This window comes from Dermacentor andersoni, chromosome 5 (genome assembly GCF_023375885.2).
Source record: "Dermacentor andersoni chromosome 5, qqDerAnde1_hic_scaffold, whole genome shotgun sequence".
In the NCBI taxonomy this organism is placed as follows: domain Eukaryota; kingdom Metazoa; phylum Arthropoda; class Arachnida; order Ixodida; family Ixodidae; genus Dermacentor; species Dermacentor andersoni.
The window spans coordinates 111,321,538-111,435,564 of NC_092818.1; the positions used below are offsets into that span (position 1 = coordinate 111,321,538).

Consider the following 114,027-nt stretch of genomic DNA (forward strand, 5'->3'; position numbering starts at 1 on the left):
ATTCCTTGCTATGTCAATATTGGGCAACACTGTGTGGTATGCCGCTTTGGGCATAGAGGGGGGAAATATATTTTAAATTACAAGTTGGCATTTCTTTAAAAGCATTAACTCAAACAAATGCAGGCAAGAACAATTCACATCAGTCTTGCAGCATGGCCTCTAGAATTTATCTAGTAGTTCACACCAGCAAAAAGCATACCACAGGCCAATTCAGTTACTCCCACCAACTTTCTACACACTGGTTCCCACCAAGTGGAAGCAAACACAGTCTTTTCCTTGCAGCCACTTCCATCACAGCATTAACCTGAAGACAGTCATTCCCATAGGCTCGTAGCACACTATACTGATGGCCTGAGTAATGCAAGTCGAGTGAGAACAATTGGTTGAAGTTACGCCATGAAGATTATTACACATCATCAGCTAGTTGGTGCTACAATGACATATTCGCGTGAAAGCGAACTGCTGGCAATGCTCACTGGCTATTTGACGAGCATCGATTGACAAAAGTTGGCGATCTCCTGACTCCCCAAGATTGTTGCCACTTTCGCTTGTTCATCATTCATTTAGTGGCCTCGAACCAAAAGGTGTCTGCAGATGTCTGCATTCAAGTCTCAAGACCTTCCTTAGCAGTGGATTTATTTCTTTGCATAAACTGTTGTTAAATGACCATTTCCACTTAATGATAATCCCAACGCGCTAGTAGACACCATGGAACAGTGGATGGGTGGCTCATGATCGATACATGCGAGCTCGTGCGAGTCGCCGTGCATGAGTGCATGGATACTAGGAGCATCCCCCATCCCCTTCGAAACGAGATTACGAGACCGAGGTAATGGCTGATGTTGGCTGATGATGTCACGAAGGTCGCCATAACTGGTCATGATATGGGCCGTTACTATTATAGCCGTAACCTTTTATTTTTTAATAAAAACTTGCAATCCTGATAACTGATGTATTTTCATATGTAATATTTGTTTTGTTCATTTACCATCTTCCACCAGAGATTTATATATAAAGTACTAATATGATAGTATAAACTTTTCTTTTTCTTTAGATGAAGTTCATTGACCTCAAAACCCTAAAAGAAATGCTCGAACATGGAGGAAGAAAAAGAAGCTTGCTTGAAACTTCATCAGTGCCAGATATAATACCAGCTTAAGTTTTGTATCCCAGGATGCGCATGTCATGATGAGGGAGGTTCTTTGCAGGACATTCCAACTGGTGCAAAGAGCGAGCTTCTATCCTTCGCGCTTCTTTCTGCGCGGAGAAAATTGCTTTTACTGTTATTTGGTCCTGTGAGACCAGCCAGCATGCGAAGATCAAAATAAAAAGAAAAGGTTAAACAGATGTGTCAATGCATAAAGGGACACTAAAGTGAAAAATGATTTCTTCTGCATCAGTAAATTACCATTCTACAACACCAAAAACACCACTCTTACAACGATAAGACGTTTGGTAAGCCAGAAAAAGCGCAAGAACGAAATACGGGTGGCGACGCCTACTTAAGTTGCTGCACCTGGGGGCTGCGACGTCTTGGATTTTGATGGCATCTTCTAGGCCTTACTAATTATATAAAGCGGTACAGATTGACTACATTGTGTTCTAAAGGAACCAAATATTAAACATGGCAAGTTTCGGGAACCTTTATTCTGCCAACGCGGCCCAAATGCAAGAACATACTTTGGAATCCTTGACGTCACGTTGACGTATCGGCGCTGGGGTTTCAGCGCGAAATTCAAATACCGATACTTGGACCTTCATTTTCTCATCTAATAATCAAACTATTTTTTTGAAATGACTGTCTGCAGGGTTCTCAAACAATGTTTCATTAGTCTAAACTGATTTATTGTGTTGCTTTAGTGTCCCTTTAAGAAGACAAGGTCGATATATGCATGGCGGTTCAAATGATTCGACGGTCAAATGTCGATTATATCTCTCTATTATGTCTCTTTTTCATGTCCACTAATTTCGTATCTTATACGTACATCTTCGATCGTAGTGGTTGCAACGTATACTTTGATATGTACAAAATGATGACCTGGTGACTGGTGTTTTGGATGGATATGTGGAAGTAATAATTGCTCCGACAGTATTTGACAATATTCGAAGAAGCTCCTCAAGATACACGAACAAAAATGATAATTGGCTATCTTTAGTATAAGCACTGAGAGTAAAAATAAACAATAATCTGAAATATAAAAAAATATGCACCTACATGGTTCCTGGTTCCCAACTTTTGTTAGTCAAATCACACAAAAAATTATTATACAGATTTGTTGGCCTCAATACTAGCCATAGTGATGCCCACATTGTACGAGGGAAAGTAGTAGCTTCACAATTGTGAAAACGGGAACCCAAGTTCCTATTGTAATGGGAGCCTTTGTTTTTACTCACTGCAGTGCAGGTACCTGGTCTGCTTATTACTGCATTCTTAAGGCTTGCGAAGCAATGGTTGACAGGTCAGGGAGCATGCAGAAGCTTCCTCTTACTTGAATGTTGTATTAGGTAAGCTTTCTGTATGAGCATGCAAGGTGGACTAATGTATGTTCAACTGGCACTGGAGGCTCTACATGCTTTGTTCAGCTCCTTTACAGCGCTGTACAGTAATGTGGAGTATTGCACAATATTGTAGAGTAATGAATAGAGGCACTTTCACAGGCGCTTTTTAAGGTTTAAGAGATAAGACAGCTAGTCACGCTTTTGTCAAAGGTCGGTCTGAAATCGACTGCGTGCTCTTGTGCGACTGAAAAACCCACAAGGCAGGAAGGATTGCTTGTGATAATTTGCTCTTGCGCTGTTGAAGTGCCGATGGCCAGAAGCAATTCCCACGGTGGTGAGAATAAAGTTGCACTTGATATTTTCAGTTATACTAAAAAAAAAATATGTTGCAGAGTCAACGGAAGCGCACATTTTACGTCTTCTTATTGAAGAAATGCTAGGTGCACTGGAGATTAATTTCGACAAGATCTCCAGTCGAAGTTTCATTTTTCCAGACTCCCCAATTTGCCAAATCTGACAAATAGCTAAAGTTCAATCGTCAGTTAAGTTGGTGCACAATATTGTTACGGGAAGGAAGAAGCGTGCGTCTATTTACAGATGGCTTTTAATGGCCGAGCCAGCAAGCGTAGAGCAGCGATAATGCTACACTCTTCTTCGTCGTCTCCAAGGCCACCATCATAGTCCTCCTTTTCTCACATTACCGACTGTGACATCACCCCCGTCGGAAAAAGCACCTTATTGGTGCAGCTCATCGGTGTGAGAAAGGTAGGGTTTGAGGCGGCTGACGTGGATGATGTCAGAGAGAGGTGAAGGCACCGTGGCATCCAGCGGAGACACTCCATATGTGACAGGGGTCACCTGGCGAAGGATGCAGTAAGGGCCATAGTACCGCGAGAGGAATTTCTCCGTAAGACCAACACGCCGAGTTGGATACCAAACTAGCACAAGAGCACCTGGTTCGTAGTGCACGTCGTGATGGCGCTGGTCGTCACGGCACTTCTGCCGTGTCTGTGAAGCAGAAAGACGAATGCTGGCAATCTGGCGTGCTTGGGTCGCTGTGGCTACGACATCCCGAGTGTGCTCTGTCGGCGAGTCGAGTGTGGTCGAAAGGAGAGTCTCGAAAGGCAAAGTCTGCTCACAGCCGAAGAGGAGATAGAAGGGTGAATATCCAGCTGTGTCGTGCCGCGAGGAATTGTAGGCGAACGTGACAATATGTTACTGGTTTAAGAATGTCAACAGAAAAACAACATGCAGAAAAACTGTCGATAGAATTGATCTATTTCTATAGGCACGGCAACGAAAGAGTTAGTTTTTCGACCAGGAGGCCATCCCGGAAATAGTGCAGTCCATGGTGCAATGTGGCCAATTTTCTTACTATATTGGTGCCAATTGCGCCTGTAACATTAATGTGAACTAATCTGCGACTAATCATAGTTTCTTGTGGGCCTCGCAGGAGCCCTGCTTAGCCCAAGGTAGCGAACTTGCTCCCTTTCCCAAAAGTGTGCCATGTGCTGGCTTTGCCTCAATATATCTATATCTACTGCGGTGCACTCTTTACAGGGGTACAGTGCGATGTGGTTAACATTTTACTTTATTGGCGCTAATTATGCCTGTACCGTTTTTACCTACCTTGCGCCTGATTCTCGTTTCTTGTCTCGTTAAGACCTACATTTTGATACTTCTTGTGACTTGCTACGATGCTTTGGAGGTGTGAAAGTGCCGTTTTTTTTTTTTCTGGAAGTGGTTACAAGATACCCGTATCTCAGATACGCCAAATCTACATAAAGCCAGCTAAAACCTTGGCGAACAGAGCGCCTGAGGACAGCACCTACATGATGTCATGCTGATAACGTGCATGCTGTTCATGACCGGAAGTACTGGGCGTGCAGCTCAAAGAAAGGAAACGCACGCTAGATGATTGTTGTACCACAAAGAGTACCTAAAGAGTGTAAATTGTTTTTAGAGATGACACCATGAGACACTTTCACTTCAGGATTATTGCAGCGAGTATCTGGTTCAACTGATAAATGCACTTTGTTTATGTAGTAACATGCACCTAGACATGCATCTGTAAGAGGCCATTATTGCTGGCCTCTCATGAGACATCTACAATGTGTGTTATGGTTATGCTTATACAGATGGTCTATATCAGTACATTCTATTACCAAAAAGTGAATTCCTTCACAGATGTGTGCAAACTCGAGCAACCCATACTTCAAAGACAAAGAAGCCGTACAGAGTAGTTCTCACACCCTTCCCAAGTTCTAGGGCTCTGGTATGACTCTGCTCGATATCTACCCAAGACGTTAATACTTCTATATACTCTCCACTAATATCAGATGCATGCTCCTGTATGCTGCATCGCCTCTGCCAGCGCCTAGCAGCACATTGTGGTCCCCCGATAGATGGTTGTGGCACTACTGGCTTTTCTTGTTGATAATTCATCATCGAAGCCGCCATGAAGCTGTGCATTTTCACCAATGCCCTGATCATATTTGGCCGCTCAGGTCTTCAACACAGGCTGTGTCGCTGGCTGTCCTCTTGCTGACATTAGATACTGACCATGCTTCAAGTAGTTCATGTTGCTTAGACAAGTTATGCAAAAGTACAGCTTGTTGCAGGTTACTATGGTACGGCCAAGCCCACTTAAGGGAAAGTTTATCTAAGAATATTTTTCATTATCTTACCATATCCTGCTATCTCCATAGAAGGTGACACATTATTTTTCTCAACCTACCAAAGTACTAATATTACAGCAATGGTCATGAAACGGATTTACCTGCTTTTGTTCTGTGACCCCAAAGCCTAATATATTATGGGCAAAGTTTATCAATAAGTGGATTTCATGTGTGGTCGCAATCCCTCCTTTGGAACACAAGGCCCTCTGATGTTACATTCAACCAAACAGCGACAAAGAAAATTATATCTAGCAGCCCATCTATCGCAAGATGGGGGAGAGCTTTGGGGCTTCTGGCTTGGCCCAACATCTTGTCAACAGTTAGGTCATTTAGAAAAAAAAAAAAATAATAAAAGAAAAGAAAGAAAGGGATATTTGCAAGCCAGGATGTTTCCAACTGAAAACTCTTGTCCACATACTGGTAAGACTAAGTTTCTATTCAACAGTCTCACCCTTGCCATTGCCGTACCCCTGCACATCCTTATACTTGCACGAATTCAATGGTTGTAAAGGTTATTGGATGGGAACAATACTTTTTCTCTAGCTGGGGAGACCAGCGAGGATGGAACTACGACCGCAGACCACATAAAATTTTGGAATAATTCTTGGAAAGCCTTCACACTTGCGTTTCCTACCTGGAAGGACCACCTCGAAGAAGAAATGCAGTCTGTGGATGTGAGTTCTTGGTCAGTCTTACAGCACAGCTGTTTTAAGAGCCACAGACCTGTAAGCAGACTTACAGCCTACTTACAAATAAAGGAGAAGGGCCAGGGCAACACCCTCAGGATTCACTAGTGGTGTGTGGTTTGTTAGTTTTGCAGCAGTGAAAGTCAATCATTCAGAGTGCACATGACAAGGAAATCATACTTTATGAACGATCTTTTCTGTTTAAAACAAAATGTGCTTATACATACAAATGCACCTGCAAGCAACACTTTTGAAAATGAATAAATAACTGAGCACATGAGAGAGACAGAGGTACAGCCAAGGGTAAACTTCTAGTATTGGAAAAATTGAAGAAAATTTTTATATCCCGCAAGATAACCATGCTGAGAAAAAGAAACAGGTTACCAGAAGGTTGGAAACACCCAATAGAATGAAGTACTGGCTACAGTGCTGCAAGGAGTTTGCTACAGTTATAAGGTGACCTGCATTTTTCGCTTAAAAACCTTTAAAAGGATTTTGAAACTACCGCTGCTTTGTTCTTGCTCAAATTTCACAGCAAGGCTGTATGCTATGGTCCAAATTGTTCATTACAGCATTTGGCACTGTCCTTGCTGGTTGGTCAAAACAGAAAAGGGTGCATTTGCCTTTGCCTCTTGGTGTTCACATTGAACCTCCACCCCCCAGCGATTAAAGGAAGAAATATAATCTTGAAGGCCGTGCTTTGTGGCATTGCAGATGCCAGAAGGGGCCAGGTAACATCATAGCCACCACAGACATTGCTCGCTATTGGGGGTGCAGATGAAGGCAATGTCAATTTTTGTTGTTGACCAACCAGGCGAGTACCAGCACCAAGTGTTATATTGAATGATTAGGGCCATAATATGCGATCTTACTGTCAAATTTGAGCAAAAGCAATGCAGTGGTAAGAGCAAAACCTTTTCTTGTAAGATTATCAGGGAAAAATGAAGGTCAGTGTACTGCAGTTCATCCAGATTAATCACAAACACATTAACCAGTAATGCGTTATTGTGCTTATATGTGTTGAGCTGCCATTAGTGGTACCCAGACAAAATGTCTACATACAAACAATAAATTAAAAAAAATGTGTGCACCCGGCCACCAGCAAAACAGGCTTACTGATACATCCTTCGGGTGCCTAAATGACAAAGAGTGAGAACATTTGTGAGCGCTTATCACTTAAGCTCGCCAAGCTAGCAAAACAAGAGGAACCTGGCAACTGTCACACAGCTTGTATGTTTCCAACGTGGAACAGGGCACAGCTGACTAGCTGCAGTCTATTCTTAGGAAAAATAGCAAAAAAAAAGAAGTCCTTTCTCAGTGAACTTGTAAAAGCCTAGTGAACTGCCAAGTGACTAATTTCTTTTTCATCACCTGCCGCAAGCATTGAACAAAGTCATAATTGGGCAGCTGAAGGCGGGAAGCTAGCCCGAGACCAGGCACTGATTTTCTTCAACATGACCCTTCAAGTGCCTAGCCTCAGCTGTGCTCATCATAGCGGATTGTATGTACACACATTACCAAACATGAATCTTACTTATTCAGACTGCAGTTCCCTTATTTTTTCCTACCAGAAACCAAGTACACTTGTCAAGCTAGCTTGGGTCACCTTGCCTATCAGATAGTGAAAAAAAATTTACAGCCACCTAACAAATAATGAGGCCTACCAGCACTGCTTTGAAATGGCAGTAATTGACTAAATTTCTCTTTTCCTCCCCAAAATGACTTCACCTGCACCTTAAAAGAAATCAATGCAAAAGTGTGCAGCATGCACATGCATGGTCTCATGAAATAACCAGAGAATAAATTGTGCAAGAATACCTGGGTATGGTGCAAGGACTGCCAAGTAATTTGAGCAGATACATGCTCCAACATCTACCACATAAAGTAGAACCAAGGAATCTCTAGACACTTAAGCATTTTATCACCTACACATGTTACTAATGTGTCCTATCAGTCAAGCACATTAACAGAAGGCCTGCTGTCTTTCTCCAACAACAATCCTCTTTAAAGTTCTCGCGTGAGCATAAGAGACAAAGTGTCCATGCAATATATTAAAGAACTTCGAAGGATGGGGTTAGCCAGGAGCAACGGTAGTAGCGTTTCTTTATATCAAGTTTCAATGCAAACAAAATGATTTACAAATGTTGCCCTGAAGTGGCACTAACAAAAGAATCAAGCTCCTCGACTTCCCTCATTCTTCTCGCTCCTGCCTACAACAAATGCTTGGTCATGCATTCATTTAATATGTTAAGGAATGTATATAAAGGACTTCAAAAGGATCAACAACAACAAAAAAGTCTATCTGCAAATGAGCGTAGTCTGCTATTACACCTGTGCAAGGTCAAAGTTTCATGACTTATTGTACCAGGATATTAGACTCATTGACGGTAACGAATACTTCAGTAGTTCAACACACGGTTTAGCAACTATAGGCCACTATTTAAAACATTTTAAATGTTGGACTACAGTACATACATTCTTACACAGTGAAATTCAAATGTTGAACAAGTTCAAGCCAAGTGCTAGCTAATGGTAGATTCGACTGGTTCCCACAATGCTTCGACTTGGTGGCCGCATTCCCAAGTTTGAAAGTGACAGTGTCTCTGATGGCTCTGAATGAACCAGGTGAATGTGTTCTGAGCGCTTGAAAGCAACCAGCCAAATATACCATAAGTCATCACATTGGTGACTTTACGGTAGATTCACTCATACTTTTTCTTCAGAGGGCATAAAACATTGCTGCACCCACTGTCACAGGTTTCAAACAGATGCACGCTGGGTAATATGCTTGTTGCATTATTTTGGTCACTAACAAAACAAATAAAATAAATGCAGCACACAGAGTGTATCATGTCGATGTACAAGTAAGCGTGAGTCACAAAAATAAAGAAACAAACAACTAGCTCACTTTCTTGCACTGTTGAGCTTGTTGCAGCCTCCAATAGAGAGAGAAGTACAAAAAAAAAAGCACAGGAGCCCATAGAAGCAGAACCCTTCAAGATTTGTTAAAAAAATTTTTGAGGGCCCGTGAAACCATTGCTAATGACCTAATGTGTCCATCATTCATCTATATGACTTATAAACCAGACAGAGTGATGTGCATTACTAAATAGTCAGATCATGTACACACAATGCCTATTCTGGTGTTGCTTAAACGCTCAGTGATGACATCAGGACGCACAAATGACCTAGTAGATGGATATCGATAAAAATCTGAGGACACCTAAGCACTTCTTACAAGCTGTGAGTGCAAAAGCATTGATGTCCTACTGAACGCCGCTGAACAGTCCTTCCAGTTACGAACTCCTCGTGGGCAAACGAGGGCGCTGAGACGCTTGGCGGGTTTTGAGTTGACCTTACCGAGGCGCAGTTAGAATGCAGGTGAGAGCTTGCATGGACAAGGAACACGCAGATAACACAGGCTTCCGAGAGGGAGGGCGACGTGGTGTTGGGGTGATGCCCTCCCTCCCCTCACGCAATACCACGGCAGCAGGTGTTCCCTTTCGCCCGCTCTGCTCCGTCGAGGCCCGAGCCAGCAAATCTGAGCCAGCCTGACGAGCACACGAGGCGCACTAGTGATGTTGTAGCCAATGGAAAATTTTGTTGCTACACACGCCGGCGGCTTCTTCGCGCAATTGGCCATTTGACGATTTTGCATCAAAACAAAGTAAAATCCATACTCAGTCAGCTGCAGCATGCATCATGTTACAATGACTACAGCAACCCTTTCCCATAACCTGGATGCTCCATTCGTCCTACTACTACCTTACTGGTATTTGAACACTCCCTGCACCTTTTGGATGAGAACCATTGCTCTAGGCATTGTGAATGCCATATCTACTTATGCCGCAAAGGATGACGTCGAAGGTAACATAGCAGAAAAACCTTGGACTCGGAGTCTCTTAATCTATGAATAAGCTATGTACATTTTCTCTCTCCATGCCCACTGTCAACACTCTTCACTCCCCACCTTCAACCCACATGCCCAAATGCACTGTTTAGCTTTCATTCATGTGGTTAATTGCTTACCAGAACAGTGTTTTAGCAATGTTAAGCTCATTAACCTCATTTCTTTAGCAATTTTGCATAAAACTTCAAATCAAAGCAGTCTGAAAGTTCCCTGGCACAATATCACATACACACACACCATGCAAGAGAGCCAACCAGTAAAATTAAGAGGATGATAATGGGGCGTAATGGGATGACACTGCTTTTATTTTTAGGTATGGTAGATGTTAGACAACAAAGCTTTTTGCAGTGCTGTAAACTGCTTATCATATTAAAGGTTTAGTTAGACCTAGTACTAACCTCTACTTGGAACAGCTTCAAAGGACACAGAGCGCACCTTGATGGCAGTTAATGAAAAAGATTTACATAAAACTTACTCAGTCTAGTTCTGCACATGTAACATAGAGGGCCAATACCAACACATAGCAAATAAATTTCATGGCAGCTAAAATACGCTGCACAGACAACCATGACCCAGCAAGTTTGCTTTTAATGGGTGAGAGATTCCTCAGTTCATTCACAGAATAAGTTGTCCTCAAGATGGTAAAAAAGACTAGATATTTCTTGTCAGATTTGCGCACTGCACGACAATGCGCTTGAATACTGCACTACGATTGCATCGCTTGGCCTGCTTAGTTGGAAGCAAAAACAAAATAAGTCACACCACCCAAGCACATGACAGGTTAAAGAAACATGTATCAGGGTAATGATATGTTATAGCACAGGAATAATGTGGTACATTAGACTTTTGCTAATTCAACTCCAATTAATTCAATTTTTTGGTGAATTTAATCCCAAATGAATAGTGTGGCCAGCACCCATGGGCCAGGACTTGTGCTACTTTGCTCCTGAAATTGGCACTTTCTGGATAATTCAAACTTAAAAGCTTAGCACCTGACCCTCAATCATGGCGCCAATGGCTACAGCATCTGCTCTTGCAGTGCTGGGGGTCAATGGATGGATTGAAGACACAAGTCAAAAATAATAATTTTTGGCCTGCCCATGGCCGATTTTCAAGCAAAAATGGCAGCGCACAATGAATGATAACAGCATTTACCAGATTACAACACACGCCTTTTCTTTTACAAAAACAAAATGTCAAACTTTTTTACAGGGTACAATCTGATACAAAAACTGCGTTTGCAGCAATGTGGATTGCCATTGTGATTTCAAGGTGGTGAAAGAACAAGTCTTCCTGTAGATTGGCGGTGACGACATGCCACTTTCATAATGAAAGCTCAGTCAAAAGAAATGTTATTTCACATGCTAAGTTGGTGCCAAAGGAGTTGCGTTACACACTTTTTGTGTGTCGGAGTCTTGCATCACATGATAAACTGTTAAAGCAGTTAGTACAGATGTGGGCCTCTACCCAATTAGTGTTGCTAATTTACCAATTTTGCCACTAAACAGAGAGACTTCTTGGTTTGTTTAGAAAAAACTTTTTCTAGTTAGCAATCAGCTATCTCTTTAGCGATGTGACAGAAAGGCCGCCGACATTTCAGCAACCTTTTAACTGCCTGAGGATGATGATAATGCACATTTAAGTAAAAATCAATTTCCATTATGTGAAGATAAACTCCGCATTTTTCTGAATGGTAAAATCAGAGGCATACTACATATTTGTTTTTATAAAATCAGGTGTGTGTTGGACTATACTTAGGGGCATGCTGGTATTGTGTAAATACTGCCACATAAAGCCGCATATGTTCAGGGTTATTTTTTTTCTCTGTTCTTTCTTTTAATTTGACCCACTGGATAATTTGATAAGTTCTGTCTGTCTCACCAAGATCCAATTAATGGAAGTTGACTGTACTATTAACATACGTTTGCGATCTTTTTAAGAAACAAATCGTAGTAGCATCTAAAATTGCAAGTGGCACACATCGTAAAATTAAGAGCCCTTCACATGTTAGTTTGCACCTTTGAAAAGATACATTCAAACTACTGTAACTGCAGGAATGAAAGAACTGCACTTGTCCCACGTTACAACACTAGTGTCTCGCACACTCACGGACATCTTGTCGGTGATACCTTGTTCATTGGCATTCTCCTACCTACAATTCATTTTCAAGACTTCTATACCACACACTTTTTCACCAAAGATTTGCTACAAGAGTTATGTTTATATTATGACAACAGCCTGTTCTGCAACCACACACATTCAATCTTTTACTGCCTTTGAATTTGTTACACCGTTCATTAAGGAGGCAGCATTCAAACAACTCTGGCTTTAACAAAGCTGCCAAAACATTACAGAGACATACATATCGACAGTTGCTCATGCATTTACACACTCGCCACACTTCAACATTAACAGAAAGCTTTAGCTCGAGAGCTCCTATCTAAATACATGGGAAAAAAAGAAATCATTTTGCTCTGCAATGACTACACTAAATTTGATGGAGTTTGTTGCATTTAAAAGAAAAAACTTAAACCTACCTGCTGTAGGAATAACATTTCTTATTTAGGCCATCAATTTTCTTTACAAACATTTTTGAAAATCACAAAATTGAAAAACAAAACACACATGACTGAAGTATATACAAAGGTTACAACTCTATAACCCTGCAATAAACAATGATATTGCAATTCTGTAAACTGCCCCTGCGACATCTAAAGCATACAAATTTGATGTACTATAAACAGCTCTGAAGTATACCACTAGTCTGCGAGCAGGACTTTTTCAAAACTTCTATAAAGATTGTATCAATTTCACATAAGTTGTAAACTCATATATCAAATTTGTCTGCTTCAGATGCTCCAACAGATGTAGTTTACAGAACTGCGATATCTGTTTTTGATGCATAATTACAGATTTGTGAACTCCGGACTTCAATAATTTTGGAACTTGCTGACTTTCAGCAATATTTGTAAAAAAATTAAGGCCCAAAAATAAAATTCTGCTTCATACAGCCACTAAAATTCAGCTTACTCCCTTAGATGTAATGAATTTCACTCAAATTGGTCCAGCAGTACTCTGATGAAAGCATTTCTGTGTTTTACATGTACTTGAATATGGAAGTTGGCGTTGGCATCGAGCTAAAGCATCTTCTTAATTACATCCGCATGTTAATGCAAAAAAAAAAGATGCTAGACCACCAAAAGCTGGTTGTGGTAACACTGTCTAATTACGCTGCTGCATTTCCGCTCCAATGTTCTGCTGCGTCTCAGTGTTCAACTCGTACCCTCGTGTTGCACAAAACTTGCTACAGTAGGCATTCAGCAAACCAACATCCTAAAATCTTTAAGACAGGGATGCAAGCACTCTAGTTTGTGTTTGAGTGAAACCCGACATAATCTGTACCTGGAACTAGCTCTAAGCATGAAATGCTTCTTTATTGTATAGTCATCTTCACGCTACTTGTTCCACGCCATCTCTACATACACCATCTTGCCATTTTTTCTTTTCACTATCACTAAAATCCAGTCACTGTATCGACTTCACTGTGAACCACCAAATTTAATACCTTCCTATAACGTCTGCTGCCCTGTGAACTGGCAGAACTGAAAGTGCAGTAAACCTCACAATAGTGAACTTGTTGAGATCGACAAAGAATCTTCACTATAATGGTACCCAACCACAACCACGACGTTGCTTAATTCATGCTGTAGAGTACAGCTGAGGATTCCCAGTCAACACAATTCTTTAGATTATTGAATGTATTGTTTCTTAAAGGGATACAGACACATATTTTCGAATTTGTAGAAACTACCACAAGGTTATCACATGTAAAAGACAATACAGTAAAACCTCGCTAATATGTAGCCGCTTAATAAGTAATTCCTGTTTAAATATAGTGGCGATGAATCCCCCGCCCTGTCACCATTGAACCTAATTTATTGGCTGACCGCATAAGCCATAGTCACTTAACCCATGCCAAACGGTTAGTGCATAGTATTTACTTCATTTTTCGGCACATACAAGCGTGGGATCAGCAAAATATTGTGCGCGCAGACCATAAATAGTGAAATTGCAGTGCACGGACCTTTCCTGGACTGCATTTGCCACCGACAGTGACATCAAAACATGGTAGCCATGACATGTTTCCTGCTCCCATAGCTCTTAGGACTTCCGTGTTGTCATCATGGATGATGATGAAGATGATGGCCCTTCCGTATCCAACACAGCTAGTGTGTTAAGCATCATGAGGGTGTACGCAGAGAAGTGGGGCCTGTTGGAGAAACTGGCTTGTGGCCTTGCCGACTTTGAGGATGCCATTGTCGCTGCAAGGCTGCCACGGTGGCAAGTGAATCTAAAGTTTGCTGTCTGCTCGCAAACAAAGCTTGCCTGCATCTGTTTCTAAGTGAGAACTAACACATATTGTAACACAATGGATGCAGCACCATGTGATCAAACATGGCAGCGCCTGTGGGATCACCATGAAAAGGGTCAATAGCTGCTCATGTGTCACTGTCAGTTAACTAGTACATTTCCCAGTGCATACCTGATCCATGTTCCCCGCCAACTACGTATTAATGAGGTTTTACTGTACTTAGCATGCATAAAGGTTGGGAAGCACTTATAAGATGTTTTAACTTGATCCTAATGATGGTGTCGAAACATCAGGCCTGGCACCATCAATATTATCGTGACATCTTGACACAGTGCAAAATTTCCTGACGTAGTGTGGCAATAGAACTTGGGATGATAAACTTGCTCATAAAAAAATATACATCAGCACTTCGCCGGTTTCTTCTGCCTGAGCTTGTCAGTGGAAGTTGCAGCAATTGCGGGAAAGTTATGAGCCAATGTGTCATGATGTCATGACGTATCTGCCTGCTAAGTGTTGAAGCCAAAGCCGATTCACAAAAACAAGTGTTCTGTATTAATCCCTTCTGTGCCATGGGTGAGCTGGGTTCATTCACATGCTTCTGGTAATAATGACAAAGAACGAGCTCAGCTCACCGGCGGTACTTTTAATTTCCTAGCAATGCCATGAACAAGCTGGTCTCATCGCAGTGCTTATGGTAGATGGCAGCACACCACCCGTGGGCAGCGCAAGTACAAGCAAGTTTATTCTGGCAGAGGAAGTGAAACAAGTTGGCAACTGGGGTTTTAAAAATAATTTGGCCATGTTTGCTTGATGATTCCCAGCACGTTAGACACAAACAAAATAGACACACAGCGCTGGGAAAACAGATTATCAGCACCAACTAGTCCCTACGCCCAGCCACTTTTGTTTAAAATTCGAGATAATTCGATAAATTCGAGATAACAGCATGGCATGGAAGAGGCTAAAGTAAATTATTTGGGGTTCTCTGATGCTTGCCAGTGCTTTTTCTAGGCTTTAGAGGGCTCGAATCTTCATTTATAGCAAGAAAATTAAAAATTATGAGTTGAAAATGTGAAACGCCAGTACTCCTTTAATTATATATCCATTTTATTATTACTGTATTCACTAAATTACAAAACAAAAACACATGATAGCCTATAGCAAGAAAGTTGAAGTAAGGGCTGGCTTTAGCTGCATATGCAGGTGCACGTCATTAGGCCCTAGTATACAGCTACAGCTGGTTTAAAAAAGTTTCTGGAGCAAGGAATCCATCAAGAAGCCGGAAATTTAGTGGTCGTCTCATGGTCCTAGTAGGAGGTATTTAATGTATGTTGATTTGAGAGAGGATGCATTGGCTGCATCAAAACTTCATTCTTGTCTTAGATTCAGTGCTCTGAAAATTGTTGTCGTTTGGGTTACATCCTGTCAACCGCGTTTGTGATTTCTGTGAAGCCATGGGCTTCTTCATTTCATTGTACAAATAGAACTGAGACATTGACATTTAAACATTATATTACAGCTTATAGACATGGTGAACTGTGTAAGCTCGAAAATCACTGGAAGAAATTGTAAACGAGCAGGAGTGACTTTTGGTAACAGGAAATGCATGCTTGCATTTTAGATTGCACTTTTTCTAAATGAAGACCAAGTTTAGGTACTCCCTTACTTCAAACTGCTGAACATAGGCTGCTTTAGCATTCCTAAGGTATCCAGAGCTGGCAGCTCACAGTTCCTAAAATTAGAGATTCAGCCATCACACTGCATGACAACCGAGTGTTCATCACAACTCCAAGAGTCGTGATGAACACTTGGGAAAGTATTGACACAGGCTGACTGCTAAGGCTTTAGTTTGAAGACTTCGTTGCCAAGGCACGTAGCGTGAGGCAAGGGACGAGATGATGACAGATAAACACGAGCACTTCACACTCTACGCTAGGGCAACAAAATGGATTACTAAACAGGCCAATCTGCCACTCTTCATAGACAGCTCCTACCACTGACAGACAAAAATTTTATACTTTATGAATTTATCAATGTTCAATCTTAGACTTGGATACCTTGGACTTTATTTTTTTCCCCTCACTGACCTTCATAGTGCTTTGCACCATATAAAGTGTGCCTCATTAGGTCACTCCCGTAAGATGCAAAATAAACACCACTATCACTTTATTGCAGCTGGGCAGACTGTGTAATGTGTAGGACAGAACCGGTGGTAAATTAGAGTTACAGCATAGGTGCCAGGAGAAAGGAAGCGTAGTCGAAGACGGCACAGAATTAGGTGGTGTGATGAAGTGAGAAATCTTGCGGGCATAAGATTTGACTGAATTCTAGGGTTTTACATGCCAAAACCCCGATTTGATTATGAGACACGCTGCAGTAGGAGACCTCGTGTTAATTTTAGCCACCTGGGGTTCTTTAACGTGCATGCAATGCATGGTACATGGGTGTTCTTGCATTTCGCCCCTATCCAATGGAGGGAGTGGTGGCTGCCGTGGCGAGAATTTAATTCTGCAACCAGTGGCATAGCCAGGGGGGGGGGAGCACAATAGGCAGCCAGGCACTGCCCCCCCCTATATTTCTGTGTTAGTATGCGGCTTGCCAAGCATCGTCGCTCACCCCCTTACTCTTTTAAGAGGAGAGTAGGAGCACAGTGAATGAGTGAAAAAAAAAAAAAAAAAAACGTAGTGATGTCAGAGTGGTGATATAAACATGAAACTGCGAAAATAGCTTTCGCTTATGGCATGACAGTGGGTTCTTTGTTTGTGCATCTGTTTTCTTCATTGCTCAGTGTCCACCAATAAGCTAGTAAGAAACAGTGCTTTAGAAAGAAAGAAAGCAGCGATTGGAAAGATGAAAGTCCGATTTGCTAACCTACAATGAAGTTAAGACAAAGATAGTAAGAGGGAGAGAGAATGAGTGACCACTGTGAACACACAAGATGATGCACAAAAGGACGCTAAAATATCAGTCAGACCAGTGTACTTAAAAAAACTGTGCTAGTGTGTGAACAGCTTTTCCTGCCAGCGATGGATGTGTGTATAGCCCCAAGTATTTCAGACTCAGAAAATGGTCTGGTGTCCAGTCGGTTTAAAGTTGTTCATTCAGCCGGTTCACCCAGCCGGTTTAAAGTTCATTCTCATTTTCCTGGTCTCTTCCACCAGCGACATTAATGTGAAGGGCTGCAAAGGCAGCATCACAGCTTTGTTTTCAAGGTGATAAGTGAAACTGATTTACTGTGGCACAAATGTTTACAGAAATCTGGTAAGGCAATTTAAGAGTCTAACCACAATTTCTTTTTTTCATGCTTACTTCGCTGTAGTCTACCAACTTAACTGCACTCAACATTCCTGCTTCTGAAGCCACCATTCACACAACTTGATCAGGAAGCATTTCATGTTTAGAACTAGTATTTTAGTGTTTCAAGTTGCAAGCATGACAGATGAATTTGACACCTAGAGGCAAAGTCGATTATTGTTGCACAGTAAGCTAGCTTAGTGATTTAGGAACTGATATTGAGCTTCACACACTCCAAATAAAAGAACATCTCCTCTGCCCAGTTACAAGCTCGTACTCCAGTTGCTTACTAGTGTGGCTATGAAAATCCTTCCCTGCAGTCAATTTTGCGCACCGCCGAATGGCATTTTCTTTTGGGCATTCTGAGGAGAAAATTTTATTATAAGTTGCATGTAGGCATTCCATCAAAAGCACTAACTCAACCAAATGTGGGCAGCAATAACTCATACCAGTCTCTCAATGCGGCCTGAAAAATTGCTCTGGTTCACACTAACCAAAAGCATACTTAAAGAAAACTCAGCCACTCCCACAAACTTTTCACATGCTAATGCAAGCTCCTTCCCACGTGGTGCAAGCAAACACAGTCTTTTCCTTGCAGCCACTTCTGTCACAAGCACTAAGCCGAAGACAGAGTCGGTCCAACAGGCTCATAGCACACTACCGACTGTCGTATAGCTGTAGATGTCGTGTTGTGGGCTTTGCGGAGGTGTCTGGAGGCTGCGCCTGTACTCGCAAAGGCCCGCGGGCAGACAGGGCACGAAAATGGCCGCAGCACGATGTGCGCTCGCTCATGGCCCGCCAGGCCTGCACGGGACTTGAAGCTGGCTCCACACGTCTTGCAAACCTGTGGCGTCGGTGCCGCTGGCTTCTCGGTTCCACCCATGTCGTCAGTGCAACCTGGCAAAAAATAGCTTCGCATCTATCATTTACATTTACTCGACATGAAAAGTGTTATCGCTGCATGACACTGCAAATGCGTACTTTTCATGTCAGCCTAAAGTGAGCACCTGAGTTGAACATCATCCTACTACCACTTCCACTTTTTTTTGTCACTGCAACGCTATGTGTTGCTCACAAAGGCCTGCCTGCCAAACTAATATTTGTGCCATTTTCATTTTCACCCAGTGGGAATACTTGATTTTCTCACGTCCTCTCATGTTCGTGTTCCTAGCATGACTCTCCCATCTCTTGAAGTTCAGGTTTCCCAAATGACATGCGATGGTTATTATCGGTGTTGTAGTTACACAGCTAGTTTTCCCAATGCTAGTGCAACCCAAAGGCATGGAAAACTCGGGTGCAAGAGGAACTTGCTTCCACATCTTTCGCTGCAGGATGTAGGTGCTCCAGTTCAGCAGAGTGCAACACCGATATGGGCGAACACTGTCACTCGGATACGTATCCGTTCGCTGAAATGCACCCGCGAATGACATAGGCATTGTTGTTGAAAATGGGTGAAAATTTGGTCAGTAACAATGCCTGACAAGTCCAATTTTCTCGATTACTCAGCAGTCTATGGGGACAAAATTCCTTGTATTTCAACTAGCTGACATTGTTGTATAGCAGCAGCAATACTGTCGAACCCACGTATAACGATACCGGTTTTAACAATATATCGGTTATAGCAATGAGAAGCTGCTGCACTGGCAACTTTTGTATGTTTTCCCTGGTGAAATAACCCGCTTACTACAATGTCCCGATGCTGGATTATCGGTTTTAATGATGAAGTTTGGCTGTTGGGTGTCCAAGCCGAAAGGTGGCGAAATGCAAAATTCTTGAAAATAAGAAAAGAAAAAGAGAAATTTGAGCCGCTGCCACTGCTCCAACAGCCGCCGCGAGCTCATTTTCTAGCCATCTCCGTGCGCCTCTCTCCCGTCGCCCTTCCACCCCTCCGAACACGAATGGGCTGTGCACACAGCTCGTCTGCACCCACAGCTCTTTGCCGCCCCACCCTCCGAAACATGAATGGACCGCGCCGACTGCGCTGCTCGCATGTTGCTCGCTGGCTCCTCATTCAGCGTAGTATGGTGCAGTTTTGCAAACTGCTTAATCGCTCGCATTCGTCTTCATTGTTTGCATTGAAATCGTTCCTGGCCACGCGGTTTTTCACCGCCGAAACAGAAGATGGCTGATTCGTTCGCTGATCATCGGCAATGCACGACGTTGCCGGTCGAAAGAAAGCGCACGGCTGTAGATCTGGAAACTAAGTGCTTCTAACCGATGATGCGATCATCGTGATCATGCTTGCATCAGATAGCGACGGCAGCGATGATGTGGTAGGGCAGGCTGCCTGATGGGGCGATCGTCGCGAACGTGCTTGCATCAGATAGCGATGGCAGCGATGATGCGGTAAGGCAGACTGCCTCAACGTTGTCCTCACAGGAGGCCCGGCAGATGATTCTGCCCCTACGGGGCTTCGTTTTTGGGAGGAACCTTCCGCTGCACTACGTGGAGCACCTGGATGCCTTGGAGAAGGATGTTGGCAAGCTTCGCTTAAAGCGTGCAAGGCTGACGGACATAGGGTTTTCTCGTGCAAGCCGGTGAGACGCTTAGGGCGATATCGCCTCAGAGTTTCTTCTGGATTTCTCTAGCTGATAGGCTTGTTGCAATTTTTAAAAGGCCCCTTCTGAGGCTACCAAAGCGGTGCCTCGGTGGTGCTTGCACCTCACTTGCCACTCATGACCCCTCTTTGCAGTTGTTACAGCAGTGCCATTCTTTAACGCCGACAGCTGTGGCTTGCTACACACGATCGCAGCACCCAGGAAGCAGTTAAACGAGTGAACACAATCAGCAGCCGGATGAAGCAAGGTGATGGGGAGGGGCACTGGCCTCTCCACCATTATAGTTTTCTCACAGCAGCTATGCCATCCCCCAATTCTTATTTTTTAATGCAAACCAGTTATAACAATTACCGGCTATAACAATGGAATTTTCGTGGCACCCGAATATTGTTATAAGTGGGTTCGACTGTAGGTGCTCTTTTTTGTATGTTTGCACCAGAATGAGCTGTGTCCTTGGTTGCCAATAGCAGTTCAGACCCCGCAGCTCTTGCTTAACAAACTTTCCATAATTGCTTGAGTGCAGATGTTTATTCATCTGTACTTTTTCTCCACGCATAGGACTAGAGCTGCTGGGCACTTTTTCAAGGCTGATGTGGTTCCCCAAGGCCAAGGATCTTGAACAACTGGTGTCATGACATGAAAAAGGCAAACACTGGCAAGGTAACTAAGGAAACTAGCACTAGAAATCTCTATATTTTGTTTGCACATATTCAGCAGAACCTAGTTCATACATCCGGGGGGGGGCAAGAAGAAAGCGCAATAGAAAAAAAGTTGCACTTCCGCCCGAAAGGTGAAGCACCAATTGCGATAGCAAATTAGTAGATAGTTGTATGAAGTAAGGATAGTAGTTTTATCAGCCGTATAAACTTGTAAATATTAGCATACCAACTAAATTAACAATGATAGAATGTGTAAGCGTGAACGAACGAGGACGTAAAAAGAAACAGACACACAGAGACCACGCTGCCCTTGTGTGTCTGCTTCTTTCTACGTCCCTGTTCAGTCGCGTTTACACATTTTATCATGGATTCAAACCAACTAACTCGCCAACATATTTTAACTAAATTAACAAGCACGGTGTCACGTGCGCACAGGTAAACATGAACACATCTTGCGCAATGAGCACGGAAACTCGCTGTCAAAATGCAGGAGTGAGGAATTGCGGCAGCAGCAAGCGAATTGACCTTTGTTTATCTCTCTCTTCAATGTAAATAAAACATCAAAAGCACAGTGCACACGAAGCTACCAGCATTACGCACACTCTGCAGATCGCTTTGAAGATGAGGCTCGTGCGGGCGCACACTTTGGCCATGTCGCAAATTGCTTTCAAGACACACGAGGACCGGCAATACGTCCCTACGACGTCCGCCAAAGTCGTCTACTATGGTGTTCGCCATTCGTGTGCTTTATGCCGTAGTAGATGCCATCGTTGTCTACACTCTGTACAGAGCAGCGGGTGAGGAGGACATCGAGGAACTCTAGGAGCCATTGGAGAAGAACACCCCCTCCCTCGCCTGACCTCTGTGCCTCGCGCACAACAGGAGGAGCCACACTTCCGGCCCGCGTTCCTCGCTCAAGCATGTGAGATTGAATTGCAATGGCCTGCTCGCCCTTGCACGCTTTCACTCGCACATACAGCATACAGCGCACGGTGACAGTTTTATCGCCCTTGGACTTTATACAGAACCTTAGAGCGACAGTGACAGCAGAAATGCGCCTGAAGTGTCCATAAGAATGCTATCACAATAATAAATGTAATAACAGGGAAAACATTCAATCTGTAGTAATTAAAAACTTCGAGGCTCAACTGTAATTAACATATATGTACAATGCTGACAATATTGTGCGAACTTTTTCAGCACAAGATGCCAACGTGCGCCAAGCTGGTGGCCCGCGATGCGAGTTGTCGTTTTTGCAGCTTTAGCAAGCTTACATTTCTTTTCCCTGAATTTGGCCTGGGTCAGTAGCTTCTTGGCAAGAAGTTTTGACGTGCCCACTTGGCGCAAATTGTTGCAGCACAAAATGACAATGCGCATTGAGCTGGTGGGGCCAGAGTGACCCAAGATGAACATTGCCGTTTCCCTATTCGGTAGTGTTTTAAGACACTGCTGGGAAACCGAAATGAAATCAAGCTGGTAGGCAATGTTGTTATACAATGCTGCCAGAGCGAAACGTGATGCTCACTTCACACCACCTGCAGCAAAGAATGGCAGTGTATTTTGGTTATGGCGTGAAGTACCCTTCCAAAGGTACTATGCCCCATGCCCTGTGAAACAGGTAAGTGAAATTGCTTATTGCAATTGGGCTGGTGGTGACAGCTCTGAATGCAGCGATATTTGCTTGTACTGGAATGACAAACTGCTTGCACACTAGTGCTTTTGCATGAGATGGGCAAGTATTGCAGGGAAGCTGCTGTGGCAGGCGGCTACTGCTGTTGATCGCGTGCATATCATGCCTTTTCTTGTTTAAATGGAACCTAGCAGCCTAATAACGCATCATACGAACACAGTTTGGCGATATACTGAACGTTGGTGCCTTAAGATTGTGTTTTCCAGGAACGTATGAACCGATAAGAAATGAGCGTAATTCTATGGGGTGATTTTTTGTGTTCTCAATCACTAACGTTGGCGTCGGGAAATCGTACTGAACGGGATCATATCAACGAGGTTCTGCTGCAGTCTGTGTGCCCAGGAAGTGAACGACCAGAACAGTTGGTCTCGTCATGTAATTTATAGTCTTTTGCACAGTTCATTCTTTCCACAGAGTGCACTTCAGTACTCTTCAAATATGCATTCAAGCTGATGACTAAAGCAACATATGCATCTTATATCCCAACAGGAAGGCCAGATGGAGTGAGGATGAGGAACGAGAGGAAAAGTAAAGAAGCCTGCCATCGATTCTAACTCCGTCTTGGAATGCAAATCTTACCTAAGATATAGTCTTCACCATCACCATGTTCAGATGTCTGCTGCCCTGCACCTCCACTGTTCTTTGCTGCTGGGAAAAAGAGGTTGAGAGTAAATCAGCATTACCATCCCCATAACTTGTCAACTTTCAAAGCTCACACAGACAGAGCTTTTTATCTGATGGAAATGCATAATGCTAACATTACAAAAAAAAATGCTGTTTTGCCTGCAGAGAAAAGCTACAACAGCTAGCACTTATTAAAAGCAGTAGGAACAGCATCGTGTTTTGCACAGTATTGGTACCACAGAACAATCAAAGTGGTCTGCTGTTAAGATACTTGAGTATCTCACATCCCCTATTGTTCATTTGCCGTGCACAGATATAACATTTCCTGATGTTTATAGTTACGCAGCTGCGACGAGTGATGTGAGTGTTCCGATGCAAGCGCCACCTGACGGCGTGGATGACATGGGCGCAAGAGGAACTTGCTTTTTTTCTGTTCGGCTTCGAGAAAGCAGCATGCGTGGACTGACAGCTAGCTTGATGGAATGTTGAACGAGGCTAAAGCCCGTGGAAAGCTTCCCATTGAGCTTCGGAAATAGGCACCATCATGCATGAATCTGATACCTTGGATGGGCCTTCACTTGCGCCACTGCACCCGCAAATCACATAGGCATCGGTGTCTGGCATGGGTAAACATTATTTGCTCAGTATCCTTACATGGTGCATTGGACTTTATCACTTCTTAAGTTCATTCCTCGGCACATTAAATTCTTTGTATGTATTTTGGCTATCTGGTGTTACAGTATAGAAGGACCAATAAATCCCCTTATTGTATGTTTGCGCCACAGTGCTGTCATATTTTTTACCAAGCGTTCTCGAGACCCTACAATAGAAACAATTTGCACATTTGCCCCCAGCCTATAAGCATGTGCTTACAGGATGCACTCTTTATTTCACTGTTGGCTTGCGACAGGATGATTATGACTAGTGGAGAGCTACTATGAGAATGGCCCATGGCAACAACACATAGCAATGGAGCGAGTGTAGCTGGAAAGTTCCTATAATGGCTATTGTTGTAAAATGCTTCTATGATCATAGATTTTTTTAACATCAAGGCATAATAAGTCAGAACTTTACTCATCTGCAGGTCAGAGACACAATGCAACTAAAGGTGTGCTGGTTGAAGACACGCATAAAAAAAAAAAAGCAGCAGATCCAACATGCCCTGCTGGAATCTATATACAGCAAAGCTTTTCGTAAATGCATAAGCAATGCTGCAACACATTTTTGTGTTTACTTATTGTGAGTGCAAAGTGAAACCGAATGCTTTATTCAGGTTAGCGAAGAATGCAATGCACCTCTAAACGAAACCAGCGTTAAAGAGGTTGAAAGAGGCAAGTTGGCTTTCTGCACCATTTCTTTGGGGTACCCAATCTCCTCCTGGAGCCACAGATGTGACCATCCACAGTTTCCAGGCGGCACAACGTGAGGCATTCTCCTCCAGTGGCCCCTCTCTCCTCTCATCATGGCTCTCCATGTCGCAGCCCCCTCTCTGTCTCCACCAGCAGCTAACGACCTGCATGCACACGTCGGCTTCCCCCTCTACCTTCCACTGCTGCAGGCAAAGTAGTGTGAGCCATCACTCTTACATGGCGCTTCTGTCCCCCAGCAGTGTGTGAGCTATTCAGCAAGAATGCACGAGCAACAGCAGCAGTAGCTGCAGCAGGTGGCCGCCAAAGTCAGCTACAGAGGTGCAGGAGGGGGGGGGGGTCGCAAAGAAAGCTTCGCTTTAACAGGAAGGGGGGTGAGGGAGAGGATTGCAAGAGTATATAGCTCCCAAATATAACCACATAAAAGAAACCTAGCTTTCTCACATTAACAATTATGCACACTTATTGGCACAAAAAAAGCCCCATTTTGTTTGTCATGTTGAGTTGAGATCCCTGCTCTCCATTATCACTGTTTGTAGCGCTGATGAGTATAGTCTTCATAAGGAAAAACAAACAACAAAAGGCGAAGCATTAACAGTGATAGCAAAGTACGGCAGTAGACTTTTGTTAATTCGATCCTGCTCAATTTAATTTTTCGCTTAATTCGATGCTTACCGAAGGTCCTGGCCAGCACCCACACATTTCTATGGGCCCACACTTCCGTTATATCAATCTTAAAATTGGCCTTTGCCAAAATAATTCGAATTTGACAGGCAAGCTATACCGCAATACATTCTTGTTCTGCGGTGAAGCACATGCAATTTGTTGCGGTGAAGCATATCAAGAATGGAAAGGGGCCACTGTCACGGGGCATAGTAAGCGTTTAGTTATACAGGCACACATGTACCGCCTCCGGTCACAGTACAAGCACCTAGACCTAATAAGCATACTGGCAGCCATTCAAAGCTGTTTCTGGTGTTGCAGTGGCGATTTGAGCAGCCATTTGGCTTGCCATGCATGTCTCATATATGAAACTGTTAACGGGGCCTAGTAAACATTCCTTAATTATACACACCTTGAACTGAGCTGTGGTAAAAAAAAATTGTGTTTTGGGAAAGCTAGCAAAAGAGAAGGCGATAAAATGGAAAAAAAAAACTCAGAATGTCGCGGAACACGAAGAAGCTTTCGCGGCCTGAAGAGTGGGACATCACCGGAAATCGAACTCGCCCTGACGGAGTTCGCATGTCAACAGCGAGCCGCGCATCTAGCTGTGAGCGTGGAGCTTATGCAGGCAAAAGCTAAGTAGCTAGCAAGAGAAAAAGGGCTACCGAGCTCTGCCTTCAAAGCGAGCAAGCACTGGTTTTATCACTACATGTGCCGTACTAGTTTTTCCTTACGCTGCCGAACTTCCGATTTCGCCAAAGCTGCCCAAATCATTCGAAGAGCTGCTTGTGGCTTTCCAGCGCCCTGTTATTTCGCTGCGCAAGTCCAAGAACTTCCAGCTAGGGCAAATCAGCAATGCTGACCAAACGCCGGTTTATCTGGACATGCCATTGCCCTTCACCGTGAGCGAAAAGGGCTCTAAACAAGTTTATGTCCGGTCCACTGGCAACAAGCAAACGCGAGTTACCATCATGTTGTGCACGGCAGACGGACGCAAGCTTCCGCCCTATGTCTTCTTCAAGCACAAGACAGTGCCTAAAGGTGAGGAGCTGCCAAAAAATGTGGTCGTGAGATGCCATGAGAAAGGCTGGATGAATGAGAATCTTGTGCTCGACTGGACAAAGTCTGTCTGGTGTAGGTGGCCCGGTGCACTGTTGTCATTCCCATCCATCCTCGTGCTGGACGCATTTCGTTGCCATTTGGCCGACTCAGTGAAGAGGCTGTTGCATGAATTCGGCACTGAACTCGTTGTTATCTCGGGTGGGATGATGTCTCAGTTGCAGCCTTTAGATGTTTACGTGAACAAGTGGTTCAAGGATGCAGTCAAGCAGTGTACGCAGATTGAATGCACTCAGGTTAGCCTGCAGTGACACCGACCAGGCGGCTGAAGCGGGCTTTGCCAGCCGCGCTATGCAAGTGGATTGTGGACGCATGGGCCAGCATACCAGAGGACCTTGTGCGTCGCGTACTCAAGAAGTGCGGCATCTCGAACGCGCCTGATGACACAGAGGATGAGTACCTCTGGGAAGATATGTCCGACAAAGAACTATCCGAAGAGAGTGCAGCTGAGCAAGACAGTGATTGAAGTGCGGAGTGCAATTTAAATAAATGTTTTCCTTGAGTTTTCCTAAGTATTATTATACGTGGACAAAACTTCTTTTTTTTCCATTTCGCGTCCCAAAAATTTCACCTCGTACTATATGCGGGTTCTTACGGTAGTCTCTCTCTTTGTTATGAACTGCTTGACCAATTGCATTGGAAATGTGGCCGGCCTGCACGTCATATTTCTGGGAAATTTGGTACAGTTTTTGTCATGTCCTGCAGAATGAAAAGAATTAAAGTGCACTGCAGCTTTACAGCAATGCGAAACGCTGCACCATAAACTTCGCTATGCTTTGACAGAGAAGCTGAGTGCAATGTAGAACACTGTGCAGTAAAGTCATACTGTGAAGTGAAATTCGCATGTAACCTCCACTCTCTTGAATTACTGGTATGAGCAATGAGTGCGAAAACATGGTACTATAGGTGTATTATTTCAGTATGTCTGCTTCCTTGTTCTAAACACTTCTCAGAGTAATGTATGTTTCAGTTGGGCTGTAACCTTGTGGTTACAGCTCAAGAACATATCTCACGAGAAATAATGGTTGTCTTGTAGAGAAACACCTTTACCCACCGGTTTTTTGGGCATCCTTGGAGTGGATGTTAAGAAAATGCCGCTTCGCAGCCGATGAAGTGCTGAACGCCTGTGGGCATGTTTCTGAGGGACATGGAAAGGGTCGTTCCCCAGTATGGGTGCGCTTGTGGGCGAGAAGGTGGGCCCTGTATAGGACAGACATATATTTTAAACCTGTCATTTGGATGATTAAGTAAATCTCTTGCTTGGGCTAGTTGGTTCATGCTTGAATGAGTACATTGGATGATTACATTCTTGGATGATTACATATTTGGATGATTACATTCTTGTGCTTACAAGGTTGAAAATAGATACACAGCCTTGGTTTCCATGTAATTAACAACATAAATACAAAATCACTTTTTACAATGCAAGAAACTTCACAGGTGTAAACAGATTTGAGGAATTCGTACATCAAAGGCATATAAACTGTGTAAAAGAGATCTCAAACACATGGGAACTGGTTGGTCACAGCAGCTGGACCGAAACAATAAAACAAGTTTTCACTCCCATGATTTCTGGCTCCAACAGCCAACTTTTGTGCAAAAAAAAAAAAAGAAAAGAAAAGAAAAGAAAACAAAGAGTGCCCAGTTTGGGGTATTCTATGCATATGCAGTACAAGCGCTTGACTGAAGGAAGTGACAAAGGTTTGCCATGCAGCTACGTGTACAAATCTGCAATGAAAACTGCAATATAGGTGGCCAGAGTAGGTGTGGTGTTATGCTCACAAGCACAAGGCTACACTTTTGACTTCCAGCTGCACTGTGTTCATTTCAACAAAGCAGAATGCAGTAGTGCCAGAAGAACAACATTTCAGCACATAGTGAGGAACCCAGGGGGCCAAAGTTCTTTTGCAGCTTCTCGTTATAGTACCCTTAATACGTAAACTTTAACTTTAGGATGTAAGAGGGAGTGAATTCTCACTATAGCACCCTTAATATGTTAACAGTAACTTTAGGATGCAAGAGTGAGTGAGTGAGTGAGTGAGTGAGTGAGTGAGTGAGTGAGTGAGTGAGTGAGTGAGTGAGTGAGTGAGTGAGTGAGTGAGTGAGTGAGTGAGTGAATGAACTGACTGATTAATAAGTCAATCACTCATATAAATGCAAGGCTGCTGTCTTCTTTAAAAAGACGATAAAATGCAACCTAAAATCAGTTCAGATTAGCAAAGCACTTCAATATGCTTCTACAGTAGAATCTCGTTGATATGACCTTCACAGGAACTGAAAAATAAACCTCATCAACTGAAAATTGTATTAGCCAAAGCAAGATTCAAAAGGCATGAAAATAGGCGTACTCAGTGACAAACTCAATAGCAAAGGTTCGTGTGGTGTCGAGTGATATTGTTCTGCATAACATGTTATGCGAAGCAGTGTCACTCAATGCCACATGAACCGCAGCCAACACACTTTTATACAAAAATGTTGAAATAGCTTGTCAGTTTGCGCTGAACTTTCTTCTTTTCAATGTCGTACAAAAGTTATTCTAGAAGTCAAAAAAAGAAGCCGCTGTTTCGTCACAGAACTGATCGGCAGTGCTTTACCGCGCCGGCGCAACGCATGCGTTTTTTTCTTCAGTGTAGCTGGGGCTTAACACGTTGTTCGTGGGTCATTGGAATGTTATTTAAGCTACTACACTGGAATATAAAGCTATGAGCTTTAGAAATATGTGCAAAAGCCCCCTTCTGCTGTCTTATTATCTGATCTCAGTGGAAAATGCGGTCGCAATAACCGTATGAAATACATTGCTCCTATGGGACGTTGGCCGTAAAGATAAAATAAAACGTATTATCCACAAAGACATAATATGTAGAACTGTACCAACAAGATTCTACTGCATTTATTTCATTTGGTGGGAAAGGACTGACTGCTAGTGGCGAGAATGAAGGCCCAACTTGTTAAAAATTTTGTGCCAGAACGTCGACACAGCTACGCTAATATGATGCCACGGATTTCAATGCATTTTCCACATTCTAATGCTTTTCAAGTGCAGGAAAAGTTCTTGAAACTTGCTAGCTTGAGCCTTTGGTTCCTTCAGAGTCCAATACTGTCCTCCTCTACCAATAAACAATAAAATACATCTAAGTGACAGAGAATTTGGCAAGTAAGTATACGATCATGCATGCAATATGGCGCCATTAAGAAAAGGGCCACAAGATGCAGCGGACACTACATGGCCCATGCCTTTCCACACAGCACTGTGCAATGTACCCTTCTTGGTATCTTAAGTCACACTGTTACAGCCATTTATCGTAGCGAACACTGTCAAAATTAAACACATCAAGAAAAGTTGGTGCAGGAGCTTCAGGGCAGTGTCGCCACGTGTCTTCTGTTCTTGGATCTTTTTCTGGTTGAGCAAGCCTCCACTTTACGTTAAAGAACGGCTGTTTCATTACAGCTGTTACGTTTCGCCTACAACACGCGGTAATGCCGGCGCGGATGCAACGGACGCCGGGGCTTTGTTCAAAGCGGCGGACATTTTGGCCCGTTCAACGACGCCGCAACGCCTACCCGCCAAGCGTGTCCAGGCGTGTTTCAGTGCCACGTGTCTTCGTGTGTGCGTGTGTGTGTGTGTGCCCTCGCTTGTCAAAGCGCGGCAGCCGGGGAGCGGAGTTCCCCGAATGAGGGGCCTGGGGGTCTCTCGGCTCAACCGCTCGCGCCGTCGTGGGCCCCTGCTGCGCCGTCCCGTGACCTTCATCCCGTGACCTTCCCTCCTTCCTTTTTGGACCGCGACGCCGAGAGTATAAGAGCAGCTGCCCCCGGACGCCAGGGGAGAGGCTCCGATTTGTACTATTGAGTTACGTGCTCTCCCGTCTCTCCACTCCGGTCGACCTGACCGGCCGCTCTTTTGCTATGTTAGAATAAACAAGTTGTTCTGTTACCAGTCTTCTCATGCTTGGCCGGGACCTTCGGATGCTTCCAGTGCCCCAGGCCGCCAGGCCAACGCTACCCTTGGGGCTTGCGACCCATTGGCAATAACGGGCGTCAGAACCGAGACCCCAACAACTCGTGCCAGCGGTACGATTACAACATCTGGTTGCCAGCGGTGAGATCGCGACAACGGAGGCCAGCAGCGAAGAGATGCGGTTGACTGTATGCTGAGCAGCACAACGACCATCCGGGAGCAGTGCAACGAGCCCTGTGTGATGACTGGTTGCCTGCAGCGGAACGACTGCGCTGAAGTCTTGGCTGCAAGGTTTGGTGAGTGCGGGACTTTCTTCTTCTGAGTTTTGCCAGGCTTTTGTTAGTGTTAGAAACAGAGCTGGTAATTGTGGTTGTCGTTGCTGCCGGGTTAGTTTGCGGCAAGACAATAGTAGGCAGTAGAGAAAGCAGCATTCAGAGCAGCCATGGATTTGAAGTCGTTGCGCAAACCGAAATTGCTGGAGCTTGCAAGAGAGTTGGGTCTGGATGTCTCAGACAAACTCAGAAAACCAGAACTGCTAAGGGCTATTCTTGAGTTAGAAGCTGAGGATGACGAGCTGTCGGAATGCCTTGAGACCATTGAGGAGAGGGAGCGTGAACTTAAAGAGCAAAAAGAGAAACAGGAGCTTGAACTTAAAGAACAGAAAGAGAAAGATGAGCGTGAACGAAAAGAACAGAAAGAGAAAGATGAGCGTAAACGAAAAGAACAGAAAGAAAAAGAAGAGCGCGAACACGCTTTGGAAATGAAGCGTCTCGAGGTAGAGATGGAACGCGCTCGTAATGGAAGTCAGGCACACGGTGCAGGAGAACGAGTATTGTTCAAAATGACTGACCTGATGCGGCCGTTTAAGCTTGGAGAGGACATTGGTTTGTTCCTGGTTAACTTTGAGCGAACGTGCGAGAAGCAGGGGTTCTCTCGGGAAACGTGGCCACAGCGCTTGCTCACTTTGTTACCCGGCGAGGCGGCCGACGTAGTCGCTCGCTTGGAGAGAGAGGAGGCAGAGGATTTCGACAAAGTGAAATCGAGTCTGCTAAAAAAGTACCGGCTGTCAGCGGAGGCGTTCCGTCGGAAGTTTCGGGAAAATGAGAAAGGCAAAAGTGAGTCGTATACAGAGTTTGCCTACAGGCTAATGTCAAACATGCAGGAGTGGCTCAAAGAAGAGAAAGCGTTTGGTGACCACGAGAAAGTTCTGCAGTGTTTCGGGCTAGAACAGTTTTATAGTCGGTTACCTGAGAACGTGCGGTACTGGGTCTTGGATAGGCCAGACGTTAGTACGGTGGCTAGAGCCGCTGAGTTAGCCGAGGAGTTTGTGACGCGTCGGGCTCGCGGAGCTAAGGACGGTCAAAAGGGTGAATTTGGCTCCAAGTTTGAGAGGCCGAAGTTCACACCCATGAGAGCAAAGGGGGATACACGTAGTGCGGATGCGAGTGAAAGCAGTCCGACCGAACGTAAGGAGACGGCGGCAACCGAAGCCGAACGCAGAAAGCGGTTCGAGACGAGGCAAGCGCGCGTTTGTTATACGTGCCAGAAGCCGGGTCACTTTTCGGCGCAGTGTCCAGAAACAAAAACACAAGTCGTGTTTTTGTCTATATGCAGCACTGACGAGAACATGAAGCTTCTCGAGCCTTACATGCGAGACCTCCTCGTGAACGGGAAAGAGTGCCGAGTGCTTCGCGATTCCGCAGCTACAATGGATGTAGTTCACCCCTCTTACGTAGAACCCGATATGTTCACGGGCGAGTGCGCATGGATCAAGCAAGCAGTGGAAGCTCATAGCGTGTGTCTGCCGGTAGCAAAAGTGCTTATTGAAGGACCTTTCGGAGCACTTGAGACGGAGGCCGCAGTGTCATCTATGCTGCCCCCCCAGTACCCGTACCTATTTTCGAACAGGTCCGATCACCTCCTGCGCGAGAAGGGGCTTTTGTTTGGTGAGGCTAGCGTTCAGGCCTTAACCAGATCGAAGGTTCGGGAGCTCGCTGCAAAGGCGGTAGTTGCGGGGCCGACGTTGTTGAACGATGAAAAAGGGTCAGAGGCGCAGCAAGCTGGTATTCAGAGCACGCCCGAACAGAATAAAATTGAGCCTGTAGCGTTAAAGGCAGCAGATACTGGAGAGGAAATTCCCGACACGGGAAAGTTAGAAGAGCTGTCTCCAGATTTGCTCATCGCGCCTACGTCAGACGGACTTAACAGGTTGCTAAAAGTCAGCCGCTCGGCTTTGATAGCCGAGCAAAAGAAGGATGGCAGCTTAGAAAACATACGCTGCATTATCAAGGAAGGTATCGCCAAGAAAAATGCTCGCTTTGTGGAAAGAGGTGGGGTCCTGTACCGGAAGTATCTAGACCGCAGAGGAGTGGAGTTCGATCAGCTGATCGTGCCTCAATGCTATCGTCAGGATCTGTTGCGCTTGTCGCATGGGGGTTCGTGGTCCGGACACCTAGGAGTTAAGAAAACTAAGGACCGTCTCTTGCAGGAGTACTATTGGCCAGGGTGTTTTCGGGACGCAGACCACTTTGTGAAGACATGCGACACCTGTCAGCGGGTGGGCAAGCCAGGGGACAAATCGAGGGCGCCGTTGAAGTTGGTGCCTATCATTACGGAGCCTTTTAGACGGCTCGTTATTGATACAGTGGGACCTCTGCCGGTAACAGCCACGGGGGTACCGACACATTTTGACTGTGATCTGCCCAGCGACAAAGTTCCCTGAAGCAGTGCCGCTTAAAGAACTCAGCTCAGTTGAGATAGTCAATGCACTACTGTCCATATTTGCGCGAGTTGGTTTTCCTGCAGAAATCCAGTCAGATCAGGGTACAGTGTTTACTAGCGCTTTGACGACAGCCTTTCTCGAAAGGTGCGGGGTAAGGCTGTTACACAGCTCAGTGCACCACCCCCAGTCGAATTCCGTTGAGAAGCTCCACTCCGTCATGAAGCGCGTGTTGAGAGCATTGTGTTTTGAACATCAAACTGACTGGGAGCTGTGTCTGCCTGGAGTGATGTTTGCTTTAAGAACCGCGCCGCATGCGGCTACGGGGTTTTCGCCAGCTGAGCTGGTGTACGGTCGCTCGCTGCGATCTCCGCTTCGCATGCTTCGAGAATCATGGGAAGGCAGGGGCGACGACCCAGTCGTGGTAGAGTACGTGCTTAAGCTCCTCGAACGCTTAAGAAGGGCACAGGAGTTGTCAGGTGAAGCAATGGCAGAGGCCCAGCAGAGGGCCAAGGTTTATTATGATCGGACAGCCAGGGCCCGTCGTTTTGAGGTGGGCGATGAGGTCATGATATTGCGCACATCGCTAAAGAACAAACTCGACGTGCAGTGGGAGGGCCCAGCACGGATTGTTCAAAAACTGTCGGACGTTAACTACGTGGTGAGTCTGCCAGGAAAGCGGAAAGCACAGCAAGTTTACCACTGTAATCTGCTCAAACCCTATAAGCAACGGGAAGCAGTGGTGTGCATGATGGTAAACGTGCCCGAAGAGCTTCCGGTCGAGCTTCCGGGACTAGGCTCAGTGACAAACAGGAAAGACGCCGATCAAGTCATTAGTGACTTAATAAGTAAAGCATCGCTGTCGCCTGAGCAGAAAACAGAACTACACCAGCTCTTACAAGAGTTTCAAGGTCTGTTCTCTGAGAGGCCTGGTAGGACTTCTGTCCTTACTCATGACATAGAACTTACCTCCCCAGAGCCAGTACGATCCAAGGCGTACCGGGTGTCACCCCGCCAGAGCGATATTATGGAGGCTGAGGTAAAGAAAATGCTACAGCTCGGTGTTATTGAAGCGGGTGAGAGTGATTATACTTCCCCTTTGATTTTAGTTGAGGTACCGGGCAAGGAACCTCGTCCTTGCGTCGACTACCGCAGGCTTAATTCCATCACTAAGGATCAAATTTATCCGATCCCTAACATCGAGGAGCGCCTTGAGAGAGTGAGTAGCGCTCAGTTTATTTCCACCCTAGATCTTGTCAGGGGTTATTGGCAGGTTCCACTTACAGAAGAGGCTAGTAGGTATGCGGCGTTCATTTCACCAATGGGGACATTCCGTCCTAAAGTTTTGAGTTTTGGTTTGAAGAACGCGCCATACTGCTTTTCAAGCCTCATGGATAAAGTGTTGCGGGGACAGCAAGAATTCGCTTTACCGTATCTAGACGACGTAGCGATATTCTCCGCATCCTGGCCGGAACATATGGCGCACTTGCGGGCAGTGCTAACCCGCCTGCGCGATGCGGGCTTGACAGTCAAGGCTCCCAAGTGCCAGTTAGCACAGGCCGAGGTTGTCTACCTCGGACACGTGATTGGTCGGGGTCGTCGCCGCCCCTCTGAAATAAAGGTGGCCGCTGTGCGAGACTTCCCGCAACCGCGTACGAAGACCGATATTCGGTCGTTCTTAGGTGTCGCCGGCTACTATCAGAGGTACATCCCCAGGTACTCTGATATCGCGGCTCCCTTGACGGATGCTCTAAGAAAGACAGAGCCGCAAACAGTCGTCTGGGATGAGACGAAGGAAAGAGCTTTTAGCGCCCTAAAGAGCGCCCTAACAAGCCAGCCTGTGCTACGATCGCCCGACTACACAAAAGGGTTCGTTGTTCAGTGTGATGCTAGTGAGCGAGGCATGGGCGTTGTACTGTGCCAACGGGAAAATGGAGAAGTAGAACACCCCGTCCTGTATGCTAGTCGTAAGCTGACCAGTCGTGAGCAGGCGTATAGCGCCACCGAGAAAGAGTGTGCGTGTATCGTGTGGGCCGTTCAGAAATTGTCATGTTACCTAGCTGGCTCGAGGTTTATCATTGAGACGGATCACTGCCCTCTCCAATGGCTGCAGACCATCTCTCCCAAAAATGGCCGCCTCCTGCGCTGGAGCCTCGCTTTGCAACAATATTCCTTTGAGGTGCGTTACAAAAAGGGGAGTCTCAACGGTAACGCCGATGGCTTAAGTCGAAGCCCCTAACGTGGGAATCAGCCTCAAAATTGCTTGTTACTGATGTTTTTCTTCCTGAGGCAGGATTTTTAACTTATTGCTTTTGTATAGTGTTTCAAAGTGATGATGTGCTTTCTAGTGCAATTTTCCGATTTGTGGACGCGTTCTGAGTGCTGCTAAACTACTGTAAGGAACTAGGCAGCAGTATAAAAGGGGAAAGAGCCTGGCAGGGCTTAGTGAGGGTTGTGCCGTGCTTGCTGACTGAGCGGTTGACTTTCGGCGTAGTTCTAACGCTTGCCGGAAACGAGAACAAAATGTCAACTCTCCCGAAGTCACTTTGCAGTCTCCTGTGTGCACCTGAACGTGAGAACGAGGCCTTCTCTGTGCACTGCGCTCAAGAAACGCCAAAGGACGCCCGACTTCGGTTATGGGCATCATCGAGCGACATCCCTCCGGACAGCGGATGCAGTCCCCTGACCATCGGGATCTCCTTCCCCCGGCGGGGCGGTCTGTTACGTTTCGCCTACAACACGCGGTAATGCCGGCGCGGATGCAACGGACGCCGGGGCTTTGTTCAAAGCGGCGGACATTTTGGCCCGTTCAACGACGCCGCAACGCCTACCCGCCAAGCGTGTCCAGGCGTGTTTCAGTGCCACGTGTCTTCGTGTGTGCGTGTGTGTGTGTGTGCCCTCGCTTGTCAAAGCGCGGCAGCCGGGGAGCGGAGTTCCCCGAATGAGGGGCCTGGGGGTCTCTCGGCTCAACCGCTCGCGCCGTCGTGGGCCCCTGCTGCGCCGTCCCGTGACCTTCATCCCGTGACCTTCCCTCCTTCCTTTTTGGACCGCGACGCCGAGAGTATAAGAGCAGCTGCCCCCGGACGCCAGGGGAGAGGCTCCGATTTGTACTATTGAGTTACGTGCTCTCCCGTCTCTCCACTCCGGTCGACCTGACCGGCCGCTCTTTTGCTATGTTAGAATAAACAAGTTGTTCTGTTACCAGTCTTCTCATGCTTGGCCGGGACCTTCGGATGCTTCCAGTGCCCCAGGCCGCCAGGCCAACGCTACCCTTGGGGCTTGCGACCCATTGGCAATAACGGGCGTCAGAACCGAGACCCCAACAACTCGTGCCAGCGGTACGATTACAACACAGCAATGTACCATATCTGTTCGAATACAGGTCGACCTCTTTTTTTGAAAATGTTACCCAAAATGAGCTGTCGCTCTATAATCGTGGTCAAAAATTCTCAACCTATATTCGTGAAAAATGCTAGCAAAAGTACTGAGCTCATAGGGTTTCCCTCATTGCACCTGCCGTAAAGCTAGCCTGGAGATTATTGAGACTGAGTTTAGGAAGTTCTGCATACCGCATGCGCTGTCAACATCGTTTGGGGTCTCATTTGGGGTGCCGATGGTGCCAGTGAAGCATCCAACGAGAAAGACTAATCTGGCAGTTTGTACAAGGATGCAGCTTGGGTTATCGACTAGCAAGACTTAGTGGCCAACTTAAGATAAAGCTGTGTCATGCTCCAATATTTTTTGCTTCTCTAAAAATACATGGGTTGTCCTATATTGGAATACATAGTTTTTTTATCTTTCAGCAAGTTCAATATAGAGGGTAGACCTTTAATTCGTGCTCGACCTATCTTCGAGTAAATACGGTAAATTTACTGATACAGCTTAGCTCAACATATTTCTCCTTAGTGTCCGGTCAAGGGCAGAAGACATCCAGAATACAAAGTTTGTATGTAGTGCTGTGAGAGAAAGAAGTAAGTTGAAAGAAACAAAGGCAGAGAGTTTAGACAGAGAAGCAACTGTCTGGCCTGCAACTCTACGCAACGGTAAAGGGGAAGGGTTCAGAAGACAATAGAGAAAGATTAGGAGTGATGATGGGATAATACAATGAGCTAAGGCCCTGACCGTTCCCATGCCCTACATGTACATTGTCCCCAACAAGTGTGCAAGGAGACATACAGCACATACCCATCAATACAGATCCACTATGTGCATGTGCAAACCTATATACAGTAAACCCTCGTTAACACGACCTCGCATATCTCGAAATATCGGTTAAGTCGAAAGTTTTCCACGCCGTGCCTTCTCCACCCATAGGTGTTATGTATTCGCACCCGTTTATCTCGAAGCATTTTTCAGGCGTAATACAGATATCTCGAAATTTTGACCGGGACGGCTGAAGGCAAAGGCCATTACCAAAAGGTGATACAGGCTTCGAGCGAGCGCTTGGTTCCTACTAAAGTGCCGAACGCGGTCACGATCTAAGGGCAAATACAAAATTCCTGCGGATGCCGCCATTTTCCGTCAACCACGTCAAGTAACCTTGGAAGCAGTCACGTGGTGTGCGCCGCTTGCGCGTGGGCTTTATCAGGTAGTTGCGCCACCGCATTTCGCACGTGCGAGCGTTATTGTGCGTGTGCGATTCTGTTAGTTCTTTGTTTCGTCGCGCTGTGCGCATGACGCGTTGACTGCTATTTTTTGTTGTTGTTGTTGTGTGCGTGTGTGTGTGTGATGTGTGGTCAATGGACGGCGACGATGTCCCGCCCCAAGCAGTGTAAGTCTCTGACGCTGGAGATAAAAGTCGCGTTAATCAAGGAAGTGGAGAAAGCAGGAAGATCCAAAACAAGCATCGCCAAAGAATTCGGCATCCCTTTGTCGACGCTTTCGACAGCTTTAAAAAATCGGCAGAAGGTCTTCTATGGCTTCGAGCAAAGTTTTTGCAGCGAGCGGAAGCGGATTCGGGCTTCGAAATTCCCGGACGTCGAAGCAGCACTCATGCTGTGGCTCCGGAATGTCAGGGCAGCCAACCTTCCCGTGACAACCCAAATGATGATGATGGAGAAGGCAGACGCTCTGGCATTGCAGATGGGCCACACAGACTTCAATTGCATGGTTTGAACGATTTAAAAAAAGAAATAACGTGGCCTCAAAGCCTATCCACGGCGAAAGCGGCACTGTTGATGAAGGGGCTGCAGGCACCTGGCGCAACCACCGCCTCGCTGAGCTGTAAAAGGCTTACGCGGACAATGACATTTTCAACCTCGACGAAGCAGCACTGTTCTATAAGATGCTGCCTAGCCGCACATACGCGCCGAAGGGAGAAGCATGCTCAGGCGCTAAGCAGCACAAAGACCGAGTGACGATACTTTTCGGAGCCAACTCCACCGGCGATGAAAAACTGCCGCTGCTTGTTATCGGTAAGTCGCTCAATCCAAGGTGCTTCCGAAATGCACGGCTCCCGAGAGATGCGACTTACCGCGCCAATAAAACGGCCTGGATGACTGCAGCACTCTTTGAAGAGTATGTACGTGCTCTTGACCGCAAAATGGCAAGGGACGGCCGGAAAGTGTTGTTCGTTGTGGACAACTGCCCCGGCCACGAAAAAATCAACAACTTGGAGGCAGTCACGCTGGAGTTCCTGCCTGCTAATATGACATCCGTGCTCCAGCCGATGGACCAAGGAGTCATTGAGGTTGCTCGCAAGTTCTACAGGAAGAGTCTCCTGCACCGCATTTTGTGTTTTTACGACAGTGGTAAGAAGTACGAAATAGATTTGCTGGGTGCAGTCCACCTGATCGCCGAAGCCTGGCGACAAGTACGTCCATTAACGATTGCCAATTGTTTCGCGCACGCAAGATTTTCGCGGGCCGAGAAATCGTTCGAGCCAGACACTGACGAGTTCAGTGATTGCGATGAACTTTGAGACGAAGTCCGCAAAGCTGCCGGCTGCGCCAGCGATGCCGAAGACGGCGAAACCACTTTTGAAGAGTACGCGCTCTACGAGTCGGACGTGCCTGTTACCAGAATGTTGTCCGACGCCGACATTGTTGAAATGGCAGTGAACGACGGTGATCATGCTGACGGAGAACCACCTAGAGAAGTGCCGACAACTGCAGAAACAAGAAACTTGCTACCCGCAACAAAGTTGAATGCAGCGGCGGCGAACAACGGCTCATGCGGTGCGTTCAGCATCACCCAGTTCTTTCCAATATAATAAAATCCAGTTTTTCCTGGGAATTCTGCGTTTATTGCAAAAGCTCCCCTCGTGCTGTGGAGCGTTTGTCAGCAGTGCTGGTTGTTACTGGCTCTTTCAGTGACCCGGTCACTGAAATTTTCTGCATTTTGCTTAACTCGAAACTCTGCTTATCTCGAAATTTTTCACGGATTTCACAACTTCGAGTTAACGAGGGTTTATTGTAATATGCACTAATGCGTAAAAGTCGCAATGTATGGGGAGCACATGCGCCAATTTTTTCCAGCATACACTTCCAGTGCGTGACTGCGTGGAAGGCCTGCAGGAAATGTGGGGAGGGTGCATCATGCCCCCTTTTCCATTTCCCAGTGGCATCCCCGTGACAGCACAGAGTGCACTTCCGTGAGACTTGCGCGAGGTGAGGAAGGTATTGTCCCTCTGCAAGCAGGATGACCCTCTTGCGGAAGAAAACCAAAAAAGTTATAAAAGAGATTTCTTGCCAAGGAAAAGGCCTCACTTTGTGCACAATTCACAAGAAAGGAAAGAAAGCAACAGGACGGAGTGGTACTAACAACCATCCAGCAATATAAGTCAGGTGAAAGAGGGAAAAAAGATAAGTTTGCATGCATGTTGCTCACACAACCATGACAAGGGCACATGACAAAACTAGTGTGACACTTGTTTTACAACTTATGTAATAGCGCGGAAAAAGTAACGAAGGAATCACAATATAGAGCAAGTGAAAAGAGCACTTTCACTCTGTTTCTATCGTCATCCCTTCCTTATTTTTTTTTTCATGCTGTTACATAAGTCACAATGAATCAACTAGCCCAGCAAGCAACCATTCTGCAGTATAATTGCTTTACATTGACTGGTAAATTAACTAAATATCTAATAATGCAATAAGAAAGGCGGATGTGAAGCTACTTTGCTCCACCTGGAACAAACTTGGTTCATTGTGTCAGCGCGTAAATGATGGAAAGGCATCCATTGCTGCCTGTGAAAAGCAGCATGTGAAAAAAGTATGTAGAGTGTACAGGTGAAGTTGGTTATCGCATACCACTAATTGTGCAGTAGATGCCACATCGGCCAAACGGGCCGGTGTATGAATGACTGGCTGCACAAACTAAACTGGATGGTTGTTAGTAGCACTCTGTCCTGTCACTTTCTTTTGTTCCTTGTAAATTATGAGCGAAATAAGGCTTCTTGTGGCAAAATAAGGCAAATAAGGCAACCAGCTGATGCAGCTGCTTTGTATAAAAGAGTATTTATAAAAGAGGGACACATGCTCTCCCTGGTTGCAACTCTGATTGCCACCTGGGGTACATGCCTTAATGCATGCAAGCTCATCACCTGACCACGATCATTTATGGAGCAGACACCCCTCCCCCAAGTGCTTACTTAGCACTTTACCGCCTTATAAGCAATAGGTATTGTTTGGGTGGATGCCATCATTTCACCTTAATCACCAGAAATCCATTGTAGTTGTAATTTATTTGCACTGCAAATTAAAACGCATTTCAGAGCATACCCAACAAAACATAGGTAGCTAAAAAAATCACACATTACATATGGTAAAGTACATAGTCATCTTAGGAATATTAAAGAAAATATTTTACCTCTACCACTGCTTTGATTTTGCATAAATTTCACAGCAAGATTGCATTTTACAGGGGTGGGACGGCCCAAAGTCATTTTTAGAGCAATTTTTGGAGCAAGTAAAATAGTGTGTTGGAGTAGACAAAACTGCAGCTTGGAGCAGACTGAATTTCATTTTGGAGCAGGCCAATTTGAATTTTGGTGGAATAATGGAATATGGCAGCGCACTTTGAAACCACGATGAAACACAGAATAAACGAACATGATGTGCATAGTGGACGCGTGCTTTGTAGCTAAAGCTACTAGAATATGGAAGAGTGGGTTGAGCGGCAGCATGGCACATGCTTTCCTGTAAAGCTGAAAACATTGGTGGCACTACGATTGAACTATGTTCGCATGTTATGCGGTCCAATTGATGCAGTAACGTAATTTCTGTTCACCATATGTCACCGCAGACTGAGAGATCCGCAATCAACCCTAGGCAGGTATTACGTAAAAGTATAACAATCTTTTTCTATGGTGATTGCAATTATATGGGCACTCCAGGCGCGTTTCTGCCGCCAGCGTCGCCGCGATGTTCCGTATCAAGTCCAGGGGTGATAGCATCGTTGCCGTGTGCCGCATGCTGTATGTGCGAGTGAAAGCGTGCGAGGTTGCGCCGCCATCTCGCACATGCAAAGAAGGAAAGTGGGAAGGAAGTGTGTCGTCTCCCGCCGCTCACAAGGCACTGGGGGGAGGGGCCGTTCTGCTCCTGCGAGGCTCTTGGGTATGGCGCGGCCATGTGGGCCCTATTTTGAAAGTGATCTGTGATGGGGACAGAGCACGAGTGCTGTTAGCTTTGTGTGCACTGTTTTTGCTGCTTAATTCACCTCAAAGCGAGAGGCAGAACAATGGTCAATTTTCTTGCTGCTGGTGCCGCGCTTCCTCACTCCAGCATTTTTACAGCGAGTTTCCGGGTCATCGAGTGAGATGTGTTCATGTTTGCTTGTGTCCGCATGACATCATGCTTGTTAATTTAGTTAGTAAGCGAATGTTCAAAAAGTTTATCCAGCCAACAAAGCTACTATCCTTAATTCGTATAGCTGTCTACTAATTTGCTACCGCAATCAATGCTTCACCTTTCAGGCAAAACTGCGACTTCTTATTCCAAATCCGTTGTTAGCCCTTTGCGATAGGTCAAAATGGTTCAGGCCTCACCAGTATGGGCGTAAAAACAGATTTGAATAGTTTTATGTTATGCCGGCCCTAGGGACAGAGACGGCCACCTATTGAATGCAAACTTCCCTAATATCTAGTTCACTCGCAGTGAACACTTTAAATACAGTCGCCCTGGCCGTTCCGACAGCAGTGTTATAAGTGCGAAAATTCTAAGCGGGAGGCGCTGTCACACGGTGTGCAGCATGTGAATGGCTGCACTCTTTTACGAGGAACGAATGCGCTTGCTGTTCACAGCTGCTGCCGAAGCACACATGCTGAAGTCGTTCTGGCGCAGGAATTTGCGTTTGCGTCAAAATGGCACAATTGGCACAGGAGTCCCACCCCTGATTTTATGGTTCAGATTGTTCAATGTACCACTTGGCAATGTCACTTACCTGGTTTGTCAAAAAAGCTATGTGCATTTTCTTTTGTCTGTGCCTGTGGTCTTCACATCAAATCCCCCAGTGAGCAATAAAAATGATCTCAGGTGCCATGCTATGCAGTGTTGCAGACACTGGAAGTGACTAAGTCACCCTTTAATGAACTTTAATAGCTACCCTTTAATGGACATAACTTAAGGTAAAGGATCAGCATTTATTCAACAATCTGTACCATAATATGTGATCTTGCTGTGAAATATACGAGAAAAGCACGAAACCTTTGTAAAAAGTTTTTTTCAGGACACACATCGCCATACACACACTGTGTAAAAGCATGTGTATACAGTCAAACCTCAATGTAACAAACACAGACACAACAAAGCAAATCTAAAGTTCATGAAATATTCTTTGCCGATGTTCGTGCATATGTTTATAATGTATATTAGATATAATTAAAGTATACTTATGTTGAATATGACTTTGCTAAAACAAGGTTCGAGTGTACACAAGCTACCTATGCGTATTGGGAAATCACACAGTGCCGAGAGTGGGACAAGCCTTACCTGATGGCAAAGTTGAGGCCACACGTAAGGCATCGGAATGGGCGCTCGCCAGTATGCACGCGGCCATGGCGTTTCAAGGCCATGGAGGAGAAGAAGCGCTTGCCACACAGTGTGCACGGGAACCGTCGCTCCTCCTCGTGGCTGAAGCGGTGCTCAGCTAGTGTGCTGAGTTGGAGATAGCCTTTGCCACACACTTCACAAACGTAAGGAGCTATGCGCCCATGGCCTGATTTGTGGGCCTGCATCTCCTTGTAACTGCAATGAGAACGTGGGTACGTTTCTCAGCCAAATCGGCCATCACAAAGTCCTAACCCTCTTCTCAAAACCGTTTGACGAAGTTGTCGGTTCATTTCGTGATCGTGGAGGCCGCGTCTCAATAAGGACAGAATGTAAAAACACTCATGCACTTAGATTTAGGTGCACATTAAAGAACCCCAGGGAGCCAAATTTAATGCGGAGCCTTCCACAACGGTGTTTCTCATAATGTTGCTTTGGGACGTTAAACCACAAGAATGAATAAGTGAATGAATGAATTTTTTTTTTCTACGAAGAACATAACCCAAAGAAACTTGCGTGTTAAAATTCAACTGAAACAAAATTTCATTTCGGCTAAATTGGTTATATATAAGTAGTACGTACTAGTAAAGCAATCTTGGCAATGCTGCAGGGCTGGTTACTGTCTAATTTTCTTATCAGAAGCCTTTAAATAGCACATAATCAAACAACACATGCACTTTGTGGTTAGAAGATATTGCATAAATCCTGGCCCGTTGCCTCCTACATTTTTCAGCGCACCATGGGCAGTGGCGAACAGCAACTAATTTTGGAGGCCATGCCATTAAGCCACATGTTCTGCATCATGCGTCACTTCTGGCGAACTGTAATGGCAGTAACTTCTATTCAAAACCCACAACAGCTATCCTTCTAATGCATACAGTCATATTTTGCGTGAAGGCTGCTCTATATCTACGCTATCTGAAACTATGCTTTTTAAGCAGTCCAAAATTTTGTTGTAGTTGGCCTTTAATGAATGGGCTCTACAGCGAGAGAAATGTAGTCCAGAGTCTCAGGGTATCACATTGGGGTAATGAGGTTGGGGAAACTTGCAGCCACAGCATACAGTGGGCTTGGCTTAGACAGAACAGCGGCAATGAAAGCTTCTCAAGAGATCAGTTTTGTCCCCCTTCAAGCCTAATCAGGAAAATGAAAGGAGAGGGTGAGCATAGGTTCACAACTCACGTCATGAATGACTTCTGGCAGATGGAACACTTGAAAGGCTTCTCGGGCTGCGCATGCATCCTCATGTGCTGCTCCAGGGTGTCCCGGCGAGTGAAGTGAGTGCCGCACTCCGGGCAGGGAAGCAGCGCCTCCTGGCCACCTTCATGAGTCCGCAGATGTCGTGCCAAGGACGTCTGGTCGAGGTAGTGTGCGTCGCACAGGTGGCACGACAGCGGGCGGCGTGCATGAATGCGACGGTGCCGCACAAGGCTTGACCGCACGAATGTCTCGAAAGGGCAGTCGGGGCACGTGTGCTTGGTCCGTGGGCCCTCCTCCGAATCCTCCCCAAACTCTCGAATCTCCTCATCTCCTTCCACCATCTCCACTGAAGGTAGCGTGAAAGGCACACGGCATTTGTTGGTGGCAGACAATGTGTGAGGCAACAGCGACCTCATTTGAATGTTTCTGCACTGTCTTGGCAAGAGCACCGTTGTCCGGCGTGCAACACTTAAGTACAAATTCCTTCTATTGGGTATTTTCAGTCATGCACAAGCAAATTCCTGACCTTTCACTGCATGTGAGCCACAGCAACGTCCCATTACCAGCAAATCTCCCACTACCCACAAGTGCAATTTAGCATCTTTTTTACTGAAACCCAAAGTGTTTTCCACATATCAACTACGAAACCACGTAGTCGGTCTGTATGTGAGCATCCGGCTTCACCAGAAATCATGCACTCTTTGCCATCTGATGGCTGTTGAGTACAGGGAGGCCATGACAATGAGCGATATAACAATGAGAATATGGTGTCAGAGAGCTTTTTAAGTGTCAAGCAATCGTACAATTTACTTGCAACAAGTTCTGCAGGAAGGAATAAGGCCATGTTCATTTGGCCACTGATGTTCTTTCTGGGTAAGTTTGCATATAATGAAGCTTTTGTTTATATTGTTTCTTACCAGAATTTTCTGTTCTTCCAATTCTCATGCACAGGCATGCAATCAAAGCCAGCCTATATATGCTAATAGAAAAAATGTGATGAAAAAAAGAAAGTTGACAGTCACTTTAGCATACACTAAAGAGGATGAATGCAAAAGCCTGCATGCTCACAAGAAGTTCATTAAATTACTTGACATTTTCATTCTAATGCTTTGTTCCTACCTATCACTTGTTTTCTCCCACCAAAGGTTGTCGGTTCAAGTGCCTTAAATAACTCTACCAGAATTAACTGTGCCTTAATTAACTTCATCCTAATTAAGGTTATGGGTTTGTCTCCCATCTAAAGCTGTGGGTTTGAGTGCCTTAATTCACTATATCTTAATTAACTGCACTTTAATTAAAACCAAAGGTAGCGGGTTCGACTCTTCACCTTCCCGATGTCAATTGGAGTCCACCTTGGAGAGGTGGCCGGTTCGCCCATATCTCCAAGTAGGTTCGACTCCCACCAAAGGTCACAGATTCGAGTGCCCCGATTAACTATACTTTAACTTGCTTTGCTGCCATTAACACTAAAGGTCGCAGGTTCAACCCCGAATTATTGTGCCACTGAATTTTGGTACCATAACACCGGACTGTCAAATTTTTATCTCATGAGCCATCTAAGGCTTTCGCCTTGAAAAAAATTATAACATCGGTTATGCACATCAACGTGAAGGTGGGATGGGACATTGTGATATATAGCCACTCACTGTAACCCCAAAACTCCATGTCCGACAGACAAAGAAACAACCAGTGCTTGTTGTGTCTACTCTTGTCCTTCCTGCCTTTGCAATGAGTCCTCTGTGCATTCTGAACTGATGCCAAAGTCTGAATAAGGTGTGCCACATACAATGGTGAATGTGGACAGCACCAGCACAACACCTATGCACCAGAGCAGCCTACCAGTAAAAGTTATTCCCGTAGTTACCTTTGCATATGATTCCATTTTCATCGTCGGAGTCATTGGCGGTGCCATTAGTGTCGAGATCGGAGGTGGCATCTGCCACAGTGTCACTGGTATCCCTGCCATCAGTTTCTGGTACACCTGCAAATTCCAGCATTTCCAATTCCATCCCTTCTTTGAACCAAATTGTGACACTTAATGTTGGAGGCTACTAAACAAATACAATACTTTTACAACCACACTTGCTGACACTGAAATACAGAACTCGTATTAAATTTCACTAAAACTTCCTAGTGCTTGGCTTATTAAAGCCATTCTTTTTCTGAAACTGCAGCACAGTCATACACATATTTTAAGCCAGAGACTAACAGCTGCAACCACATTGCAACAATTCTTTTTCTTTTCTCCAGTCACAATGAGTGGCAGAATCAGGTGAACATAGCATGCAGCTATGTGTATGAGCTAATGACAAAGGAGAAAACAAATATTGAAAAGAACTGATGAAAATCCAGCCAAAGGCCATCAATTGCAAACCTCGTGAAACTTATTTAGCAAAGGCCCCAAAAAGAAAATACTGCTGCAATATAGCTTTCAGACTGTGAAAATTCCCATTGCAGCGATCGGTAGAAATGTGCAGTTTCAATCTTCCAGCCTCGACATCACAGCACTAGATCACTGTGGTTTCATACAATGAAGATTGTGGATCTCCGTATTTGTCTGATTCAACACAATAGCTCTTTCAAGCAACACAGTGTTCGTTGTGTTGCTTGATCACCATGCTACCTACAGAAACAACATAAATGATTTGTAGCATAGTTGTGCAGATGAATGTTTTAAAGTTCTTATAACCCAACCCACTCAATTACTATCACCTTTACCAATACCATAACTGGCATTAAGTTCATGTTACTTTTTTTATAAAACACTAAGCCAAACATGCACTGCAGAAAGCAACATGCTGTAGTTTTTGTTCACGGAAGGAATAGGTAAAACAACTAAGCAAGCCATGACTGATATACAAGCAATCATAAAGGGAAGCGAAACTCATCTGCGGTTATGAAAGTACTTTTTTAAGAAGTATGCAGTTAGCCTCATGCAATGCGACCAAACTGATAGCTGTGCTTCAGATAATTCAAAGTTTTATTGTCACGTCATTGACATGGCTTTTTTTGCTTTCAGGAAAAAAAATTATTAAGAAATAAGTGGCGATTTAGCGGTAAATTACGTCGCACTACTTCAAGGTCCCGGATTCATGGTTTAAACTGCATTCACCACATGCAAATATATATATATATATATATATATATATATATATATATATATATATATATATATATATATATTGTGTGTGTGTGTGTGTGAGTGTGTGTACACACACACACACAAGTTCGCGATTTTACACTTTCTAATCTATTACGTGGAACTAAGGTCAGGCAGTGTTTTCAGCCAGCAAGCCATTAGAAAAGCGGCTTGATCTAGAAACTGAGGCTGAAACCAGAAAGTTATATTGTACTCTCCGGAAGGCAGCACATCGAATGACCTTTGCATGCAATAATGTACTTCTTGACTTGTTCCGCCCGTAATACCTGCTGCGTGTGATCAGTCTATTTCGACAAATAAAAACAAGCCATCTACCAGAAAAAAAAAAAAATCAGATTTTGCAGTAAAAGTACGCTCTCTATGATGCACGACATCGCACTTTCGCATTTCATTCGCTTCAACGGCATCATGCCAATCTGTGAACTAAGGATTTTCTGCGATGCTCAGAAACGCAATGGAAGCGAAACCTACATTTTTCGAATCCGCATGATAGGTTTTGACGAAAACGTTAGAGACCTTGCCGACGGCGCTCTAAACCAGACGGCGAAATAAAGTGTAAACAGAGAGCAACCGGTTCTGCCACATATACAGTTACACATCAGTGGAGAACGACCGAAGGCGCATATATTGGAGCATTCAGAATGTAGATCGGGTTGTACAAAGCACGGCATGCAATTGGCAATAAAAAAATCCCAGCTAGTTAGCGCGAAAGCGAGCCGCCGTCAAATGCTTTCAGTACTGGCTGTTCGGTGAGCGTCGCTTGACGAAAGTTGGCGATCTTCCGGCTCCCGAGGTTGTTGCCACTCTCGCTCGCTCATTTAGTTGCGTTGAACCGAAGGGTGTCCGCAGATGGGAGTATCCGTGCATTCACGTCTGAGGTCTTTCGTGAACCGTGGATTCTTAATTCTTTCTATTAGCTGTTAATTCAGCGTCTTAAACGCGCTGATATATGCCACCCTACATAACCGCAGACGCCATGGAACAGCGGACAGCAGCAGATGCAGCGCCGCTATCGGCGACTGTTCGATAAAAAAACAAATTATAGTCGCATCACTGCTGCATAATAAATATTAATTATTAGTGTATATGTAGTAGCACTTCAACAAATACACAGCTACCATGAAGGACAAGGAAAAGAGGAGCGCCAAACAAAACCGGAAATGTGAATTCGTGGGTTTCCGTCCTTCGTTCGCTTCCATGTTCGATCTTACTTCGACTAAAGTTCAAATGTGGATTCTCACATACAAACTTGAATGTTTACCGCGGTTTATACGGCTATAGGATTATGGCGGTGAGCGTCTGATTCAACCGATAAACGCGTTGTTTTCGTTCTGTGGTAACGTGCGCATGGGCATGCATCTTGCTTGACGGGCTGAGAGTTCCACGATCGAGTTCTGCCGCTGTTAGGGTCGGTCTCGATTTCTGTGTACGCCCGCGTGATGGATGGTTTTCATCGCGCGCTTCTGTGGAATAGCTCTCAGATCCGAACACAACAGGACCGGCAAAAGACTACAGGGAAAGCTAAGAGATCATATTTCTGTCTTCTCCGGGCGATCAGTTGTTGGCGTCTTGAGGTGCTGCATAGCTTGCCTCCCAACAATTTGCCCGCGCTCGGAAGCGAGAATTCGTCTTTCGCAGTCACCTCGTTGAATATCGACAAGGAGGCGGTCTTTGTATAGCGATGGCTGTGTCATTTGCGTCACTCACATCTCACGCCTTTTCTGCCCCTCGCTAGGCTGCACAGGTCGCCTGGTGCAGCGACGATGATGAACTGTGTCCGGCGATGTTCGTCGAGTCCCAACTGGATACGCCGGACGCCGAAATCCTCGACCGGGGAAAGCTGCTCGAGAATCTACTTACAATATCGAACTGTAAGCGCATTCTGTTTTTCGTGTGTGGCCCGAAGATAAGCGACGCGCCGCTAGCACGTTTGGCGCCCCGCAGTAGCGTTCTTTGTAATATTGCATGAAACAAATATTTTTAAATATGCGCAGGCACAGCGCTTGATGTTTTGATTGTCGTGATATGAAAATGCGAGCGAATATTCAGCTTCCGAGATTTGTCTGTGACGTATTTTAAATTTTGCTGTGCGCTGTCATAATGCGCAGTCGTTCACATGCTCAGTATGGTTTACTTTTAAATGGAACGCCCAGTTAGTGTATGACCACCGATTATAGCCGAAATATGCCATGAAGGCGCGCAGACTGTTCTTTAAAGCGAAGCTTTCTTTGCCCACCTCCACGGGGCTTGGCGTAAAAAGGTGCAGCTGCTGTGTTTTGTCAAGTTTATGCAACATGCTGATGAACATGTTTAATGCAAGCCGTCGCTGAACTAAAAAAAAAAAAAAAGTAGAAAAATGAGATCGCGTGTCTGATGGTGGAATTTTAACCAGAGTCCCTTAGCACAGTAGCCCGATGCTCCATTGAGTAAGTCACAGGCACGTGCATGGCATGAGACAATAACAACCTTACCGCTCCTCGTCACATGGCATATCAACAATCCACTTAGACAAGGTACACACCAGTGTTTCCCATCTTTTCCAAGTTATAGCTAGTGCTTTTGAGACACTATGCGACATTCCACTGCCTATGTGACATTCCGCTGCCTTTGGGCTCAGCCCAGGCAAACGGCAGAAGGGATGCACCCGCTCTGTCTGTTGTGTAACACTTCTATGCCTGGCAAAAGTGGTGCATGCGATTGCCTGTGCATCTGCACATACATGTTGCTGTCACTCCTATGTTGTATCGCGAGGTACAGCCATGTAACAGGGACATGAAATGACAGTGCTTCAACTAGACAAGGAAAGAAAACAGGGACAGGCATAGTATGGTACAAAATGATATAAGCTTTGCTTACTTTGACAATCATTATTAGTGGTTTCTGCACAATTTTTCTCATTGCCTAGATGTTAGCCTAATGTGTCCTATGAGCAATTTTTCTTCTTCTCCCAAACAGAAGTGTCTGACTGATTTAATAGCAGTTATGCATTCGCTTTAACAGTGAAACATTCTGTACTTGTAACAAGTGGTCTTTACCAATATTTGTGTAGATAAAAGCACTGCCTGAGCTAACATGCCAATAATTTTGCTGTTTCTTTTTTGAAACGCAGCTGTTGGTAAAATATCTGTGCCTGGGTAAAGATGCAACAATTTAAGTTGCGCGCTTACTCTCAGTGTGCCCTGTTTGGCTGAAAGGGAGGAATCGAACATAATAGCAAACGTGTAAGAAGACACGTTTTGCGTTTCACATTTTATCGTTGCCAAGTGTAAAGCTCGTCTCATTTTCACTTTATAATTGCTTCTCTATACCTTGCGGGTTTTCACAGAACTATTACGTCAAAGCTACACATTGTGCTCGTGAGTGGGGGTGGGGGGGGTAAACGCAGGAACATCATGGTATCAGAGAGTGCCGTAAGCATGAACGTTTGATGTGTTAATGCTTTCACTACATGCGTATGCCAGTGGTGAGAGAGAGTGTCAGTGCCTTTTGGGAACTATTTCAATTATTGATAATTGCACTTTGCAACCTCTGCATATGAGGGTAGCACATTCTTTAATTGCACACTTCAAGGAATTCTTACGATGCGAAGCACTGAGACTATGGCAATGCTTTCTCTTTGTGCATTTTACCAAAAAGAACTTACATTGAGTTTAGTGGATCTGAGGATGATTTTTGCGTGGAGGAGGAATTTAATTCGCCTTCAGACAACCAGCAAATTCTTGGATGAGAGCACTGAAGAAGAAAGCGATGATAAGAACCCTAATGAGAATGGTTCCTGTGATGATCACCAACAATATGACAATAGCTGAGGGAGGAGCTGAGGAGGGAGCTGGAGACTTTATGCTGTACAAGAGCATCAGGATTAAAGAACTAGTTCAGAAATAGATCATTTACTATACGTCTGTTCACACAAGTGCTCTCTCTGTGCAGTGTTCAGAACATGCAAAGTGGGTAAATGCCCACAACTGCAAAGGGTTAAAAATATTTAAAAAGAATATGAGAGCCTGTCTCTATGCTTCTCTTGCCTTTCGTCAGTGAGGGTGTTTATTTGTTGCACACAAGTGCTGAGGATATGCAAGGATGTTTTTGTGAATGGCAGCATCTTTATTTTGTAGCAGTGAAGTTGACTCCTTTTGCCTGTGCATTTTTGTGGCAGCGGGGACGCCAGTGATTCAAGAGCGGACCGAGTACCCATGCCCTCTCTGTCGAGGCACCTTCCGTGCCCTCGGTGACCTGGTGATGCACGAGTGCCCCAAGGAGAAGCCACCCCGGTCCCTGCTCACTTGTTGCTTCTGCGGCTTCGCCACTGAGCAGACTACTGTTTTCAGGGCCCACCTAGAGGTAAATATATCTCTGCTCAACAGCAACACATTCAAAGAATACTGATGCAAAATTTTTACCTCATATTTTTTTTTTTCATTCTTTCTTTTTACCCTTTCTGGTCCAAATTTCTTCAGTAAAGTAAAAATTTTGTCATGTGCATCCATCGGTGGTGGTAGTTGAAGGTGGTGGTAATGTGGTAGTCAAATTAGAGGTGGTATTCATGTTGCATTACAAACCACTGATGTGTGGAGTCGGTCATCTGCTGCAGTGGTCATAAGTCACATCGTGACTGCATTGCCAATAGTTGAGCATATTAGAAACTGGATAGGATTGTACGAGGGTGCGAGGTGGATGTTTCATTACGATAAAAGTGCAGAGTACGGGAAGAAAGAATGGCCCATCTGGTGCCATGCTAACTTTCAGCAACACACTCATGATGTGGCTTGCACCCATTGATTTGTGCGGATTGACATGTGCCATCGGTCTGATGCCACGTGACCACGACCTTTGTTTTCTTTGATGTGACGCACAAGCCTTCTCAACGTGCCCTATGCCTGAAGCTACACTTCACTTCATGGGGGATTTGAACTGGTCATATTAAATAGTGGCAAAATTAGTAATTTGTTATCCATTTCATGGATTGAGGCTCTAGACAGTGATTTTGGATTTGGCAGCTGTTTAATGAAGCAATGAAGGCAAGATGCAAAACTGTTGTTTCAGTATTCCTTTAATTTGCCCAAAAAATTGTATGTTGCAACCATTAATCTGTTATAACCGGGTCCGTTCAAAGCTGAATTAGAAGCATTGATAATACAGGCAGACCAAGAAAAGTGATAAGAATGGCCTGTCATATCAGGAAGTCTGTTAAAGTCTGACTTAGAAGCATTGATAATATAGGCAGACCAAACTAAGTGAAAAGAATGGCCTGTTATATTGGAAAGTATGTTGTATGCGGATCTGTTGTAATGGCAGCGTAGACTGTATATGTATGTCCAGTCATAGATGGGAATCCTGCGCCAATTGTGTCATTTTGATAATCACGTGAATTGCTGTGTCTAGTGCGAAAAACGGAAAAAAAATGACCGAAATTTCACCACACTGCGGCATAAGAGCTTTGGCAGCTTTGCCTCTGGCAAGCGTCATTGACAGCTTGCTAACGCAGTGCTGTGCATTGTGTGGTTGGTCTCAGAGGTGGCATAAAAGTAGCTTTGGTATTCTGACCGCCAGTGGGCATCAACAGCCGCACCCAATTGGGCTCCCTAAATAGAAGTAAAGTAGTCACATTCTGCTATCTTACCGAGTGAGGGCAGGCGAGGAGATCTGCTGGTGGAGCAAAGTCACATGGTTGGGCTGGTGGCGTTTCCACAGAAACAAGCGCATGAGTGTCTGCGCTGCCTTGGCCCCTTTTGTTTTCTTGGGTTTCTTACATTTTTTTTTTTCTTTTAAATTGTGCCAGTTCGTTTAGGTTGTGCCGGCGCCATGGCAGTTGCTGTTAATCGCAGTGATTGCAAATGCTTATATTGAAGCAATCGCAGCGCAATTGCCAAGATTAAAAAGAGCAAACTGAGGGTGCAAGCGGTGAGGGAGGGGCCGGCGGATGAGGAATGTCGCTACTTTTAGTTTATTCAGGGTGCTTACACCCAATCAGAATTTGTCTGCTCCAGAATTAAGTTTTACCTACTTCAAAAATTATAAAATCACTCTGGGCATTCCCACCCCTGTCCAGTTGAGCATATCAGTTGCTTCTTTCCAATGAAAAGGCAAATAAATGTTCCTGTTTTGTATATATTTGCTTTATTACTGGTTAGGTATTCTCTAGTAGTGGGCTGCACAGTACATTGCCGTTTGCAAGCTGTACAAAGCGAACGCACCTGAAGAGGTATTCTGTAAGAGTCCACCTAGTGGATTGTCCATTTCCGCCACTGCTGACTGGATGCAGCTGTACGAGCGAGAAGGAGACGAGCGGCCCTGGCCAATCAGCAACAGCCGAAATGGACAGCCCACTAGGTGGACAGAATACACCCCCTGCTCTCCTGTGTCTGTCTGGTGTTTTTGTTCGTCCATTTTAGCAAGCAGTGAGAGGAACAACCTGCACTCTCTTTTCATTATTAGTTGCACATCAAGCCATCATTGCGGTGTGGCCACTGCAACCACACGTTCCCGAGTGAGGCTGTCCTACTGCAGCACCTGCAGTTGCACGGGTCCAGTTTGCCTCTAGAGCCCCTGGCTGCCATCAACAGTACATCGCCGTACACCGCCTACTTGGCCCCGCAGACAACTCCTATTTTGGCGAACAATAATGGTACCCTTTGTGTAATCAACACTCCAACTTATGTGGTGCCAGGTGAGGCTTTGTATTGGCTCTTTTCCTATCACTTCTTAAAGCAAAGCTTTATCTTCCTCTTCGCAATTCGGCATGTCATTGTTGTCTGTCTCACCATATACTAGAAGTTGTTTCTTCTTTAGCCACCTGTGTTTGTTGGAGACACAATCACTTTGGCGAGGTTTTGTGTGACTTGGCACCAAATACAGTAGAAACTCGTTAGTATGATGCTATTACATGCAATTTCCTGGCATTTTGCTTTGCAATCGAGAACACGAAAAAATTACCCATTAGAGTTATGCTTACTTTTTAGCATTTCACATGTTCCTAGAAAACACAACTATACGTTCTCGGAAAACACAACTTTTCGGCACCAACATTCAGTACATCGCCAATCTGCAGTCGTATGATACGTTTTCCGGCTGCTAGGTCACAAGAAAAGGAGCGAGGCATGCACGATTGAGAACATTAGCCACCCGCAACATCAGCTTCCCCATAATACTTGCCCACCTGTTTCACGTGAAAACACCAGCACGTACTCAGTTTCTTATTCTGTTACCAGCAAATCTCCTCCCGGGTCGTCGCACGCCACATTCATAGCTATTGCCGCCATACCTATTGCGATAAGCATCTTCATCTATCTGTTTTACAGCATGTGGGGCGTAGTGCTATTGGTAGCCTACTGCATGCTATATCAGCTGTGATAAACCAAACGCATCACCGTTCCCTGCTGCAGGCAGTGCGATGTGAGCGTCACATTTCACTTTGTTGGCATCCGGCGTCGCCAACCAGCTCTATTTCATTTCGGTTTCTTGTTGCAGTCTTGAACACTACACAGTAGGAAAACAACAAAACGTGTCTTGTGCTGTCGAAGCCCCACCAGCTTGACGTGCGTCAGCATCTTGTGCGCAATGATTCGTGCAAAGCTTCACATTATATAGATGTCAACTACAGTTGGGTCTGTCATATATTTTAGTCACTTCAGATGATACGTTTTTTCGGTAAGTACATTTGTTTCTCACATTTTTTTCCAAAACTTATGACGGAGGTTTTACTGCACATTTGCGTTATAAGCCGTCTGGCTTACATTTCTGGCGTTGTGCCAAGTTCGCTATCTTCGCCCACTGCCAGGAATGCTTGCAGCTGTGTACTTCGACGCATCCGGTGCGGAGTCAGGCAAAATCTTGCAAAGGTGGAAGCATCATCCCTGAATAAAACTTATCTTTGCTTTACAAGGTATGCCAGCATAGCTGATGACCGTTACGGGTGTTGTGGGGTCCGCTCGTTGCTGCAATTCGCTGGCTATTTATCATGATGTCTTTGTCTTGCTGGCTCAGCAAAGCTTCACTTATATGGGTAGCGGTTTGGGATAGTCGGAAACATGCTTGAAGAAAACAAGTTTAGACTGAGCGTAGAAATTTTTACCGCGCTAAAGCACAGCGAATTCAACTGCACAATGATCGTCGCTGTGCGTGAGCAATATTTCCAGTCCATATTGGCAGCTCATCATATGCAAGCGAATGCTGCGTGCAATATGCAGTGCCTGCTTTTGAGTGCTTCGACTTGTGAGCACATGCACGAAAACTAGAAAATAGTGAATGTTGAAATAGTGCCATGCATTTATTAGAACTTCATGGAGGATAAAGTTGGTCGCTAATTCGTGGCACGCCGTCCCATATTAAGTTAGTGTCAACAGTTTCACAAAAGTTGTACTGAAAACTGCTCCGACAGATATGTCAGATTCGAGGTGTGCATTGAATCCAACCTGCTTAATTTGTTTAGTTGTGACAGCCCCAACGAGAGTAAAATTGAGGAATTCTAGGATCTACTGCTATATGTAGTCTAATAAAGGGCCCTAATATTTGCTTCTCTACTGTATACTGGTTTGCCCCTGCAGACTATACATCGGATGTGGCTTATACTCTGGTAAATACAATATTCTATTGCTATAGCAAAGCTAAAAATGCAAGACTCAAGAGATGATCGTTCACAGAAAAAAGAATGTTTGCTTAGCAGTTCAAAATATGCATTCTTGTAGCAAAAATCTTGCTTAGCAAGAGCAATTTAAAACAGCTTTATGGATGCGTGTGCATATTTTGGCTAGCTCACAGCTGTAAACCTGTGTCAATCTGATGTGATCACATCTGATCAGACAGTTGTATATTAACAATGGTGCAATCCACATTTGTAATTTAGCATTGTTCACGTGCCATGTTTAAGCATGGCAAGCTGCCAATGGGCCATAAAGGTCAACGACCTTTTTCCTGGCCTATTGTAGGCAACACACTTGCATTTATTTCACGTATACAGGGTGTTCCAGCTAATGTTAGCCAAGCTGTTAAAAAAAAAACGGTATAATATATATAATTATGAGGCCTACTGTGTTCAGTCATCAGCCCTCTACTGTCTCCACGATAATTAGTGAAACAAATACGATAATTTTATAAATTAAGGGGGGATTTCGAATGGGGAAGCTGTTATTGCATCCTGAAACGTCCCATTAAGTTGTTTTCATCTCGCTATGTCCTGCATAACTGGTAATTTGTGTGAGCGAACGATTCCTTACTTGCCTCAGTGGTTGGTGCTCATGTGGCCTTTTTGGCTCATTGGTTGCAGTGCTGGAGGATTACCACTCGAGGTACACGTGCACTTTGTGCAACGCCATGTTTCATCGGCTGAGCCTTCTGGCAGCACATGGTCTCAAGCATTCCGAGTTTCCAGATATCCACATCCAGGAGAACCTCCTGCTGCCAGGCAGGGGGTCACAGGAGCCATTTGGAGGTAGGCCACCTCAGCTTGAACAGCACCAGGACTCGCAGAGTCTCAGCTATGCACCTCATCAACGGCTCTAGCACAAGCCATCAATGCTACGCCAGAAAGGCAGCTGCCATAAATGTTGGATAAGCCATCATGGCTTTCTATGGTTCATGATCCAAGGCTGCGGATTACATACCGTATTTACCCGCGTATAACCCGCCCCTGCGTATAACCCGCACCCCTAACTTTGAACTCGACGGAAAAAAAAAAAAAAAAACTCGCGTATAACCCGCACGTTTACCTGAAAAAAAAAAAAATGAGCGCTAGAAAGATGCAACTCACACTCAGTGATCATTTCGTTTTCAGAACATTTATTCAAACGACCGCCACCACGTCACTGGTTATCCGATTCTTAATCGTCGCCGCTCTCACTACTGCCATCCGAGGCTTCATCGCCACTCTCAAAGACGTAGTCGTCCTCGGAACCATCCAAACTATTACTGATCGCACATTTTTTTAAAGCTTTTGCGCACCAAATCGGCCGGTATCGCTTTCCACGCATCCACGATCCACTGGCACAGCAATGGAATATCAGGCCTTCGCACGCGTCCCGTCGGTGTGAGGGCGTAAATGCCGTCGGCCATCCACTGGGCATACAGCCGCTTCACGTGTGCCTTGAACGGCTTGTTCAGGCACACGTCGAGTGGCTGTAGCATGGACGTCATGCCGCCAGGTATTATGACGAGGTCGGTGCTGGTCTCGGCAAGGCGAGCCTTCACCGCATCAGTGCAGTGGCCTCTGAAGGAATCTAGTACGAGCATCGACCGGCGTGCCAGCAAGGCACCTGGTCTTCGCTCCCAGATTACTCGAAGCCAGTCACCGACTAGGCCACTGTTCATCCACGAATTTTCTTCCGCACGCACAACGATTCCTGGGGGCAGTGGAATGCTAGGTAACGTCTTGCGTTTGAAAATGACATACGGGCACAGTTTCGTGCCGTCAGCCAAAGCGCATAGCATGACTGTGCATCGCAGCTTGGCATTTCCGCCTGTCAGCACGCTGACTGATTTGGAGCCCTTTTTTTCCATGGTCGTGTCCATCGGCATCTCAAAGTACACAGGTGTTTGATCAGCATTTCCCACCTGAGACAGCAAATAGCTGTGCTCCTTCCGAAGTGCGATCACATATCGTTGAAAGTTCAACAACTTTTCCTCGTAGGCTTCAGGAAGCCGCTGGCAGATGGTTGTTCGCCGCCGCATAGAAAATCCATGTCTTCGCATGAAGCGCTGAAGCCATCCACGGCTTGCACGAAACTCGCGTGGAATGTTCAATTCCCGGGCCAACTTCAGGGCTTCCATTTGCGCCATCTCAGTCGAAACAGCGTGGCCACGACTTCTCTGCTCCTCAATGAACTTCGCAAGCTGCGTCTCGAGGTGGGGGTACGCGCCAGTCTTCGGACCCCGAAACGCTCGCCTGTCCCGGTTCGTTGCTTCGAGACTCTCTTTTTTCTTCCTCCAGTCGCGAATGCACGACTCGTCAACGTCAAGCTGTCTTGCAGCAGCTCTGTTGCCGATTTCTTCGGCAGCGGCTATAATCTTTAGCTTCTCTTTCGCTGTGAAACACTGCCGTCGAGTCGCACTCATGATGCCAAAACAAAGCAGGCAAACAGTGCAAACTGGGGTAAGTACACTAAACAGCGCCTAACGCGAGGCTCAACAATGCTGGCCTTTCGTTGGCCCTTCATCGGCTTGACAAGCGTCGATGACGATGGGGATGGCGGACTACACGGGGAGGCCGCCGCACATTGCGGTGAAGCCGACCCCCCCCTCCCAAGGAAAAAATTCGCAGATAACCCGCACCCCCACTTTTTAAACGCGTTTTTTCACATTTTGGTGCGGGTTATACGCGAATAAATACGGTATCTACTGCAACAAAGAGAAGCTTTGCTGAGCTGCCCACCAACAACTTTGTTGCCCGCAATGACTGATTGGCCTGGTGCAGCAGGCAAATGTGTGGATGACAGTGTGCCCGGGCGACTCTGCTCTTGCTGCAACTGAAATGCTTTCCACAAACTGTTGAGGTGGAGAAATGAGAGCAAATATGAATGCACATCATGTCACCCATGTGGTGCAATGTCGAACTGCTCAAATGCTAAGTTTGCTCAAACGAAGCTCACTGTCAAAGCCAAGTGAACACCTTCAGTCAATTGTAAGACCAGTTATAGTGACAGGACTACAAAGTACGTTATACACCTCTCAGTGCCATTGTCCATCAAGTTGCGTCATATGTGGCAAGCATACGTACTTCAAAAGCCTTAGGTCAAGTTAGTTGCTACTGAAGCCACCAACATCCAACTAAGCACCTGAAATAGGTGCAGGACAGGCAGCCGTCCCTTACCTCGCTGACTGCGTTGAGCAGCTTTTGAACAGGCAGCGCCCGTAACATTGTATGGTGTAGGTGTGCCTGTTATTGAACTGTTATACCAGAGAGCCTGCGATAGCACAATGCTAACTCTAGGAACGAATCTCTACATGTAGGATTCTTTTCTTTCTCTTTTTCTTTTTCCCCCGAAATTGGGGATCTGGTGACATTTTCATCATCATCATCATCAGCCTGGTTACGCCCACTGCAGGGCAAAGGCCTCTCCCATACTTCTCCAACTACCCCGGTCATGTACTAATTGTGGCCATGTCGTTCCTGCAAACTTCTAAATCTCATCCGCCCACCTAACTTTCTGCCGCCCTCTGCTACGCTTCCCTTCCCTTGGAATCCATTCTGTAACTCTTAATGACCATCGGTTATCTTCCCTCCTCATTACGTGTCCTGCCCATGCCCATTTCTTTTTCTTGATTTCAACTAAGATATCATTAACTCTCGTTTGTTCCCTCACCCAATCTGCTCTTTTCTTATCCCTTAACGTTACACCTATCATTCTTCTTTCCATAGCTCGTTGCATTGTCCTCAATTTAAGTAGAACTCTTTTCGTAAGCCTCCAGGTTTCTGCCCCGTACGTGAGTACTGGTAAGACACAGCTGTTATAAACTTTTCTCTTGAGCGATAATGGCAACCTGCTGTTCATGATCTGAGAATGCCTGCCAAATGCACCCCAGTCCATTCTTATTCTTCTGATTATTTCAGTCTCATGGTCCGGATCCGCAGTTACTACCTGTCCTAAGTAAATGTATTCCCTCACCACTTCCAGTGCCTCACTACCTATCGTAAACTGCTGTTCTCTTCCGAAAGTGTTAAGTATTACTTTAGTTTTAGTATTACATGTTAGTGGTATGTATATGCTTTGAGCGATTTAGGATGCTGGGAGCTTCTTCGCATACTTCCCATTGGTGCATTCATACATCTGTAATCCAGTGGATGCTAAAATTTACTACTGAAGGAAACAAACACAATTGGTTACACAATTGCATTTTGATTCTGCATCAGGTCAAGCATTGCAGTTCACAGTTGTCTACGTATGCTTATTTTGCTCTGTCAAAGGTGAGAAGCGAAATGTTCGAGCCACTACAGCTCTCCAGACAGAAGCTTGGCAGCTTTGGTCTGATAATATGGCGTGCACTTGGTTCTCTGTGCAGCGCTCATGTGCTCTCAGTGCTGCGTCGTCTTTACCCACCCGGTGGCCCTGGCAGCCCACTCGTGCAACTGCAAGGAAGGCGAGGGCAACGTGACCAGCCCTTCTCTTCTAGTGGCACCGCAGAACGCACCATCTCTGCAGCTGACTGAACCGCAGTCACTGCAGCAGTCACCCCAGCAGCCGTCCTCAGCAGCAGGCCCGAGCCCCGTACGGCTCTACTGCTGTCCATACTGTCCCTACACTTCCTACCTGTTGGCCAGTCTCATCAGGCACAAGGAGATACACTTCTCCCACCGATGCAGCGAATGCTCTGTCCGGCTTCCGACGCTGCCTGCCCTCATACAGCACAAGCAAAAGGTGCGCCCGTTTTTCTGGCCAGCTGGCCAAAGGTTGTGTACATGGTGATTTTACTGGAATGACACAGGCTGTAGTGTAACGTGGTGAATGGTGCAGATGAGGGAACAAGAGAGGTACAAACAGAACAAGAAACATTGCTTATCCCATCATCTGCACTGTTCACCATGTCAAACATACACCAACTAGCCTGGCTTAGAACTCTCAAGTAGCTTTAGCCACTTAGTCTGCCATACTGGGAAAAGATGGCACTCATTTTAAGGGTTGAGGGAAGAGGACAACTGTTACGGACACTATAGGGCACTATGTGGATGGATGTGTTAATTCCGCTACGGAGGGGAACGCATCACCACTCGGCATCTCCAGGCAGTCTTTCTTCCGAGTAGTGACCAAGCGCCATGCTGCTTAGCTTCAGTGGAAGTTGCTAAAGGTTTCCAGTATGTGGTCATGGAGCGCGCCTTTTTCCTTTTCTTCTTTTGGCAGTACTGGTTTACATCAGACAAATATCTGTGATGGCTGGCTGTTCTTCACATGTACACTGCGCTTGAAAGGATCTAAGCATGAAACAAGCTGTTGTGGCATAGCGTGAGAAGTGCTATACCGGATACAGAGTTCCCCAGGATACCCTGCATGTCGTCATGTGCTTCCGCTGCTCGCTGCTGTGTGCATCAGTTCTGCTGTGTGCATCAGAACTTTTTGAGATATCCGAGCCAGAGCTGTTACTACTGAGCAGCAAGAACAGTGCCATGCATCACGAGTCATCTATGGCGTCTGCCATATCACGAAAGCCATGATTGCCACGGTGCCACCAAGCGCGGTGAGCAGTAAAAGAACAAAAAGTGAAAAGCCCACATGAATAAAATACGTAGTGGAGAGTTCCAGTCCACTTTATCAGTTTTCGTAGAGCAGCTTCAACTGCTTCACAGTGATCGCAACTCACAACCTGCTCTTAATCTCTCATTTCAACATTCAACTTGTGGCCTCACTCTGTCATTGGCACGCACTTGCTCCAAGGAAAGCTGAGAAGGTTGTGCTCACTCTTCTATTGGAATTCACCATAAGTTAACCGTTCGGCTCCTTCAGAATGCAGCATAAGTCATCTCTAACAATAAAAAATGAACTAGGGCCAAGCAGATGCCATCAAGGCAAGCTGGTGCTGAAACTTAAAAGTTCTGGCGCCACCTGTATTTTGTTTTTTGCATTTCTGGCCTTTGAAGCCTCCTTTCGTGGTAAGGCTCAACCTCTTGCACAAGATTTTCAAGCAACACGGTTGCCTGCTGTGGAGGGCAGTCTTCTGCCGTTGCTGGTTTTTGGCCAGTCAGAAAAGTTTACTGGTTGCCTGGAAGTCCTGGGGCAGCTTCTTCTGGTTACCATGATTAATAACATGGCTTCACATGCTACCCAGGCCAACCACTTTGACCTTAATTCACTCTTGCTACTTGCTCTCCATTGTGACAGCAAAAAAACAAATCATAAAATCAAACTCGGCTTAGTCAAACTCACTTAGCTAAGGATAAAGAGTTGACAATGTTTGTCTATACACATTTAGGCCTAAGACGTCACTGAGAGCCTCAAGTATTTATTTCTACTTACCAGATGGTGCCACAGCATTTAACGCTGTCAATATGGAATGCTTTTTCACTAGTGACGATGGCAAATTATTGCTATATCTTGTACACTCTGGTTAGAATGTTGGCTTCGTGGCAAGTTTGCAATTCTTTTCTTTTTACAGGCATACTATTGTATTTATTCGTACAACAATGGAAATTTGTCACTACTCTTTCCTGTGTGACGTCCATGCGGTTGTCCCACACCGCGAACGTGACAAGGTCTGCCTGTCACGTCACTCGCATGCAATTGCTTCTTTAGAGTAGCTTTTTTCTTTTCCTATTGTTTTATATAGTACTAAAAGCATAATTTATTTATGCAGCACAAGTTATTTTTATTCTTTAGTGTCCCTTTAAACAGGTACTTCTTACACTGCGCTTGTGGCTTATCATTATTTCCGTCATCTTTTCTTTCCTGCATACCATCTTATTTGCCTGCAGAAACTGTTAGATTCGACTAGCCATGTTATGCCAATGTTACAGACTGCTTTGATTTTATGTATGCAGAAAGTAGAATTGACGGTGTTAACATGCCTTGAATGGTTCAGATGCACCCCGGTGCTCCTGCCTCAGTGACGTCCACGCCACCAGCCCCATCAGTGTCCCCAGTGAACAATAACGGCCCGTACAAACGAGGGCGACCAAGGAAGACTCAGGAAGAAAGTAAGTGCTATCTGATTATGCTATGCACCATACAAGGTGTTTCACTTAACTTGAACCAAACTTTACAAATATGCAAATTCTATGCAGCTGGACAGAACCAAGGTTTATGGTCGCTTGGAGATAGATACTCAGATTATTTTTTGCATTCCGCCTAATTAGATAAGTAGTCTTGATAATTAATAAACTTCTCTATTATCACTCCCGATAATGCTTTCTGTTGCTTGGTATAAGTGCTACATAAGATGTTTTTCCGAGTGGCCAGTTGCGTAGTAATTTTGTGTGTATTCGCAGGCTTCTTTCAAGCTCAGAAAAACACATTTATGTAGCAGATATTGAGTAGCAGCAGGCTGTAGCCGGAGGTTTCAGGTTGCTCTACAATTTTCTCATTGACACTTTTCATCTCATTATAACAAATGAGAAGCTGATTAATTATGACTATCTAATTAAGCAGGATGAAAAAATATAATTCGGGGATCTCCAAGCAACGGTAGACATTACCTTGGTTTGGCTGAGCTATGTGGCATTTGCAAATTTTTAAAGTTTGGCTCAAGTTACGTGAAACACCCTGTATTGCTTTGTAATTATGTCAGTCAAATTAAGCTACAAAGTTGTGCCCAAGTGAGGGGTTCTCAAGGTCAATAATTTAACATGTTGAGGGGCTAGTCGGTGCACAATTTTTTTACCAGAAGTGGGAGTACCAAAACATGATGTTGGATTTGTTGTCTCTGGTCTTTTGCTGTACCACAATTCCAATAAAAATGTTCTTAGACATTTATACAGTCGACTTCGTTAATTTGACTCTGTTTAATTCAATTTCTCGGTTAATTCGATCTTGACTGGTGCACCTGCATTCTATGGCGCGAAGTTTCGTTATTTAGATCCTAGAATTGGCCTCCGTCAGACAATTCGAACTTGACCAGTCAACACACATGTATCTGGCCCCTATGGTGACCCTAATAGCGGCAGCATTTGTCTCGGCAGAACTTAGAGGACAGTGAATGCCTTAAACACACATCTCCCGTCGAAAACGCTGATTTTTGGCCCGCCCTAGGAAGGTTTTCAAGCAATAACCGTAGCTCACAATAACTGATTATGGTATTTACCCGGTTTTAATGCATATATTTTTCTTTTCATTTTATTTTTTTTAAAATTGGGCCGAAAATTGTCTGCGTGGTGCAATGGGATACGAAACCAAAACAGTCTTTGCGATGTTTGTATGCTTTACCACATAACACAACTGTATTGCGGCGGAGATGAACTTAAGGACCTTGCGGTAGAGCTGACTTTAGGAAACCGGCCACCATTGCACAGCACACACACATATTTTTTTTTTTTTCGGTTTATTTAGACATACATTGCCTGGGATGAAACTACTAATGACAGATTAGCTCTGCCTGTCTAGGGTCCCTCCATCTGCACATTTCTCAGCACCAGGAAGTAAGCAATGTTTTTCTTTTTTTTTTGTTTAGATCAATAGCAACATCACACGAATATAATGAAAAAAAAGTGTCAGCTATATTAGACCCTTGCCCATTTTTCTCGCTACAAAACCGAGTGCGTGTTAGATTTATACTTTGGATACATCGAATGTGGGTGCTTGTTTGATTCGAGGGCGTATTAGAATCAGTCAAATACTGCCAAATGAATCAGCCATGTGTTTTGGCATTATTTCTGCATGTTGTTTAATTCGACGCACTGGGTGATACGATAAATGTCGTCAGGGTCGAAATAACAGAAGTCGACTGTACTGAGTGTCCCAGCTAGCAGAGGAAGTTTAAAAGTAAATGTGAAGCCTTCTGTTCAGCTGAAACTACCTGGATGTTGTATAAACCTCCTGAACAAGTCGTCACTAATATATTTTTTGTGTTCTTATAGGTTAAGTAATTAGTGCTGATTAATAAACTTCGTAGTTATTAACTTTGTCAATACAAGATTTGTCAAGCACATTTGAATACATCGCTTAAATTGTTTGCAATGCACTACCTCTTAACATGTCTTTATATTTCTGAGGTTTAACTGTTCTGCAGTGATGTATCACTGTCATTCTTCCTTTTTTTTTCCCTTGTCGTCCATAGTATGTATGTCAGGCTCGTTTCCAATAAAGTTTCATTTGTCAGACAGCCATCCTTGCAATAGAATACATGCCTGCCAAGAGTGAAGGTCAAGATTGTGGTTAGGTGATGTGAATGACTGAGGATGTACTCTGGCTGCAGCCCAAGCAATAGCATTGTGAGGCAACATTGAACTTCTGAAAGGACTATGTTGTGTCCAATTCCAAGTTTTTAAAATATTTTTTTATGAGTCTTGGTGCTAATACTGCAGTGCTGTTTATCTGACTTTGCTTTGTCTGCCATGGGCACTAGAAAAAAGTTAAAAATGGGGGAGTTGGGGGGGGGGGGGTCCTTGATTTGATCAGATACTGTAGCCAACTGAGGTACACTCTACTTCTTTCTTTTCCCAAAGTTGAGATCGACAAAATGGGACGCATATGGCACTGCAAGACCTGCGGAGTTAGTCTGCGGAAAGGTGCGGAGGACGCTGCCACCCACAAATGTGCAATGTTCCGGTGCCCCCACTGTACATTTGAAACTCACAAGCCTAATGGTCTCAACATTCACATCAACTTTGCTCATACTTTCCGGTAAGTGCAGCCTCTGCTTGTGAAAGTGATTGGGAGGTGACATCTCTTGCTGCGAACATCTGAACTACTGTTTGCAACAAAAATATAGGCAGCTAAAGAATGACAGAAAATGACTACATTTCTTCTTATCTGTCACCTTTAGAAGCATGTTGCTTAGGATTCAAGAATGCAACCTAAACTAGTCTATCAATGCTATACTTCGTTTCATACATCAAGTGCAACACTGTGGAAGCTAGAGATACTTCTTGCCGCATCCGCAATTAGAAATAGATTTATGTTCTTGATCGTAACTGTGTGAAACTGCTTTTTATATAGTCTCAGTGTTAAAATGAAAAAACATTTTACACCTTAGAAACAAACTGTCGTATATGGTTATTTAATGCATTGTTTTAGATCAATTGTTTTTCATTGCATTTCTTTTCGGTTTCTTTTTTGTTGGCAGCCCGTCGCGACAGCCTCCCGTGCGTGCTTGTGCGAGCATACACCTTTGGCACGCAGCACGGCACGGACGCAATGCACGGAGTGGTACATTTCCATCACTGAACTTCTTGCGTAGCTTCCACAGCGTTGCACCTGATGACTGAAACGGAGTCTAGGCATTCTCAAAGATGGCATAATCTAAGGATTCCTTTTGCTCAATTCTATTCCTTCCTTACCGACCATGGTTTACAGCTGTCCGGTCCCAGTGATAATAAGGGCAGAGTGCCACATAGACCACTGTTGAAGCACGAATAGGAATAGCATTGGAATAGGATGACACAGGTGTTCTCCCTTCAAAGCGCTGACCCAGCGTATTGCTGCTTCACTTGGGTGATCTAATGGGAATCGTGAACCGGAGTGTTCACCATGACGTGAACGATGACCGGTGCATACATGATAGCCCCCCTTGATGCTGCTAACTACTCAAAACATTACCCGCGCAAGCACCCTAAAAGTCTGAAATTACACCATCACTTGGCTATGCTATCTTGCTATAATCAGTGACTAATCAGTGTCAAATGCATGCCCCCCTCTCACTCGTAGACTAGCCAGATAGTATTACTCATTTTCCACTACTATTGAATGTGTGTGTTCCCTCATCACTATGCACCACATTGCCTGGCCGCATTTTCACTATGCAGAATGTGCTCGTGCATTAGTTTTGTGCTTAGTTAGCACTGAGTGGTTGTGCTGTCCTACCAGAGTGCCTTGGTGCATATTTAGTCATCTGGCTGTACTTGTTGCTGCAGTAGTGCTTTATGCTTTCTGCCGCGTGCATGTGCATGTGTCTGCGCGTGTGCAGTTTTCTTTTGTCTGTGCTACCTCTTGGAGCTCTTAACTGCATGTCTGATATTGGCAAGCCTGTTAGTTATTGTTAGCTTGTTAGATAACCCCTTTTCTTTGTGTCTGTGAGAGACACGAACTTTTTTTGCATCTGCAGAACAGCAGAGAGCTGATATGGCATGTTTGTGTAGTTTGGGTTTTTCCTGCATTTCTTGACTTGTTACTGGCTAGGTTAATTAATGGTTATTTAATGAAGAAGCTAAGTTGTATTTGAAAATAAAGGAAAATTCTACCTCACCGTGACAATTTTTGCAGAATTCTGCACGCAAAGCGCTGTATGTACTTCCTTCTCATGCACACTCCGTGTTGACATAGACAACATCATGCCTACAGGTTTGTGAAATGGTAGTGAAATGATCAACTTCAGCCACAATTATATGAGCTTACACTCAAAAAGGATTACTAATCATTAGTAATCCTTTCTATGGTGCAAGTTTAGAGAGAGTTTGATAAAATAATTGGCAACATGTTCAGTAAATTTTATATGTACTGTTGGTTGGCAAAAGTAAGATCCCCCTCCCCGAATTTCTCAAACCATGATTGGGCATCACATGACGGAACAGTTACTGTTAATTCTTGTCTTTAAGGCAGTCAAACGCCTGAAGAATATCCAAGTAAAAACAACATTTTTGCTAGCTGATACAAAAATTGAAGTCAGAACTGAAGGTGGGGTAACGTTGCTTTACACCTGAATGAATGAATTAATTCCGGGGTTTTACGTGCCAAAACCACAATTTGATTATGAAGCACACCATAGTAGGGTGGAGAGCGCCTCTGGATTTATTTTGACCACCAAGGGATGTTTAACATGCCCCCAATGCATGGGACTGGGTGTTTTTGCATTTTGCCCCCATCGAAATGTGGCCACCGTGGCCAAGCTTTGATCCCGCAATTTGTGCTTAACGGCTATGTTGTTGCAGAGTTGTCGCAAAGTTGCGGGACAACAATGTTGTCCTGCAACTTTGTGCTTAGCAGCTCAACACCATGGCAGCTAAGCCACCCCGGTGGGTTACTTTACACCTGATGGTGCATACATAATTCACTATGATCAGAGGTGATGTTTTGACGATTCTCAGCAGGAAATTAAAATTGTAAGTCACATTTTTTTTTTGCGGCACTGCTTTAATCAGTGCGCTGTGGGTACTGTAGCAATGTGTTGCTCATCATCCACTTTAAACTTGCTGCAGGTGCCAGAGGTGCTGGAAAACCTTCGTGACCAAACAAGAGCGGACGTTGCACTGCACCTACTCGTGTCCTGAAAGGCCATTCAAGAATGTCACAGAAGATGACATCCCACTGGCGGTGCTCAAGCAGCTTTCTGAGCAAAAGTCCAACATGCAGCGGGACCCTGTTCACCCGTCCAAAAATCCATCTGAGCACCCTTCTGAACATCAGTCTGGAAACACTTCAAAGCACGAACATGAGTGCCAACCCGAAGAGGACCCTGATGTCGCAGACGAAGCATATACCAGGAAGAGGGGCCGCCCTCCAAAAAATAGACCTCAGGTATAACCATTTGCAAGTGTTGGAAATTTTTCTGCAGTGCAGTTTCCAACACAGAGGTTCTCACACTTCAGTGGAATGTGTGATGCCAGAGCAATATCTGTGTAGTCATTTATGTATGTATGTACAGAGGACTTGTCATCCACTCTCAAAAAGACCATCCCATGATGTGGCCTAAATACGGGATGAAGGCCTGCAGCTCAATCTCTCATTTGAATTTTGTATAGACATCACATTGGCAATTCTTTCTTTTCTTTTTTGATAAAGTAGAAAGTATTGTTCAAACTACAATATAAGTGGAACACAGTCAAACCTCGTTATGATGAAGTCGCATCGGACACGAAAATAGTACCTTTGTTATATCCAATACTTGTTTAGGCATACATGGAGGTATCGGAGCAAAAAAATATACCAATCACATGGTTGCGTCTTCTCAGCAATGAAGAGTACATGTAATTTATCGCTGTTCCTGTGTCTCGTATTGGCATGGCAAGATGCTGACAGGCCATCAAAGTCTGCAAAGAAACCCTTTGCTAGACCATTAGAGGCATTCTTGCTTGCGTTCCTTTTACATTGGCCTGAGTGCAATATATATATATACAGTTAAACCTGGATATAACGAAGTTGACAAAAGCTCGCAATTTTTCGTTACATGCAGGTTTTCGTTACATGCAGGTTTCGTGTGAAGGCTCGTACAAATGATGCAGAAACGAAACCAAATAGCTCAATATATCCGTGAAGGTGAACTCACCCTTCAATCATTTATTTTACACTAAAAAACTGCGTAATTTCCGCTTGCTTCTTCGGCACGAGTGTAGGCACAACACGCCGCTCCAAAGAGGCTAAATCGTGTAGAGCTCCTTCATCGTCGAGCGAGCCGACGAAACGGCGCGTAACGTCCATTGCGTTCATCACCTCCTTTGCAGTAGGCACGTCACACGGATCTGCCTCACAAGCACCATCATCACCGCCATCCGGATTTTGCACGCTTTCAGCTACTGCTGCATCAGACATTTCTTCTGTAGTCACGGCGGCGTTGTCGGCAAACAAAAAGTCAGTCAGTTCAACGTCGTCGGGTACACCACCGTTAGTACATAGCTCGTTCCACGCTTCGGCCACATTGGACGGAGTAGAAAGGTCTTCCTCCTCCTCGTCGGCACCAGCCCGTGCGTTTTTGGCTATTCCGGCCTTTAAAAAGCAATTCGCGATAACTTCTGCCCTGACCTCTTGCCAGGAGGCAGCAAGCATCTCGACTGCTTGATAAATGTCGATCTTCATCTCCCGTTCCAGACGGATGTCGAGAAGTATTTTCAGGATTAGTCGGCGCCGGTAACAGCATTTAAAACTGTTAATGACCCCTTTGTCCAGGGGTTGTATTAGGGACGTGCAGTTGGCCGGGAAGTAATGCAGTTCGATGTTCGACAGCTGCAGGCCCTCGACGTGGTGCGCCGAGCAATTGTCCAGCAGTAGGCAAACTTGACGGCCTTGCCGCTTGACGTCCTGGTTAAATTCCTTTAACCACTCAGAAAATATTGGCCGAGTCATCCACGCTTTGGAATTCGCCACATACTTCACGGGCATACGCTTCGTTCCCTTAAAACACCTGGGACGGGCACTTTTGCCGACAACTAGCGGGACTCGCTTGTCTGTGCCGTCGAGGTTGGCACACAGCAGAATCGTTATGCGGAGCTTGCTCTGCTTTCCACCACGGCAGTCATCGCCTTTTAACGCTAGCGTGCGGCCCGGAAGCATTTGATAAAATAGAGCTGTCTCGTCGGCATTGTAGACATCAGCCGCCTCGAAGCGACTCAGGATTCCAGGCAGCTTGTCAGCCACCCACGAAGCAGCAGCATCGCTGTCTGCGGAGGCAGATTCGCCGCTGATTACTCTTCCGACGACACCGTGCCGGCTCTTAAATCCCTGCAGCCACCCGTTGCTTGCCTTGAAATCGTCATGACCCAAGATACACGCAAAATCCTTTGCCTTCTGTTGCAAGATCGCGCCGCTTATGGGTACATTTCTGGCTCGCGTGTCCAAAAACCACGTGAACACTGCCTTGTCCACATCAGTGTATGTGGACAGCTTCAGTCTTTTTTTCTTCGAGCTTGTTCCCGACTCCACTGCGTTTCTGATGCTGTGTTCCGCACTCAAAATCGTTGATAGTGTGCTCGCTGGAATGCTGAAACGGGTGGCAACGTCCTTCTTCTTCTCGCCCGCGGAGACTGCATTTAAAATTGCGAGTTTGTCTTCAAAAGACAGAACTTTTCGTTTTCTGGCAGTAGAACTCATCACGACCAACCGACGACGCAGTTAGAAGCGGAGACGCACGACTACACGCCGACAGGCAGGGCTAGCACCTCCAAAACAAGTCGGACAAACCAGTACCAGAGCACAGTTGACACACGCACACGTGCAGAACGCAGGACAACACTCAACATGGCGAATGCAACGCACCCATAGAGAAAGAAAAAAAAGTGACGGATATCGTTCGTCATCGTCCCTCCCCCTCTCCCTTCCGGCGCCTTGGCAATGAAAGAACCGGCTATCAGCGTTGCTTTTCAAGTGAATTCTTACACATAAGTGTGTATAAGCCGTTGAAACAAATGAAAATCACAAAATAAGAATGCTTGTCCTCAAATCCATACGAAACAAAATAATTCTGCAAGAAAAATCAGCTGCCGATACCAATGCCACCTGGTGCCACGCTAGACAAGCAAAGCCTGAAAAGACTGCTACGTTAGGCACGGAGCGGCGCTAGTTGCCGCCATCATCATCATCATCGCTAACTTTGCTCGGTCGCGGCAATCCCTGGCGTGCGCGTAGCTGCTGGCTCCTTACAGCATTAATATTCAATAATCTAGAGCATTTCTTCGGCCGAATTTTCCTTAAAAGTGCTAAAAGTAATGACTGATCAGCTTTGGGAGTTCGTTACATCAAGGCTAACCGCCGCAACGCGTTCGTTACATCAAGGTCGAAAATACATGGGCTTCAATGGGGGCAGCGTTGGGGAATTCAAAAACTTCGTTAAATCCAGGAATTCGTTACATATAGGTTCGTTACATCCAGGTTTAACTGTATATATTTTTTCTGATATCGGTGTGTTTGCACGGCCGCTCGATCCAAAAGCACAAGGTGCAGCCCGCTGCGTCGCGCCTAGTTCTCCGTGCGCCCGCTGCGGCGCCACTGCTCGGGGATGGCTGCTGATAGAGAGCGCCTTCACAGCTGCGTCGGCATGCGCAATCTCCACTCCAGTCAGGCGTAAATAACGTGTTTTATATTTGTAAATTGCAGATAAAATTTTTTAAGTTGTCATTGGAAGTGCTGATTACACCACAAGTGCCAACAGATTGTCACAGGGGTGGAAATCTGTTCTATAATACGCCTGAACGCTATCCGTGACGGCTGCCCATACGATGCACGACCAGGTGATGCACTTCTGTCGAGAGGTTCTGCTTGAAGCAATCTATCAGTACTTTTATTAACTTCTCGTGAACACGTACGCAAAGTAAACTTTACATAGGGAGAACTTGTGCTGAGTTTCCCAAGTAATGCAAACTAACTTTGCATTACTTTGCAAACTAATATTTTGTCCACCTGACGGTCATACACAACTTTTTGAGCAATGGCCATCTCATCGATAATGAGTGAGCAGTTAACTTCCTGCTCCATAGAAAGCCCTTCGCGCTCCACACGCAGCCTCTCCTTTATCAATGTTGTCACACCAACTTCGCCAGTCGAGTGTCCTACATACTTTTGAAGTGTAGCACGACATGGAAGCTTCAAAAGGGCTCTGCTTCGAACATGCTCATACCCTTTATTTGAACACGATTTCCATAAAACACATTCCCGCAGGATTCTTTCATTGTAGGCAGGTTTTTTTTCCCTGAAGTGGCCACTTGGTTGCTGATAAAAACAGCAGCTTTGTCTCCTTTTTCCGCTCTTTGTAATACCTGAACAAAGGACTGAATTTCGTTGTTGTTTTCATAAACTAAGAGGCGTTTTTTCATTTCGTCCCGTTTGGACTGCAATTTTTTCAACTCTTCACCTTGACGGGCAACTTTTTTTTTTCAATCTCTTGACTGCTTTCTTTGACTGTTCCAGGACGTCCACAATATCTAATGTAGTTTGGCAGGCCTGGTCAACAGAAAAACTACGTTCAGAGCATGATTCTAAGGCAGTCTCTGGAACTAGAGCTTCCATCTCGTCGCTGAGAAACTGCGAGGCACTTTCATTGTTGCAGCTTTCTTCTGAGCTGCCGCAATTATCGCTTGCCTCAACTACTGTGTGATCAGTAAAGTTTCTTCGATGGCGTTTTTGGGGCTGCACATTCTCCTTTTGCAGGTACTGTGGATATTTGCAAAACATGGTCGGTACCGCATTCGGAAGCAGGAGCCTAAGTTTTGTGTTCTTTTTATAGTCACTTTCTGTAAAGTGCAGGGAACATACCAGAGACCTGTCGCTCGGTTCCCACTTGCTTCCTTTTCCCAACACTCCTTGGCGAGAGATATTTTTTAGCCACGCTTCTCGACGCTCCAAGTCGCAGGGGAACTCGTGATATTTCACAGTCGGGTCCTTTTTGGCATTTGTGTTTCAGAGTGGTACACAACAGTTGCGCGGCATCGCACCACATGAACAAGGCTGGCTACGGCACACACGCACAGGCAAACTTGCTCACACACAAGCACGCGAAAAAGCACGAGATTAATGCATATCGCACGAGGCAAATACCTTCTGACACGAACCGACTTGCTCCCACACACGCACGCGAAAAAGCAAGAGATGAATGCATATCGCACGAGGCAAACACGTTCTAACGCGAGAACCAACGCCCGCTTAGCCCTGGTGCGAAGTCGCGAAAGCATCCCCGAGCAGTGGTGCCGTCACCAAGAGAAGCGGTCGCAACTGTAATCTCGGCCGAGACGCACCCGCCCATTGTCTGCGGCGTGACATAGCTGGCCGCACCTTGCTTCACATCGAGCGGCTGTGGTGTTTGCTTACAACAAATATCAGATTAACAAAAGTATTTTCGTCACCCATGTGACTTCGTTATAACGAGGTTGGACCGTATTTTCATGTCAGCTGCTTCATTGCGTTAATGACGTCCGACTGTAGTAAGCTTTTTCAGAGCACTAAGGCAGCAGTGAATGCCCAAAAGTTCTTTCCACAACTGTGTATATAGAATCATAAATTGAACTTCAAAAAGGAAATTCTGTAATACGTCCTTTTCCTACCCGCCGTAGTGGCTCATTGGCGATGGTGCTGTGCTGCTAAGCCCGAGGTTGCAGGATCCAATACCGGTTGCATTGGCCGCATATCGATGGGGGCAAAATGCAAAAATGCACTTGTACCATGCATTGGGTGCACGCTAAAGAAACCAAGCTGGTCAAAATTATTTCAAGAGTCCCACTACAGTGTGCCTCACAATCATATCGTGATTTTGGCACTTAAAAGCCCTAGAATTTCATTTTTTTTTTTGTATCCTTTTCTATAGGGGACATTGACCATTCCTCAGCCAGCCCATGCAGAACCCAAAGCTGTTACCAGAAAACGTGGAAGACCCAGAGGAAGGCGGAAATAAGAAACTTAGAGGTGAGTGACAGGGCACCTTATTTGGCCCGTGCATGTCTGGATTTTCGCTCAAAACCAACCATAGTGGCTGGTAAGCAAGTTAATGAACTGTACTAACGAGCTGCCATTCCATTTAATGGTAACATCCTAATATGCAACCAGCAAGCCTTTGCTTATGAACAGTGAGGGGCTATTTACTTCTCTACTGATAGTCATCATCATCACCTTAAGTTTATGTTCACTGCAGGACGAAGGCCTCTCACAGCGATCTCAAATCACCCCTGTCTGGCACTAGCTAATCCCAAGTTGCGCTTGCAAATATAATTTCATCACACCACCTACTAAGCTGCCATTCCCGACAGTACTTTTCTGCCCTAGACATTGCGTGGCCTGCCCAACTCCATTTTTTTCTCTTAATGTTAAGTAGAATATCGGCTACGTCTGTTTGCTCTCTAATCCACACAGCTGTCTTCCCGTCTCTCAAGGTTACACCTAACATTCATCATTATGTAACACAAAAAGGAACAAACGCTGGACGTGTAGAACTCGCATGACGAACTGCAAATGTGGCCTTTACAACTTTGCAGCTTGGCTTGTCCCGTGGTTTGCACATGATCGGTAACTACTGGATTGACCAAGGTTCGCTAGTTTAGTTTATTTGAGGATATGCTGGTGACATCAAAACAAAAACATTGTTCTTTCTGTACGACAGTCGAATTATCAGACAACCGTATTAGCCGCGAGAACGAACTACAGGGGCACCGCGAGCGCCGCTCGCGTGACATCAGGGCACAGAGTCGCGCCTGTCTTCTGCTGTAGTTCGGGCGGTGTCCGGGCACCTTCTGCAGTGTTTTCGTTTGTTCGCTCTCTGTTTGTATACTTATGGCGGCCATCTCAAACATATTTTTGCGGCGTCTTCTTTGACGAAAATGTATTCAAAGGCAACACTACAGTGCCATCCGAAGGAGCGCAGACCAGCCTATTGTGGGTTTTTCATGCGCGGATCGACAACCGCAAAAATTTAGCATCTAAGAATCCAGTTATGCCATACCTGAAGCATTGCAACAAGTCTGTCAAAACGCTGGCTATATATGACTTTTACAGCAGTTACCTTGATTTTAAACCTCTAGAACAGTTTCGTGCACGCCGAGTGGTGCATGGTATAATAGCGAATTTTTGCGTTTCTTCACAGAAACACTCGGCAGTAACACGAGGACTTAACACTGCAGTTTAGATTCTACCAGCACCACTTGCTTCTTTAACTGCTTCTCAAAATTAGGCGGTTCTTCACGTGTTTATTTTAAGTAGCGGTAATTTGAAGTAAAGCTAATTGAGGCTTACAGCTGTTTGCAGAATACGAAAAGGAATGTACCAATATATAATCCCTTTTCCGTGCTACACGTTTGAGCAATATACTGGTCTTTGTTGCTTGAGGAATCTACATGCGGAATCCGTTTGGCAAACTGACACAGGCTGCTCGGCCCTAATTTTTTAGTGAAATATGCCTTTTGGACCGTATGGCTGCAGCAAGGAAGAAGCCGAAACGTCATTCATTAGTAGTAGGGGACATGTTGAAGATATCATAATTCCCCGGTGTAGGGTCAAAAATCAAGTGAAATATATAAGGCTTGTGGTGTCTTCCCTATGAAGATTTGCGAGGTTTTCTCCTATGTACTGATGAAGCGAATAGTTCTCCGTTTCTATAATTAAACAACGCTGGATCTGGACATGGTGAGGCAGAAGGCGCTTGAATTTTCCTTTTCTGGGCACCCTAAGCTGCGCTGTAGTACCTTCAGTATACTTTAGGCATTGCAATTGGCGCTGTAAAAAACTGCTTCATGGTTTCAGTTCGAAGTTGTAGTGAACTGATGGGTTTTGCGAATAATGTGTGCCTCGCCATAACGACAGTCGGTCGCTACCGTTGCGTGAGGGGCGTGCCATATTGTTGATAAAGGCTACTGAAGGCCACCGTGAAATATTTCATCACTTGCAATTGATTGGCTCTCGATCTTAACCACGAAACTTTTCTTTCAGGTGATTGCTACTATGGCATTTGTGAACTAACTATGTAAATACTCTACATGACACGCCATCGTGTTAGCAGCCATGAGAAATTCGTTTTATGGGGGCCTGTTTCAGAGAGCGGTGAAAGTAGCAGCACACTTTTTCATACGAAATGCACGCCTCTCTCTTTCTTTTACTCATTAATAAAGTGGCCATATTTGACTACAACTCACCAGAGTAATAAGAATCATGATGACAGCTTCGATGGACAGTGTCTTTCTAACACGGATAACATGTTGACACCAAATACAAAGACTTTTCTTCCTTGTAAAATGCAATGTCTGTCATAGCTAAGTACTAAGGGAATGTTAAATGTTCAGCGAAGCATCACACACAACCTCGCATCTTGAACTTGCAGACATTCTTTTTATGCAAAATTTATGAACAGACACGGTGCATATACCGTATGCATTGCATAACCAGTAGACCCCTTCAACGCTACGTAGGTTGCGATATCAAAGCCACAAATTTTCTCTACTCAAGTGCTTTTGAAGAAGGAACTGTGGTTCAGGCATAGCAGCAGAAAGAAGCCGACATATCCTTCAGTAAGTACAGCTCGAGCCACCCATACCCCAAGCATACACGAAGGAAACGGGCGTGCGCGGTAGCCGAGCAAGCAGCGTCCCGGCCGTGACGTCACTCGCGAGAGGGTGCCACTCCAAGTTCTCGCCGTTAATAGGCAGAGTCCAAATTATTAAATGGGGCGCTGCAAGGGGCCCACGATTTTGGTCGTTCTTAAACATTAAGTCTATGGGGCCAATGCCAGTGCCGTCGAGCTTTCTAAATAATCGAGTATGCCAGAGTTATCGGTGTTTGTTGGTGACTGTAACCAAAACTGAACTGCTGGCTCATTTTCTCACTAAAATGTGCTAAGCTCAAATCCTCAGCTCATATTGTTCGAGGTGTGTCATAGCAGGAAACCTTCAGATGAATAAAGATAAGGTGAGCACAACTACCAGGTAGGTCAGTAATCATGTATGGTAGGCTAGCAAATAAACTTAAAATTAATTTAAAGACCTTGCAGCAAATGATGGAACGGAAAATTACTGGCATGACATGAAAAAGACACTAAAGCTGCAAATACTGGTAACTCATTATACATTCAACAGCAGCACAAGAATTCAGTTCAAGCTCTACACACAAAACTGTGCAGCACCTGCCTTTTGTGCCTCGGCGCTGCAATACATAACTCCCGAGAGATGCTGATATCAAAAGAAGTTTGCCCCCGCAATTGGCTGGCATTATCTATACAAATTCTTTTGAGTTAGAAAGTGGTGTGTTTGTCACTTCAATGTTAGGTTGTCACCGCTATAATTAAGATTAGGGAAAAATGGAGTTGGACAGGTCATGAATGCACTGCACAGACAGCTGGTAGTCGTTTAGAGAAACAGAATGGGTTACCAAAAGAAAATACAGTTGGGAAGGGCAGAGTATTAGATACCGTATGTTTCTGTGTGTAACCCACACCCCCAATTACATAAAAAAAAAAAAAAAAGTCTGCGCATATAATCTGTGAAAACTCTATACAACCGCGCTCAAATGTTAGCAAGAATTATCTCCATTCGTGACTTGTCTATGCCAGTGGCTCTGTTCTCTACCTCCTTGGCGTCACTGATGATAACCTTCAGCATCTGCTGCGCTGTAAAAAGTTGCCATCGAGCGCAGCTCATCGTGAACCAAGTTCTGGTTTGCTGGTGTGGCGTGCACTATTTGCCGACTACTAACACCGCCAAACACAATATAGTGACCTGAAAAAAGGACGAGAATAGGCAACCATGGAAGGGGGCAGAAGGGAGCTTCAACCATGGAGGAAGAAAATATTTCCTTCCATGGCTTTTAACATGTGGAGGTAGGTAAAAAGTGGAATTGCCTATGAGATAACTAAATATTGTATGGCGGAGAACTTAGCCTTAAGGTGTGGATTCACGGCAGTGTGTGCCATGGTCGTGAAGCTACACTTCAAGGCAAAAAACCCACACTGTTAAACCTGAGTTAACTGTTAAAATTTTTAAATTTTGGGGCAGGTTATGCACGCAGAAATATGGTAATATGATGAGATTAAAAAGTTTGCAGGCATAAGATGAAGCCAGCTGACACAAGAAGGGGGTTATTGGATATTCTTGGGAGAGGCTTTCATCCCGTAATAGACCTTAAATAGGCTGACGACAGTGATGTCAAGTGCAGCTGCAGAGTAGGAATCATTGTTTTCAGGTGCTGCTGGGACAGAGCTGCTCCTGAACCGAGGTATCAGCTGCTTCCCTTCACTCCAAGTCTGCTGCCATCATTTGCAAGAACTCTCAACAGGGTTGGCATCGCCAGTGCTGCTCGAACACTCTCTTGTGATACATTGACACCCGCCTGTTTTCAAGCTTATCGGAATACGTCCATCATGTGCACTCCTTGTCAACGCACTTTGAAAGTGGCGGCCGCTAACGGCATGGTTTAACTCTCTACGATCATTGGAAGACACCCGTGAGGTACTCAGCAGTGCAGACTCTAAGCATTCCCTCGCATTGTGGGCAGCTAGCTTAAGGCCATTTTTCTGTGCCTTCAGCTTGTCTTATGGTTTCTGATACAGCCTACTTTAATTTACTGCCCATTGCACAGACTCAACTTCAGTTTTGTTTGAAGTTGATTCCTCTGTTCAACTTATGTGGCAAGTGAGGAGGTGGCTGTTGATTTCTCCAGGCCGTGAGGGCCATGGATGAGCAGAAGGCATGTGAAAATGGCCCTCATGGTGCACTTTACTGTTGCAGGACACCGTTGCAAAAAGGAAAGTGCTACCATAACAAACTTGTGGTTTAGAGCATTTTTTCAGTGATGCACATCACTTACTGCTGAACAGTCCAAAATTGTGGCACTTATTGTAAGAAGGCTTATTAAAGAATGAACTTTGTTTATCTTGCCTCAAAATGTGCACAGGCCTACTGCAGCCCTATAGAGCACACACACACACACAGCAAAGTATGAGCGTGTTTGTGCTAAAGTAACTTCCGCCCTAGTTTCATTCATTACCAGTAGAGCAGACAGGTCCCATATGGTGATTGTCACATGTCATGGCTAATTTGGTCCAAGAAGCTTGGCACACTAAGAACTTAACATGGGTCTTACTAGTTTGCTGGTAGCATAAAAAAAATTCAAAATCCGAATTCAAGAACTCACAAATTTGAAAACCTAATCTACGACAATACTCATTGCCCTTTCAGTGCAGCACAGCCAACCAGTTTAACCAGCTCAGAGTTCACCATTGGGGTCACCATGATCAGGCACATTGCCTCTAGTAGAGCAGGGATCATTTAGCGCTGCAGTTATTTTTTTTCCTGCACATCTTTCAATTTTACCCTTGACACATGCTGCATTCTTCCAAGAAAAATCAAGGGACAGGGACATGCATGTATCTGCACTGCTGTCTGCTTTAATCTGGGAGTCAAGGCTGTGCATTAAGCTAACATGCCAATGATGAACAGGGGTACAGTTCCTGAGCCAAGCCAGAATAGGCCTAAGCTGGAAACTCCAGATGTGTGGGGTACATTCTGCATGTTGTCCAGCGAGTGCAATCGTCGTCAGGGCATTGACAGGGAGCCAAACGATTGGCCAACAATGTGTACACTGCTGTCCTTGTAATCATCTTGTCTGTGTGAATAATCTGCAGTGTTATATCGTCACCCCTCCTTTTCATGTAATGCTAACCTACTCAGCTGATAAAATCAAGCACAAATTTCTGTACATAGCTATTCTTTGTCTTTATGGATAATGTGGTGTTTTTCTGTGTGCCTGTGTGCATGTCCGGTGAGGTGCACAAATGTCAGTGACAGCACAAGTATGCCAAGATTATGTGACAGTGGCCGCAATATGATTATGCTGTGGCAAAAGCAAGAAACTTTATTTTTTTTATAGCCAAGGATATAGAGGTGTACAAGTGTCAAATAGTAACGTCTAAACAGGCATGAACAATGATAAATTTACCTGTGGTCAGCCCGTGAAAGGTAAAAGTGGCCTAATGAGAAGGGAACAAGTGCTGCTGTCAGCTTCCATTGATTCAACCTTACTTGGATGTGCATAATTGATTTGAGTCATCTGAAGGTGGAACTACATGGTTCCTCTGAAGTTCTTGTCAAACTGGCATTCTTCTAACATATCTGGTTTTGTAAGACCAGACTATCTCCGACTATCGTGCTAAAGATTTTTTTTTACTTTCACAGACAATGCGACAACGGGAGTGACGAAAACGTCAAATAAAATATTCCTTAGTGGGTTGTTAGTGGCTGCATGTCCTGGGGCCATGTTGTGAGAATGTACTGCAGTAAGTGCAACCATAAACCTAGCTTGTATAAAGCATGTATCCTTCGTAGTTTGGAAAACGCTAGGAACAAGAAGGACAACACAAAGCAAATTGGTAGGGATTCACAACTGAAATCGCAAATCCCTATCAAGTTGCTCAGCTTAAGTTTTTGGGAAAAAACAAGCTCAGGTGTTATGTGAGAAACGCCATTCACTAGAGGTGATATCAGACAGCAGGCTGCACCTATGCTCATTCACAAATGTTGTACTAATAATTTGACAGATGTTGGAAGTGACTGCTTTTGCATTCTAGAAGTCTTCATTACAGATGTATTACGGTGCAATCAGGCAACATTGTTATTTCAACCTAGAAGTATCGAGAAGGGGAAGGGGGGTCAACATGAGCGTGAAAGTGAATGTTGTGGCATAAAGTATAGTGGCATAAAAGGCAAGGGGGAAAACAAGACAGCAGGCTCGAAGATGTTTTAATTCATTGTTAAATTAAAAGCCCATGAAAGAAAAGTTGCAGTGCCAAATGTCCTTTCTTCATCTCCTTTCCTTTCAGCATTTAATTTTGTGATAGTAACGTTGACTCAAAATCTCCATGGGACCTCCAGCAGCAGCTGCATAACGTTCACCATCTTAAAGGCCAGCTGCAGTAAAATTTCCACTTAGGCAAAGTCATTTATAAATTAGTACTACCGTATTCTTCGGTGTATAAGTCGCAGCTTTTTCTGAATGTTTCGTTCATGCGACTTGCATAAGTTTCTTTTTTTTAAATGCTGCCGTCAAAATTGGATTGGATGCTATGGCTACCTCTGGCAGTTGCTACGGGGTGCCTGCGCGCTATGGAGGTACCGGGTTCTTCTTGTGATCGAGTTGCCGAGCGCTGTGCGAGAAGGACAGAGCAGCAACGCAAGCAGCGCCAGGTTGACCGCGAGTCGACTGACTCTGAAGTCGTCGCATCTGGAGATAGCTTCCAAGATGCAGCGCGCGCCGCTGTGCAAACTACGCAGTTGCAACCAGAGTACAAGCCCCCCCCCCCCCCCTCTCCGCACTGCCTTCCCGCTTTCCTCCCTTGTGCGCGATTTGGCTTACCGTTGCAAGCGCTCACTCACATATACAGCATACAGTGCGCGGGGACGATGTTATCGCCCTTGGACTTTATAAGGAACATTACAGTGACCACAATGGCAGAAATGCGCCTGGAATGTCCATATTATTGGTATCGTAATGTTATAGGAATGACACCGATACGCTTGCACGTGACCCGCATTCACGAAGTAAAACGTCACTAATTTCTTCCCCCCCCCCCCCAAATCGCTTACCGTAGGAACAGGTGTTATACACCGGTGCGACTTATTTACATTCACCCCTCTCCCCCCCAGAAAAAGTGCCGTTTTGAGGGGGATGCGAATTATACAAAGGTGCGACTTATAGACTGGAAAATATGGTACTATATAATATTGAAGCAATGTTGACAAAGCTGTAGGACTGGAAATTGTAGAATTTTCCTATTGGTGGCCAAATAGCACCTAAGCCAATGGCACAGGCACCTCCTGGTTCTCCTCGATTTCCTGCAAGTGGTAATGGCAGCGTTGTTGCTCCCTCCACTGCATCCCCCCTCCCGTCAAAAATGTTCACCTTTACAAGCTTTTCGTGACACATCCACTCATTTAAATAGTAAAATTTTACATGGAAGCTGTTTCTGTAAATAGCCTGTTTATGCTGTCCAATATTTTGCTGCACTTAGCCGTTAAGGGGCTGCCACGCACCTCCACGAAACACATTTTTCTGTACATTTTCACTGTCATGGCAACAGCACGATCTTGGAAATATTGGTGGAACCTCATACAGCAACTCAACAGGTGGCACACATAGGATTACAGAAGGAAAGAAGTACATGCATCTTCTGACAGCAGTCGTCCCAAGCACATAAGGATGATGAAGCCACATGGCATTGCTTTTTTTTTATTAGAGGCTTTATACATTGTATGCTTTGTATGCAGTGGTTGTGGTATCACCAAATGCCTCAGAAAACTGCCTAGTACTGTTACTGTACTTTAGGAAGCTGACTGCCTGTGTTTGGGGCATGACTGATGCACCTGTGCATTACTTGCCATCATTAAACAAAATCAAAGAAAATCATTAAACATTTCAGATTTTCACTTGTGACTTAGCAAGCTGAACTATGCGAGTGCAACCAATGAGACTCTTGAATGTGGCTGAATTATGCAGAATGGTTCATTAAGCTAACATAAATTTATAGCCATATAGTTTCATATGAGTACCCCACTTAGGTGGGGGCATGCTAACAATGACTAAGCTGAACCTCAGTTAAAGGGACACTAAAGACAAATATGAAGTCAGGCTAAAGTGATAGTTTAATGCTTGAGGACGTCTAAGGAATCGGTATTGCCATGAAGAGCTTTAGTAGTTGAGAAATTGAGGTAAATACAAGAGACGATTTGAAACTCCCCCAGGACATTCAAGTACTAGCCTGGTGATCTAGCCACTGCTCAGTATAATTTTGTTGCTGTTACTCAACCACTCTTAATAAAATATAATTGCATTTAATTATAAGATGGAAGAAAGTGCTACTTATCCAGTTCTATTTGATATTTATAGAAAAAAAAAAAAAAACTCGACATTACCCTCGACGACGACGTGGGCAGACTAAAGGTTTCGCTTTCACTTGACTCTGCACTGCTTGCACTTTTGTGTTTCAGTAGTTTCGTTGTAACATAGTGCTGGCTGGTTTTTCTGCTTGTGAAACTCGCACAAAATGAAAGTAGCAGAGAATGTCCATGTGATGTTGCGGGATGCCCGAACGGTCCGCACCACTTCACCAAGAGCAGCTGCAGTGGCGAATGAAACTCTTTATCTGGGCTTGGTTTTTCCATGGCCACGTGTTCGCGTTTTGAGCAAAAAACTAGCGTTGTCTGCCGGGTGCTGCTTTACTCAACGTCTGCAGTAAAGGGCAGTGATGGCATATGCAATGTTGCCACTCTGTGCTTGCGGATAGGAAATTGAATTGCACTAAAGGTATGCGGACCCTTCGAATGTGATTTTCTCCTAAACTAGGTCTTTTGGCATGAAACAGCTGCTGCAAGGCTTATGGAATGGCATTTGATATTTGTTTTTCATCATCATCATCATCAGCCTGGATGATGATGATCATATTTGCATTTAGTGTCCCTTTAAGGCCTGTCGCAGTTGTACTCAGATAAAAGAAAAACCTAACAGCATTTGTATGCCCATTTTGCCGCAGTTAATGAAATTGCTACGATTGTTTTCCCTGGGACATTGCAACACTGTGGCAGGCAGTAACTAAGGTTGAGCTTACCCATGGTTAGTGTGCTCCTGCACACAACTTGCAAGATTACTAGAAGAAAATGTGGCTTTAGTGTTTGTATATAGTGCCAGTATGATGGTCAAGCAAGCATAGGAATGATTAGAGGTTACCTTGTCTAAACTTTGTCCTTGTGGCTCATGGACCAATTTCAGTGGGTTGAAATCTCAAATCTATGGCAGGCAATCAGCACTGTAAGAATGTCAAGCTGCCAATGTTTCTTTCGTCATTTATGTGCTTTGTGTCCTGTGTTGATCGCTCACCATGGATTCTCATTAACTAGAAGCTCATTATTCATTTAAAATGCTTTAAAGCAATGAGTAGTGTTGTTTAGCCTCTAATCCGACAATTTTCATAGCATTACTGCAAAAAATTTGCGATTAATTTAGCAAGTATAATTACTTACTAATTGTGAGTGTTACTGTTCAAATATTATTGCTGTTAGGGACACACACATGCTAGAAGGCTGTTATCGTTCATACAGAAATAATGTGATAAAGTGAATTAACTGGGTGCACAAAACATTTAAAGAGGTCATGACAACAAACTTTTTAGCTTGGATTTATGCATTTCATGTTAACCTTTAGTAGACATCAGGGCTGCTAAGGCCTCTCTGATTGGCGTAAGATGCCAACATGGCAAAATTCAACAGTATCCAACATAGCAACCCAGTTAAGTTGAGGTTGTTTGGTCACCAAGCCTTTTATTTTTTCCCCCCTTTTGTGAGCAGCGAAAGAAAGCTTCCGTGCGGTTGACAACAGTGTTTTGTTTATAGTGTTATTCTTAGTCCTTCAAAATTATTTGTCAGGACACATTAAAGGGGCCCTGAACCACTTTTTACAGAAGTGGAGAAAGGCATTTGAAGTCAAAATAGGCTATTTCAGAAAATACTTTGCCACAAAAAGTACTTCAATGCGTTCAGCAAAAGCAGAGTTATTGGCAATCAAACACTGCCTCCGCTGTGCTCCCGACGGTGCAGTGGGGCATGCCCACAACACTCCGCCGTCTAAATGTCACCGTGGTACAAAGTTCATATTTCATTTTGAATGTTAATGTAGATGCCACGACTTCCACCTTTGATGCCTGTGACACACTAAACATAAGCCAAACGTGGTTGTCCTCCCTCAGTGAGCCGAAGTGCACTTAGTCAGTGGACTCGTGGCGGCACCCCATGGTGGCCGTGGTATCTACGCCATGTAGCAGACTGCGGCTTGATGCCTGCTATTGGCCAATAGCAGCCGTCTAAGGGAATGACAAAGTAGTGCGTCTAGAATAGCGAGGACAGGGTCTTCCGGTGAAAAGAGTGTTTCAGAGAAAGGTGACCTCACAATCCGCTTGCGAGCTCCACGCACCGCATACAACAGCAAAACTTGGCTGATGTTCACAGCAGCTTTTGCTGCCTGCTGACTATGTTATTTCACCAAGCCTGCGGGGTGGTTCAGGGCCCCTTTAAGAATTTTTCCACACAGACTGCTGCAAACTCTACAACATAATTTTAAAAATAATTTAATGTGTTCTTGACAGATGCAGTTGAAGTCATAGAGAAATCCCTGTACTTCCAACGATTCAGATGGTAGATAATTGTAGCATCAGATGACCCTCTAGTAATAGTAATGAAACTTCTTGAATGTATGGAAACCAAGTGTATCATCACAGTGCTATTACAAGTGGGCTGAAAAACAATTTTTATGCGCATTTGGCTAACTGTAAAAGCATGACACCCTGTTACCAGCTGTGCCAAATAAAGGAGCAGGAAGACCATGTGGCAGTTGGCAATTTGCTCAAAGCCTTTGCTGAAAACAGTCATCAGTCACATTGACTGCACAGACCAGGAGAATCTTGCATGTTCACATTCACAAAGCTCCAAATTGCGCTTCGTGGCTCTACATTTTATAGCACTGTTCCTCCCAACACTTGCTGTACTCGCGTTACTTACCTAGTGGAGTTGGAATGTGCACAAAGCATTGTCATGCATATGCTTGTGTGTGGCAACAATTTACGTCCGCATCCACAATAAGCTTTGAATATGCTGAATGTTCCGGAATGCCTATTAACCTGGAAATTGAAGTATTCACTGCACTTTAGTACGGCTCCTCAAATATTTCTAAACAATTTTGTAATTGCCCACTTCCAGTGTTTGAGCAAAGGTACTGACTGAAGTGGAGGTGTGTTCTTCCAAGTAACTCAACACAGGAGATTGCAGGGAGCATTATTGAAGTGCACGGACCTCCTCAGTTGAGCGACAGCACTACTCGAGTTGAAGAGACTAGAGTCGAGCCATATTTGTGAATATGGAAGTAAAACGCAGTGAAACTGGACACTGACTAACTTCTGTATTGGGCCTCGACTTGAAGCTCTTCGACTCCACAAATAGAAGGAAAGTGCAGCCCTTCAAGTGAAGGGGTCACTGCACCTCAGTTGCATTCCTTGAACTATTCCTGCAATAAGCAGTTGAGAATCGCAGCCCCACTCAAGTGCTGAAAGCACCTGGTTAAGGAATTTTTATCTGAGGAATCGCCTAGGAGTTGTTATATGATAGGCAATGGTCACTACAGTTGAGGGTTGCGATAGCTGCCTTTGCCTTCTGAAGTCAAGGTACAATGTCCAAAGGCTTATATTAAGTCCAGTATTTCCGGTATATTGCTGACAATGGCATATGATGAATGCTGTCATTTGTATTGTCATGAAGGACGCACCTGATTTGTGTTGATCCATGCAAATATTACACATTGGAGTGTATACACGCCTTATCTCTTGATAGTGTCAGATGCACAGCATCTTTATTTGAACACACACTGATCAGTCCCTTTGCAGAAAATGCGGCAGGCTGCTGCTCCTAGCCACAATACTTTTTTTTTTTTTTGCTGATATTTTTGTAACTAAGTCGATATTTTTTGTTTGTACATATGCTCTAGCATCTGAATGGAACGTTGCTTGGCAGACCATTGTGCTGGCCATCATCTGTATCATGTTACATTCAGCTCAACACTAAGGAGCCATGAAATTTTAAACCATATTGAAACAACTTAAGAATCAGAGCAATTATGGAAAAACTTGCCAATTCTCACTTTTGCTTGAAAGGTTGTGTATCTTTCAGGTCACTGTGACAGCATTACTCACATAACTCGACCTTGGTAATCTTTTCAGTTGGGCATATTCCAAGAAAACCTGCATGCAATGTTATAAGAACTCATAAAGGAGTGCAGTTTAGTGGGTGTTCAAGTCCACTACCACACAAAAAAAGAAGAAAAAAGCTCAACTCTCAACAAATTGCGCAGAGTCATAAGCAATGGCCCTCGCCGGCCAGATATATTATTCCAATTGATCGCAATATGTGTAGAAAGTGATTGAATGGAACAGAGCACATTCTCAAGCCTTGTATCCATGGAAGAAGGAAACAAATTATGAGGGAGCATGAAAATGTGAAACAAAATTGAAGGCAGCCCAGCATGTGACCATGTCTCAATAGCTTTGGGTGTCTGCTGCTGCTGCGCTCTAAATGTGTACGTTGCAAGAAACAACCAAAGCTGCAGAAGCATACTGGGATAAAATGTGCATAGAGCACCCAATCATGTGCACAATGATTGAAACCTACTAGAAACCAAAAATTCTAAACCAAGTTCATTGAGACCGTATGCCGAGGCGGAGGGGTCACATGAAGGGCCTACCTTTAGAGCCACAGGAGAGGGAAAAAAGGCGCAGTGGGCAACTTCACAGAGAGCTGATTTGCAAAAGCTGGCTGCGTGACTTCACGCTCCCTCCTATTTTTGTTCCTCCCTCAGTGTTTGTGTCCAGCGTTCTTGCAGCACTTCAGTGCTTAGCTTAATTCTTCTACACAACTCTTGTCATAGAGGGCTACTCTACTTTTTTTTTTTTTTATGTCTATTGTCATGAATAAACATTTTCACTTTTTCTGTGTCCACACTCGCATCGTTTTAAGATCTGTTGAGGCAGTTATTTTTGGTAATAAAGCAATGTGTACTTTTGAAGTAAGTTGTTTTTATTTCGCTGCATTTCGCGGCACAGTAAGACAAGTATGAAGTACTTGACACAGACGGAACATTCCACGTGTATAATACTTGTGAAAAGCCACAAGTGCAGCTCTCTGTAAACACAAAAATCGTTACAAGGAAGTAAGCAAGGAAGAACACATTCCTGACTTAGTTATGTACATGCCTATCACAGGCAACATTATCATTCAAGGCAACCACAGCTGGTTTTCACAACTTGATCGAAACACAAACTGAAAGACCATGCACGAGGCATTAAATTTCACAAGAGCTATATCACGAAGAAAAACGGTAATAAGAGATCGTTGAAGCTAACAGTAATTCCTGAGGGAAAGCCTTAAATACAGCAATGAGAGCCTGCACTCTTAGCTGCCTACTGCTCTCTTGAATGCCTTTGCAATACCTTTGGTGGGTTATTAAAGGGAATGTCTTGCATTCAAGATCTTCCATCTGTTTAAGACTTGGTAAAAGCTGAATGTCTATATGGCTTAAACATGTCAAAAGATTCTGACTTTACCCTTACTGAAGCAGTTGATCATAAATGTTCTAGCTAATGGTTCCCAGACAGCTTTAGCAATGTTGCTAGCAGAGAATTCCCAAACATCACTATGAACAGAACATTCATACATAAGTAAGTATATATCTGTACTTATGTGGAGGTGATGCAGTCACACCACTACAAAATAAGTGCAGTCTGGACTGCACACAATTCACGGATGAGCTATGACTAGCTCTTGAGTCTGTTGGTTTCAACTCTCAAAGCCCCCCCCAACCACAGACTTAAAACCATATACCCTTAATGCCCTCTAAGAAATGAGCACACGCTACATAACACTTCATTAAGCTTTACAAACGAACTGAAGCAAGCAGCACATAAATAAACCAGGCGGAAGTTGAGACGTGCTTGGATAAGTTTCATGCACTCACAAATGTGCCTCGGTACCCCTCGAGCATGTTGAACATGTACTTGGAGCACCACATGCTTGGCCCTCGTGTGATAGAGTAGATCATCGGTCTGGTCTGAGCTTGCATAAAGGCAGCATGCAGCCACAAGCTGATAAGAATGAGTAACTACACATTTCGCAAGACGCCATGGACCGCGATGGCAAATAAATATGGTTGTCTGGAAGTGACAGGGGATCACAAGAGAAACGATAACACCAGGACTTGTCACACGGAGCAGCACAGGCTACCTCCAACTGGGACACCAGAAGGAGCGGCAGTTGTTGCAGACACCGTGGCTGTGAATGCCAATCCTGTGCCGACGCATCTCGTAGATTGTTGTGTTGATGGCGACGAGCCAGAGCTGCTGGAGAAGCATAAGTGCCACCGGGATGGCCACCAGCAGTGCGTACACGGCGGACACGAAACACAGTGATATGCTGCAGAAGTAACAGACAGACGATGTGCAAGCATCAGCACAGCAGTCTCTCCAGTGCTCCAGTCAGTGGGGCCACAGAACAAGAATGGATTGGAGGGCGAACTCCAGCATAAATAGATTAATGTTAGCATGCTTCAAGCATTTGTACCCATAGTGATGATGATCGCTAATGGCATTCCCCTTTGAATTAGGGTGGCGACAAACAGCCACCTAGGCCGTGTGTCATAACTTAGCATTCTACCTCCCTTACCTTTTCTTATAAAATCACCAACCTCTCTGCCATCTCACCAACCATCTTTTTTTCTCACCAATGATCCAATCATCCCTTGCTGCTCTTCACTGCTGGCCAGTCAAAACTACCATCAGCTTTGAATCCTAGCACTTTTGGAAGGAGGTTGTTCCCTATGGTTCTGCCTGGCTGGAAATTTCACATCCATTATAATGTGCGGAGTCATCTCTGGATATTTTCAGCACCAGACACAGGTCTAACCTTGTGATGAATATTTGCTCCTGTATGTTCTTATTCTTGGGTGGCCAGCTCAGGTTTCGAAAAGACACTACCCTTTGTGTTGTAGTACAAATTTTTTTTACCAATTTATTGCTTACCATCCTTACAAAGCTCCACAATATATTCTTTTGTTCTCATCTTTTTCACCTAATTTACTGTCTGTTTTTCTCACTCCCTTTTTGATGACTCCAGGTTGTTTACTACCAATTAGCCTGCACTTGGTTGTGACATTAACCTCTTCCATTCTGTCTGTGTACTGTAGCTATCAATCTTAGCATGGCAGTGCCATTTGGCGAGGACAGTACAAGCACCTGCATACTGAGCGAATTGGTGCCACAAATACATGCTCCACCATGTGTGTCGTGAAGATTTGTAAAAACACCACCAGAGGGAATCTGGTGCTACCATTTACCTCAGCAATCAATGTAGTAGTAGTCATAGTAGTAGTAGTAGTAACCAATGTAATAGAGGCATGGGCAACAGACTGTAAATCGATTTTTTTGACAATGCCCCTTCAGTTTTAAACTTCATTTCTAGAAATTTGCTCATCATCAAGGATTTAATAATTACACAGCACTGACAAATTTAACAATAGCCCCTGTGTGCTACGACGTAAGTAGTACTTCAAGACTCTTGCAAAAAAAAAAAGCATAATACCAAAAAAAGTTTCCCAATGTTACTATGTTACAATGTTACTATGGCGAATGTTACTACTGACATTTAGCAATGCATATACACTTCACACGTATCACCGTATTTACTAAAACCTAAGCACCTCTTTATCTTTTGTCCATGAGTCTGGTGCTTTGATTTTCAGCAAAAAAATCCATAGAAACTTTCCTAAGCACTTCTTATGAGTTGTGAATTCAGTTCAGTTCAGTTGATTAGCTTAAAAGTCCCCCTAAGGGCATTACATAAGGGGTGGGTTTTTATAAAGATAGCGAAAATATTGCGAGAAATAATTTAACAAAATGGTCGGTTACAAGTGAATGCGAAAGTAATAATGTCCAATTGAGCACCGCCAAGCTGTCCAGGGTTACGAAGCCCTCACGGGCAAACGAGTGCATTGAGACACTTAGTGCTTTGTGATTTGGCCTTACTGAGGCGCAGTTAGAATGCAGGCAAGAACTTATGCAGACCAGGAATGCGCAAATGACACAGGCTTCCGAGAGTGAGGGTGATGCGGCATTGCTGTGATGCCCTCTCCCATCACGCAATACCGCAGCAGCATGTGTTTCCTTTTGCCTGCTCTGCTCCGTCAAGGTACGAGCCAAATTCGCTGCTACAGGCACCGCCCAGCTTTTTCGCTCAACGGGCCAGTTTGACACTTTGGCATACATGATTTTTTTTATTTTTCCATCCAGAGAACACAGGTCCACGCATTTCATGCACTTTGCAATTCTCAGGAAGGCTAAATTATTTCAGTTTATGAAGACAGTATACAGCAATGCTAAACCCACCTAAAATTAAAAAAAAAAAAAATATTTTTTTTTTCATCACTCTTCTTCCATTTCTTCAGCAAAAAGACATTGATCAGGCACAGAAAAAGAAGGCCTAGCTACTCCTTAAAATTTGGCATGGATTGCCAACTTCTTTTGTGTGCTTCGGTCATTTGTAGCAACAGTCTTTGGTTGCTCTGAAATGCAATGCAATTCTTATTAATTGATGAACAGTTTAACGAGCTCAAGAAGTCACCGTCGAAATCCATGACATCACGAGGAGACGGTGTGAGAACTTCGAAGGTGCCATCACCATTTGTCTTTCGTTCATGCCCCTCTTTTTTTTTTTGACTTACCAAGTTTCCATTCAGGTTAAGTGAGCTTTTTGGTATTTCATAAGCTTAACGTACCATTTACCCATCCAGCTGAAATTAATATTCTTCCGTGGTGTTCCATCGAGAGCGGCTAACAGTAGTGTGCACTCTGTAACTGTTTTAAACTTCTCTCCCTGTGCAACATTATCTCGTCGTCTGCATGAGCTATCAATAGGGACATTTAGATTTTGCAGATGCAAACTGGTCTACACAAAGTGCCATGCCCAGCCTGATTTCTTTTGTACACCATTTTGCATTCCTTTGTAAGCCTGGCGGTTTGAATCCCCTAACTTTGCATATGCAAAATCTAAAGCTCCCTGATTAGGTGTCTTTACTGCTTATTCTTGCTTTATGGCCTGGGTGAAAGAAGCGTTATAGAGCAGGGGTACTACTGTCTGATGTGGCCAGACAAAGCTGCAAGAACAAAGAGCAGCTTTGGAGCTTGTTAACTGTCATACACTGTAGACCCATAATGAAAAGTGTGTGGACCAGGGGTTCTGCAAGAACAAGTTTCCTGGCAACTCAAACCAAGGACACGAAACTAACTAATGCATTGCGATGTTTGCAGTGACCAGACTGTACTCCAACTTTGGGTTCTAGAAAGAAATTTATTTTCTCCTCACTACCCTTGGCGGCCATACTTTTGACCACCAAATGCACAGCCGACAGCAAAAGTTTGCGGACCACAGGATCTCGGGAAAACATTGAAATTCCTGAGCAGCCTTTAACAGTAGCCAGTAAAACCGCACACACACCATAGTGTTGCTTACATGTACTAGAGGAGGCTGGAAACGTGAATACCAGGCTGCATGGTGAGGCTGCGGAGATATTCAGTTTTTTCTCGGACCTCGTGGTCTGTAGACTTTTCTGATTGACTGTACATGCCACCACAGGGAATTATGTCACGCAAAGACCTGCCATTTTGAGATCTGCTTTGTGATCTTGCAGACAAAAGGTGAAGGGTGGAATATTCAGTACTTTACTCATTATTACTATTACAGTGGTTTGACAACATGCATATAACTTTTATTAGTCATGTATATGAGTTCTGCCACCTTGGAAAATGTGCTTGAAGAGCACAAGGTGCATAAAATGAGCGGTGCAGCTGAATTGATTGAAACATGTTTTTACCTCAGCTAATCATGATTTTAGGCAAAAATATGGTCCGATCTGCCATCTCTACGCATATTGAACATGAAAAAAAGGAAATGAAAACATGGCCATGTGCCGTTGCAAACCTGGCAATGAAGAGCAATGTTGCTTTTGGAATAACAATTAGCGGTGTCGTGGCAAGAAGTATGGCGAGAGCGTTTGCCACTGGAAGAGTATAAGCATTATGCGAGTGTTCGATGAGGTTTAACTTCGAGATTGCTTTGGTAATATTTTTACTTTTTTTTTTTATCGGCCGATAGGCTGATATTGCATTTCTGCAGCTCTAAGGTGTTCTTAATGTTGTCAGGTTTAAAAGCCAGAATGAAAAAAAATTCTGTCTTAGATTGAAACATGGAGGGAGGTTAGTAATACTTTTTTAGACGGGTAAGAAAGTTTTGCATGCAGCCACAAAGAAAGTGCACTCACTGAATGTCCTCATAAACCTCGAAGCAGTTGTCCGGAATGAGAAAAGTGTCCCAAAGCATCTTTGGCCGACAGACAGTAGTCAAGGTAAGGTTTGCGCCGTACACCAGAGACACCAGCAGGCCAACCAGGCCAAGGATGAAAGCTCGATGGTTCTTTTCACCAATGCACGTGTCCAACCTGGCACCACATGATTAAAAAGCAATGTGCTTAGCATAAAACGGAACTTACATGTGAGAAATGGCCACTGACCGCTCCACAAAGTGGCAAGTAATCAATGCATTCTTTGGGCCTCTCATCATGCATTAAAACATCTGTACATCAATAAGCATATCCCAAGGTAAGCAACATGGTTTTGCATTTTTCCAGTACAATAGCTATGCTATGTGGTGTTCCTCTGAAACACTCATGTAGCAATCATCCATTTTACTTTCAAGGCGCTGGAAAATAATGTGTCACAGAATGCCAGATATTTGTGGCAATCTATGACCTGAGAACCACAGGAAAACAAGAATTTATCCCTTACTTTAACAAAAGAAGCTGATAGAGGTGTAAACAATTGGAGTCAATATGAACTAGCGTTGGTGGCACAGTGGTCATCACCCAATCCATTTCATTAGAGAAACTCGTTTCTGCACTTCTCACTCTCTACTAAACTCCTCAGCAGATTTCTTCTTACATCTGGGCTACTGAACTTTAGTAAGTTGATTACAACATTCTACAGTAGGTTTCAATTAATTCGATCCTGTCCGAAGGCCCCGGCCAGCGCCAAGACCTTCTATGGGCCCTAACTTTTGTTATTTCAATCCTAAAATTGGCCTTTGCTGGATAATTCCAACTTGGCTGGTCACACATTCGCAACCCGACCCCAATGGTGACCGCTGTAGCGACTGCAATAGCAGCAGCATCCACCTTTGTGGCGCTTTGAGTACAGGGAGAGCATTGAACATACGTCATCTCCAATCAAAAACGCCTATTTTCGGCCTGCCCTGGGAAGATTTTCAAGCAGCAACCGTAGGTCACAATGTCTGATTACAGTATTTACCCGAGTTTAATGCGCGGCTTTTTTTTTTCTTCAATAAAATGGGGCCTAAGATTGCCTGCACGGTGCAATAGGTCAAGAAATCAAAACCGCCTTTGCAGCGTTTATACGCTTTACCGCTGAACACGGATGTATTGCGGCGAAGCTGACGTTAAAAACAGTGTGGCGAACCTAACTTTAGGAAAGCAGGCCACCATTGTGAAACACAATTTTCTTGCTAAACAGTCCGGTGCGCACTAAATTTCTACTATATTTAGGCGTTTAGTGTCACTTCTACATTAGGTTTCTACTTTGAACATAAAGAACGTGGCTGTGCATTTGATTCGGGGGCATGTTAGAGTCTGGCAGATACTGTCAATAAATCTGTGGTGTGTTGACATTTTTTACACATCTTGTTTAATTCGACCCACTAGATAATTGAATCAACTTCGTCGGTCTTGTCAGGGTTGAATTAATGAAAATCCACCGTATCAGAGTTTTAGAAATTGTGGATGCAAACAGCTACCATATACTAAAAGGAGCCTCTGCACAATCAAAAAGCTGCTCTTGGGAACTACACATGCGCTGAACCTGACTGCTTTTGCATACAGGTCAAATAGCATCTGTGAAATCTGGACACGCTGTTTCTAAAGCTACCCTACAGACAGCAGATGAAGCAATATCGGCCATGCTGTGCTATACGAAGCATTGTCTGAAGCGACAGGAATGGCTGCTACAGGACACAGATCATTTTATGCGGCAGCCTTCACAAGATTTTATTGGTTTGAGCCTCACTCAGCACTATTTGAGTGCCATGTGAGAGAGCACTTTGCATGCAACAACATATTAAAGCACCCTTTCATATTTAGTTTCCACATTTTTTGGTCATGTTCCTGTTGCTGCTTTTGTTGCATGCATAAACTTTTACATTTTGTGACAAACCTGCTACCAGCAGCAATGTGCACACTGGCATGCATGGTTGGGGTTATCTTTGTTAATACAGTTCCACTCAAGCTTAAAGGTGCTTTAACTTTATCGGTTCTAACTTGCAATTTTTAAGGGACAATTAAAGAGCAACAATGTATCGGCTTGTATTTGTATTCTTTCAAAGCCATGTTCATTCATTTAGCTGAAGAAGGCTGCGACGGCATGGACCGTTATATACTATAGGCCACAGAGATGCTTCACTCTTTCACATCTCCTGATACACGTCTTCCATGCATGAAGCAGTATTCACATTGGGAGAAATCCGCATCCCTGCTGGAAGCAGAGTGCACCACGTGACCATTACGTCACACCTTCAATCAGGCGGCATGGTTCCTTGGACCTCCCCACTCAGTACATACAAACGCTCCACCATCCCCAGGGAGGAAGAAGTGCCCAGCCTTCATGTGTGCATCTGCTCGGAGGAAGCATGCGACCTTGGTGCTCGGGAGGGAGGAAGGGAAGGCTCGGCAAAAACGGCGTCATGGATGGCCCCTCCCATTATTCCTGGGAGAAGTTTTCCATGTGAATGCGTTTGACATACACATGACAGCAGGAGCCAATTTGTCAGATTTCGGCAGCTACAACGGTAAATGTTTTGAGCATTCCACTACTGGTTCAGGCAGTATGAGAGGAATTTGCTTCCTTACTCTTTCAGTGGTTCAGTGAGCTTTGCATGACTGCCCCATTCATTTTGAGAGCATGGTACCACCATGGACAAATGTGATTGTTCGTATATGGCTTATTCCAGTGAACCAAACCACTTGCAACCTAGGCCTCAGGTTCTGGCATGGGTAAACATTCACTCAGTAAGCCCACGCGGCGAGTTGAACATCTATTTTTTATTTCTTAGTGTAATAACTTCAAGGAGCTATTCCTTGCATTTTGTCTAGCTGGCACAGATCTACACAAAGAGCAACAAATGCCCTTTCCGAGTGTTTCCATTCGTGTTTTCATTTGTTTTGTTTCCAGGAGCACAAACTACTGTGGTTGGCTCATGCCTGATGTGGGCACACAAATGTGGGATGCGGTTTGTGATGCCAGAGTTTGCTTACCGCACAAACTTATTAATCCTACAAAGCAAGTAGCAAGTTGCTGAATGGCTTTTGCTGGCAAAAGCACATAGCTCACCAGACACAGTGGTGATCCCTCTTGAGGAAGCAGCGACCACAGAGGTGGCAATGGCTGCAGCGTGGCGGCTGCACCACTTGGCACACAGAGCACTTGGAATCCTCAGTCTCTGTGTAGGGCACACTGACACTGCATGCTGTCGCTTCGGCCGACTTGCCCACAGGCTCTGCGGTAATACTTGGGGCCAGGACGTCAGGCGGGCAGTTGTGCACTAGGTATGCACACAGACAGGTGAAGCCAACTGCCAGCATGAGCACAGTGTTCTCAGAGAAGAGAATCTCCAGGTAAGGTACCACTTCAAGCTGGAATACGCCGAGCAGCACCACTAGGGATGACACAGTCCATGACAGGAAGAACCTGCAACAAGAGATAGACAGGGAGTCATGGAACAAGAGCGCAAGATGTTTTCTCAAAGTAACTTTCATTCAGTGAGAAAACAAGAAGATCATGGGCGCTGTGGTGTTCACATGACAAAGTTAGCACTGTAATTCTACCTGTCTCATTGCAAAGAAACTGAACATTTCACAACATTAGTAGCTCACAAATTTACCCAACTTTTTTAGTATTATATTTTATGGTTTCTCACAGTGTAAGTCGGCCTAGTGTCTTGTGTGCCTGCACTGGTGATATGTTACTGCTTTCCATGTATGCACCCAGCACCTCCGCTATTCTGACCAGAAATTTAAGGGAATAGGACATCAAGTGAAGGGAAAAGGGTTGTTTGCACTAGTGGCAGAGCTTACAAACATTTACATCATTTTTTAGCATTTTATGCAACTAAACTTCAGATTTTCAACCACTTGTTCTGAAGATTAGCCTACTTCTGATTTGTTATGCAGGCAGTCTTTGATGCAAGCATGCCCTTTACCGAACGGATCATGAAAGTACAAATTTTTATAGATTAATTACACATGAATATGCACAGAGAGATGCTTAACAAAGAGAGCAATAGCTTGTGTAACTGTGGAGACTTGGCACTGCAACTCTTCCTTTTCATACCTCCAACAGTGTTTTGAATGATAGGCTCGACAAGATTACACTATGCATCATATGACCCTTAAGCATACAAGCTTAGCACCCTAGGGTGACTCGAGGGTTGCGACACAGAAATAATTAAAATAAAATGAATTATATTCTGGGGTTTTATGTGCCACGACCACAATCTAATTATGGGGTGCACCATAGTGGGGGACTGCGGATTCATTTTGACCACCTGAGGTTATTTAATGTGCACCCAATGGCGAGGGCGTTTTTGCACTTCGCCCCCATCGAACTGCAGCCGAGGCAGCCAAGATTTGATCCCTCACCCTTAGGTTTAGCAGCCCAACACCAAAGCCACACCATGGCGGGTGACCACCGTGATCCAGATCCAGTACATGCGTACCTCAAACTTTTATCAAAGCATAACAGTTGCTCTACACTTGCATAATAATTATAGAAATCATGTGCCTTGACTAAAGGACAAAACACAGTACTTAACCCTTGGGCAAACGTCAAATGATTCTGTAAGTGTTTCTGGTGCATAAATAATTATGTAAAGGCACACTGCTCACCAGATGTGATGATTCTCCAGTAGCCACTATGCACTGACATAAACCAGTATCTGCTGAACATGTTATGTCAGATGGCAACGGCTCTAGATGCATTCAAGCAAGTCAAGAGCCCATAAACACTACTGTTGTAAGAAGCTGCCACTGTTGCACCTCAGTGAAGCAGGCCCGGTGATGCCTGGTAAGGTGAAGCGGCAAATGGTATGAGCACAACCATACTGAATCCATTGCGTTGCACCAAAGGCACGCAATAGTGTATACTAACATATGGCAGTCCACATATATGATGAGCATATGATAGCATGTGGCTACCCCTATTGCCTGACAAAGTCCAAGCAGCAGGATAAATTCACTCGTTCAGCATGAGTTAAGAGCCACCAATAACTTGGGTGCTTCATAAATTATTTACGAACATCCATGTTGTCCTCACATTAGGTAGGGAAGCCTGGTTGATAAGGCACTGGAAGCATGACTGCTGTCTGTACACCCACTAGCATGCACACGATTATGTCAATAGGCTTCCTTGGCTGATGATACTCTGCAAGTTGTAAGCCTCTGCAAAACATCAACCCTAGACAAAGCTGGACTTGGACTCACAAAACAGTTTTCTTTGTACAATGACAACATTGCACAGGCCTTGTAGTGAATTATTGAATTGTATCATCAGAACTAGGCGCCACTGTGAGGTATTTCATGCCACTGAAAATTGATTTTATTGCGTATGTTGAATCCACTGGTAAATATAAACAATTTTATGTGGGGGTCACATGGTGCACGTTTGATTGCAATCGAGCTCAATCTGGATCGAATATATTGGTCATGACTAGCTTTTGCACATGCTGTGGGAGGGGGCAAATCGTGGTCAAGAATTTTGATCCAGAGAGGGCTTGATCACGATCAAACGTGACCGTGTGACACCGATAAAACTTTAACCGATTACTTGTACTGATGAGGCTGAATTAATGGAAGATAACTTTACGTACACTTTGGCTCGTTTTGGGCTCACACTCTACTGCCATGATGGTCCATAGTTTTTCGCAATAAACAATATATCGCAGAGGTAAATGTAATACAACCTGGTATGATAAAACAAAAACATTAATGTGACATATTGCAGGGGTATGTTTGGTTTTCTGTGTGAAAATCAGCAATTAGCACATACTTAGAGATTCCTTAGGCATATTTTATTGAACTATGTAGACAGCACATTAACAAAATGTCTGCCATTTTTCACAACTGTCAACCACTATGTTGACACAAGACATGCATAAACCATGTTACGTCTACGTTACAATTTCTACACTCCAGTACATACAGTCTCGACACTCTTCCTTGATTACTGCGAGAACTACAATAGAAACCAAATTCAATTGCGCGCACTTAATCAGCACTCAATTAACATACCTTTAAGAGGCAAAATGCTCCCTCATAATATGACATTTACAAGTTGCTCGTTGGCACTCTGGCACAAGGTGGCATGCAAATGTAATGATCGTAACGCCGGGCCACAAATTTGTTAGCTAAGGCCCATTTCACGGAACTTAATCCCACGGATTAACCTACCGGTCCAAATACAGTAAAATGTACTATCAGTAGACAATGTTAAACGCTTGGCGGGTGCCCATGCCGCAACTCACTACGTTCAACGCCGCAAGACAAACGCTACGTACTTCGTTCTCGTTCTGTTCCTGGAACACCGCCGATGTATGAAGAAGAGAGCAAACGGAAGTGCCGAAAAGGTGATCATGAGCATTGTCCAGCTATGGCAGGCCAGTAAAAGGGCCGAGGGTAGGAGGATAATCGGCGAGATGACATCAGTCTCCACCCGCTTCGCGCCACCCAGCCAAGGCACCCGAATCCGGTCCATCACCGTGTCTTTGACGAGCGACCAGTGAGGTGCGGGAACACGACGGCACTTCAGGAGCCTGCGGTAAGCGAGAAGGAACAAATGGTAGGTGAGCCCGCGATCAGCACGCGACGCAGCGTCGAAAACGATTAGGAAATTTTATTGACGCCCACATCACGTTGAGTGCATTCGAATATTTCCGGTTAGCGCCAAGACACCAGCCGGCCGAGAGCTTGAGGAAAGACGGAGCGAGGACCAGCAAAACACCGGCGAACACAGGGACATGTTTCCTCGTCAGAACCAGCCTCACATCGGTTCTCACAAAGAAGCAACTCCGCAGGTGAACGGCTGCAAGCTCCTTCAATGCGATAACGCTACGGACATCATTGACATCGATAAGCAAGAACAATATTGCATTAAGAGCACTCGCCTGTCAAACGCGGTATCTAAGGCTTCGCAGTCGCATAGACATGCCAAAATGTGAGATCGCTCGCCTACTTCGGAGATGTACTCGCAGCAACAAAGAGGGTCGTCATCATGCATTCCACTGTGACCAGTTTTCATAGCAGCGCTGTCATTACTCGATTTCTATCGCGCTGCGGAATAATACGCCCGACACGGCACGGAGACGAAGAGCGCCCGAGTGCTCCAGTACACTCGGCATTTGCAGACAACGGGAGAGGGCGGTGCGGACAGGCGAGGAGCAAGGGATCTCGTCATCACGTTGAAAGGAAGGGAACGCCGCAAGCGCCGTAAACACAGAACGACCTCCTCGCGCAACGGTCGCAGGCCCATGCCAATGCCCATGCAGACCCACAAACTGCGCTAGAGCTACGGTTTCGTGTTTTACATAGACAAACTTACCGCAAGGTCACCTGAAGCTGACTAATAAAAAGCGCCATCTGGCGATCAGCACACAAACATTAAACGGAATTATTTGCGCGGTTTAACCGAATGCACGCTGCTGTGAACGACAATTGTGTACAGAGGATAGGGTAGAATCTGCACGCGCAGTACTATCGGCGTTGAAATGCAGGCATGTGTTCGGATGGCGTGCCCCCCAGGCTAAACAGAACCCCTGCTCTGGATCAAGGAAGTATAAAATGTAACATCTTTGCTCAGTATCTACCAGTGCGAGTCGTACGGTACGATGCCATACTCTACGCAATAAACTATAATTATTGATTGTTTGTGAACTTTATGACTAAATTTTACACTGTTCAATGCTTCTACCACTATTTGCATGAGGTCTGCTCGGTTCCTGGGAAGTTTCTTCTCACTACGTCTTTTCGCCTTCCTGTAGCATCGTCTGAAAATCGCACATGAGAGCTTGGAGCCAACTGCGATTTTCCTATTCAAATACATGTAAAACGCAGGAATACTCTCATGATACAACTTCTGGAACGACTTCAACAAAATTTGTTGCATTTGATAGCAAAATTTTAAATTCTAGTGACCCTCAGAAGCAAAATTCTGATTTATGGCCTGGAAGTGTTTACAGAATTTTCCGAAAATTAGTAAGTTTAAAAAAAATTGAAGCATGAAGTTTACAAACCCGTAACTCTGCTCCAAACTGATGTCGTGGTTTTGTAAACTGCATCTACTAGAACATATATATAAAGCGGACAAAATTTATCTATGAATTTACAGCTTAGGTGAAATTGTTAGTGTTTACGACGGATTTGCAAAACTCTCACTCACAATTTAGTGATGTATTTCAGAGTGGTGTGTAATACAACAATTTTGACCGATTTACATGTATTATTTGGTGCAGTTTACAGTGTCGTGATATCGCTTTTTATTGCTGCGTTAAAGAGTTTTTTAAACCTAATACATGAGCTCTTTTATTTTTTTTAATTCTGCAGTTTTCATTATTAAAAAAAAATGATGGACTAAACAATCTACTTCCACAGACACTAGATGCTAACTTTTTCGTTTAAAGGAGACAGTCCCGATCAAATTCGATGCAGGGGTTGCTGAAAAAAAAAAAAAAAAAAAAAAAAACGATTTTTGATCCGTTACCAATTATATAAAGATAAGAGCGCCCGAGCGAAAGAATCGCTGACGCTGGAAAAATATCGACAGAGGAAATACCGAGAAGAGTTAACGCATTGTCTTAACTGTTCACTCGAACGAGCAAAGGTAATGAACGCTTATGTTCGCTATCGTTGTGCCTGCATGCCTAAAAGGTTCCATAACGCCATATTTTTTACAGCGCAACTCTTCATCACCACCGTGTTCGTCGTACCTCAATATATCCACTTGCACAGCTTACAGCTGCGCACACCTGCTCAACTCCGTCTGGTTGGCTGGAACTACAGTTCTACCACTGTGCGTGCGGTTTGGACTCTACGCTTGCGCCACCAGGTAACAGAGCTGTTCGTCCGCTGGCCTCATTCCTGCGGCCTGCATGCTCTCATCCCCTTGCGTCGGTATTCCACCGACATCGCACCGGTGGACTGCAGCCCATGCCTTCCCTAACCCACTGCCATTCGCACTCCTTCAAACACCATGCAGTGTGCTCGTTACCATGTCGTCGCCTCCGACTGACTCTCTGGACCGCACACTTCCGGCGTCTACAGCAACCATTTTCCCTTTGCCTTTTCCGCTTTGAAGGATCCCCTGTGGCATAGCCGTAACCCGTCCCCATATAGGCTGGCCGACTCCTCCTGAGCTAAATAACTACTAATGTTACTACTACTACTACTACTACTGCTACTACTACTACTACTACTACTACTACTACTACTACTACTACTACTACTACTACTACTACTACTACTACTACTACTACTACTACTACTGCCATCACTGTCATCTGCCCCCCATCCTATTTTCTGTTTCTCTTGCCACTCCCTCCTATTTCTTAGCTCACATATGGTATAGCAAATGTGAATAGCTTTATATGCGGCCAAGGTTTCAGACAGGCCGGTCACATAGGGGCAAGGTTTAAGGTATATGATATCACTACAGGCAAATTAAATTCTTATTGCAACTGCTCAAAAAAAAAAAAAAAAGCTTCGCTGGAAATTGGGTTGTGATTGTGCGAGGTCGCCCCCCAGAAAGCTGTTGAATTTCCTTTTGTCCCTCTATAGTTACGTTCAGTGCGCACGTGTTTCTGCTCAAAGACTGCCACGTGAAGCCACCCCCCTCTCCCACCAAAAAAAGAGAAGGACGGCGACCGTTATTTCTTAAAGCAATAATGGAACATTGTTGTTTTCTGCATGACGACTCTGTAAGTGATGGTATTTCTCTAGGCGTCTTTCCTTCCGGCACGGAGCCAGGAATTACCACTTTTTTCTCTCAGGAAACGTGCTTTCTCAAACATCTGGCGTATTTCACTTCCTTCGCTGTTCCTTCCTAGAAAAAGCTATCCGTAAAAAATCTCATAGCCGATACATATTGCGCCTTCCCTTGCCAATAGATACATCTTGTCGCCACGACGACTGCCTTTCGACGTGAAGCGAACACATCTCTTACTGTAGCGAGAAGCTACCACCACCGTTCGTTCGCAGGCGGCGCAAACAGCTGCATTACTCACGCCAATGGTGACAGAGATATCCAAAATAGCTTGACGTGGCTTAATATTTGTTTCGCCTCACTGGAACTCGCTTACATAAAGAATGTGCTTACGACAGCACCAGGCGCGAAAAGAAAGGTGCGGAAGAAAAAAATAAAGGCATCGTATATAGTGGACCGCCAAGGTCACTTCAAGACAACAGAAAGAGTAGCGAAAGTTTGATGGAGACTTCGCTTCTTTTTGTTATCGTCATAATCGCCTGAATGTCATGACGTTCCGAAAAAGTACGCGCGTCGAACGCCGACTCGCACGTTGATCCAAATTTTGCTCGGTTCGATATAATTTCTACGTTCTGGAAGACGGCGGCACTGACGTCAAATACCTGCTGGTTTGCGTTTTTCGAAATTCTAATCTCTCACCGTTTTTCTTTTTTTCGTCTTGCATTGTATCACTCACTTATACCCTGTGTATAGTGAGAGGCCAACAGCAATTTGACATGCCACATTTCTTGCGCGTTCTAGAAATTGTGCCTCTATAGATTCTGCCAATTCTGAGGCACCCCTTCTTGTCCCCGCAAAATAAAGAAATAATAATAATTATAATATGGGGTTTTACGTGCCAAAAGCACGATCTGATTATGAGGCACGCCGTAGTAGGGAACTCCTGAAATTTGAACCATCTGCGGTTCTTTAGCCTGCACCTAAATCTAAGTACACGGGTGTGTTCGCATTTCGCCCCCATCGAAATGCGGCCGCCGTGGCCGCGATTCTATCCCGCGACCTGGTGCTTGGCAGCCCAACAGCATAGTCACTAAGCAACCACGGCGGGTCAAAAAGTTTTTGCGGCCCAAAAAAGCGCTACATTTGACGGTCAACCTCGCCTCTCTAGAAAGTGGGAGACGAGCGCGTGTTCAATTTGTAATCTCCGTTCCCACCGATGCTTTTGCTTACCATATAAGCAGCCCAGCGGCGTGTTCTGAAACGTTTAAATATATAAAAAAAAAAAAAAAACAGCAACATTAAGCCACGCGTGCGCGTTGCTTCTGATATCACACTGCTGGCGTCATTATGTCTCGCGTCACAAGTGCACCTGAAAGCTAACACCACCTAACACCACGCACGCTATTGTTGGTCGACCACACTGTTTTGACCGCCTTGCATATATTGCAAATACTCTCTCGTATACTTTCTACGTACCTGTGATCCCCGAAATGTTTTGGTGGATGTGCGGGCAACGAAGCTCCGCAGCGGTCGTCGCTTCGGCGTTTCCACGATGCCCGCCGAGCCTGCGACCGAATTAGCGACATCAACGATCATCCTTTTGCATCCATAAGACCCACGAACGTTCTGTGGTACGGATGATGTCTACGCTGAATATTGGTTGGGCTGTTATGAACACGTTAGTCAGCACAACGGTTGGGACCTGACACTCATGCTGGCCGGCGACCGTACTGTTTTATCTGAAAGGCATGTCAAAGCTTGTTATATGGTTCGAGAACCACTAGGCGAAGCTTGGAAGTTGGGACACCTGCAAGAAAGAACTGCGCGATTTGTTCGGGAAAGGCTCGTGTCGATATGTAGCAGCAAATAAAGACGTGGCCACCAGCGCTCAGTACTGAGCGCGGGTCCGTGAACGGGGTCGTTCACGGACCCGCGTATACATGTCCTATATACATCCAGGACGTGTTCGCGCTCTGTCGGAAAATCGACAGTGACATGGTGGAGTATGAGAAGGTTGGACACGTGTTCAATGGAATAGCGGACGACGCGTTAAATATCTTTACGTGTCCCGAAATTGTGCGAAAGTCGATGACATAATACGGGAATGTCGGCTTTTTGAGCAGGCCAAGGGCCGTCGTATGAGGAAGGCCGGCTACCAAACACCGCTGCGGCGTCCTTGTGCGAACACGAATTGGGAAACATAGGGAAGACTCAGCATATACGCAAGTCTTACTGGTGGACCATAGAAACTTGTTGCTTGCATCTGCTTCCCTATGCATGGCCGCCGGCTCCGACAAAGCTTGCGCGACTTGTTCGCCCATAAATCGAAGGGACCATCCGATGGCTCCTGCTGCTCTCAAGGACGACCTCAGCGATTTCTCCGTGCCGTCAGTTCCCCTGATTCGGTCCATCGTGTGGCAGGAACTTTCGAATTCGGGTTTCCCTGTGTGCGGCCGTCTTTAACTCACGGACACCTGACTTTCTCCCATGATCTGCGCGCCAGGACCAACGGTTCCATACGCACCGTCGTAACCCGGCTGTATGGAGAACTGTAGATGATCGGCCGACTTGTTTTAAATGCCACTGTATACCGGTCCAGTCGCCCACTATTGTAACGATTTCCGTTGGTCTTCGCCGTTGAGAACCCGGTATGTCACTTCTAGCCGCGCCGACAGCAGCTACCGCCGCTCCCAGCCTCCTTTGATCCGTACAACCTCGACGCCGCGAGGTCGTCATTCCTGTTCGCCGCCAGCGCGTCGGCCGCCGTCTCCTTCCCTTCAACGACGACGCTCGACCTCGTCTCTCAGCCTTGGACAGGAAAACTAAGGGATGACGCAGCTCTGAGGTTATACTGCATCATCGACTTCCACATCAAATACTCTCCCCGTAAATACTGCCTATATACAAGACGACAGTTGATCGACTTTGGCGTTGGCGGTTTAACTGTGTCTGCACTCGTCGACCACACATCGTGATGAGTGCTCACCTGCATCGCCGCCTAAAGAAATTATACTGACTCCTGCCATGGGTGCGATTTCATTCGTGTCGCTTACGCAAATCCTGTAGTGTTTTGTCTGAACATATGTGAGGCGGCTTCTATTCCGTCCAGCAGCGAAAAAAAATATTAAAGGAATTCATACATATTCTTTTAAAAGTGGCACATACCCAGTGACCCAATTAGGTGTTCGTAAAAGAGGTTCATTGAAAAGTAGCACTTACACAGTGCCACATTACAAGGCAGGTTGAGCTGTGCGCGTCGGTGACAGTTGTTTTGTGCGGGATTAAATTGTTCGCCAGTGAACGTGACTGCTATCTGAGCCACGACATGAGAGCACGCCCGGACTACGCGAAGCTGTCTGCGTCCGTTACTATTGTTTTGTATGTGATTAACCCATCCATACCCCAGTTAACCCTGTTTATTGAACATTTGGTTTCACCACATTTCTTGTATCTTAGGAATCACAAGAAAGTGAACAGCTCCAGACTCAATTAAGAATTTTCAATTCTTCTGTGAGTGTTGGCAAGTTTATAGAATGTGGACTCCCTGCGAACTCTCGACAAGAAAGTCAGGTACGACTGGTGCTAAACAAGTGGACTTGGCAGGTTCAACGACGGGATGCTCAACGACGTCGGATGCTTTCTGCTAGATGCTTTGCCTATCTCAACGATGAAACCCGTCCGGCCGGCCGTCACGTAAGACGATATCGCTTTCAAGATAGGGGCCCGCAGCAGCGAGCGAATTGGCATTCGTGCTGCCTCTCGCTTCAACGCGAACTACGCGTCGAGAACACAGCGCACACGAAGCTATCAGCACTCGGTGCACTCTGTCCCCATCGCAGATCGCTTTCGAGACAGAGCCCGCGTGGCCGCGTCAGTACAGTTCGTCACGGGTGATAATGGTTCGCATCGAGAGGAGGCAGCATCGTTGACCGCGTCTACGTAGGAGATTTACCAAAAGTGGTACTGTCCAATTACGTCGCGTACCACAGCACGCATCGGCCAGTGCGCATCGGCCAGTACGAAGCAGCGGCATCACTACCATATAACCTCATATAACATGAGTGAACATTGCTTTGCCTCTTCTTCGTCGTCTCATGCTGGTCTCAATTTACACATATCGGTATTACAAATCTCGCTTCTCCGTTTCGCGATTCTTTCGCGGTGTTTCTCGCAGCTATACCGAACACAGCAGCATACGACGACGAAACAGCAGGTGATTCGCGAATGCTTGCAAATCATTTAGGTAACTCCCGCAGGATCGAGATTCTGCGCGTAATTGTTTTGCTCTGCCACGGCGCCCATTTTCAAATCTGGCACTATTTAAAGTCTAGCCCACTTGGAAACCACCCATTTAGCCACTTCAAAATTATGTATGATGTAAAACGCTGTGAAAAACAACGAAAGAAGTGAACCCGCTTCATAACGACATACGGTCACTGAGAGGAAACGTCCATGTCGTCTATTTTGCGCAACTCGTTTTGCTAAAACATTACACACGTTTTAAGCAAACTTGCAGCCCAGGTATATAGCGCGAAGTGTTTTAAGGTGCATGCATGCAACATGCTTTACGTTATTTTCCCCGGTGCTATTGCTTGCATAACCGTGCACACAGCGGCTGAAGGGGTTAAATTGCCTGCCAGTGCAAGTGACCGGCAGTGGAGTCTGGACCGCGCGTCGGAAACCAGCGCGCCCGTGTACGTTTCACTGCGTCGGGACATGTCTGCATATAGAGGTGAATGCCGGCGCCTCGAGAGGTTTATTAAAACGGGCCGATCTCATACTTCAGCAGTCTGCTCCTGGAATAGTAAATCAACGCCGAGCAACTCCCGGGTTAATAACCCGCCGACGTCACGTCCCGAGAGATCACGTCCCGACACCGAACACCGCCAGCTGCCGTGAAAGCCAGTCGCCGGTAACCTGAGGCGCTGACTTTCAGGGTCACTCACTAGCCGTGTCGGTGTGGGCGGACTTCCTACAGACTCGGTTTAGCCGTTTATCGACGCAGCCGATTTATTTTTTTCTCCTGATTACTCTTTAGAAATTTAGCTCGGACCGATAAATATATAGTTCACTGTTGATGTTACGATAGCCTATCGCAATTGTTTTGCATTGTTACACCCGGCCTCTGCGAGTGTCACTTTCATACTTTTCCTTTATAACAACTCCACAGCTGCCACTTAACACCAGTTCGCTTTGTTGTTGTGAGATCACGTTAAATTACTGTTCTTTGTTTGTTTTGATTAGGCCTTTTGTCTCGTTCAAGACAGCCACAAGACGCCACCCCTTTATGCCGCTGTTCAGGAGGAGCTCACAACCTCACAATGCTGATTCAACCTCTTTGTATTAATGTCCAAATACAATTTCACATAAGAGAAAATTAAAACAAGTTATTCACGTTTGTTTTGATTAGGCCTTTTGTCTCGTTCAAGACAGCCACAAGACGACACCCCTTTATGCCGCTGTTCAGGAGGAGCTCACAACCTCACAATGCTGATTCAACCTCTCTGTATTAATGTCCAAATACAATTTCACATAAGAGAAAATTAAAACAAGTTATTCGCCATAATATCTGGCCCTGGAAAGTACACTTGCACACAAAAGAAAAAAAAAATCAGTCAAAAGTTATTGGAGTGAAGAGGAAGCTCGGAAGCTCCTATCTAAACACATAAGAAAGGAGAAATAGTTTTTTTTTTTTCCGCCAACCACTGAACCAATTTTGATGAGGCTTATTGCATTTAAAAGGAAAAGTTAACTTGTAGTCACCTTATCAAGTAGAATTTTATTTGTGCCATTTCTCTCTACAAAAATTGTTGAAAAATGCAAACTTAAAAAAGATTATCAAGTTTATAGGATACAATGATTCTGTAGGCTGTACCTGATAATAGTGGACAAAGTTTGTATTATACACCGTTCACAAATGCACCAATAATCAGCGAGAAGGACTTTTGCTAAATCCTCGTAAACATTGTAACAATTTCGCGCAAGCTGTAAATTTGTATGTCAAATTCGTCGACTTTATATACTCTAACAGGGGCTACTTACAGAACTCACATATCTGTTTTTGATGCAGAATTGCGAATTTGCAAGCTTCGTACTTCGGTACTTCTAAAATTAAAAATTTTCGGGAATTAAAAAAAAAAAACTACGGGCACTAAACCACAATCCTGCTTCCTAGAGTAACCATAGAATTTAACTTTCTCCCTCAAGTGCAACACTATTTCATTCAAATCTGTCCAGCGGTTCTCGTAAAAGCATTTCCGCGTTTTACATGCGGAATTGGTCTCTAGCGGAGCTTCCTCCTAAAAGTAATATTATAATAATTAGTACAATTATTATGTTGAGGTACCAACAACTCGATACTCGCTCCGGCGAAACAAAAAATGCTACTATAGGCTTTGCATGATGTTTCCAGTGCTTGAATTCGCATTTTGAAGTATTAGACTCGGCGTGTGTATAGCGTATATGGTACTTTATACGCAAAGCGCATTAGTAGCTTTTCTGACACGCTGCAGAGCAAAAGTTTCATTGTGGGTAACTGAGCAAACCAATCACTAGTTAGTTAACTACTGTACTTATTAAAATTTAACTCGATTAACATGTGTTCTATTTTTTTTTTTTTTGGGGGGGGGGAGGAGGGGCAGGCAGGGCAGGTTGCTTAGTGGCTGCTGCGCACGAGGTTGCGGGATCGAATCCCGGCCACGACAGCCGCATTTCGACGGGGGCGAAATGCTAAAAAAAAAAAAAAAAGACGCCCGTGTACTTAGATTTAGGTTCATCTTGAGATACAGGGTAACGGGACGGCACAACAGAAAGGAAGACGAATACAGCCGCAATCCTGTTGTGCGGTCTTGCACTGCATTTCAAGATGGTTCTCGCGTCAAAATACCAAGTAGCCCAGCATTCAACTCTTCTAGATTTAGGGGCACGTTAAAGAACCCCAGGTGGTCAAAATTTCCAGAGTCCTCCACTACGGCGTGCCTGATAATCAGATCGCTGTTTTGGCGCGTAAAACCCCATAATTTAATTTTTTTTTAATGTGCCAAAGGATTGTTCTAATCTTCATTCATGTGGAATGTTGCTTGGGCGTTGTGGGGTTGGCGACATCGTATAACGCGGTTGACTCTGTAAAATCCACCGGCCACGCCAGTGATACGAAAACTTGCATTCTCACCAGTCTGCTGTGCTCGTCAGTATGGACAAGAACGGCACCGAGAGCGGCGCTGCTGCGCCGGCGTTGAGAACGCCGCATGCGAAGCAAAATTCTTTTAGCGGGTGGTACCCCTCTCCCATCTCTCGTTCGCACCGCCTTGATTGCCTCCTGCACTGCGCGTGTTTGGGCACGTTTCGTGCCGCGCGCGGTGTGTGCCTACGGGTGTGCGCGTGGACATTTCATTCGAAGGGCGATGTACAGTCTGTTTCACATTTAGGGGGAAACTCGGAGCGCATTGCATCGCGGTGCGGCGAGCGCTTGCGTCAGGCGGAGGCAGCAGCTCGCGCAGGTGCTCGAGGGGCGGGATCTTGAACGGCGTCGTCTGCTACGGCGGCGCGCGCTGGCCGCACTGTCAGGAAACCGTCTACTGTCAGTTGCAGGGCGCCCATCTCATCGTTACTGCGTGAAATGAGCCGGTATTCTTTACTAAGCGTTGTGCGACGCCCACTGATACGCCTGGAAGGTAAGTTCATCGCTGCAGGGCAGTCATAGACGACGTACTGATTCCATACATTCTTGACGGCCCGATTCTGGAAGGCGGCTATATATTCTAACGCGATAGGTCGCCGATCCACACTGCTCGCGTTGTGCAACAACTGCTGGAAGAGCGCGCAGTCACTCTCTTGGAGTGGTCGCCTCAATCCCCGGGCGCCAACATCATTTAAAATGTCTGGGGCCCGTTGAATGTATCGCTGCCGCACCATCCCCTCTATCAGTCGCCCGAAGATAGGCTTCGATCCACCATCGTCAGCGACTGAGACGTGCTGCGAATGAACACATCCCTGATCAAGTCAATCTACACTTCACTGCCTTCAGGATGAGCGCTGTCATCGCTGCCGCTGGGGACATGACGAGATACTAACCGAAGTTCCGAGCGTGACGTGTCCAATTCCCCGCCGGCGGGCAGGGTCTCTCTGGTGTAGTGATTGATTGTCTAGAAAAATCACTTCCAGCTCATTGTCTTAACCTAAAACATTCGTTTAATCGTACCCGTTTGTTTCATCGTGTTCGACCCCCATAGCAATCATTGTTGAGTGCTTTGTTTTCCTTTCGAGTCAAACAAAGACTGAGCACTTTGCACGCACATCTTGGTGCGTCTTGTCGCTGCTTATTACGGTAGCACACACAGTGAACAAATATACGTGCACGCGCTCAGTACCCCACCCTTTCGAAAGAACAAACGAAGCATGCTGTTAAAAGAAGTTTGTGGAACTCCATTATCGCTAATGAAGGCTCAGAGTTTGGCGCCGCACAACGTTTAGTAAAGAATATCAGCTCAGCTCCCGCAGTGCCGATGAAATCGGTACTCTGCCCCTGACAGAGCACGCTTCCCGACAATGCGGCCAGCGCGCGCCGCCGTTGCAGACGACGCAGATCACGACTCCGCCCCTCGAGCGTCTGCGCCTGCTCGAGCTGCTGCCGCCGCACGACTCCATAGCTTGCCGCATCGCAATGCAATACGTTCCGAGTTTTCCCCTAAGTGTGAAACAGACTGTACACGCTTCTATTTGCCTTTAAGAAGATCGGTACGCTTGACGATTATTTTTATGGCTGCAATGCGGCGAAAGGGCAGCGTCTGCTTAACCATGTAAGTGACGCTGAGCAGGTAATTGGAAACGACATCGTATGTGCCGCCGGAAAAATCGTCAGCACATACGATGCGGCACATGCATACGGCACATACGAGCTAAAGTCATTTTTGCAGTTTCTCACAATATGTTTGCTACAAATCCGTGTTGTTTCTGATTGCGACAACGGATTTCCATCGACACTGTGCGGAAATAAACAAAATATATCGCTGCATAGCACAAGTACGACATGCGCACACAACTTCAACTACTACGTCCCCTACAATATGGAATAGAGGCAGCAATGTAGACAGCTTGGCCATTTTTTAACAGTGCTCAAGAGGCGGAAGTTGAAAGTATTAGTAATCATTCCCGCTTCAGCAATGCCGGCGCGACCAAGACGCGGGCGTGTATCGTCCAGTAACTCGATCGATCGGTGCAGTGGTGAAGCGGGAATGAACTCCGGTCATGTTCAATGCATCGTGCACATATTCAATTCCTCGGCACGCGTGAACTTCGGCCACTGCTAGCGCACACAACAAAAGTGGTTTTCATTCTTGGGCAGCGCACACACAAACGAAACACGAGAAAGAAGACAGGATACAGCGCTCGTCGAACAACTGAAAATTTTTATATGAATAAAAGGATTATGTACCGAGTAATTCTTAAATTCATGTGGGTTACATATAAAAACCGTCATACACTTAGGAGTGATCAATGAACGAGCACGCTTCGTTTGCCAGTTGTTTACTTCGCTAGGCGCACCGCAGTAATCCATGTCTGTCGTCTGCTTTTTTCGTACCATTTTCTTGTGAATCGGCAGAATTTCACTGGTGGCATCAACCCTTTCATGTTTACATTGCTGTCGTGACAGTTAACAACACAATAATAATTTCCGATCATCCGAAGAGGCGCCGTCGCAAACAAGAGACGTTTCGCCCGCAGCGCGAACTGAACGCGGGCGCGATCGTGAAGGGAAGCGGCGGCGGAAACCTACCCCCGTTGCAGGTGAAATCGTTCCGCTAGGGGAGAAACGAGCGCTGGCGTCTAGGATGAAACTTGGCGTGCGGTCGTCCATATATACACGCACGTCACGGTCGGTCGACACGTGTCAGCTTGGCGTCACACGCTTCGCTCACGTGTGAGGTTGCGTAAAGCCGCGGTTTGTTCTATACGTCACTCAGTAAGAAATCATCTCCCACCGAGACGCAGTCGATGAACGATGGTCAGGGCGTGAGCTTTACTCATCGGTCATGTGGCAGTCGACGAACTTACCGAGATCGAGAGAACCTTGTCGTCGGGGTTTACTCACTGTCGCCACGTGCTTGCTACGGCGCTCCCAGCAACTGTGTTTTACGGCGGCGAAAACATTTGCGATCGCTCCAAGATAACGCCGTTTCCTCAGTGCAGAGTGTGCCGATTGATGGCAGGCTATTTGCCTCAATCGCGGAGTGCAAGGTTACCAGCGCAAGATAGCCCGTTTCAGCTTTCAGCAATACGCGAGCCTTCCGGTCTGCACGCATCATACGCTGCAGGATGTGTAGCCAGGGGTGAGTGCGCTCGTGCGTGTGTGTCTTATATGATTCATAGCTTCAGGCTCCAACAACGGTTCCCTTCAGCTCTCAAGTTTTAAAGAAGCACGCACGCACAAAGTGGTTCCTGCAGCTGTCAACTCATTTACAGAAGCAACATGTAGCGGGCTCTCTCACGCGGAGTGGCGCGAGCCAATGGGGCCTTGAACTAAGGGCTCCACCCTACGAGGAAGTCACCGCACCTCATCAGAAATAAATGTCCTCCCCCCTCTCTCTTTCTCAGCAGAAGCTGCCATCTTCTCATAGATATTTTTTTCTTCTTTTTTTTTCCAACGCAACACAACATTGTCCTCATCCTACAGGAACATTATTTACTGTTGTGACCTCCATTTAATACACGCATAGACGCCACCACCCCAGCGACAGTCAGCGCTAAACCCCTCAATAAATTACGAAACGCCAAAGCTGCACGTTATATAGTGCGTGTGGTTATCAGCGCGTCCAGCGCTTAACTGCACATTGCCACAGTGTCAGTGCTGGGCAAATTTTTTTCATCCGACATTTAACTAAATGCTGGATGAAGCAACAAGGTAGCAGTGCTGCGTATGCCTGCTATGAACTTACCCAGAAACGACTGACCTTTCTTTTTATTTATTTCCTACCTCGGCTTATTCCCTAGTACGTTCCTTGTATTTCCAACTAGCATTCTAGATTTCGACATCAAACCTTTTGTCCTTTGGTTCGTGTTAATCGGGTACCAGTCATAACTAGACGATAGCAGCTCTGTTTAAGCTCATTGAAGTGTCCGAATAGGTCACGCTGCTAGAACACGAATATTCAAATTCCGAATATTCAATCTCAAAAAGAATTATGTTACGCAGTTTTCCTTTTTGATTGTTGGCTTTTTTCATTCGTGCTCGTTGTGCGTTTTCATTCGAGGCCACAACAACTTACCTATCTATATTGACATATATATGGGAAGGAGCCCATGTTCCGAGTGGCATTGGCCGCCGCAATGGCAAGCCTGCTCACTTTATCAGCCCCTCCTATCACGTCGTTAAATATTTATGTGTTTGACGTCCTGAAGCTGCAGCGTGGGTTATAAGGCACTCCGTGGTGGAGAGCTCCAGAATAATTTTGATTAACTGGAGTTCTTTAACGCGGTGCACCCAGA

General features: G+C 45.0%; 3 protein-coding genes across 8 annotated transcripts; 1 reads left to right on the forward strand and 2 right to left on the reverse strand.

Moving 5' to 3' along the window:
* Positions 1 to 6,028: 6,028 nt before the first annotated feature.
* LOC126532289 (uncharacterized) lies at positions 6,029 to 48,143 on the reverse strand. Of its 2 annotated transcripts, none has more exons than XM_050179972.3 (7): positions 47,879 to 48,143; positions 45,844 to 45,960; positions 43,962 to 44,325; positions 42,723 to 42,977; positions 27,174 to 27,319; positions 22,926 to 22,991; positions 6,029 to 18,336 (listed from the first exon to the last, which is right to left on the reverse strand). In XM_050179972.3, exons 1-7 carry the CDS (start codon positions 47,955 to 47,957, stop codon positions 18,056 to 18,058), a joined length of 1,308 nt encoding a protein of 435 aa, XP_050035929.1. In that variant the 5' UTR covers positions 47,958 to 48,143; the 3' UTR covers positions 6,029 to 18,055. The 2 variants fall into 2 exon arrangements, with proteins under 2 accessions (XP_050035929.1, XP_050035928.1); XM_050179971.3 differs by having other exon boundaries at positions 22,926 to 22,994.
* A 156-nt stretch (positions 48,144 to 48,299) lies between these two features.
* Positions 48,300 to 87,473, forward strand: LOC126532284 (uncharacterized). The gene is made up of 11 exons (XM_050179959.3): positions 48,300 to 48,430; positions 48,875 to 49,010; positions 51,296 to 51,480; positions 53,575 to 53,806; positions 56,402 to 56,566; positions 60,130 to 60,485; positions 62,638 to 62,752; positions 65,216 to 65,393; positions 67,904 to 68,222; positions 73,711 to 73,808; positions 78,063 to 87,473. The coding sequence occupies exons 1-10, from the start codon at positions 48,425 to 48,427 to the stop codon at positions 73,795 to 73,797; spliced, it is 1,779 nt and encodes a 592-aa protein (XP_050035916.1). The 5' UTR covers positions 48,300 to 48,424; the 3' UTR covers positions 73,798 to 73,808; positions 78,063 to 87,473.
* GABPI (zinc finger DHHC-type palmitoyltransferase GABPI) lies at positions 79,731 to 100,136 on the reverse strand. 5 transcript variants are annotated; one of them, XM_050179979.3, is made up of 5 exons: positions 99,734 to 100,136; positions 99,128 to 99,382; positions 95,908 to 96,264; positions 92,775 to 92,951; positions 79,731 to 86,652 (listed from the first exon to the last, which is right to left on the reverse strand). In XM_050179979.3, exons 1-5 carry the CDS (start codon positions 99,865 to 99,867, stop codon positions 86,628 to 86,630), a joined length of 948 nt encoding a protein of 315 aa, XP_050035936.1. In that variant the 5' UTR covers positions 99,868 to 100,136; the 3' UTR covers positions 79,731 to 86,627. The 5 variants fall into 5 exon arrangements, with proteins under 5 accessions (XP_050035936.1, XP_054926908.1, XP_050035934.1 ...); XM_055070933.2 differs by lacking the exon at positions 79,731 to 86,652 and adding an exon at positions 87,464 to 88,876 and having other exon boundaries at positions 99,802 to 100,131; XM_050179977.3 differs by lacking the exon at positions 79,731 to 86,652 and adding an exon at positions 87,464 to 88,876 and having other exon boundaries at positions 99,734 to 100,131.
* Between the last annotated feature and the right edge of the window lie 13,891 nt (positions 100,137 to 114,027).

Coding starts and splice junctions, on each gene's coding strand:
- LOC126532289 (XM_050179971.3), bottom strand. CDS start 47,957: ATGAGCGAGCGAGAGTGGCAACAACCTCGGGAGCCGGAAGATCGCCAA. Junction 42,978..43,961: donor TGCCAGAAGTCATTCATGAC/GTGAGTTGTGAA, acceptor TTCTCATTGCAG/TTACAAGGAGATGCAGGCCC. Junction 27,320..42,722: donor GGCCTCAACTTTGCCATCAG/GTAAGGCTTGTC, acceptor TGTCCTATACAG/GGCCCACCTTCTCGCCCACA.
- LOC126532284 (XM_050179959.3), top strand. Junction 53,807..56,401: donor TCCAACTTATGTGGTGCCAG/GTGAGGCTTTGT, acceptor CATTGGTTGCAG/TGCTGGAGGATTACCACTCG. Junction 62,753..65,215: donor AAGGAAGACTCAGGAAGAAA/GTAAGTGCTATC, acceptor CTTTTCCCAAAG/TTGAGATCGACAAAATGGGA.
- GABPI (XM_050179977.3), bottom strand. CDS start 99,867: ATGAAAACTGGTCACAGTGGAATGCATGATGACGACCCTCTTTGTTGC. Junction 99,383..99,733: donor TTAGATACCGCGTTTGACAG/GCGAGTGCTCTT, acceptor CGCTTACCGCAG/GCTCCTGAAGTGCCGTCGTG. Junction 92,952..95,907: donor AGGGATCACCACTGTGTCTG/GTGAGCTATGTG, acceptor ATGTGGTGCCAG/GTTGGACACGTGCATTGGTG.